Source organism: Schistocerca gregaria, chromosome X, assembly GCF_023897955.1.
Source record: "Schistocerca gregaria isolate iqSchGreg1 chromosome X, iqSchGreg1.2, whole genome shotgun sequence".
NCBI classification, from domain to species: Eukaryota; Metazoa; Arthropoda; class Insecta; order Orthoptera; family Acrididae; genus Schistocerca; species Schistocerca gregaria.
The window spans coordinates 615,574,774-615,718,952 of NC_064931.1; the positions used below are offsets into that span (position 1 = coordinate 615,574,774).

The 144,179-nt window shown below is 42.3% G+C and overlaps 1 protein-coding gene across 1 annotated transcript; it reads left to right on the plus strand.

The window, feature by feature from the left end:
- The first annotated feature begins 23,102 nt into the window (after window positions 1-23,102).
- Window positions 23,103-97,956, plus strand: LOC126298899 (uncharacterized). Its single transcript, XM_049990437.1, has 3 exons — window positions 23,103-23,146; window positions 73,759-73,902; window positions 97,625-97,956. The coding sequence occupies exons 2-3, from the start codon at window positions 73,759-73,761 to the stop codon at window positions 97,718-97,720; spliced, it is 240 nt and encodes a 79-aa protein (XP_049846394.1). The 5' UTR covers window positions 23,103-23,146; the 3' UTR covers window positions 97,721-97,956.
- The last annotated feature ends 46,223 nt before the right edge of the window (window positions 97,957-144,179 follow it).

Below are 144,179 nucleotides of genomic sequence, written 5' to 3' on the forward strand. Positions count from 1 at the left end.
GAATTTAAGCATAAACCTCCATTTCTGTTATTTATGAGTGAGTTATACTTACCCAGTCATATGAAGAGCTTAACAGATAATAGAATTAACTTCAAGTAAAAACTAAAATCGCGTGCGTCCCTGTGTGTGTGTGTGTGTGTGTGTGTGTGTGTGTATGAGAGAGAGAGAGAGAGAGAGAGAGAGAGAGAGAGAGAGAGAGAGAGAGAGAGATGCACATGAAATAAAGTTTTTGTTGTTGTGGTCATGAATCCGAAGACTGGTTTGATGCAGCCTCCTATGTTAGTCATCCTGCGCAATTCATACTTCCCTCCATTCATTCCCCAAATGGAAATTACTTTGATGCCTCAGGGTATGTCTTATGAACCGATTCTTTCTTCAAAGCCACGAATTTCTTTACTCGTCAATTCGAATCAGTGCCTGCTCGTTATTAATCCGATGTACCCATCTATTCTTCAGCAATCTTCTGTGGCACTACGTTTCAAAAACTTCGATTTTCTTCTTGTCTTAATCATTTAATGTTCGTATTTCATTACAAAGTTAAGCCTCAGATAGATATCTTCAGACAAGATTTCCTAGCACTTAACTTGATATTCTGTGCTGACAAATTTCGTTTTTCCAGAAACACTGTTTCTGCCATTGCCAGTCCGCATTTTATGTACTTTCTACTTCGGCCATCGTCAGCTGTTTCACTGTCGAAATAGCAAACCCACCTACTACTTTCACTCTCTGATTTACTGATCTAGCCGCGTGGGGTAGCCGAGCGGTCTTGGGCGTCCTGTCACGGTGCGCGCGGCTCCCCCCGTCGGAGGTTCGAGTCCTCCCTCGGGCATGGGTGTATGTGTCGTCCTTAGCGTAAGTTAGATTAAATAGTGTGTAAGCTTAGGGACCGATGACCTCAACAGTATGGTCCCGTAAGACCTTACCACAAATTCCCAATTTTACTAATCTAATTTTCTCTGCATCACCTGGTTTAATTCAAATACACTCTATTACCTTTGTTTTACTGATAACCTCTTGCCGTCATTAACAGACAGTCAGAACGTAAGAATTATGATCTATTCGGCAAATCTCGAAGATTTTATAGTTTCCCTTTACTTTATTTCTATTTCCAAATTTCTCCTTGAGTTTCGTTACTGCTTGCTCGATGAGTAGATTCAGTAACATAGGGAACGGAGAGAACCTTTGTCTCACGTCCATCTCAACTACTGTTTCCCCTTCATGTCACTCATTATTATAACTGACGTCTGGTTACGATGAAAGTTTCGGATAAGCTTACGCCTTCTATACTTAATAGCTGCTACCTTCAGAATTTCAAACCACATCTTATTAGTCTTATAGTTTGTTAATATTCACACATGTTAACAATCACCTTCTTCGGATGTGGTACTATTATAAGCTCCTTAAATTCGCCTCTGTTTTTATATCTCACGTACCAGCTGGATTAGTTTTATCATGATGTAACCTGAGAGAATGCCGTCCATTCCAGACCTGTTCAGACGAAGGTCTTTCAGTGCTCTGTCAAATTTTTCTCGCAGTATCAAATTTCTTCTCTCATTTTCATCTATGTCTTCTTCTCTTTCCATAACACTAACTTCATCTATGTTTCCTTTGTATAGCTAGTGTATAGATTCCTCTCACCTTTCAGCTTTCCATTCTTGGTATAGAACCGGCTTGCCATCTGAGCTCTCAATATTTATATAGGATGTTTCCATAATAGTGTGCAAAAATTTAACAGGGCATACACTATATGATCAAAAGTAACATACGTTTTTCATATTAGGTGCATTGTGCTGCCACCTACTGCCAGTTACTCCATATAAGCGACCTCAGGAGTAATTGGACATCGTGAGAGAGCAGAATGGCCGGCTCCGCGGAACTGACGGGCTTCGAAGGTGGTCAGGTGATTGGGTGTCACTTGTGTCATACGTCCGTACGCGAGATTTCCACACTCCTGCACATCCCTAGGTCCACTGCTTCCTATGTGATAGTGAAGTGGGAACGAGAAGTGATACGTGCAGCACAAAAGCGTACAGGCTGACCTCGTCTGTTGACTGACAGAGACCACCGACAGGAATTCAAAACTGAATCAGGATCCATTGCAAGTATTACAACAGTTAGGCGGGAGGTGAGAAAACTTGGAGTTCATGGTCGAGCGGCTGCTCATAAGCCATACATCACGCCTGTAAATGCCAAACGACGCCTCGCTTGGTTTAAGGAGCGTAAACATTGGACAATTTACATTGAAAAAATGTTGTGTGGAGTAACGAATCACGGAACACAATGTGGCGATCCGATGGCAGGGTGTGGGTATGGCGAATGTCCGTTGAACGTCATCTGCCAGCGTGTGTAGTGCCAGCAGTAAAATTCGGATGCGGTGGTGTTATGGCGTGGTCGTGCTTGCACCCCTTGTTTTGCGTGTTACTATTACAGCACAGGCTTACATCGATGTTTTAAGCACCTTCTTGCTTCCCACTGTTGAAGAGCAATTAGGGAATGGCGATCGTATCTTTCAACACTATCGAGCTCCTGTTCATAATTCACAGCCTGTGGCGGAGTGGATACTCGATAATAACATCCCTGTAATGTATTGGCCTGCACAGTCTTCACCTGAATCGTATGGAACACCTCTGGAATATTTTGGAACGCCGACTTCGTGCCAGGCCTCACCAACCGACATCGATACCCTCCTCAGTGAAGCACTCCGTGAAGAATGGGCTGCCATTCCCCAGGAAACCGTCCAGCACCTGATTGAACGTATGCCTGAGAGAGTGTAAGCTGTCATCAAGGCTAAGGGTGGGTCAACACCACACTGAATTCCAGCATTACCGATGGAGGGCAATACGAACTTGTATGTCATTTTCAGCCTGAAGTCCGGATGCTTTTGATCACATGGTGTATCTGACTCTCTTTGTGGATATGGTGATCACTTTGCTCTGTATAATAAGTAATTATTATTCAAAAATATATGCTGGAAAGTCTTGGATGAAACACTAATGTATCCACATTGTTTCATGTAAAAAAAGCGCGTTACGTGTCGACAACAGGAACAAAAAACGTGTTTTTTGCTACGATACTGCAATGTAGCAAAACTACACACACGTATATATTTGTCATTGTCTATTATTATTCCTTGATATTCTAAGTAAACTTTTGTTTATGTTATTCTGTACTTTGCATGACATTTGTTACTATTCGTTTTAATTCCATTTGAATTTATTGTAGCTCTACGTTAAAGGAATTATTGTAAATGTTTTTGTCAAATTGGATCTCAAACAGGTAGTTACTGCAATTCTTGACAATGTGATCAACCTAACAAAAAGTACCAATTACTGAGAACATGGTCTTCTACCATGGGTTAAGGGAAATACTATTGTTTTTGTGGAACCGGGCCTTGTGGGTAGGGAGAGCATAGGCAATTACCGTTTCATTATCGTCCAAGTAGGTCAGCTTCAAATGCTTGCAGTAGCACGAAGCAATGAAACCCCGACTATGAATATTAAATTGCCCCGGATGGAAGAATACGGACAGGAGGCTATACTGAACCTCGTTTTACGATCTGGTGACGAAAGGTCAAATTGAATATAGTGGGAACGTTACGAGTTAGAAATCACTTAATGATTGTGTTGGCCGGTGACATGGCTTACTTTGGACGGACTGCAATCTGGTCACTGGAAGCTGCATCGCATTTTTGGACAGTAATAAGATTAGTTCGTTTATATTTCATATTGGACCTGTTTTTGTTTTTGCTTCTTATGTTTCAAAAGGGCAATACATGTGTATCTTAAAATCTGATAAATTTGTCTTATCATTGAGCACTGGATTTACCATTTATTCCTTCCTTTCCTGATACTGAGAATGTTACGTTTAGAAAGAATGCGATTTGTAGGTAATAATTGATTTATTGTGGCAACTAAAGTGAAAATCAGCTTCGTTATTCCATGTGTAGTTAGGATTAAACTACGAAAGCCGTTGACTGCAGTAGTATTCTTATGAGTGCCATAATTAAAGAAATGCTTCGGTTCGTTGCTACTTCACGAAATTTTAACGCGGAAATTATGAAATGACTCCGTAGGTACAGTAGTACAAAAAAGTTTAACTATATTTTCTAATGAGAAGCTATGTCTGGTACCAATATAAAGATAGGGAGCTACTGTTTATTGCACAATACTGGTGTTTACTAAAGCAGAGAAGTTGCGCTACTGAAGATAGCTATAACTAATTGGTTAAGGAATATAATAAATAAATGTCCTATTGGAACTGGCGACCGATTTTAAACTTAAGATTCACGGATGGAAATACTAAAAAGCAAGTCTACTGATCCCTGCTTCAGTTATAAGCACTTTTGCTCCGCCGATGGAACGCACAGAATAGTATGTGCATAACCACTGACTCAGTTCTTCGTACGTCCCCTAGTTGAAATGGAGGACAGTGAAACATCAAGTGGTATAAATTTATATTAAAATGAAGAAATTCCTCCAGCTGTATTTAAGGTGTCGATTTTATTTTGGCATCTAGTTTCTACGTTGTAACAACGTCATCTTCAGGCCCATATACCTGCTGACGTCAACTGCGCGCGGCTGATGCTAGAAGTAACCACCTTCCACATGGAGCACGTCCATATCTCACCACTGAATTCCAGTATCAGCCGCACGCAGTTAACTTCAACAAGTGTGTGGGCCTGAAGATGACGTTGTTACAACGTTGAAACTAGTTGCCAAAATGCAATCGACATCTTAAATACAGCTGAAGGAATTTTTTCATTTTAATATAAACTGACTCAGTTGTTTTCTTGCCAGTAGCGATAGGTCGGGCCAGTCAGTTCTTACGCTGAGATCGACTAACATCGACCTCGCTTTCCCGTCGCTCTGTGCTCTTCGTTCCTAGTGCTAATTATTCCTTATCAGTCTCTATGGGATCTTCAGACTCTGCGTAGTGAGCAGGCGACGCAGGTTCGAATCCTGGTCTTGGTACAAATTTTCATTCATTGCTTCAGTGTGCATACATACATCGTAGATGTTTGAGACTTAAAATGGTCCCTGGAACCATATAGTTTCTCAGAGAGTTATCCTAATGGAAGATGCCGTCGCAAGTGGGGAAGGCATCCACCATGAATGGACGCAGGTCGTCCTCAATAATGTTCATGAAGCCTGCAGCCGTCGTGGTGCTTTGGATTACTTCTATAGGTCCCATGGAAGCCCTGCTGAATGCCCCCAACAGCTTAACAATGTCCCCGTCGGCCTGTGTCCACAGCGCGTTTCAAGGTGCCGTTCGCCTGGGTTACGAGATATTCGGACACGGCCACCAACCTGGTGTAACAACAAATGTGATTCATCTAATCAGGCGCATGTTTCCAACGGTCCACGGTCTAGTCTCGACGATCATGTGTCCACTGCAATCCTAATTGATGACGTCCGTGGGTGAACATGGGAATACTTGGGGGTCATCTGCTGCGGAGCCCCACATTCAACAATATCACTTAGCGGTGTGCTTCGAAATACTTGTACCTGATCCAGCATTGTACTCTGTCTTCAGATGTCCCACACATCGCCACCTATTCTGTTTTACAGAGAGGGGATGCCCCCGACCTCCACTTCTGTGATTAGGCGTAGTCGTCCAACACCTTGTCGCCTACTTGTGATTCTGCCATTCTGTAAACACTTTCCATAAATGCTCAAGACAGTAGCACGAGAACAACCGATCAGCTTTGCCGATTCCGAGATACGTGTTCCCAGACATCGGGAAAATAATCTACCCTTGGTTAAGACGCTTACGTCAGTGGCTTTTCCCATTTGCGGCCAATTTAGTCGGTGGAAAGATTGCTCACTTGTCTCTGTTCAGCTTAAATGCTTTTCTTAGCGCGACATGTGCCAGCAACGACATCGTGTGTCATTAAATCTGGCAGAGCCCAATGGTAATAATGTATTGTCTCGTAGCTGTATACCCTCAGGCCGTTGCAGTACCGGACTTGCAATAAGATTTTCTTTACTTCAGAGTATCAATATGATGCGTTTATAAGATATTGTCTGTCTTCTGTATGGAATTCTTTAATATATAAAAAAAAATGTTAGTTCAACACGAGAGCCAAGAAAGGACATTATCAGCTGTGCAGTGAAAAAAAGCTTCGAGCTTGTATGCAGAACTGATCGAGCGATGTCATGCTGAATTTAGGTAGTGTGCTGAAGAAAGACTATGGCTTTGCGTTGCACAATAAGACGTAGCAATTGCTAGTGTGTTTATTCGGAATTCGTAGTGGTTGATATTACCTACTATATCAAATACACATGGCAACACACAGCGTTTTCATTCATTAATGTTTCTTTACAGAGCTTACACAGTCATCTAAAAATATATGCCTGTCGCTCTAATCAGTATTACAAAAGACAGTCCTTCTGATAACACGATCTCTTTGCCAGTCCATACGGCACGAATTACATTCTTGTGTCCACTGTAGCCTAAGACATTCATCGATTCAGGGACTTATTGCAGTCGGCAGTTCGCAGTGTTATATAAAATGAACAGCAGTTGTTATAAATGCAGACGACAAGTTTGTCATTAACAATTGTGACGTCAAAAAACAAAATACTCTCATCAGAAGCTGTTTTTCTGCTTTCTTTACTGTCATTTCTATTACTCAGTGGTGTAGGCGTAGTTAATACAGTCATTAAGATATGGATGATTGATAAATGATATTTAGTAAACAGATCATCCTGAAGTGTGATATTGGAAAAACTTTGGAAATTTGTGGTAAGTTGCTATGGGACCAAACTGCTGAGGTCATCGGTCCCTAACCTTACACACTGCTTAATCTAACTTAAACTAACTTACGCTAAGGGCAACACACACAGCCATGCCCCAGGGCGAACTCGATCCTCCGACGGGGGAGCCGCGCGAACAGTGGCAAGACTCTTCAAACCATGCGGGTATCCCCCCCCCCCACCCACCATCCCGCGGGGCGGTGATGGTTCAAATGGCTCTAAGCACTATGGGACTCAACATCTTAGGTCATAAGTCACCTAGAACTTAGAACTACTTAAACCTAACTAACCTAAGGACATCACACACATCCATGCCCGAGGCAGGATTCGAACCTGCGATTGTAGCAGTCGCACGGTTCCGGACTGCGCGCCTAGAACCGCGAGACCACCGTGGCCGGCGCGGGGCGGTGATATTGGGAGAGTGGTGTTATATCGGATGAAGGATGATGTTTAGGAACTGTATGACCAGTTATGAGTAGACGGATGGATGGAATGGGATCATGCAATCATACGGAGGAGATGGAAGTGAGATATAGGCAGGGAGTTGATGTTGAGGGTTGGAGAAGAGAATTTTCAAGGTTTTGTTCTAGGATTTGAGAAAGGAATAGCGTCTGATTGTGATTGTGTCTGTTATTGGCACAGTAAGATTGATATCTAGACTGAAGATAGGGAAATGGAAAAATGTGGCAGAGGCACTTAGGAGAAATACAGAATGGGAGGATGCAGTAACTTTTTTCGGAATGATATCGCTCAAAAGAATGGATATTTTGATGAACGTTTGAGAAAAATGGAAGGAAGATTAGTGTTTAATGTCCCGGTGACGTCTATATCATTAGAGACGGAGCACAAGTTCGTATTGAGAAAGGATGGGAAAATAAATTAGAAGTTCCCTTCGAAAGAAAGCGTCCTGGCATTCGCCTTAAGGGATTTAGAGAACTCACGAAAATCCTAAATGTGGATGGCCGCACGAAGACTTGAACCATCGTCGTCACGAGTACAGCGCCATCTGCCATCTCTCTTGGAGAAGTGAAACGAATGATGTATTCAGTGATGAGAACATTAACAATATAATTGTTTGGATGAGATAGTGTGTTGAAGGGACAGATGGGGAATTCGTTTCAGGTTTCGTGTGACGGAGTTTTGCTTTTAACTTAAGGGAGTAAGTTGAGTGGGAGAAGTTACACGTATTAGATTGCGTTGAGGACTGAAAGCTGCGACATAGTTTGGGCTGGTTTTCATATTTGTGTCTTAGATAATCATTTTATGTAAGATATTTACGGCAACGATATACATAGGCTTCGGACTGGGAGGGTACCACCTTCTGTCTGTAACGATAAATGAAGGAGTCATGGGTAATGAGATAATCAATAGTTGCCGCGAAGGGATTTGGGATCAGTGTTGTTGTAGATACGACAGTCTCTTCGCATTTAGGATTCAGCATTGTAGTTAGGTTCCCGCTCAACCTCCTGAGACGTAATCTCATGGGCCATCTTGATTACAGAAGTGAAGGTCAGTGGGCGGCCTGAGGGCTATACGTGGGGGACCATGAGGGTCTAAGGATGCATGACGACCATTGGTTAATGATCTGAGTTTAGGCAGCAGGATTGTTGGAAATCGTGTACTGAAGCCCTTATAATTACAGCAACTTTGTGTAATATGAATAAGATGATGTTTATGTTAAGGAGATACTTACTAATTCCAAATTATGAGGTCTTCAGGTTAAGTAATGTGATGTCATTTCAGATAGAGGATGAGTTTGGAGTGTAATTGGGGCTAATTTTATTTCCTGGACAAGGTATTTGAGGAAACTGGACATCCAATGAGCGAATGTCTTGCCGAGAATGCGGCACAAAGTTGCTACTTATGACGCAGGTGCCTAGTAAGCTAATGGAACGCAGCTATGGTAGGTGAAAATGGAGCTGGCTGATGACTACAGCTGGTGGCGTGAGAAAAAATTCAGAAGATAACTATGACAGACATTTTTCCTTAGCTAGAGTGACAGGTTCCACACTCAAGAGCATCTGACTAGCCATTACTAAATATTCACCTCCGGGTACGAAGATGTCGAACAGAAAAGTATAAAATTTAAAAACATTATACGATACCTCATATACCAGTATGTGGCTAGTAAAGTTGTAAGGGATGAAAAAAAACCATTATGGTTCAACGGCCCTGTTAGAAAGTTACTACGAAAGCTATGTTAGCTTCAGCAAAGATTTAATGAAGGGCAAGCTTTTTGAATAACAAAAACTGAACCTATCAAAATGGGCGTAAGGACAGCAATGCCATAATTGTTCATGTGAATTCAAAAGTAAACTTTTAGTAGCAGATTTGACTAAAAATCCTAAATCATCTTACGTAAAGTCAGTAAGCATATTAAAATCAACTTTTCATTCGCTCAGTGACTGTGCTGCCACCAAAACGGAAAATGAGACAGAGAAGGCCGAAATACATAATTCGGTCTTCCAGAATTATTTCATTGTGGATAATCGGTATACCGCTCCTCTTTTCAACGCCAGAATGGCAGATATTGGGATAAGCGATCGCGGAATAGAAAATGAACTAAAACCACTAAATAGTGGAAAGGAATCTGGACCAGATGACTTATCTGTGAGATTCGCGTAGATTATATGAGAGAACTTGCTCATCTTCAACATCAGTTTACCATAGGTCGCAGGAGCAACAAAAGAATACCAAACGACTAGAAAAAAGAGGTGTAAAATTATGCAACATGATTTAGCTTCATGCTTTATTACGTTTTTTCATAAAAGAGAATTTCTTCTATAAGGTCTATAAATTTCTACACAAATCCCGCAAATAGAGATCTTGCGAGGCTCAGGTCGAACTGAAATTTAGAGCGCCGAAGAAAATGGCGCCCAGGTTAATGATGTGTTACTTGACTTCTGGGAAGGTATTCGATACAGTTCCGTGCCGTTTACCGAACAAAATAAGAGCTTACTGAGTACCGGACTAGGTTTGTGATTGAATTCGGGGCTACTAGCAGACAGAACTTAACATGTCACTCTTAACGGAATAAAAGCGACACAAGTAGAGGTAACTTAGGGAATACTTCAAGTGATTGTAGCACAGCTCCGTGAGACTGTTCGTAGATGGAGGTGTTCCACATCTATATCTACAGTATTACCCTTCAATTCACAAATAAGTGCCTGGCAGAGGGTTCATCGAACCACCTTGAAGCTATTAATCTACCACAGATACTCTCTAGCAGCGCGCAGGAAAACCGAACATTTAAATCTTTCCGAGTGAGCTCTGGTTTCTCTTATTTTATTATGATGATCATTTCTCCATATTGAGTGGGCACGATACAAATTTTCACATTCGGAAGAGAAAGTTGATGACTTACTTTTCATGAGAACATGAGAACTTTTTCGATGTCCTCCATCAGTCCTATCAGATGCGGTTCCCACACCGCGCAACAGTACTCCAGAAGAAGATGAACGAGCGTAGTGTAGGTAGGCTCTTTAGTAGACCGTCTGCATTTTCTAAGTGTTCTGCCAAAAAAACTGCAACCTTTCGTTTGCTTTCCTCACAGCATTATCACATACGTCCAAGTTTAAGTTATTCTTAACTGTAATTCCCAAGTACTTAGTTGAAATCACAGCCTTTAGATTTGTGTGATTTAGCGTATAACAGAGATTTAGGGAATTCCTTTTAGTACCCATGTGGATGACTTCACACTTTTCATTATTCAGAGTCAAATGACACTTTTCGTATGATCAGATGCCATGTCTAAATCATTTTGCAGATGGGCTTGATCGTCTGACGACTTTACGAGATAGTAAATGACAGCATCATCTGCAAACAATGAAAGAGGGCTGCTCATATGGTCTACTAAATCGTTTATGTAGGTCAGGAACAGCAGACGGCCTATAAGAGTTTCTTTGAGAAATCCATATATTACTTGTGTTTTACTCGATGAGTTTCCGTCAGTTACTACGAAACTATTAACTACTTTCTGATAGGAAATCATGAATGCAGTCACATAAATAAGGCGATTCTCCGCAGGCACGCAATAGAAGTCGCTTGTGAGGAACGGTGTCAAAAGCCTTCTGGAAATCTGAATGTATGGAATCAGTTTGACATCCCCTAACGATAGCACACATTACTTCGTGAGAATAAAGAGCTAATTATGTTTTACAAAAAAAATTCTGAATCTATGTTGCCTATTTCTCAAATTGTTTTCTTCGATTTAATTCATGGTGTTGTAACACAATATACGAGTGATGGAACTTAAATAGATGCAACTATTTCTTTACAGCTCGTACAAAATAGATACGTGTTTCAAAGTTTTACTGACCTTCAAAGTAGTCACCAGCATTGTGTATAACCCGTTGACATCGATGTGGAAGTGGTAGGACACTCTTAGCAGTGTCAGTTGTGCTGACAGTACAGCGGCGCGGTTTATTGTCCGACGAATTTGTAGCAGTTCTGAAGCGAATGCCGTGAAGTGTTTCCTTCGGTTTGGAAATCGAATTGTACTTAAGAGGGCTCCGAACGATTTTCCAAAATATAAATAATTTCGTTCACAACTATAGATAAAGCAGATGAGAAAAAATTTATTGATTAGCTCAGCGTCCGCCCAGCTGAATGTAAAAGTGTTATTATTGCAACCATCATTAATTTCTTGCAAGTGTAACTCGAAGCACTTCACTCTGGACCATAACCTTGATATATTCTATACTTTTCGTCCACATATTAATACGAGCCACAAATTTAAATATCATTATCATCTCACAATTAATTAACAATAAATTAGTTTTACGAAAATACAGTTTACTGGCATACTTAAAAGTTCTTTACCGTTTATCTTTCTTCGAACTGAATACAACTGGTTGTTCTGTTGCATACAACCACGTAACGTTTTTTCCAGACATTGGAGAGTTTTTTTTCTATCAGAGGCAATCAAATGAAAACGAGAAAGATGGAAAAATGTCATAATGATCGGAATAAACGTTAATAAATTTAACCCACTGTGAGACAAGACGGTCAATGCTTACAGTTTCATATGTAACCATGATTGTACCCAGGCGTGCACCAAAGAATGTCGTTCTTCAAGGCTCCAAAAATATGGAAATCGCATGGTGACAGATAGGGACTGTATGGAGGATGTATAAGGGCTTCCCAGTGAAAAGCTGATGGCCTGCCTCTGATGAATTCCGTTGTTGGACAAGAAATTTGCAGTATTGATCTGTTGTGTACGGTGTTTTCTGGGGACGTTGAATTTCTGAAGTTCTTTCTTGCCTCTTCCAGCCATCCCGTGGTGTTTTTTAATTTGGAAATGAAGTTAAAAATTTTCTTCGTTTGTCTATTGTTAATCATTATGTACATATGATCGTATAACTTTAATCTCCTCTTTCTTATTTTATCTGTAATTCTTTCTATATACATCTTCATTTCTCCCCTTCGTCCAGTCTTCTGGTCCTAAAGATTTTCTGAGTATTTTCCTTTATTTCTTCTCCAGCTCTTCTTATTCACCTCTGTTATTCAGTGTGAGGCATTTGGATCCGTAAAGGGCTTCCGGTTTAATTACTATTGCGTAGCGTTTAATTTTTGCCTGGAATAATACTAATATTTTATTATATCCGTTTTAGGTGAGCTTGTATGCTGATTCCATTTTCTTCGATCTTTCCTTACTTGTGGTGTTACACTGAAGAGCCAAAGAAACTGATACACCTGCCTAATATCGTATAGGGTCCCCGCGAGCGCGTAGAAGTACCGCAACACGACGTGGCATGGACTCGACTAATGTCTGAAGTAGTGCTGGAGGGAATTAACACCATGTATCCTGCAGGGCTGTCCATAAATCCCTAAGTGTACGAGGGGGTGGAGATCTCTTCTGAACAGCACGTTGCAAGGCATCCCATATATGCTCAATAATGTTAATATGTTAATGTCTGGGGAGTTTGGTGGCCATCAGAAGTGTTTAAACTGAGAAGAGTGTTCCGGTAGTAACTCTGTAGCAATTCTGGGCGTGTGAGGTGTCTCATTGTCCTGCTGGAATCGCCCAAGTCCATCGGAATGCACAATGGACATGAACGGATGCAGGTGATTAGACAGGATGCTTACGTTCGTGTCATCTGTCAGAGTCATAGCTAGACTATCAGGGGTCCCATATTACACCAACTTCAGACGCTCCACACCATTACAGAGCCTCCACCAGCTTCAACATTCGACTGCTGATACGCAAGGTCCATGGATTCATGAGGTTGTCTCCATACCCGCACACGTCCATCCGCTCGATAATATCTGAAACGAGACTCTGCCGACCAGGCAACATGTTTCCAGTCATCAACAGTCCAATGTCGGTGTTGACGGACTCAGGCCAGGCGTAAAGCTTTGTGTCGTGAAGTCATCAAGGGTACAGGAGTTGGCCTTCGGCTCCGAAACCCGATATCGATGATATCGTTGAATGAGACGCATTCTGACACTTGTTGATAGCCCAGCACTGAAATCTGCATCCATTTGCGGAAGGGTTGCTCTTTTGTCACGTTGAATGACTCTCTTCACTCGTCGTTGGCCCTGTTCTTGCAGGATCTTTTTCCGGCCGCAACTATGTCGGAGATTTGATGTTTTACCGGATTCCTGATATTCACAATACACTCGTGAAGTGGTCGCACGGCAAAATTCCCACTTCATCGTTATCTCGGTGATGCTGTGTCCCATCGCTCGTGCGCCGACTATAACACCACGTTCAAACTCACTTACATCTTGCCGGTCGGTGTGGCCTAGCGATTCTAGGCGCTTTAGTCAGCAATCATTAATAACCTCTTAATTCTTTACAGCTGCTCGCTCCCTTCCCAGTTTCCACACCTCAACTGATATGCCGTCTTCACCTGGTGCTCTGTTGTTTTTAAGCTGGCCAATGTACTGTTCAATTTCATGCAGCGATGGTGATTCGGAAGGTGGATTTTCAACTCGAGGCTGCCTGAGAATTAGTCGTTGTTTTGGTTCCTCGCAGTTTAGAAAATTTTAGAAGTATTTTGCTACTAACTCACAGCTGTCTTTGTTGTTGATAGAGCCGATTTGCCTGCTGAATCTTTGAAGTGTAGGCTCATAGGCTTGTAACGTGTTATTTCTTCTTTGAAAACTTTTTATAAGTCTATAGTGTTGTTCTGTTTGAAATTTGTATCTATTTCCTCTTATCGTTTTTTGTGACGTGTGTGTGAGCTCTTAAGGGACCATCTCGCAGAGGTCATCGGTCTCGAGATTTACACACTACTTACATTAACTTAAACTAACCTATGCTAAGAACAACATACACACATGCCCAAGGGAGTACTCGAACCTCCGGCGGGAGCGGCCGCGAAGTCAGTGACATGGCGCCGCTAACCGCGCGGCCACTCCACGCGGTGTTTTTTGTGATATTTCCGTTTCTCTGTTCGAATAATTTTTTATGTCTGTTTTCTGATCTCAGTGAATGTGTTCCAGTTTCTTTTCTTTATGCAGGGGTTCCATTTTTTCCAAGCAGTTAGTCTATTCAAATGGTTCAAATGGCTCTAAGCATTATAGGAGTTAACATCTGAGGTCATCAGGCACCTAGACTCAGAACTACTTGAACCTAACTAACCTAAGGACGTCACACACATCCATGTCCGAGGCAGGATTCGAACCTGCGACCGTAGCAGCAGCGCGGTTCCACGCTGAGGCGCCTACAACCGTTCGGTCACACCGGCCAGCAGTTAATCTATGCTCTGTCGCTTCGTCAGGTATCTTATCCCATCGCCTATGTTTCCTTCTTTTTCGTGGTTTTTCTCATTCTGTCACCGTTTCTATCATTGCTTCTCTGATTTCATCTCAGTTTATCATCTTCTTACTTTACGTGAAGCTTTTTAATGAATTCGTTCCTGTTCTCTGACAAGAATTTTGTGTCAATTCTATGGACTCTTTTAAGTTTGGTGTTTGGTCTTGTAGGCTGAAATTTGGTTTTGGTTTCTGTTGAAAAGTGTTTAGAATCTATGCCTAGGCCTCTTCTGACCCTTACGCTCATGACTTCTTTATGGTTTTGTTTGATTATTGCCACATGATCATGTTGATTGGAGCCTAAATGTGAATTAGCAGAAGACCAGGTCTTCTTTTTCCTTGGTAGTTACAGAAAAAGGTTACGTTAGTTTTAAGTCAAATTGTCTGTAGAAGTTGATGAGTCTTTCTTCTTTCTTATTGGTGCGTTTGTGTGCAGGAAAATTTCCTACTGTTGCCTTGTATTTCTCTTCTCTGCTGATCTGTGCGTTGAAGTCTCCTACGAGTAGTTTCACGTGGTGCTTTGGAATTTTTGACGTTTCATTTTCTAGTGTCTCCCAAAATTGTTAGACTCTTTCTGCATTTTTTCTGTTGTCATTGTTGGTAGCTGCATGTGCATTTATGATGGTATAGCTCTTGTTTGCTGATCTAAACGAGGGAAGTGATATTCACTCCGATGGGGACGCAAAATTCATTACGGATTCTGTAAGAGTCTGTTTGACCATGAAAGTTGTTCCAAGCATAGTGACTTTCAATTTATTCTTTATGGCCGGTTTTCCTTTATAGATCCTGTAGCCCTCTGATTCAAATGCGTTCTCGTCACCTTATCTGGTTTCCTGAAGTGTTAGTGTGAGAATGTTGCGTCTGTTTAATACATCCCTCAATTGTTTAGGTTTCCCAGTCTTTATAGTAGGGTGTTGATGTTCAATGTGCCTAGCAGATGTTTCTTCTTAGGCCGTATGCGAGAAGTTCTACGAAGCTGTGAGTCTTCCTTATATGACGTTCTAGGCTCTCTAGAATGCGACGGCCTAGTTGCATTCCTGTTTCCAGCGATGAAGGATTTTTACCTCCTGGAGTACTTTTCCGTTCGGTGTTTACCATCATGTCTTGGTTGAAAGTAAATTATATAATTTAAAAACTAATTAAGCCGGCTGCGGTGGTCTAGCGGTTCAGGCGCTCAGTCGGGAACCGCGGGACTGCTACGGTTGCAGGTTCGAATCCTGCCTCGGGCATGGATGTGTGTGATGTCCTTAGGTTAGTTAGGTTTAAGTAGTTCTAAGTTCTAGGGGACTGATGACCACAGATGTTAAGTCCCATAGTGCTCAGAGCCATTTTGAACCATTTGAACTAATTAAGAAACGAAAATACTTAAGATTAAGAAATGATATACTTAAAATTAACAATTTACACACACACACACACACACACACACATATATATATATATATATATATATATATATATATATATATATATATATATATATATATATATATATATTGGGCGTGCGTGTGTGTGTCAAAAAATGATGTACACATACTTTGAAGCGTCATAGAAAATTTATTTCCCCTTCTACAATGTTACATTTCTAGAAATGGAAAGCTTAAAATCCAATTGGAAAAATCAATGTACTTTGCAAATGTGATTAATGTTCAAACTGGTGGCCTTCAGCATCAGTACATTTCTGAGTACGAGTCACCACTGATTCCGTACATCGTACCAAAGTGTCCAATGAGATTTCTGCGCACGCCGCCTGAATCTCATTCCAAAGTGTGTCCAGGTTACGTGGTTTACGTTTGTACACCTCATCTTTTACTGTGCCCCATAAGAAGAAATCCAGCGGCGTGAGGTCTGGAGAGCGTGCAGGAAACTCGATTGGCCCCCTGTGTCCTATCCACTGGCCTGGCACATTGTGATCCAGCTATGCTCGTACGTCCTTGTGATTGTGCGGCGGGGCGCCAACTTGTTGTAAATAAAACTCATAATTACCGTATAATGCACGAATGGCAGGGATTATGGAGTCAGCTAGCATTGTTAGGTACTTTGCTCCAGTAACAGTATCTTCAAAGCGGAAAGGCCCAATGAGTCCCCTTGCAGATAAACCACACCACACATTTACACCAGGCAAATTCACAGCCTTTTCAACTGTAATGTGAGAATTATCTTCAGCCCAGTACACACAATTGTGCCTATTGACAGTTCCATTGAGTTTGAATTGGGCTTCATCCTACCAAATTATGCTACCCATAAATCCCAGTTCACGTCTCACCATCTCCTGAACCCATTCACAAAATTCTAACCTTTGATCTGGATGGTCGTCACTTAGCTGTTGCACCAGCCTTGGAATGTACACACGAAACTTGCCTTTCTTCAGAAAGCGTAGCACTCTACTAGCACTTACATTACTCTCACGTGCCGCTTGCCTTGAAGATTTTTGAGGCGAACGCTGAAAAATTGCAAATAAGAAGAAATCAGATAAGTGTCACACTCTGTATATGTACAATTGCATACCATTTACAAATGACCCGTCACCTGTTACTAAGACAGGTCATATTTTTATAGTATGCAAATGTACATATACGGAGTGTGACACTTATCTGATTTCTTTTTATTTTTAATAAGGTTAACAATATTACATATTGAATCTTGTGGACTTAAAAGTAATTAAGAAAAGGAAATACTTAAAATTAACAATTTACACACACACAGGGTGCGTCAAAACATACATACACACTTTGAACGGTCATAGTCAATTCATTTCCCGTTCTACAAGGTTAAATATCTGTGAGAAAGGAATGTTATGTTTCTTCAACAGGTGGCAGCAGTGGTAAGGAAGTAACTGCAACACGGCGGACGTGCGTTTGAGCTCTGAAGCGCGGAAGCAGATAATTAAGTGGTACTGGAAGTTTGAGAATGTAGCTGCGGTTCGAAGACAGTGGAGAAGTGAGTATGGTACAGAACCACCTTCAAGGTTAACAATTACACGTCTACGAAACAAATTCGAAATTCGTGGAACAGTGTGTGATGTGCATAAAGGTCGATCAGGGCGACGTCATACAGCTACAAGTGATGATTCCACAACTGCGGTCTGCAAATCTGAAGAAATCTGTAGAAAATACAATTTTTTTTAAAAAATATCCCATAAAATTGGAAGGAAAGTCATATACACCGTCTGTCTACGAATCATGTGACTCCTAGTAAACAGAGTGAATCCGAACCTCACGCACAAAATTTCGGATTTTGTAAATGGGTATTTTCTGAGTATTTTGATACAAGGCACCTGTGGACTCCGGTGGTTCGTTTCGGTGTATTTGTATTTTGTTTGATTTCTTGCCCCAGTTTATCTCAACTGCACCGGAAATATCTCCACACCAATGCAAATGTCGACAGTATGTGGTTCCAACATGACGGGGCGATGGCACACTTTGCACTCGATGTAAGAAATGATATCGATGTACATTCTCGACAGCAATGAACTGGTCGTGGTGGTCCTGTTCTATTGTTCGCTCGGCCACTAGGCATAACACCAAAGTATGCTTCTCCTGAGAGCATGTGAAGACTGCGCTTTATGTGACCCAGGTCGATACTCACATGGTCTTATTTGACAGGACTGTCGCAGTCACGGAAGTCGCACGCCAAAATCGTGGGATTCTTCGGCGCGTAAGAAAGTCGATCACGCGTCGCTTTACGCTCTGACGTACTCATGGTGATCAGCGTTCTGAGCAGTACCTGCACTGAGCAGGTTTTACCAACTGCATCGAGTGTTGAAAGAATACACTCAAACACATTGGGATAAAACTGAACCTGTTTCGTATGAAGGTTGTTGCATGACTGAATGATTTGTGTGGTACCCTTTTAGTTATTGCTTTTCACAAAGTTTTTTTCCTTTTTGTGAAAGTATTTCTTTGTTATTCTGTAACGAGCCACCGAGGAGCACAGATCCCCACCTCTCACTTTACTTGCGTGCATTACAGCTACAGTGTAGTTGATCGCTCCTTGCGAATAGTATTAACAAAGTAGTAAGGATAAATAACACTTTTAGCCCTTAAAACTGTAATAGTATGCAGCATATTTCATTTATTTTGCATATGCAGCACAGTAGAAAGAATATGTGATCAAATTTGTAAGTGATTTGGGGTGTACTGGATGCGAAACTTTGTAGACGGAGAGGTTCTAACCCGGTTAGGCATCGATTGGAACAAAAATTGGATGGCAGAGACTGGTGCGTTATTCCGTGGTGCTTTAACTCCATGCCAGAGTTCATCAGTGGCAGAAGCTGACGAGTGGTGGCGTACACCCATGACTACATGTTTTCTATGGATGAGTTATCTGGAGAATGTACTGATCGGTGCAACGGTCGAACACTCTGTGTTTAGAGGTAGATCAGGCCTTTACTGACAGCATGCCGTCTCACGTCATCTTGTTGAAAGGTAACGTCACAGAGACAAAGTTGACTACAGCTAGCAGGTGAAACACAACAGAAATGTAGCGTCTGCTGTCCAAATTACCGGCGTTAGTGTTGTGTACCGAATGACACGCCATGCCATTATGCCACGTGACGAGCTCACGGATGACGATGGCGAATGCAATCTGGTTACGTCTTTTTTTTTATTATTCTTCTCAATGCCTCCACATACGGATATATGCATCGTAATGCTGCACACAGATCCGGGATTAGTCTCAAAAGACAAAGTGGTACCACTACATCCCGGCTCAAAAGGCGTAAAAGAAACTAAAGTCGCAGGACACGGCTGGCTGGGAGACCCCGAAGGGTAGGTTAAGCTGTCCAGTTGGAAAGGTTTTTCTATCGTTCGCGCGTAGTGGCACCTTCCTTTCACAAAGTATGAAAGTTGTGTGTTTAAGTGTATCTGGAAGGTGTAGATGGCTGTAATGGGTTAATAAGGGGCAGTCAAATGGAAACCCAACACCCTCCACAACGGGAACATGGAATGCTTCCATTCAAATGTAATCACCACACTCGTTAAGAAACTTATCCCACTAGGAGACGAGACGAGCAGTGCCTGTTTCGTAGAATGCGATCGGCCGCTGACGCATCCATAACCGCAACCACTCTTGCACTTCCTCGTCCGAAGGAAACTGACATCCACGCACGTCTTTCTTCAGATCGCCAAATGTCAGAAAATCACACGATGAAAAATCGAGGCTGTACGGAAGATGTTGCAATGTTTCCCAGCCAAATCGCTGAAGTGTAGTCCTCGTCCGATTGGTAGAGTGGGGGCTGACGTTGTGGTGCAATAAGGTCATCCCATCCGACAGCCTGCCGACAGCCGGCAAAGCCAACAGTGGAAACATCCCACATCTACCCTACCAAAGAAACCCAAAGCCGGTCACACAAGTTCCGCTAAGCTCATGATGACCTTCTTCGACTGCAGGGGCCTCTTTGCGTTCCTCCAGCTTGGAACCAGGATCAATGCACAGCGCTATGAAGACACTTCACAGAAACTGCGACGCGCCATAAAGCCGAAACACCCAGGAATGCGTCGGACGGAATCATTCTGTTGCACTATGATGCCGGCCCCCACTGCCAATCAGGCTACGCTTAAGCGATTTGGTTGGGAAAGACTGCAACATCCTCTGTACAGCCAGAATACTTAACATGTGGTTTTCACATCTTAGGTGACCTGAAGAAAGACAGGCGTGGTCGTCGGTTTCTGCCAGACGAGGAAGTGCAAGAGTCGGCGCATTTTATGAAACAAGAATTGATCGTCTTATCCTCCAGTACGACAAAAGTCTTAACGCGTGTGCTGATCACTTTTACATCTACATCTACATTTATACACCGCAAGCCACCCAACGGTGTGTGACGGAGGGCGCTTAACGTGCCACTGTCATTATCTCCCTTTCTTGTTCCAGTCGCGTATGGTTCGCGGGAAGAACGACTGCCGGAAAGCCTCCGTGCGCGCTCGAATCTCTCTAATTTTACATTCGTGATCTCCTCGGGAAGTATAAGTATGGGGAAGCAATATATTCGATACCTCATCCAGAAACGCACCCTCTCGAAACCTGGACAACAAGCTACACCGCGATGCAGAGCGCCTCTCTTGCAGAGTCTGCCACGAGTTTGCTAAACATCTCCGTAACGCTATCACGCTTACCAAATAACCCTGTTACGACACGCTCTTCTTTGGACCTTCTCTATCTCCTCCGTCAACCCGACCTGGTACGGATCCCACACTGATGAGCAATATTCAAATATAGGTCGAACGAGTATTTTGTAAGCCACCTTCTTTGTTGATGGACTACATTTTCTAAGAACTCTCCCAATGAATCTCAACCTGTCACCCGCCTTACCAACAATTAACTTTTTATGATCATTCCACTTCAAATCGTTCCGTACGCATACTCCTAGATATTTTACAGAAGTAACTGCTACCAGTGTTTGTTCCGCTATCATATAACCATACAATAAAGGATCCTTCTTTCTATGTATTCACAATACATTACAATTGTCTATGTTAAGGGTAAGATGCCACTCCCTGCACCAAGATCCTATCCGCTGCAGATCTTCCTGCATTTCGCTGCAATTTTCTAATGCCGCAACTTCTCTGTATACTACAGCGTCATCAGCGAAAAGCCGCATGGAACTTCCGACACTATCTACTAGGTCATTTATATATATTGTGAAAAGCAATGGTCCCATAACACTCCCCTGTAGCACGCCAGAGGTTACTTTAACGTCTGTAGACGTCTTTCCATTGAGAACAACATGCTGTGTTCTATTTGCTAAAAACTCTTCAATCCAGCCACACAGCTGGTCTGATATTCCGTAGGCTCTTACTTTGTTTATCAGTCGTCAGTGCGGAACTGTATCGAACACCTTCCGAAAGTCAAGGAAAATGGCATACACCTGGGAGCCCGTATCTAATATTGGAACCATTCCATGGTTTCGTTATGGCGGCTGTCCCTCATATGTGGTTTGGTGTCATGTTTGGGTTGGACGATGGTAAGAGAACGGAGAGGGTGAAACATAATGCTGACTCGTAGCCTACTCTTCTTGAATAACACCAAGCGTTGCCGCCGAGCTTAACATCCCTATCATATGGACATACCACCATCAATAGTTCATATTACCCCACTTCATGTGACACTGTGAATAGTTGGAATTTAATGGCGCAAAGACTGGTGATCCGGGGTTTCACGCCATCATCCCTCGTCTCCTTGTAGATACGAAGGAAATTTGCCAAAGCAGGTACCCAGACGGTAACCTACCAAAGCACTGGCCACGCCAGACTTTGCTTGACCTCAGTGATCCGACGAGAACCGATGCATGCAACGAGGCAAAGCCGTTGGCTCAAAGTGCAAGACATGGTTGCACGACCCTATACAGCTGAACGAACAACACGTCTCCACGCATGGGATTGTTAAGGTCTTGCATAGCGTTAATTATCGCCCTAGTTAAAATGTCAATTCCATATTCGCACGATAGTCATAGGATCTTGACAAACCCGAGCAGGAATATAGCAGAACGATCAACCGTAGTGTTATGACCACCGTTGAACATATCCTCCTCAGATGGGGACGAAACGTTGGGTTTTAATGGAAAATCCATGATGACCACTGCATAGTAGCGTGGAATATTTTATTACTTGTTACATTTACGGCCGTGAAATTTACGTTTTACAAATCTAATGTTGTCAGACCACGATCCTACCGTCGTCGTATTACGCCGCATGCTGGTAGACGTTCCTTCTTTTCACATTGCGTATAATACGATTTTCTTGCAAAAGACGAATAATCAAATGCGAATTCCCAATTAGAAACCTGCTGCATAATCTTTCGTTATATACCGAATGTAGATTACGTAACCACATCGTGCATTTATTCTAAAAGTGCTTATCATTTACACATCCAGAAAGCTAGTACTCTTCGAGCCAGTTTGATGTTTGCTCCTCACCTCCTTTATGGTGCTGCAATTTTAAACCCTAGTGGCGTAGCACGTCTCTCCGAAATGTACGTATATCTGCGCGATTATTTAATTACGCATCAAGATTCGTATTTATTATGTACGAACGCAGTTTTTTTAGTAAGTACACAGTAAGTGCTTTGAGGGAAGAAATGGAATGTACAGTGCGACGATCGCGCAGCATAAAATTTAAAGACAACAACCTCTTTGGGCTTCCGAGAGGTAACTACAATATCCAAATGTTGTTCCATTAAAAGAGATTAATTTAGTGACGAGATATTATGCGCATTCATTAAAAGTGTGTATTTTATTTACGCGTCTGGTGTCGCGATTATTGCCGAGGCACGGACGAGGAATGTTAATGAGGACGATTGAGCCGAAGTGCGATGCGGGCTAAGTCGGCAGAGCTTGTAGCGCAGCAACAGTTGACGCCTGTGCTTGGGGTTTTGTTTTTTGCGCCGGCTGGCGCCGCACTGCGGTCGCGGCCAGGAAGAGGTGACTGCTGGCCAGGCGAGGCGAGCGGCGTCGGCGGCGGCGTCGGGGGCGGCGCCGGCGCCGGCCGTGGAGCCACGGCCAGAGGCGGAGGCGGCGGCGGCGGCGGCGCCTGCGCGGCCCGGGGGCGGCGCGTCGCCCACGCGCTGCCTATATAACCCGGCGTCCCCAGCGCGCCGCCCATCGCAGCCCAGTCCGCCGACCACACCGAGCAGAGGTAGGTCCGGGAACCGCGCGCTTACTTGCCAACGCTGCTGCCTGTAGTCGCTTCACCAGCCTTCATTAGAGGCAGCACTCACCGAGCTAATAGTTACAAAGTATCACAGGTTCGTGCCTTTTCACTCGTCGCTTTCGTGAAGGACAGAAACGTAGGGTAAAGGAAAGCCAGTAATCCTATTCTTCTGTAAGACTGTTTCGCGTCTTCGTAAGACTACTATTTGTTAACTAATAATGACAGGGTTGACTAATAGCTAGCTCGAAATATTTTACTTTTTCCGTTTGGATAGGCGTGTCTTCATTGCGGTACACGACGTTCCTAACGAGTGGTTATTTTCAAAATTACAAAATATCTCTGTACACGAAAGCCGTTCCAGTTGATTCGTTGTATCGGTCAATGATAGGCTTGGATTTAGAAACGAGTTACTATGTTACTGTATGACAGTAGCCCATATTACTCTCACGGTGAAGAGCGAAATAGTTCGGAAATTTACGTCAAACTGTTTTGAAACTGATTGCTACTAATCAGTATACATTATATGTTTTGTCTCTCTCAATTCAGATACTACAATTTTACTTGTTTCTGTATGGCGCGGAAGGATTTGCGTTTCGTTTTTGAAGATAACTCCTAGGGCGGAGAGGAGCTACCCTTGTCTGCTGCCTAACGTCTGAGTGCAGGTTCGATTTTTTCTTTTTTTCTTAATATGTCTATCGCCTAGGAAGCACCAAACGATACAAATCTCAAATATACAGAAACAGTACAGCGCGATCACGATTGTTCCCGTAATATAAAAGAACAATATCCGTACTAAACTTCACTGATAAATTAATTGCTTTAGAGACCTTTCAGAGAGTATGGACCAACAACCCGAAAGCGTTGGATCACATGCAACACTAGCACTGTACCTTGCCATTTCGGTGTCCAACTTTTACGCATTTTGGTCTCATAATTTGCGGAACCGTCAGGATCAATTACTTTACTAAACAAGAAAGATAGCGGCACCATTTGATATCAGACAGTTACATCTAAAGTTCACAGAAATGCTCCTCATCTATTTGGCGTTTTTAAGGTTTCCTAGCATTCTACTCATAAATCTCAGGCCTGATATTGACCTGCGACAGGTGGATTCAAACCAAATCGCGCATCCTGTCCGTTACAGGAGAATGTGGTAGCAGCTCCTAGCTTTCGACGAAGTTCCTTCTGCTAATGTTCGCTGTGGGTATCTGAAAACTGGGCTTTTACAGCACAGGATTTTTGCTTTCAGTGTCTACAAATAACAAGCTGACTGTCTTCCATAGTCGTATTAAAAACAGATCTCAACGTCAGAGGGATTTAATCCAAGGGGAGGAACGTAGATGCAATATTACAGCCATCCAGAGCAGTTGTGGTACGCTCGATTCATCTTCACTTGTTGTGGGGTGGCTTCCCTCTATTGTACTGTTTACAAAATCTGCAAAAAAAAAAAAAACTATGAAATGAAGCAGCTGAGACTCGAGATCTGGAATGACTTGCATATCGAGACGCAAAGAGAGACTGAGAAGTAAATTCACGTCAGAAGCCAATGCTTGCATATTTAATTGCTTTAAGAACTTAACTGTAAATTATAGAAGCCACTCTCTGCATGAAACTAGTATAAGAACTTACACTACGATGCAAAATAAATTTCTTTCTTTAAAAAAAGAAAATTATCCATTGCTGCCATTGTTGCTTTTGAGACTGTATTACTTTTGTAAAACAAAAAAAAAAACTGCTTCCTATCAGGGCTTGAAATGCATCGTGCATTGAAATAACAATAACGATACTTCACTCATGGTGGTTTGTTTTATATCTTAGGAAAATAAGCTTCGCCTTATACTGCTGATTGTTTTGAGTTTCATAAACTGGGTACACTACGGCGTTTGTAACCCTGTGAATCAGCCTTGTTAGATTTAATTTTTTGCACAGTGCATTGCTACTTTTGTGGTTCCGGTAGTTTAGCTGCTGTTTTGATTATCTCTTTACCTCGCTAAGGTCAATGCATACATGGTTCCTTCTCCAGTGGCAAGAAAGTGGATGTGCTTAGCTTCTGCTCTCAAACTGAAGTCATGGCTTTAAATTTAGAAATAATGTTAGTTCGATAAAACGGGAGGGACAAAATATAGTCGATTTCACTGACTGAGTACTCTTTAATTTTAAGTTGAGATTACACATCGTACTTTTTAACATACGTGATTTTGGTCAGCCGGTAAAACTCTTCTAGCTTGTTTCACAGAAAATGTAATTTTGTTGGTTAACTGTAATCACATTAGAGTAGCTTATAGATTTAAGGCCTGCAAATTAGAAAATCATACAAGAAATATCTTCTAAAGGGATTATGCGAATCATAGGAGATGTGACCTGGAGGACTATCCCCGGTTTACAAAGAGCAGAAAGGCTGACGGAATTAATTGAGTAAATGCTCCCTAAGGTCTGTCGGCCGGAACAGAAAGGTCGTAGGTTCTGATCCAACAGTGGATATGGGTCTGAATTTTAGCCATACAACACTAAAGAGGGAAATGTTACATTGTTACTAAACAATCGTAAATTTTACAACTTCACATTTTATTTACAGTACGACATAATTTATAGTTTGTACACTAGATAAATACAATTATAAGGTCTCCAATGGTATGTCACATACAAAATAAGTACATATTTTCCTGTTTTACACGCTATACTGACAGTACCAAACTGGCGGGAACCGTGCATTGGTACCAATTGCAATCGTAAATTTTAACGAGAGTTTAGTAATCATGGGGTTAATCTTCGTCTAGGCAATCCCCAGTGTTACCTTACCAGAGAGGCTACGCGAAATGCTGGTCTTATTATCATACATGCACGTTTCAGTGTCTAAAAATGGCTCTGAGCACTATGGGACTTAACTTCTGAGTTCATCAGTCCCCTAGAACTTAGAACTACTTAAACCTAACTAACCTAAGGACATCACACACATCCATACCCGAGGCAGGATTCGAACCTTCGAACTTAGCGGTCGCGCGGTTCCGGACTGAAGCGCCTAGAACCGCTCGGCCACCTAAGCCGGCGGAAGACGCAGTCGTTATAGGCAGCTGCACAAAAGCTGGACAATTAGAAGCGTTGTGGTAACTTCTGATGACGGTAGTCTACTCGTATACAGCTGAAAGCACAGCGTCCGGACATGATTGTAGAATATGAGTTAGTTTACTATTAGATTGCTTTTTTTTAAAAAATGCATTGTTTTAGTTTCACAATCAAAAGTTTTTGGCGCACTTACGCATGTCTGCACTACACAACATTAAGCGTACTCCTCAATAACGATCCTTCGAAATTTGTTCCTACAGTAAATGCAACGACAGTTTTGTCATAAATCACGGAGGGACACTTCCGGCAGCTGATATGCAACATCTGAGAGACACCTAGAAGCCATTCTGCCAATAGCTATGATGTGGATAAAGCTCCTCACTTCCACAATTACGGGAAGACTATTTATTTATGATGTGGGAACCCTTCGCTGCTATTTCCATAGCGCTGTTTCATAATAATAATATTTTTCGAATTAAAATATCACATGAATCCGGTCCAGTTCGAAGAACTATCTGTTATCAACCTGCTAAATTTGTGCATTATACCCTTACGAATTTTTTCCATTAGAAGAAAATATTCTGTGTTGCAGTCAAGTAGCTCACATGATATGACACACCTAAAACGTGTTTTTATTACTTATCCATAAACTATGATATGGTCCCTTACGTTCGCGTAATACAGATATAAGGTACCAGAGGATATTCGAACACAGAATTTGACATTCTCATATCTCGCTGCAGGATACTGTAGGGCGTGGCATACAGTATCAGTAGATTATCTGCAGGACAGTTGTCGTAAAGAGGTTACCTTTTGTCTAAAGTGGACACGCGAAAATATTTAACTTCCCTCTAGGATCAAAATTTAAACGTCTCCTCAAGAGACTTTGTAGGGGTGTTTCATGTTAGACTTCATACCTCATGTGTTGGTGGTGCAGACGGAGTAGCACACCGTGAGTTATGTCTGTAAGGACGTCATTCACTGCATGATAACCGATGCTCCAGTGCGTAAATAACTTCACTTGGAGCCTTGTCACTCTAGTTATGAGCCATACACCATCGGCATCCGCTATCAAGTCACTTCTCGTGAAGAGAAATGGAACTGATGGGGATGAAATCCGAGTTAAACAATGGCGTTCCTGAGCTTCACCGGGCGGTCGTGGCTTGAAGCGTATTGGGAAACAATACAAGCCAGCAGGCGTGAATGAAGAATATTTTGGCGCGTTACAGTGCCGGCCTATGATAATGAATAGGTGAACACAGCAGGTCAAAATGCGTTTTAGAATGTAGCCTTGTTGTAGCATACCAGTTTAATGCCGGCCGGAGTGGCCGTGCGGTTCTAGGCGCTGCAGTCTGGAACCGAGCGACCGCTACGGTGGCAGGTTCGAATCCTGCCTCGGGCATGGATGTGTGTGATGTCCATAGGTTAGTTAGGTTTAATTAGTTCTAAGTTCTAGGCGACTGATGACCTCAGAAGTTAAGTCGCATAGTGTTCAGAGCCATTTGAACCAATTTAATTTTCGAGTCGGTGCACAGAGTTCGACACTGACCTCGGAAGGCCTAGCTGCAAAGAAAAGGGTTCCGAGATTTTTTACGATTCTGTCAAATAGATTTTGTCAGCGAAAACAGTATATTCGATGAGCAACGTGTTCGGCTGATGTAAAGGCTGTGGAAGCGGTAATAGTCATAAGGATTCCACATTCTTCGACATATGTGACCAGGCATTGTTCTGTTGGAATATCGCAGTAGAAAATCAACAGAAAGGACAGTACCTCTAATTCCAAAAACTTTTTGCTGCAGCGGTTGCTGCAATAGTCTAAATCACAAGTTGTATACAATTTCTTCCAAGCTATTTCATACGGTTCTAATCTGTTATGTCGACCACTAATCTGTTATGTCGACCAACACCGCAGACTACCATATTACCTCGTCCCTAGTGCACTTAATTATAAATTGAGCACGAGCTCAGGCTATGGAAGAATGGGGAGGGAAGTCGGTATGGTATTTCCAAAGGAAACCTCCTGGCATTTACTTTATGTTATTTTGGGAAATCATAGACGACGTAAATGAAACAGATAAGTACTCAGCTACTCTGACAGATATTTTCATTGTCAACCTTATGCAGGGTATACCATAATCAACAGTAAAAAGAAAGTGTAAAATAGTGAGAGAAAACAGGTTACAGTACACAGAGGTCCGCAAACGAGCCGTTTGCGAAATAATTGTGAAAACATGGTTACGAACCGCCACACACTTCAGTATGAAATAATGTCTTAGAGAGTGCCATGGGCTAAATTTGAGTCCAAATAGATGTGGACTTAATCGAAAAGTTTACATTCCAAATGCCTTTGTACTAACTATGAAATACACTCCAAGAAAAAAATAATAATACAACAGAATGCACCACGAAGGAATATCCGAATGGGACGCAAATCGAAGGATATGACGTACTTGTAAAGACAAACGATTACAATTTCAAAAAAAACTGGATGATTTATTCAAGAGATGAGCATCAGTAACCGAGCAAGTTGGTCCACCTTTGGTACTTATGCAAGCAGTCATTCGACTTGGCATTCGTTGACAGTGTTGTTGGGTGTTCTCCTGATGGACATAGTGTCAAATTCTATTCAACTGGGCTGGCCGCGGTGGCCGTGCGGTTCAGTCCGGAACCGCGAGACTGTTACGGTCGCAGGGTCGAATCCTGCCTCGGGCATGGATGTTTGTGATGTCCTTAGGTTAGTTAGGTTTAAGTAGTTCTAAGTTCTAGGGGACTGATGACCTCAGATGTTAAGTCCCATAGTGCTCAGAACCATTTGAACCATTTCTATTCAACTGGCGCCTTAGATCGTTGAAATCCCGAGCTGGTTGGAGAGCCCTGCCCATAATGCTCCAAACGTTCTCAATTGGGGATTAAGGGCTTGGCAAGCACGAAGACAAAAAGGCAGAAACTCTCGCCTTTTCGGAAGGACATTATCTTGCTGAAACGTAAGCCCAGGATGGCTTGTCGTGAGGAGCCAGGTAACACGTCGTATAGTATTGTCGACGTACCGCTTTTCTACAAGAGTGGCGCGGATGGCAACCAAAGGGATCCTGCTGTGAAATGAAATGGCTTCGCAGAACATTGCTCCTGGTTATTTGGTACCTACCATAGTCCAGGGCGTCTCCAGACACGTCTTTGCTGCTCAGTTCGAAGCGAAACTCATCACTGAAGACAATTCTTCGCCAGTGACTGAGATTCGAGGCCGAATGTGCCCGAACACAATGCAGACGGACATGTTGGTGTACAGAGGTTAATGGCTGCTGTGAGCTGAGACCCCTTTCTGTGAGCCACCTATTAACAGTTCTTCTGGTCAATGGAATTCCAGTTGCACGTCGAACCAATGATAATGATCAATGCGGGACTCTGAGTGCCTTTCTGACGAATGCTCGCTTCCCACGTTCTCTCGTGTCTCTAGGTCTACTGCATCCTTCTTGACGCTGTGTTCGGCCGTGGTACACCCATTCCTACCATCATCGTCGAATAGTGGCAACATTCCTATTCAAATGTTGAGCGATTCACCAATTCCCCCAACCAGGGAGGGAACCAAACAGCGAGGTGTTCGGTCCCATCGGATTAGAGATGAATGGGGAAGGAAGTCGGCCGTGATACACCTTGTATCGTGTCTGGCTGAACTACGAAGTGATAATACAGCATTTATCAAAACCACTATAATCTCGATAGAATATACTGTTTCCGATGTCTGAGACTGTATACAACTAGCTACTTGAAAAACATACTCAGGAAAGAGATTTCATGAGGAAGATCACTCATTATTTTAGTTATTCTCAGAGTGATGTAATTAATATAGGTCCAGTTATCACTTGGCCGGCGACGGTAAACTTCAGCGAAAATTCTGGAGTGAGTGAGAAAATGGGTCTTAGCACGTAGTTAAAAGATCCCAATGATCTGAAGCCCTGATTATCAGAATTATAGTTGGTTGACTGGTTGATTTTGGGGGAGGGGACCAAACAGCGAGGTCTTCAGTCCCACCGGATTAGGGATGGATGGGGAAGGAAGTCTGCCGTGCCCTTTCAAAGGAACCATCCCGGAATTTGCCTGAAGCGACTGAGGGAAATCACGGAAAACATAAATCAGGATGGCCGGACACGGGTTTGAATCGTCGTCCTCCAGAATGCGAGTCCGGTGTGCTAACCACTGCGCCACCTCGCTCGGTCCGGAATTATGTGGACACACTAGTGAATAATGGAAAAATTAATAACTCAAAACACCCTTCTTTAGAAACACCATATTTATTTAAGGGCACAGGCGGAGTATAGAAAAAGCCTTAATTTTGAAGTGCTATGCCGTGGACAACGAGTTAACCATGTTCTGAACAAGAAAATGCTGAATCCGTAACAGCTATATTTGACCTTCTGAAATAGTGGCCTGTTGTTTCGAGTATCTTTCTGGTTTATTAAGCATTATGAAATGCCTGGTCACTGTCGACATGCGCATTTAGTACGATTTATAAAATGATATGTCAGCTGAAGCTCAGTATTTCCCTGTGGTCTAAGGTATGTGCATATGACAGTCGTCATGGTTCCAGACGCCAGTAGTTTACAGATTCATGCTTGGATGACCACATCAGACGAATAGCCACGGTGGAGTATATGACAAATGGAGAACGTTGCAGTATATCTGCACTGGTAAAGGGTTCAAGGATAGGAAAAAGCCTACATACCAGGCAATAAGCGTCAAGACCAGAAAAGACTTATATGTTAGGCAATAAGCGTCATTAGCGGTTGAAAGCTACAGCGTATATAAGGCTGGGATTGGCTATTTGTTGGTAGACAGCAGGTGATCGAATGTTCACACTAAGTAGGCCATGTGTTCATGGGACTTGGAGTTTTTCTAGAGAAAAGGTGCTAGGTAGAGATATCGACGAACGTAAGCGTTGCTCTAAACTGATTTAAGAGGCAGCATTTTTTGGCTGAGAGAGAAATGAGGACATTACGCAAGAGTAATAAATGTTGATATCGACGAACACGAATGGCAGAGCTCAAAACACTACCTAGCTAATCAAAAGCAAGAAGATGTCCAGAGCGATATTTTGCTAAAAGCCATGTTAGAAAAGAAAGGAACAATTTGCTTTGAAACTTCCCTTTTGAATGTAAAGAAGGACTGTGCTGGTAAAGCTTCTACGTTACTTGATTTTCAAACTCCAGAGTGAAACTGAACGTACTGAGATTTTCTCTTTACTTATTCTCAACATTTCTAAACTGACACACAGTATTTTACTGCAACGCAATCTGACTTTCAATAATTCCTACAAAAGAAAAGCCCTGACCAACAATAACCTAAGCCCTTCATGGATCACTTACCTCACAAAAATCTTCGTTACTCGGACTACTGCAATAAAGCGAGCGCCAGTACTACCAGCTAAATAAAAGATTCTAACTACCGAAGGCACTAACTACTGATAGGCATATAGTTAGCAAACGACGAAAGATTTTGGTAGAGAAAAAAAATGTATTTACCTTAGTAATGTTCAAAGGTCATTATATATATATATATATATATATATATATATATATATATATATATATATATATATATATTCGTGACATCCAGTGTAACAAATTTCCTTTTTCTTACGGACACACATCCAGATCGTCCGCTCATATTAACATCTCAGAACTCTGGTATCTCTCTCCCCACATCCATCATTCCTGGCGGCTCACCTCCAACAGCCCAACGCTACGAGCTGTTCACATCCATCTGCCCAGCACTACACTAGCGCATATTCCAACAATGTCAACCAGCCACAGACTGCACACAGCACAGCCAGTGATTTTCATACAGAGCGCTACGTGGCGTTGCCAACATAAAAACCTAAATAGCCTACTTACAGCTTGTTCCTCGCTCTGGGAGACTTCTTTTGCCGGCCGCGGTGGCCGTGCGGTTCTAGGCGCTGCAGTCCGGAACCGCGGGGCTGATACGGTCGCAGGTTCGAATCCTGCCTCGGGCATGGATGTGTGTGATGTCCTTAGGTTAGTTAGTTTTAAGTAGTTCTAAGTTCTAGGGGACTGATGACCTAAAATGTTAAGTCCCATAGTGCTCAGAGCCATTTGAACCATTTTTAGACTTCTTTTCTGTTCCTAACATGAGATGTTACAGCTTCTATTTCTGCAGGGAAAGAGTCTGGTTCGACAGATACGATGGAAGAATTGTGCTGGAGGTCGGCGAAGACTTTGGTTGTGAATATAAAAAATGACTGTCAGTGAGAGCTACTGCATACAAATTTCTGATCCAGCCTGGCCTGTATGCAGTTACCAAGCGTGTCACCGCATCTGATGCAGATACTGACACCACCCAACGTAGCCTGTTAAGCTACACACCGTGCGACATTATCAATCCACCAGTTGCCACTTGGTTATGAGGTGATCAAGGAGACCAATTGAAATTCTGCTTACCAAGACTCCATTTATCTAAAAGTCACACATAACTAATATTCAGGGCAAGGGGTATACTGAAATCTCGATTTGTGACAGTAAGATGTCATTTCTTTTGTTCAGAATGTGGTGAATAAATGCAGTAAACGCAGTAAAGTGCTTTATCGTCAATTTAACCAATTGTAATATATCTTCGTTTTTATATGACAGGTCCCAATTTTGAAACTCTGATGCATTATTTTCATTACTCTGCAGTGTACCTCGATTAGGAATTATATTTATACTCAACAAAATAAACTAACACAAATAATTTGTTCTCCAATGTGAGCTCTCATCGAAACGTACAGTACCAAATATTAAGACCAATGTTGCACCCAACGCAAGATATAGCCGAAACATCATTCCGCTATTTCTGTAGCCGTTCTCGATCATCAGGGCAACGTGTTCTTCCAAGAAGAAAAATTGACTTGCGCATATTTCTCGCATTGCCCAGTGCACAAACCAAGATATCCGTCAACTTCCCTAACAATAAAGCTGTTCCGCATTAAGCATGTGTGGGTCACGATACAGCGGCATCTGTTCCAGCAACAACCCCTGAGCAACTGCAATATCAGCTGGATAGCTATGTCCCTACGCAATATCTGACTTTTTATGATCGTCCGTACATACGACTGGAGAATGCGTATAGTTAGAGAAGATTATACAATGTGTCCAGCAATGGAGACCCTGATTTCAAAATGAAATATCTCAAAAGCTAAAACCGACACACGAGTGCAGCAAAAAGTATGTTTATTGCGAAAGCTGTAAGAATTTTATACAGTAATTTCGAAATAGTGCGAAAAGCTGCAGGCATATGGCGCTGTACGCTATGAAGCGCCTTCAGTATGACGTGCATAATTAAACTATTTCTGTGCAAGCTGCCTTTGAAGTCACATCACAGTCTTTTCGCGGTACAGCGGTGGCACAAGCTAAGGATGATCTGGCTGCATATTGCATCAACCACTCTGACCGGTCGATCCTCCAGCAATCGTTTCTTGTGTGAAAAAAGGGCCAATAACACATCTGCTGATGAGGTGATAACTTTGGGAGAATACTGTGATTTCGCTTGACACAAATAGGGATATTCAGAACCCCATATTCGCCAGTTCTGGTTATTCACGACTCCACCTGAATGGTGGAACTGTGCTTCATGTGTGAACCAAATGCAGCCAACATCAAATCCTCCGCGTTGTTCAATACAAGATTTTAACCTCTTTCTTCGGTGCACCAACTTCCTCTCACGTTTCGACAATGGAAATGGTCGCTCTAGTCTGCAGCGTACTATTTATAAGCACTACAGCGGCATCTGTAAGCTACTTTTCCGGCTATTTCGAAACTTTTGTATAAAATTCTTACAGTTTTCACGATAAACATAGCCCTTGTTGCACTCGTCTATCAGTCTTCATTTTCGATATATTTAATTTTGAAACGAGGGACTCCTTCGCTGGACACCCTGTACAAAATTCTGATACTTTTTTGTAGAGATCACATTATGGTCATGTGGGAGCGATCTAGATGCTTGTAAAACAATAAACTCGTAGCAAAGATCGAAGGAATTATACTATTCCATGATTAGCGGTATCTGTGAAACTAAAGCTGCCATCATCTTATCTTAGGACACAACATCAAGGCAAACAATGGTGATATTAACAGTTGCCTATAACACACAGGCCTTACAGAATTGCCGTACGTAGCACATAGGCGTCCAAGAGAGATGACAGAGAGTGTTTGAGGTCCTGCAGGAGTACCTTGGGGACAGCAGTCTGACTCTGGAGTACCCATAGGCCACTTGCGTGGACCCCGATTAGCCGCCATATTCTCTGTATATGAACACACGCGACTCCTTCTTGTGGAGCTGTGTTAAAGACAAGGTGTACAACAACAACCCCAAGACCATTTCTGAGCTGAAAACAGCCATTCAGGAGGTCATCTACAGCATCGATGTTCCGACACTTCAGCGGGTCATGCAGAATTTCGCTATTCGTCTGCGCCACATCATCGCCAATGGTGGCAAGCATGTTGAACTTGACACAACCTAAATCCTATTCTCTATAGTGACGTTACATGCTAAATAAAGTCTGTGTACGCTTTAGTTTATAACTAATTTACTTTTTTTATATAGTTCAGTAATTGTCATCCCGTAATATTGACACACTGATGTTACATGGACCGACCACGTAGTCTCAGATTCAATTTATGCATACTTTTTCCACCATTAGCAAATTGGACTCGCATTCGGGAGGACAATGGTTCAAATCCGCGCCCGTAAATCCAGATTTAAGTTTTGCGTGATTTCTCTAAATCGGTCCACGCAGACACGCTTCCTTTGAAAAGACACGGCCGATTTTCTTTAACATCCTTGGAACGATCCGAGCTTCTGCTACGTTTCTAATGATATTGATGTTGACAGGACGTTAAATCCTAATTATTCCTTCCTTCTTTGCCGCCGATCAATGACTCACCAAAGAGATCTATGGTTGAAAAGATGGAAAGATTGGTGTAGCTTAACTCTGGCGGTTCATTTTGAAGATGACCGAAAGATATTCGGCGGAAACATTAGAAGAAGAAAAATAGAGTTTATGCTGCTGCAAAAAAAATGTTCAGATGTGTGTGAAATCTTATGGAACTTAACTGCTAAGGCCATTAGTCCCTAAGCTTACACACTACTTAACCTAAATTATCCTAAGGAGAAACACACACACCCATGCCCGAGGGAGGACTCGAACCTCCGCCGGGACCAGCAACACAGTCCATGACTACAGCGTCTGAGACCGCTCGGCTAATCCCACGCGGCTATGCTGCTGCACTCCCAAAATTTTTTGGATCATGGTGTGTTTTACCCACGCAGGATGACTCTTTCAGAAGAAAAATGTCACGTTGCTTCTGAATATCTAACAACTGATTATCTCCTTCCCAACATTTTAGTGAGACACCCACACAGTTAACAGACATGTTAAGGATAAAACGTGTTTGGAAATAATCCCATTAAGACAATAATATATAAATGAGAGATGTATTATCCTCTAGACTGTGCAATTCTGGAAATTTTGTTTACATATTGGCATTATTATGCTTTTTTTACCGTAATGTTCAGATTTTTCTAAAAAATAATCAGCCGTCAGACAACTATCGATGAACAGTTTAACACAGCATTATTGCTAACGCGACTGTATCCAACATAATGTACAGTTACTTAGAGGGTTACATGTTGATGAGTCATAGGAAATAACATATTAAGTAAATAACATGTTCACTAATGAAGAAGTAGTGTCGTACATCCATATTGACGTGTACTCTTGAGACTGGTGGCCAGGTATTAGATCACAGAGATCATTTATACCAAACTCAAATTTCCACACTACAAATATATATTCTTCCTCGAGTCACAAAGATGTTAATTGTTAAGGCTTTCGTAGTCACTTTTTCACATATTGCCTGTCCGCTTCTGTCTCGGGTTCTCAGGCGACGTTCGTTTGACGCCTTTTCTGATGTTTCGCCACCATGAGTGGCTGGCATTACCAAAGCTTCACCCTCCACTGCTGGTCGCTATCAGCTTTTACAATCCCTGTCACTGGTGCTGGTGAAATGTTAGAAAAATCGTCAAACATCGGCCGAAGAACTCGAGAAAGAAGCCAATAGGCAATTTGTCAAGCTAATAGTTTATAGATCTCGATTACTTTTTTATTATTTTGAAGGTGTAAATCTACAACGAAGTGTTTCTGACGATGGATACTTTCCTGTCCATCTCCTTTTCATTTCATCCGACATTTTCAATGTCCAGGAGACGTCGCTTCTTTTAATTTTGTTTGATAACTCTCTCCCGCCAACGTAAAAATAAGTTAGCATGTATTATCTCTTATATAATTTGTTCGTCAGTCCTCACTGTTTCTTTTCTTTTTTTTAATTACGTGAAGTGGTATTCAAGGCGGCTTCTTTATATGTATCATGACTAATTACGTGAGATTCGTAAAGTGATCAACCTATTCCGTCTCCAGTAAACGTCACACCCGTAAACATTGAATGGTGTTGGCGATCACTTCTTGGAAGGCGGAGGATCCTCCCTCATCCACCTTCGAACTCTGAAACCGACTGCCCGTTCCGCTCTTGCTCGACTAAATTTGTTTGGACGTAGAACGCACATTTTGCAGTCTGTTTCGAGCGACTGCGAGTTGTTACAGGCAGAGAACAAAACTAGGAGTATAAAATATCTGATGCTGCCCTTAAAACTGCGCAACAGCAGACATTCGCATGGAATGGCTGTGGCGCGACGCGGCCCCGGCAGGGCGTAAATCCACTCCCTCCGCGACTGCTTTAGCGCTCGGCGACAGACGAGATGTCTGGCGCCGAGATGAGCTACACGCCGCACAAAAGCTTTGCTTACCCCGCTTCGGTAATGGCTTTCCCATCAATGAACACTAGCACGCGCGCAAATCTTCAGTGCGGAGTATACTTCGAGCAGTAGCTCACAAGACGCGACCAAGTAATGAGACGAGATAATTAGGTCTTTTCGAACTACTGTTGTGGTATTTGCCGAGGCCTTTGTTATTCTCTTTTGCATTCATTACTCGGACAATAATGTAGTCTTACGCAAACCCAGATGACTTTGGAGACTTGATTCGTTTGGAATACATCATTAGTGGCATCCACAACGCGATATCCTTATATCAGTTCACAGTCATAACCTTGTGGATTCGGTGTCTCTAGATTTGTGCAAAAGTTTGCGGTCTAGAAGAATATCTGGTGACGAAATTATACACGTATGCGATACTTCTATCAAAGTTTGCGACTGTTTTTGAGACTTCTTGGTATGGAGAAAGGATAACATTATCATGTACCGGAAGTAAGCCGCAGGCGCTACCGTAACATCTATCGTATGGGGAATAAGGTCGCTTCATTTCATTTTGTGTATGCTAATGACCGTGTGGACAGTACTAATTACAAAATGGCTCTGAGCACTATGGGACTTAACATCTGAGGTCATCAGTCCCCTAGAACTTAGAACTACTTAAACCTAACTAACCACTTCGGCCGGCTGTTAATTACAATCACAGAATATATACAGATGATATAGTTACCATGTAGTATACTGCAATAAAACTTGTTGTAGCAATGCGTAGTTAATGCTTAAATTTATTCTTTGTCTTCTTAATTTCTCGACATTGCTCTTTTTAAAATATCTATACAATGGAAAACACTGATTAGGTCACTGTTCCAGTAATATTCACTTTATAAGCGTTCGAAATAATACGACCAGATGAAAGTTTAAGCGATGAATCCTTGGGTAGAATTACATATCATGAACTATGATAAAATGGTACTACTGAAATTATTACAATTATCATTGACAAAAAAGTGGAAATGACTTAGACGTTCTTTCGGTTTCAACATTTGTTAAAAGCAGTTCGTAGTAATAGACGGAAAATCATCGAGTAAAACTGAAGTGATATCAGGTGTTCCCCAGGGAAGCGTCCTGGGACCTCTACTGTTCCTGATCTATATAAATGACCTGGGTGACAATCTGAGCAGTTCTCTTAGGTTGTTCGCAGATGATGCTGTAATTTACCGTCTAGTAAGGTCATCCGAAGACCAGTATCAGCTGCAAAGCGATTTAGAAAAGATTGCTGTATGGTGTGTCAGGTGGCAGTTGACGCTAAATAACGAAAAGTGTGAGATGATCCACATGAGTTCCAAAAGAAATCGGTTGGAATTCGATTACTCGATAAATAGTACAATTCTCAAGGCTGTCAATTCAACTAAGTACCTGGATGTTAAAATTACGAACAACTTCAGTTGGAAGGACCACATAGATAATATTGTCAGGAAGGCGAGCCAAAGGTTGCGTTTCATTGGCAGGACACTTAGAAGATGCAACAAGTCCACTAAAGAGACAGTTTACACTACACTCGTTCGTCCTCTGTTAGAATACTGCTGCGCGGTGTGGGATCCTTACCAGGTGGGATTGACGGAGGAGATCGAAAGGGTGCAAAAAAGGGCAGCTCGTTTTGTATTATCGCGTTATAGGGGAGAGAGTGTGGCAGATATGATACACGAGTTGGGATGGAAGTCATTACAGCATAGACGTTTCTCGTCGCGGCGAGACCTTTTTACGAAATTTCAGTCACCAACTTTCTCTTCCGAATGCGAAAATATTTTGTTCAGCCCAACCTACATAGGTAGGAATGGTCATCAAAATAAAATAAGAGAAATCAGAGCTCGAACAGAAAGGTTTAGGTGTTCGTTTTTCCCGCTCGCTGTTCGGGAGTGGAATAGTAGAGAGATAGTATGATTGTGGTTCGATGAACCCTCTGCCAAGCACTTAAATGTGAATTGCAGAGTAGTCATGTAGATGTAGATGTAGATGTAGATGTAGTTCATCATTGATTTAATGGAACTGAGCATTAACTCATCAATTTAGATGTGTTTTATCACCCAATGCAAACAAAAATAATCGAGCGAGGTGGCGCAGTTAAGGTATTGGACTCGTAATCGGGAAGACGGTGGTCAGATCCCCGTCGGATCATTCAGATTTAGGTTTACCATGCTCTCCCTAAATCACTTTTTACGAACGTCGGGACAGTTCGTTTGAAAGAGCACGGACAATTTCCTTTCCCATTCTTCCTCAGTGTCAGTCCGTGCTCGGTCTCTAATGACAGCTTGGTAGATGGGATGTTGAATTCTATTCTTCCTTCCTTTCCCCTCAAATACGAAACACATGCGATCATAGAAGTATAGTTGATTGATAAATTCAGCAAATAGCTACAGTAAGTTTCATTTAAAGATCATTCTCCCGCTCTAGCAGCCGGTAACTCCAACAAGTTTAAAATTAGTAATAGGAAGTAAGTCACTGTAAACAATGGTCTCTCGAACTAAAAGACTAAAAATTAAAAGATAAGAAACAGAAATTTGGAGAAGTAAGGACACTGAGACCATTATTGCTAAGAACTGTCGTCCTCACTGAAAGAGCATGTTAGGAGGAACTCTTCAGTGTGTATCATGGTTTAAAAGATGCAGTTGTCTTTATTGTAATGGTTTATATTCTCGAGTTCTCATGTTGTTGTCATATGAGCCCAATATTTCATATTTTCTGAGTTTTTCGAACCATATAATATCTTATGCGAGGTATTCAGTGATTGTTTTGGTGTAGGTTACGCATTATTATATGATGGAAAAGATTAATAGAAGCCGGCCGGTGTGGCCGAGACGTCCTAGGCGCTTCAGTCTGGAATCGCGCGACCGCTACGGTAGCAGGTTCGAATCCTGCCTCGGGCATTGATGTGTGTTGTGTCCTTAGGTTAGTTAGGTTTAAGTATTTCTAAGTTCTAGGGGACTGATGACATCAGATGTTAAGTCCCATAGTGCTCAGATCCATTTGAATCTTTTTTTTTATTAATAGAAAGAAATTTCTTCAGAAACCAAGATCACTAAATATTATTTGTTTCACGATTACCGGTTTGAACAGAAGCCTGTTGTCATCATCTGATCTTCAATAGTAACACATGATAAATAACTTTAAAAGGAGAATTTTCTAAACACTGTAGAAGAATAATTTTTCAAATCTTGAGTAAGGTATGCATTTTACTTGCTACATATTACCCAACGTTAGGAAAATTGTTTTTTTAGATCATTATGAAATGTTATTTGTACTTTCTTACTTTTGTAGCTCTCCCATTAATTGCTTTTGTGTTGCATCGTCATGTAGTGTACTTCTATGCATTCAATGGCATAAATAAAATATATCTGAGAAAATCGCATGCATTCACAGTACAAGTGGTAAGTAACTTTCTGGCAGATTAAAACTGTGCCGGACCGAGACTCGAACTCGGGATCCTTTCTTCCAGGAGTGCTAGTTCTGCAAGGTTCGCAGAAGAACTTCTGTGAAGTTTGGTAGGTAGGAGACGAGGTACTGGCAGAATTGAAGCTGTGAGGACGAGTCGTCAGTCGTGATTGGGTAGCTCAGTTGGTAGAGCACTTGCCCGCGAAAGATACAGGTCCCGAGTTCGATTCTCGGTCCGGCACACAGTTTTAATCTGCCAGTAAGTTTCATATCAGCGCACACTCCGCTGCAGAGTGAAAATCTCATTCAGGATTGGTAAGTCATTTTAGGCTAGTTTCCCCTGTCAGGCAAGACATAAATCTGATATTGATAATTGACTTGAAATGTAAAGGAAGGAAAATATATATGAAACACTTCGAAATTAATGGATTGTCTGCGAATTCCTTGACATAAGGTGTGTTAGATATTGACCTACTACAAAGGAGACAACATTTGACCATAACGGGATTGTGACGTGCATGAGTATCTGCAACAGCAAACTATTCAGTGCACTAAGCGGCCAGTTTAGATCGGCTTGAACCTCCACAGAGAACTCTGAGCACCTCTCGGTGTGTGTTCGGCCGTTGGAAGTCTTTTTCCGCAGACGCTTCTCGCAATGAGACTGGGTTTGCAACCAGCATTTAACTAGCGTTATGTGGGTCTCAAAGACAGCATTCTTAACAATATCATACACACATTATTTCCGCTTGATGTTATCGCATCAGTTTACTTGTGTTATACCAAGTGGACACATCTCATTTGTATATCTCGAAGGTATTTTGAGTTCTAATATAAATTCATTAGTGGCGACGGTACATCATGTTCTATTCATGTAGTGTCATGTATGGCTACCTTTCACGACATGTAATCAGAGAAGAAGAAGGTTAAGGTTTAACGTGCCGTTAACAATGAGGTCGTGAGAGACCGAGCACACTCTAGGTTTGGGGAAGAATAGGGGAGGAAGTCGGATGCGATCTCTTCAAAGGAAAGCCCCTTGATCTAAGGAAACCACTGGAAACCAAAATGTGGATGGCTTGGTAGAGATTCGAACCGCTATCTCCCCAAATACGAGTCTGTGTCTTACCACTGCGCCACCCCACTCGACACATGTAATTGTTATTTGTGTAATACATGTAAACCGGTATATTATACGGTCTTGTTAAAAGAGAATGTGTTCTGCCTACCGGCAGTAACATGGCATGTATTACACACAAAACCACTTCCGTCAATGACATCACACGATCTACCCTAGCTTTGAGCCATATTTTCGGATTACAATGCCGAATTGGCACTAAATTGAACCGATGTTGTTTGTAATTCAAACTGAAATCTCATCTGCTAGATTGTGAGCAAGCGTAAAGAGAAGAGAGATACGAATCGCATGAGGTTTGATTTTTGTGACTGTAGCCAACTGGCACGCTGCCCTGCGAGGCGCAGCCCTAAGGGACTCGACCAAACATCGCCGAGATTCGAGAAATATTCTCCAGCCATTCCACTTGTGCAGTGCTTCGTACGTGACTGGGAAGGGTAACCAACCTCTTGTCTACACTCTGAGAAAACGTATTGTAGTAGTGACTGATGGTTAGCCACTTGCTCCGTTTTTGTAACAACAGAAAAGGAGAGAGAAATGCATCCGTACTAAATGCTGGAACAGTTTTTCATTCCCACTTCACAAGTACAATAACATTCAAAGTTATTTGTCCAAAAATGGTATGAGCAGGGTAGTGCAACAAAGAGCTTAGGACTCGACAGCATAAGCAAACATCTTAAAATCGTCTTCCACATGCAGATATATATTTTCTAAGACTATCTGGCATCATTCTAGATCTACGAGAACACCTCGACTGATTCTGTCTCTTCAAATTCAAATGGCTCCAAGAATTATGGGACTTAACATCTGAGGTCATCAGTCTCCTAGACTTAGAACTACTTAAACCTAACTAACCTAATGACATCACACACATTCATGTCCAAGGTAGGAGTCGAACCAGCGACCGTAGCAGCAGAGTGGTTCCGGCCTGAAGCGCCTAGAACAGCTCGGTCACAACGCGTTACGATAAACCGCAATCGCGATAGGTTACAATCCGACCTTTATCAAAGTCGGAAACGTGATGGTACGCATTGCTCCTCCTTACACGAGGCATCACAACAACGTTTCACCAGGCAACGCCGGTCAACTGCTGTTTGTGTATCAGAAATCGGTTGGAAACTTTCCTCATGTCAGCACGTTGTAGGTGTCGCCACCGGCGCCAACCTTCTGTGAATGCTCTGAAAAGCTAATCATTTGCATATCACATCATCTTCTTCCTGTCGGTTAAATTTGGTGTCTGAAGCACGTCATCTTCGTGGTGTAGCAATTTTAATGCCAGTAGTGTAACATCAACTCATCACGTCCAATCTCAAAGGGAATTAACGCTCACGACCATTACAGCGTGTATTTAATGCAAACCCGATTTGCATCCTGATACTAGCGCCACTGTTATGCGGTTGGCTTGAAATTTGAATAGACATCTGTCAAATGTTGAAACACGCCTACTTGCTTTCGTTCATGTCGCACAACTTGGTGTTGTGATTTTTTTTTCGTCAGTATATATAGAGCTGGAGATTTGGTTAATGCGAGTACTGTGACGTCAAAATGACATATTAGCATACAGGTAATATGTGGGCTTTGTTTATATGATACGGCTTGTATTGCCTCTTCCTATATTGCAATAAGACATCCAGAGAAGTGACGCCTGCTGCAGTTAATTCATTAATGTCAAGTTCTCAGCAGACGTGGACATGGGGGGAAAGGAATTTCGTGAGTCAGAAATTTAACGTAGCAAATTCGACCCCATATATGTCGCGATATCTCATGACCGTTTGTAACTCCAACATATTTTGGTAAAGCAATGAATTTTTTCTATGCGGTTTTAAATAATTGAAATTTCTGTAATTGTTTTATTAAATTTTTGTTACCGCTTGGGAAAGTTTTCTTTCGCGTTCAGTGTTCCATTATGACTGATGCCACCTTGAGAGGCTGCAACGCAGTTGCATATTGAGTCGTAGAGAAGATGCTGGAGGGATAAGAGTGATTGCAGATTCATTCGGGTGAACCTTGTAATTTCTGGCACTTTGGGAGCACAATGTGTGCCTGTATTGAAATGTAAAAGAATATTTATGTTTTTCAGAACTCAGCCATTCTAGATCTTTTTTCTCGTAACACTATCTACGTGTCCATGAGAAGAACTTTCTGCATGTTTACCAGCAGTGTGAGTATTACCAAGCGAGATCAAGTTGAGGGTAAGCTAGGAAAAGATGATACATGTACCATTATTGTTGATATAAAGTTGTTGTAGCAAGTCATCCGCACTTATCCAGTAAAACATGGGAGTTACTTTACGCTGGGACTAATCTTGCTTCGTAGTAAGCCATCAACCATTTGCATTTCTGAACGGGACCGGGAAATAGAAGCATAATTGCCGTCGGCATCGCTAACTTTGGTTATAGACTGGAAATTGCAGGAAACGTGTTATCCCCATCTCCCTCAAAGCGATTTGTAGGCCCTGAAGTTCCATACGTGGTGGTGCTCTACGTGCAGTAACTCTTTTGAGAAAGAACCACGCCTGCCACAGATGGCGTTGTCATCCCTGAAAAAGAAATCAGGGCCTACAGCACTACGGAAATATCGAACATCTCTCTCTACGATATCGGTAACAACGCCATTCCCTCGATTAAACCTGTTTCGATGGTATAGTTTTCATGCACCAAGACAGATGCCCACTCATCTCATCTTAAAAGTCTCATTCCGGTATATTCAGAATATGGTAATATGTTCTTCGTCTTCTCGTACAAGTAGGTGTCGTGAAGAACTTGTTATACGGAACAAGGTTCATCTTTTAGTACTATCCTTTTTTTACGCTGCCAGTGGCTTTAGCTACGACTTTCAGCTTCGCACTGACAGAGGGAACGATGTTGGATTGGAGTCATTGTAGTGGACGGTCTCATACTGTACGAAGTGGTTTTGTGAGAAGCGTGTGTCCCTCAAAGTGCACAAATAGCAGGCGTTTCGTTTCCACCATCTGGGATAGGCATCGATTTTCGTTTCCTGTGGTAGGTCTGTTAAATTCTTACATGATCTGAGTTCAGATCGGCCTTATTATCATTTATCTTTGTACCTGTCAAAAGTCAAGGGTAGCATATGCAGAGATCCTGCACAGCCATGTAGGTTAAAAAAGTATCAGGTGTGTATCTGTGTCTTGTGGATGCCTGTGGTCAGTGTTTGTCTAGTGGAGTTTCCGATCTGTCATGTTACGGATGCAGGGAAGGGAGAGGGTGAAACGCAGTACCGGCACACAGCCCACTTCTCTCAAATAGTACCAAGGCGGCCGACAAGCTCAGCGTCCTCATTTGATGGTCGGATCACCGTCAACAGTGTCACATCCCCTCACTTCATAAGATGTTGCGGAGATGTTTTGAATTTAATCCAGAGCAGTGGTGCAACGACTGGTAATTAGGAACTTTATGCCATCACCTCTCCTCCCCTTGCCGGCCAAATATGGTCAGAGAAAATTTTCCACGACCCCTGACGCACCCCCAACTCGAGCACCACCGCTCAAGAGTCCGTTAGCAATCTCTATATCTACATGACTACTCTGCAGTTCACATTTAAGTACTTGACAGAGGGTTCATCGAACCACAATCATACTATCTCTCTACCATGCCACTCCCGAACAGCGTGCGGGAAAAACGAACACCTAAACCTTTCTGGTCGAGCTCTGATTTCTCTTATTTTATTTTGATGATCATTCCTACCTATGTAGGTTGGGCTCATAAAATATTTTCGCATTCGGAAGAGGAAGTTGGTGACTGAAACTTCGTAAATAGATCTCGCCGCGACGAAAAACGTCTTTGCTTTAGACTTCCATCCCAACTCGCGTATCATATCACACTCTCTCCCCTATTACGTGATAATACAAAACGAGCTACCCTTTTTTGCACCCTTTCGATGTCCTCCGTCAATCCCACCTGGTAAGGATCCCACACCGCGCAGCAATATTCTAACAGAGGACGAACGGGTGTAGTGTAAGCTGTCTCTTTAGTGGACTTGTTGCATCTTCTAAGTGTCCTGCCAATGAAACGCAACTTTTGGCTCGCCTTCCCCACAACATTATCTATGTGGTCTTACCAACTGAAGTTGTTCGTAATTTTAACACCCAGGTACTTAGTTGAATTGACAGCCTTGAGAATTGTACTATTTGTCGAGTAATCGAATTCCAACGGATTTCTTTTGGATCTCATGTGGATCACGTCACACTTTTCGTTATTTAGCGTCAACTGCCACCTGCCACACCATACAGCAATCTTTTCTAAATCGCTTTGCAACTGATACTGGTCTTCGGATGACCTTACTAGACGGTAAATTACAGCATCATCTGCGAACAACCTAAGAGAACTGCTCAGATTGTCACCCAGGCCATTTATATAGATAAGGAACAGCAGAGGTCCCAGGACGCTTCCTTAGGGAACACCTGATATCACTTCAGTTTTATTCGATGATTTGCTGTCTATTACTACGAACTGCGACCTTCCTGACAGGAAATCACGAATCCAGTCGCACAACTGAAACGATACCCCATAGCCCCGCAGCTTGATTAGAAGTCGCTTGTGAGGAACGGTGTCAAAAGCTTTCCGGAAATCTATAAATACGGAATCAACTTGAGATCACCTGTCGAAAGCGGCCATTACTTCGTGCGAACAAAGAGCTAGCTGCGTTTCACAAGAACGATGTTTTCTGAAACCATGCTGATTATGTATCAATAGATCGTTCCCTTCGAGGTGATTCATAATGTTTGAATACAGTATATGCTCCAAAACCCTACTTGCAAACGGACGTCAATGATATAGGCCTGTAGTTCGATGGATTACTCCTACTACCCTTCTTAAACACTGGTGCGACCTGCGCAATTTTCCAATCTGTAGGTACAGATCTATCGGTGAGCGAGCGATTGTATATGATTGCTAAGTAGGGAGCTATTGTATCAGCGTAATCTGAAAGGAACCTAATCGGTATACAATCAGGACCTGAAGACTTGCCCGTATCAAGCGATCTGAGTTGTTTCGCAACCCCTAAGGTATCTACTTCTAATACACTCATGCTAGCAGCTATTCGTGTTTCAAATTCTGGAATATTCCATTCGCCTTCCTTGGTGAAGGAATTTCGGAAAACTGTGTTCAATAACTCCGCTTTTGCGGCACAGTCGTCGGTAACAGTACCATCGGCACTGCGCAGCGAAGGTATTGACTGCGTCTTGCCGCTTGTGTACTTTACATACGACGAGAATTTCTTCGGATTTTCTACCAATTTTCGAGACAATGTTTCTTTGTGGAACCTATTAAAGGCATCTCGCATTGAAGTCCGTGCCAAATTTCGAGCGTCTGTAAATTTTAGCCAATCTTCGGGGTTTGGCGTTCTTCTGAACTTCGCATGCTTTGCCTCTGCAACAGCTTTCGGACCTGTTTTGTGTACCATGGGGGATCAGTTCCATCTCTTACCAATTTATGAGGTATGAATCTCTCAATTGCTGTTGCTACTATATCTTTGAATTTGAGCCACATCTCGTCTACATTTGCATAGTCAGTTCGGAAGGAAGGCTTCTAGTGACACTTAATCCGCTTTTTTAAATAAAATTATTTTGCGTTTGTTTCTGATGGATTTGGAAGAAACGGTATTGAACCTAGCTAACGACCTTGTGATCACTAATCCCTGTATCAGTCATGATGCTCTCTATTAGCTCTGGATTGTTTGTGGCTAAGAGGTCAAGTGTGTTTTCGCAAGCATTTACAATTCGCGTGGGTTTGTGGACTAATTGCTAGAAATAATTTTCGGAGAATGCATTTAGGACAATCTCGTCTGCAGAGGAGAGTCTTTGTACCTCTGTTGCACTGAAAACGTCTGCACAACAGTGTAAATGTTAACGGTGAGCGGAGTTTTTTTTTTTTTTTTTTTTGGGAACAAACTGTTCCATTTACTAACGGAAGCAGCTATTGACTACTGTAATGCCACCTCGCTCTTCATCCTCAAGCTTGCATTCAGTACTGGACGGTTCTGTCTCAGACTTGTTTTTCCGGCAGTATTAGTGGTGCGTTAGCAGAGATACACAGCGGTGTGGATAGGTTTATTGATGAAGAGATGGCCGATGTGCCCCTCTTGTATGGGTTCGCTGAGTACAATAAAAGAGTGGCATAGACGCCGTTTTGCTGAGCTGTTTCCTCAGCGACATCAGTCATATCGCCGTTTCTTCTGAGGGCTGTTGCATTACCCTTTGATCTGTGTTGCCGGTTTTGTGCATTGCGTATTACACACTTTTTCACTGTTGTGAAGATAAAATCACAGAAAAGAAGATAACTGAGGCAACAAACCGGATAAATTGTACTGCAGTATTTGTCCGGAATGAACTACTGGAGACTCCGAATCCTTATACCAAAACACATAATAACTTTCAAAATTTCATTTTATCGATATTTAACAGCTGTAAACATGGCTGCATTCGATACGCAGGAGATATGTATAAAAACACTTTCAGTCACAAATTTTTTTGTGTTTTTTTAAATTACATGTTGCATTTCGGATGTTGTGTGTCTATTGTCACGTTAAATTCGTCTAATATATTATTTACATTTGACCTTGAGTGGGGTGAAATGCATGTTCCTGTTATGAAAACTTTAGAGGTTACATTTTTTTATTTCGTTAAGTGAAAATATGTGAGTTTTTCTCTCCGAGCACTCTGATATTTCGTTAAGAATTTCGCAAACATCTGTCACTTAGCAACTTTACAATACTGTGGATCAGACTGTATCCTTCAGTAACGCCTCTTAGGTAAACTGTACATTGTAACGGGAATCCATCTGCAAAAACTGCACCCACACACATTTATCGAATAATACACCTTCTATTATTCCTCAAGCTCAACAGTTACCTATTCCGCAGAACATGCTTATTAAAGACTGAAGTTTTATTAAAGACTGAATTTTTAATAATTAGGAGGTTTGTTTCATCTGACACGTGTTCTGAAACTACCAAAAACGAATAACAGATATCGGTTAGTGTCTCCGAAGGACTGTGTAGATTTAATGCCGTATTAATGATAATTGGCCTCAACACTGGCTTCGGAATGATGTATTACATGCACTCAAATCCCAGTTGCGAGTCGAAGTTGAATCCAGAGCGAGCGGGTGAAGCAAACCGTACCAGTTTTATCTATAGTATTCGATGTTAAATACAGAATTCTTGCCATTAACCTTCTAATGCGGGGCAGACTTATAAGTTGATCGCAATATACAGTAATAAATTTTATGCTGAGATATGCTCTTGTGCGGCACATTGAAATAACCCGCATTTCCGTTGGTCTCACAAATTTTGCGATTTACTGATTCTCTGCAACCGTTTTGACACGCCCTTTCACGCGGTGGAAGGCAACCTCATTTCTTTCTCCCGTCAAGTCAATTTTTTCCATCCACTATATCTCTATTCTAAATATGCAGTTGTTAGTCGTCCTTACGTGTCCCTACAATAGACTGAGAAACATCATTTCAGTTTTTTCTAGCGTCATTTTTTTGGGGTAAGGTGAAGAAAGGGTTCCGCGGTGCAGCCCTCGGCGTTATGGGCGGACAGCCGACATCCTTCTCTCTGCCCCTTCGTCTGGCGCTCCGCCAGATAGCCACAACTCAACGATACACCACACTCCCGTTTCTTGCTGCCTCACGCCTGCGTAAACCGGCACGCACTGAACTGACGCAGCGCTAGAACATGGCTCCTTGGAAGTCTGTCCGATCTTCTCGTTTTAGGTTCCACTGCGGGCATTATTCTTTGCATTGCGCCTCGGCCAGTTAACACTGCATGTGACAAGGAATGTCGCTGGTGACTCCACACGTAAGTGTAAAAGAGAAATGAAAACTGGATAGTAGAAGTCATCAACAGATATTTTCATGCTAATGATTTGGCGAATAACATGAACATATTCTCAGCATTTTAGCAGATTATGTGATCCACGCACGAGGAAAGTATTAGCATAAAAATAAACGTAATTTATTTTTCTGTGTGCTGGGAGCAGACTCTTTAAGATACAGAATCAATTTCGTGTGTGCCTCAGGAAAGTCTGATCGTACTATTGGTCTTTTCTTGATCCTATTGGCTTGGTACATAGTCTTAGTTGGTACTCAGACTTTTTACAGATGACACAGTTATGCAGGATGTCCCATGTAAAATGGACACACTTAATAGTTTAAAAGTGGTTCGAGATAAAAAAAATTACAAATAATAGTACTAAAAGGGGCTGGTATATTATTGTGTTTAATTCTCGTAACTCTTTCCTTCTACACAGATATAGAAGCATCTATGTATTTTTTTTAAAAATTGTGTGTCTTCTTTTAACGGCAGTCAATAATTCGTGGAAAAATGAGTACCATACTGCAGCATATAGCGTAGTTGGCAGTGAAACTTTTCGGAAAAATAGTAAATAGATATCCTAAACTTGACAGCGAATTCTGCACGGCGCAGCGTAGTTACATCCTCGCTATTAGAAGTTACATATCTATCGAGATTAACTGCGCTGTCTGAAAAGCTTGTCAGGGTGTTGCAGGGTAAGTTGTGCTGATAAATAGTTATTAGGAAAAAAAATTCGATATGTTGCGCCTTTTCCAAGTTAACTAGCATTGAAGTTAGCCAATCAAATTGGAGCGCGTGCAAATTCAAGCGGCAAGCCAGAGACACTGTCGTCGAACGTGTTCTTCGTTTGCCGGCCGGGGTTGCCGAACGGTTCTAGGCGCTTTAGTCTGGAACCGCGCGACCGCTCCGGTCGCAGGTTCGAATCCTGCCTCGGATATGAATGTGTGTGATGTCCTTAAGTTAGTTAGGTTTAAGTAGTTCTAAGTTCCATAGTGCTCAGAGCCATTTGAACCATTTGTTGTTCTTTGTTTGGCTTCTTAAGACCGAACAAGAGATAGATACAAAAATTGGACTTGGAACGGTAGTAAGGATCGAACCCGAGCCAAAAGCTGAGCAGTTAAAAAATGTTCAAATGTGTGTGAAATCTTATGGGACTTAACTGCTAAGGTCATCAATCCCTATGCTTACACACTACTTAACCTAAATTATCCCAAGGACAAACACACACACCCATGCCCGAGAGAGAACTCGAACCTACGCCGGGACCAGCCGCACAGTCCATGACTGCAGCGCCTTAAACCGCTCGGCTAGTGCCGCGCGGCCGGCTAAGCAGTTTCGCGCGCTGTCATCTTCGCTATGAGAACAACTGACACTAATTGTATCTCGCCAACTGCTTCCACTTGAGCACACAACGTCTGATTGACTACATTCGATACTAATTAATTCGGCAACGGCGCAGCACATCGAATTTTTTCTTAACAATTATTTCTCAACGCAGTATACCGTGAAACACCCTTATAAGCTTATCGGGCTGTTTCTGGCCGCCCTGTACAGTGCTTATGTGTTTGGCTAGTAAAAAGTCACTTATTACAACTTGCTGCAAGCTGTCTTTGTATATCTCGTGCCTTTTATGAAAGAGTAATACGTCACCAATAGAGTTACTCTTGTCGTATAAGTATGAAAAGGTACTTTCCCATAGGCCTAATTGCAGTTGAAGCAAGTAATTTGCTTCTCTTCGTTGCTAAGATACTGAAAAACTTTAGAATACCTACAAAAGTGATTGTCTCTAAAAATCATCTACGAGCTGTGGTAGAATATTGCTCGAGACTGTGGGATACATATGACGTTACGCTAAGTGAAGAGATCCAGCCGGCCGCTGTGACCGAGCTGTTCTATGCGTTATCAGTCCGGAACCACGCGCCTGATACGGACGCAGGTTCGAATCCTGCCTGCCTCGGGTATGGATGTGTGTGATGTCCTTAGATTAGTTAAGTTTAAGTATTTCTACGTCTAGAAGACTGATGACCTCAGATGTGAAGTCCCATAGTGCTTCGAGCCATTTTTTTGAGGAGATTTAGCTGATCCGAAGAATCGGAAACCAAACGACCCTGAGACCCTCTGACACTCACGAGTGTCATGGAGGTGAACCGATGTTTACGTGCCGGTCTATCGAATGGAGTCAGCAACGTAAGGTGGTGACAGATTGGGAGAAAAGGGCTATCATTTATGGACGTGGCCGTGATGGCATCGTGAATGAAGTTTCTAGATTTGTTAATGTTTAGCGTGAACTGTCCAACGTGGCTATAAGGAATACTGCATAAGTGGTAGCCATGTAACGTCGTGTGAGAACTTTGGTCTTAAAAAGAGACTAGCAGACAGGTACCGGAGACTTGTATCACACTGTGTCATCACTAAAGACCGGATAATAAGCATCATAAAAAAATCTTAAAATATGCTTGCAAATATGCACGAAGAATGCTTAAAATGCATGAAAAGTATCGAAATATGCAAGATAAAATAATAAAAAAAACATGGTAGTTACTGAGTGCATTATATCTCAAAGTCGAACCTGTGCATATCAGTTCCGTGAAAGAGCACCGGCCACGCGAAAAATCGATACATTTAGAACACTGATAGCGTTTTCTGAATACTTTCTGGTAGAGGAGGAGGAGGAGATTAGTGTTTAACGTCCCGTCGACAACGAGGTCATTAGAGACGGAGCGCAAGCTCGGGAAGGGAAGGACGGGGAAGGAAATCGGCCGTGCCCTTTCAAAGGAACCATCCCGGCATTTGCCTGAAGCTATTTAGGGAAATCATGGAAAACCTAAATCAGGATGGCCGGAGACGGGATTGAACCGTCGTCCTCCCGAATGCGAGTCCAGTGTGCTAACCACTGCGCTTTCTGGTAGAGTTTAGGAAGGAGGCCTTTCTGAGACTTTTTTCTAAAAATTTCAAAATGGGGACGCATACCGTGTTTCAAGAATTGTTCCTTCTTTGATATTGTTGTCAGTAACAAGCGGACGCGATATGACTGAGTCGCAACGAAACAATCGATATGTACAGAACCAACTTCGAGATATATCGCACGCAGAGTGGTAAGCTCAACAACTCTGTAATGTTTTATTTAAAAAACAATATACAATCACGAATTTTTAACAACATTGTCTTTACTTAATACTATTGGACCAAAGCATCATTTACAATGTATTTTACATCTTTCTACTATTGTAAACATAAATCATCAAGTACTAATCCAAATGTTCGGTAGTAATAGTCTGTCTTCGACCAGTAAAAACATTTTTATAAGCAGAAAAAAATGGTTCAAATGGCTCTGAGCATTATGGGACTTAACATCTTAGGTCAGCAGTCCCCTAGAACTACTTAAACCTAACTAGCCTAAGGACATCAAACACATCCACGCCCGAGGCAGGATTCGTGCCTGCGACCGTAACAGTCCCGCGGTTCCGGACTGCCGTGCCTAGAACCGCACGGCCACCGCTTATAAGCAGAAAAGGACCGTTCCACACTAACTGAGGTAACTGGGCAGTATTTGATTTTGGGTGCAATGTTGGCACTTATTGATTCTGGTAAAAGTTCACCCATCACATTAATAAAAGTATCAATTTGGCCCAAGGGTTCAAAGACTGGGTTATTGTTTAAAATGTTTCCAAACTTTTCTTTAAGTTTTCTTGGGAATAGCTACGGCAGTTAGGAGTTCACTAGAATAGCTTTATTCATTAACTGAATAGGTTTATTCATTCAACGCCAAACCTTGAGTTTCAAGCCTTTTAAATACTTGCAGGCAAATGGGAAAAATGAGTGCTAATCACAGAAATGTCTTTTTTAACAGCGGAATCATTAAAAGCTTCTTTGCACTGGCAAACTGCCAAAGCCTCTGCACTACTGAACTCGTTTACCACCCCTCTAATGGCCTCGTAATGTTCATTGTAAAACAAAACAGCTTCGATCCACGTACCCCAACAGGTTACCAATGCTTCGGGATGTAGAGTCACATTTGGTAGTTTTTCTTTGTAGGTCTTGATGCCAGCAGGAGAGTGTAGAAAGACTTTCTTTGTGAATGAAATCAGTTTATTAACATTCACAAACGTGGAACGTGCTGTGTAACCTGAGCTTCTCCTGGCGTAAACTATGTTCAAAGTACTTACGGGCATTCAGCCAGGTTGAATTTTCGACAACTGCCGATATTTCGGCGGATGCACACTCCGCCATTTTCAAGGCTTGGCAGTTAAGCCTTGAAAATGGCGGAGTGTGCATCCGCCGAAATATCGGCAGTTGTCGAAAATTCAACCTGGCTGAATGCCCGTAAGTACTTTGAACATAGTTTACGCCAGGAGAAGCTCAGGTTACACATTGTTTACCTCTACGGGGAGGAAATGTATCGGTGTTTACGTAAGTTGGATAAACTTCGTAGCTGTCGTGTCAGACTGCAATTAAATTCAGCAGTTAAGCCTTGAAAATGGCGGAGTGTGCATCCGCCGAAATATCGGCAGTTGTCGAAAATTCAACCTGGCTGAATGCCCGTAAGTACTTTGAACGTGGAACGTGCTTCTTCATCAAGGAGATGTACTCCATGAGCAAAGCACGTCACATGAATCAAATTGGGATAAAATACTCGGAGGGCTTTTCCTGCTTAGATCACATAGGTAGCAGCATTTGAAATGAACACAAACACCCTTTCATCTGCAGAAGATTGTGTAAATATTTTTCTAATGCCCTCATTCACAAATCTGGCCATCGTAGAATGATTTAGTTTTTCAAGCTCTTTGCAGACCGCTAGTAGGAAGAAGGAGGTTCTTCTTTTAAAGCACCAACAATTAAATTTGCAATGTAACGGTCACATGTGTGTAGTTTCGTCAACTGAAATCCAGGTAATGCTTTCCTTGAGTTCATCGCGTATTTCTTCCAGAACATTTACGCAAATTGTCGGAATGTAATTTTTACGCAATGTTGATTCATCTGGTATATTTTGATTTAACAATATTTGCGTAGGAAGCCTTTGGGGATAGGATTTGTAGGTTTGTGAAGAGGAATATTGCTTGCGATGAATGCTTCACATACATCCATGTTAAACAGACTTTTTTGGTTATCTTTGGACAAACCTCTGCTACTGCAATTTGCTGTTGTCATTAGTTGTTGCCGTGATCATTTCTTCTGCATTCTTCCGATATGAAGACTTGTCTTGACATGCTGGTCTATTTGAAACTTTTATTGCACGAAACGTGTTTCTCGCAAACTCGACAGTATAAAACAATGACGTCATAGGTAAATGATCCAGGATGGTCAGCTATTCACGAAACGACGTTTCTTTTTTCGGGCGGCATGGCGCACAACCCTTTACGCACTACACGTCGTAAACACTTTCAACTGTGTAGAAGTAAATAGAAGGCTAAACTGAAACAATGGACGTGCGACTAAAAGCTTGCGTAGTTTAATTTGTTGCCAACGCGTACGGTATGACAGCGGAGGGGATTAACCAGGGGCGCGGGCACAGGAGCATTGACTCTGTCTGACTGTTCCTGTTTCTCTTCTGTAATGATTTCATTAGGCAGTGGACTCTGGGTTAGCTACTGCAGCCAGTTCAAGGTCGAGGTCAATCTGTGAGACATCAAAATTAGATCGAGCTAGAGACCGCCCGTCAAAATTTTTAAAATTTTGTAAACATAGAGCGAAAATATGCATTATCACTGGTTTTTAGTTAAAATACGCAATACCCTGTGTAAAGGAGCCAAATATTCAAACGCACATGCAGCATGCAAATGCATATGACCCGGTCTCTAGTCATCACCAACATTCGACTTGGGTAGCTTTTGAAGATTTGATATGTCTCTAATGGATTTGTTACTCAGGTAGCATTCGATGACTAGTCCACGTTCCTGACCTCTCCTGTTCGACCCATTACGTTGTTGCTGCGTATCCCCTGACAACACAGTACTCCCTGCCTCCTTTTATGGTGGTGGTTTCGCCTCTCGTGACATCTAATGGTCAATTCCGTATCGCGAAAGTTTCAGGATACTTTTGATTAGTCGCGCGGGGTAGCCGCACGGTCTATGGCGCCTTGCCACGGTCAGCGCGGCTTCCCCCCTCGGAGGTTCGAGTCCTCCCTCCGACATGGATGTGTGTGTTGACCTTAGCATAAGTTAGTTTATGTTAGATTAAGTAGTGTGTAAGCCTAGCGACCGATCACCTCAGCAGCTTGGTCCCATAGGAATTTACCACAAATTTCCAAAAAATACTTTTGATTGGCAGTACAGATAGATGCTGCACAGTGATAACTGATTACTCCAGAATGTAGTGTGCGACGTCCATGTAAGCAACTAGGGATACCACTGTAAGTCTGCTTACAAAGCTACAGAAAGAGGAACAAATAACTGTGCACAGAAAGAAAGCACTCTTCATAACGCGGTTGCAGTGCAGCTTTCCAGACGCATAAAGTTATACACTCATAAACTGAGGTGAATTAGCCATTCGTTCGAGTCATTCAGCACACGCAGACAGTTAAGTACGTATTTTCTTCCTCTGGATGTATTCGTCTTAAAACGTGGAAGCCCTTATCCCCTGATGATCGCATCAGCTGTGTTTCATACTGGCAGAACACTATTTCACTGGATGCGATGGAATTTATGCTCGTTTCTATAGCCGCATTAGGGAACTGGGTCGGCTAGTTGCACATTAGCGCAGCGCGCTATCACACTGGCTATAACTTTGTCACGGCCCATACACACGAGCCTTGCAAGCTGTAACCAACTGATGCGGAAGCAGTCTCCATCTAACTACGGTTCCTTTTTCGAACTGGAGCAAAAAGCGCAAAGACAGAATTTATTGCTTATTCGAGTCGACCATTCCTTTGCGCCATAATAAGACTATTCTATTCTTTAACTGCTAGAAGTATTACTAGAACCACCGTAAATTTTTTCCATGTTTTTATGCTGTGCATGCGATGCACGCACTCACTGTCTCCCATCCTTTTACTTCATTAAGCACCAATAAAAACGTAGCACCACGTTACACTCGTAACAGTTCTATATCTGCCGCCTCATCGATGCGTCTCGGGGGAATGGAATAGAAAATCAGCTGCACTGGAACATTACCAGGAGAAAGAATGGTTTGCATTTCTTATTATTTATTTATGATTTACATTCTTACTTTTTGGGATGCGGTGTCAGATGCCACACTCTCGCTCTCCGACACTGATTAAATATAATTAAAAGATAAAGAAATTTTAGAATATAAAGCAATAGTGATGAGTCCAGAATGAGAGAGCTTCTGTAAAGTTTGGAATGTAGGAGACGAGATACTGGCAGAAGTAAAGCTGTGAGTAGCGGGCGTGAGTCGTGCTTCGGTCGCTCAGATGGTAGAGCACTTGCCCGCGAAAGGCAGCGGTCCCGCGTTCGAGTCTCGGTCGGGCGCACAGTTTTAATCTGCCAGGAAGTTTCAATAATGATGAGTCATGGCAAATGGAATACTGGTAGGTTGACGCGGATTTAATTAAAGAGGAAGTTATATGAAACGAAGCTGGATACATATGTATATGGCTAGGAACTGATAGATGCGGCGTAGATGTTAAGAGGTATGTAGGGCGACAGTTGGACAGTAAGGAGGTGGGTTGCAACTTTCGTTTTGGATGAAGAGCGCAGGGTAAGTTACAGTTGATGACGGTCTGTTAAGTGAAGGAGATAAAACTTACCCAGATAATATATTGTTTTCTGATGTGCGAAAAGATGAATGTGTTGATATAGGTGGAGGCACCAGGTTAGAATTCTCAAAGATGACCCTCGGAACACAAATTCCGTTCTGTTAAATTTAGTTATCACTACTTAGGATTGTTTTTCAGCTCTCTTATTCATTCCTTACAAGTATTACAATGATCCTCTAATGAGAATCGAAGTACTTTCTTTGTTGTTCTTTTTAAAATGAGTAAACGTCCTAGATTCATTGAGAACATGCGACGAATGAAGAAAGACGGGTAGTCTCTTTTCTGCAACTTGCTTTCTGAAAAGTCCACTAGGTTCACTTTATGTATGATCAAAGCAGCTCTTTTTAAAAGTTTGTTGCTATGTTGTATTGATCTATGATTTTTGCAAAAGTTGTCAGGGAACTAGTGACAGAAACCTGTTAACGTTTTAGCTGGGTCCCAGCTGCTTGAAATGTAGCTTCCGAGTCCCTCATTTTTCTCCTTCCTCTCCTTTATCATATTTTATTGCTCTCTAACATCTAGATCGGTTTTTATGTATTATTATTATCATCATTATTGTTATTATCACCGTTATTATCATTATTACCAGTGGGGTTTGGACAATACACATGTAAGATTCGGTTCGTGTGCGTTAAGTGGTCTTCTACCGTTTGGTAAAACTGGACTTCATTCCAGCACTACCCAACTAAAACAGAGGGCCGTATATTTTTATTTTGTATTTTGTGAATGATCTGTGCACTAGAAAATAATAATTGCAGTTAAAAATAATGTTGCAGTATACATCGTCTTCTTTACAAAGCGGTCAGGAAATACCTAGATTTTATTACAGGAACCAATGAAGTATTTGTCAATGCTTGTTTAAGGAATCACTTTGTATCTTGTGTAATGATAATTAATTGTTTCGTGGTAATTGTAATTTATTGTGGTTGTCTCTTGTAGAATAAACTGTATAGTTCTACAAAATGGTTCAAATGGCTCTGAGCACTATGGGACTTGACATCTATGGTCATCAGTCCCCTAGAACTTAGAACTTCTTAAACCTAACTAACCTAAGGAGATCACACAACACCCAGTCATCACGAGGCAGAGAAAATCCCTGAGCCCGCCGGGTATCGAACCCGGGATCCCGGGCGCGGGAAGCGAGAACGCTACCACACGACCACGAGATGCGGACTGTATAGTTCTAATGTTTTCGTTATTCGCAGATAGGGACGAATTACATCCCACAGGCCACAGTTCTGAGAAGCAGATGCTGAATCGCCAATTTTTAAAACAGACTTGCTAATAATGGCAACAGAACACCACGAAATGGAAACTCGCATTTTCTTGGTTGAATGTTAGACAATTTACAAACGTTATCGTACCCGTATGTTTTCATTTGTTATTCGGCTGAAGAAGGAATTAATTTAAAGTACCAAGAAAAACGAAGGGTACGTATCCACACAACATCTCATATAAGGCTCAGCGGCCTCATAAAAAGAACTCGCTTCCCACCTTTTTAAAGCCGTCTTCATTGCACATATGTACCATTTAAACACTGACTTACCAGAAACCACAATTTCAAATGACTCACTCTAAATTCGCTCTTCGCGTGCTTCCTTTCTTCATGCTTTTTCCCACCTAAAGGTGAGTAGTCACTAAAGATCAACTTGAGACGTTCCGTATTTGCTTTAGAAACATATGAGCTATTTCTTTTGATCGGCATGCATTCAGACAATCGACTCACATTCTGGAAGGACAAGGCTTAATTCCCTGCCAGACATTGGTTATTCGTGCACTGAATAATCGTTTCAGTCGAACGTTGGGATGCTTCCTTCAAAAAGACTCGGGTCTCGTGGGACATTCAACTCCAGCTAAAACAGAAATACTTTGAATATCAGTAATGATGGCAAACCTACGTTTCTAGCATTTGTAGACTTGGAGAAAGCTTTTGACAATGTTGACTGGAATACTCTCTTTCAAATTCTGAAGGTAGCAGGGGTAAAATACAGGGAGCGAAAGGCTATTTACAATTTGTACAGAAACCAGATGGCAGCTATAAGAGTCGAGGGACATGATAGGGAAGCAGTGGTTGCGAAGGGAGTGAGACAGGGTTGTAGCCTCTCCCCGATGTTATTCAATCTGTATATTGAGCAAGCAGTGAAGGAAACAAAAGAAAAATTTGGAGTAGGAATTAAAATCCATGGAGAAGAAAGAAAAACTTTGAGGTTCGCCGATGACATCGTAATTCTGTCAGAGACGGCAAAGGACTTGGAAGAGCAGTTGAACGGAATGGATAGTGTCTTGAAAAGAGGATATAAGATGAACATCAACAAAAGCAAAACGAGGATAATGGAATGTAGTCGAATTAAGTCGGGTGATGCTGAGGGAATTAGATTAGGAAATGAGACACTTAAATTAGTAAAGGAGTTTTGCTATTTGGGGAGCAAAATAACTGATGATGGTCGAAGTAGAGAGGATATAAAATGTAGACTGGCAATGGCAAGGAAATCGTTTCTGAAGAAGAGAAACTGTTTAACATCGAGTATAGATTTAAGTGTAAGGAAGTTGTTTCTGAAAGTATTTGTACGGAGTGTAGCCATGTATGGAAGTGAAACATGGACGATAACTAGTTTGGACAAGAAGAGAATAGAAGCTTTCGAAATGTGGTGCTACAGAAGAATGCTGAAGATTAGACGGGTAGATCACATAACTAATGAGGAGGTATTGAATAGGATTGGGGAGAAGAGAAGTTTGTGGCACAACTTGACTAGAAGAATGGATTGGTTGGTAGGACATGTTCTTAGTCATCAAGGGATCACCAATTTAGCATTGGAGGGCAGTGTGGAAGGTAAAAATCGTTCAGGGAGACCAAGAGATGAATACACTAAGGAGATTCAGAAGGATGTAGGTTGCAGTAGGTACTGGGAGATGAAGAAGCTTGCACAGGATAGAGTAGCATGGAGAGCTGCATCAAACCAGTCTCAGGACTGAACACCACAACAACAATCAGTAATGATGTCTGGTGTGATAGAGTAACTGTCGTACTAAAATAAAGGCGTCTTTCAGTACCTGTATTACTAATATACAACTTTGTGCTGTTCTCAAGCGTTTCAAGTTGCGATTACTATAATAATTTAAAATATGATTTAGTCAAGAGTATTTAGAACGACAACAGGAGCTGATACTCCGTCCCTAGTGTCAACACCAGGAGAGTTAGCACACTGTACTTGTATTTAGCATCGGCATTATTGCATCGTCTCTAATCATGTCAGGGTCTGCTTTTATGTCCACTGACCTCACTGTCGGCGGTATTTAACACACAATCCTTCCTCTGTTCCACGCCAAACCGCGGGGTAGCCGTGCGGTCTTGGGTACCTTGTCTTGGTTCGCGCGGCTACCCCCGTCGGAGGTTCGAGTCCTCCCTCGGGCAGGGGTGTGTGTGATTGTCCTTAGCTTAAGTTAGTTTAAGTTAGATTAAGTGGTGTACAAGTTTAGGGACCGATGACCTTAGCAGTTTGGTCCCATAGAAACGTACCACAAATTTCCAAAATTTCCGGGTGGCTATAATTAACGTGATCACAGAGATCTAGTGTAAGCTGAAATTATCGAGTGGCAGAGAAACTTCGTAGATATTCTAATGCATTAATGCGTTACCGATTTACGCTAGAAAAACATAGTTAAGATTTTGGTCACCAAGTACAAAGCTGGCGCTGTGAATGCATGAAAGACATATAGAAATGTTTCCATGTGTATTTGATTAGCAACAGGACGTGGACAGAGAAGGTCAAGGAAACGAGAAAAGATTTTGTCATTAACCACCGCTTACAGTTTGTTCAATACGAGCACCGGAGACGCCGACGAGATGCTGTACAGCGCCAGGTTTGCACCTGGTGCCCAAAATTGGAAGCAATTTTTTCCAACGTAAGTCGGTCCCGCATTAACGCATTAGCATATCTACTAAGTTTCGCTGCCGTACAATAATTGCAACCCACACTGGACCGCCGTTAAGTAGCTGCACCTTACTTATAACAATCCTGTGTGTTCACATGCGTTTCCTTATCCTCTACATATTTACAATTGTCATCATATACCCACGTACGTAAATCTGTCATTGGTTTCATCGTTACACACATTTTCAAACTATACGATTTCTCGAAGCGGTATTGAAACTAGCCTCTTCTGCTTTACGAGGCAACAAAGCTACTTTGAAACCACGCAGAAGATTTTTTTCGACCTATTTACGCGCATGAAAATCTTTTGAATTAGAAATAAGGAAAATAACGGAATTCCTTTACAGTGAGTGCGCAGCAGTGTGTCCTAGAGGGTTCGAGGCGGGCGACCAAGATTATCAGCCCTGCCAGCAGTTCTGTATTGTTTACGAGGTCCGTTGTACTTGAAATTATATTGCTTTTGGAAGGAGAGAGGCACCTCAGATCCGCAAGTGTGGTGTGAGGCTTCTTCGCTGGCAGTAGCTCCACGGTGACAGTACAGCTTATCGATCGAAAGAACTCAAATCTGTAATTCAGCAGGACCCGTCCCTGAGACCCGCATCCATCTTACGTATAACGGTCTTCTGACAGCTTCCCCTCCTCAGAGTCTCGTCAGCTTATTGCGTCATGTATCCCTGCCGCCGCAGGAATGGACAAATGTGAGCAATAGCAGCGAGATTGTTTTTCTTTTTTGAAACCTACTCACATTTGTTTATCCTTCCAAATCAGGGTGAAATAAGACGTAACTGAAAAACCACAAATGTTCGTGTCTTTTGCCGTATGGTAGTCGCTCAAATTCACAGTCTTTACTTTAGATTACTAAGCTAATTTCCATTATGCGCTTTATCGCATTGCAAAGGAAATACGACGAAGTCCATTCTCAGATTATTAATTAAAAAGAATTCTCCATAACCTTACCATCTTTCCAGTCTAACCATCTCGTGCAGATTACGTGAACGTAATTTCAACCAATTAATTTAACAGGCTTAAAGTTCATCGATCAGAAAATTATGATAATGACTTCATAGTCGACTGAGTCCTAAACTTCAGGATGAAACTTGTTTTTTTTTTTTTTTTTAATCTTTTAGTATAGCATTATGGTGAGGCCAGATGGCTCAGTGGGGCCAGACTGCAAATCTGTAGGTCCTAAGTTTTTGCATCGCTTCTTTCAGCTCTGGCAATAATTTCACAAGTCGTATCCACCTTAAACTGTAGGTTCCTCTGTACTGGCTGAATAAGTGAGTTCAGAGATCGATAAAGGGAATGGCATACCTCCATCAGCAGGACGCCGTCTACAAAAGATTTGCTCTCTTCAAACCAACATTCGCTTTCCCAGTTTACCTTTTAACATTACCAGCCAACCAGGGAAATCTATAGTTAATATTTTGTCAGTATAAACGATACGATACCGACATATCCTTCAGTTTTCACGAAACGGTTTACAATATCCTGTATTGCTTTTACAGAGTGACTACTGACGGATATCTCAGCATCTTGTCGAAAGTGAGTAATTTAAAGTGATTACCATATGTGCCAGAGTACGAACTTTATTAGAACATTTTTACACATCAAGATTGTCGTCCTAAAATCGTTTCTTTCACAGTTACATAGGGATGGAGGCGTTGTTCCTCGGTTCCGTATCAGTTGCGCAAGGCTTCTGCTGGAAAACGTTTCCTCCCATTGACTACGCTCTTTCGGATAGTTCCAGAAGTACCTATTTGACGCCATTTCAACCTGTTTTTCAGCTAGAGAGGCAAGAAGAGAACACAGGTACGGAGAGGTAACGAATAAGGGGGCTGAGGAGATTCAGAAATGCTACTTCTTACCTAAAGTTCCTGTGTCACAGAACGCCTTCTTTGGTGTAGCACTCAAGTGCGGAGTTATTGACAAGTCTTCTAAGTACGCTCTCCACAAAAAAATTCACAGAATCCAGGTATTGATGGCTCCGGTTACGCATGCATCGATGTATCTGATTCTCTATACAACGTGTGTACAGAGACCTGAAGATGACATTAATGAGATGCCGCAATTAGTCTTGTAAACACAATAATAACTTCTGAAAACATACGGCTGTCTGGTGATTTATCTTTGCTAAATACACTCCTGGAAATTGAAATAAGAACACCGTGAATTCATTGTCCCAAGAAGGGGAAACTTTATTGACACATTACTGGGGTCAGATACATCACATGATCACACTGACAGAACCACAGGCACATAGACACAGGCAACGGAGCATGCACAATGTCGGCACTAGTACAGTGTATATCCACCTTTCGCAGCAATTCAGGCTGCTATTCTCCCATGGAGACGATCGTAAAGTTGCTGGATGTAGTCCTGTGGAACGGCTTGCCATGCCATTTTCAACTGGCACCTCAGTTGGACCAGCGTTCGTGCTGGACGTGCAGACAGCGTGAGACGACGCTTCATCCAGACCCAAACATGCTCAATGGGGGACAGATCCGGAGATCTTGCTGGCCAGGGTAGTTGACTTAACCTTCTAGAGCACGTTGGGTGGCACGGGATACATGCGGACGTGCATTGTCCTGTCGGAACAGCAAGTTCCCTTGCCGGTCTAGGAATGGTAGAACGATGGGTTCGATGACGGTTTGGATGTACCGTGCACTATTCAGTGTCCCCTCGACGATCACCAGAGGTGTACGGCCAGTGTAGGAGATTGCTTCCCACACCATGATGCCGGGTGTTGGCCCTGTGTGCCTCGGTCGTATGCAGTCCTGATTGTGGCGCTCACCTGCACGGCGCCAAACACGCATACGACCATCATGGGCACCAAGGCAGAAGCGACTCTCATCGCTGAAGACGACACGTCTCCATTCGTCCCTCCCTTTACGCCTGTTGCGACACCACTGGAGGCTGGCTGCACGATGTTGGAGCGTGAGCGGAAGACGGCCTAACGGTGTGCGGGACCGTAGCCCACTTTCATGGAGACGGTTGCGAATGGTCCTCGCCGATACCCCAGGAGCAACAGTGTCCCTAATTTGCTGGGAAGTGGCGGTGCGGTCCCCTACAGTACTGCGTAGGATCCTACGGTCTTGGCGTGCATCCGTGCGTCGCTGCGGTCCGGTCCCAGGTCGACGGGCAGGTGCACCTTCCGCCGACCACTGGCGACAACGTCGATGTACTGTGGAGACCTCACGCCCCACGTGTTGAGCAATTCGGCGGTACGTCCACCCGGCCTCCCGCATGCCCACTATACGCCCTCGCTCAAAGTCCGTCAACTGCACATACGGTTCACGTCCACGCTGTCGCGGCATGCTACCAGTGTTAAAGACTGCGATGGAGCTCCGTATGCCACGGCAAACTGGCTGACACTGACGGCGGCGGTGCACAAATGCTGCGCAGCTAGCGCCATTCGATGGCCAACACCGCGGTTCCTGGTGTGTCCGCTGTGCCGTGCGTGTGATCATTGCTTGTACAGCCCTCTCGCAGTGTCCGGAGCAAGTGTGGTGGGTATGACATACCGGTGTCAATGTGTTCTTTTTTCCATTTCCAGGAGTGTATGTGACCGGCCGCTGTTCCATGTTGACGATGGGTCAACACAGAAAGTACGTTCGACGTCGTTCGGTCTCTCAAATGACACCCTCTTCACGTGTTTTTCAAAAATTTCCCGATAAAGGGTTTTATTGATATTTCGCACTGTAAGCACAGATTCTTTGTGGACGGTCTATCGACTTTAAAAAAAGTAGATTTGATTTTAGATTTGGTTATTGTCAGTTTTTTGGGACGGTAGGAGTTTGAAGTGTACGTCTCCGACATTCGTCTCGGGACTTTATTCGAAAACCCTTCATTCGTCATCTTAATAACGCGAATGAACAGTTCTGATTCCTGCTAAAGATTAAGGCGCACATTCGTCCGGTTATTCTTTTGCTCAGTGGAGAGTTTCTTTGGAAACCATCTTCCCACTCATTTTTCTCACGTACAAACCCTGTCCTGAAATTTAATGAACGTTAAACGCGTGACCACTACTGATCATTCTTACCGTCAGTCGACACTCTAACATCACAAGACACGTCATTCTGTCCAGATTACCATTCTTTCATGAGGTTAACGTCTTCCCATTCGAAGTTCGTCTACCGCATCTTCTGCTGTTTGCATTTAAGGATTTGTGCCATCTGAACAATTTTGTCCTGCGTAGAGAATGTTTCCAATAAACCTTTTGTAACTTCTCATAAATCAGTCAAACTTAATATGAAATTAAATGGCACAGCGTTGTCCGTACTTTGCCGATCCATTTTTATAATTCACTTAAGAAACATCACTTCCTACGTTCTCAGCAATTGTGTAGCAACTGCAACAAGTTCCGCCTGGCACAGAGCCAAGGCACGATTTAAACGCTGTGCAGAGACTAAAGGTGCTGTAATTGGATGACAGCTTTGGTTACTTGTTTATCATTCAGAGAGAGTATTTGGAGCACATATTTGATCCATGCAAATAAACTTTTGACTCTTAATCTCCAAAACTGTTTATATTATGAAGTTTATGTAAGCCTGTCTCTATGCTTGGTAAAAAATTTCATGAGTAACAATGATATCGTTGCGGTTATATAATGCTGTTACTTATTTTATGAACCGGTTTTCGTTTTTCAAGCACATCATCAGGCAATAAGTGATTATCGTCGTTAAAGAAATTAATAAGCTGAATTATTAGGCAACAGTAAATTACGTAGAACTTACATGCCTTGCATGTGGTAAGTTTTACATTGGTCACTCAGGCAGAGACACACATTAGCTGAATTGATTAACTGGAGGTTGCAAATGTCTCACTACATTTTCTGAGTGTGAACCACCACATCAAGAGTATCAGGACACCCGTACATAATGCCGAATCGCCCACGAGACGCTGACCAGCCAACATAAAGGAGGCGGGGAGTTTTTTTTTCTCTTTCTGTCACTAGAGAAGCAATAACAGCAGAACTGGTAGGTCAGGAGAGATCAGTGATTCCGAACGTGGACTCGTCACTGAATGTCACCTGACTAACAAATTGCCAGCCGGTGTTGCCGTGCGGTCTTGGCGCTTCAGTCTGGAACCACGTGACCGCTCCGGTCGCAGGTTCGAATCCTGCCTCGGGGAATGGACGTGTGTGATGTCCTTAGGTTAGTTAGGTTTAAGTCGTTCTAAGTCTAGGGAACTGATGACCACAGATGTTAAGTCCCATAGTGCTCAGAGCCATTTGAACCATTTGACTAACAAACTCATCAGGGACATTTGAAATCTTCAAAAACTGCCGAAGTCGAATGTTGGTGATGTGACTGTGAAATGGAAACATAAAGGAACTACCACAGCTAGCTAAAAATCAGCCAGACCTCATGTACTGAGGGGTAGGCATCGTCGAGTATTGGGAAGGATGTTTGTAAAAAATCGCATGGAATCAGCGGAAGGAATCACTCGCGATTTCCAGCAGTTCAGCTAGCGCAAAGGCTGTGCGTAGGGAGTTAAAAAGAATGGGGTCGAATGACTGAGATCCTCTTCATAAGCCGCGCATTTCTGTAATCAGAGCTAAGTAATTCTTGGGGTGATATAGGGAGAGCGACGCCACTGGACAGTGGATCACTGAAAAATGAGTGGTTTGGAGTTATGACTCGCGTTACACCCTCTGACAATCCGATGGAAGCGTCTCGGTGTGGCGAATTTCTCGACAACGTTACCCGTCTTCAGATGTAGTCCTAATAGTGGGGTATAAAGAAGGTGGTATTAAGATGTGAGGGTGTTTTTCATCTTTAGGATGTGGTCCCCTTATTGCGCTCAAGGAAACGCTCAATTCGGAAGGATATAAACACCTTTACAGTATTTTGTACTGTCTACAGTAGAGGAACAATTTGGAGACGATTATGGTTTGTATCGATATGACAATGCACCCTGTCACAAAGCAATAACTCTGAGCCTATGGTTATTAGACAAAAACCTTCCTGTAATGGGCTGATCTGCCAAGAGTCCCGAGATGAAACCAGTGGAACATCTTTGAGATGAGTTAGAACGTTGACTTCGCTAAAAAATCCAGCGTTCAACATCACTACCTTCTCTGGTTTCGCCTCTGGTGGTGGGATGGGCTGCCATTTTTCCACATTTGGACACAACATTGGAAGTGTCCCCAGCAGAGTTCAAGCCACCACTAAGGCAGGGGATGGACACAATCTATATTAATGTCCGGATATTTATGATCAGATAGTGTACGGGAAATGTTTAGCCGCTGCCTAGCATTAAGCTTGGCAAAATCGATTAGTGGTCATGACGCTGCATTCGTATTTGGCAGGACCTGGTCCAAGTCTTTGATTTTCAAGGTTCCTTAAATACGTTCAAGGCCGATTCCTCCTCTCCGTCTGAACTGGCAGTCCGTTTCTGATGACCTCGTCGTTGTAGAAACATTAAACTCGAGTTTTGTTGTTTGGGAATCTACGAACTCAGAGTAAATCACACGATTATCTGAGGATTTTGAAGGAATGTGTGTATGTCGCAAAATATTTAATAAGTGTGGATCAGAGCTAAATGTGAACTGGGGGTTAGGGTTGTTTTGGGGAAGAGACCAAACAGAGAGGTCATCGGTCTCGTCGGATTAGGGAAAGGCGGGGAAGGAACCATCCAGTCAATTGCCTGGAGCGGTTTAGGGACATCACGGAAAACCTAAATCAGGATGGCCGGACGCGGAATTAAACCGTCGTCCTCACAAATGCGAGTTCAGTGTGCTAACCACTGCGCCACCTCGCTCAATCAAATGTGAACTGGCAACATCGTAAAGACTACTACTTAAAATCACACTTAAAGGGAAAGGTGTAATACTGCAAGTTTTTGAAAGATGAGAACGTGTAGTCAGTAAGTTCAGATAACACTGACGAATCTTGCGTATCATCTGTTCAAAATTGTTCCTAATTTTTGGTTTTTCTATTTCAAGCATTTTCGTGATTTATTCTTTTTGTTTCTTTCAGTCTACTTAGTATAACTCACAGTTTTAAGCGTGCTGTAATGTCTAAGAAGTTGTAGTAAAAGGCTTTGTACGATTTACTGTTCGTATAGAACTAAATTCAAATTTCTGTCAAGATATAGAGACCACAATATGATTCGCAACCATTATATTTCACGCCGGCCGCGGTGGTCTCGCGGTTCTAGGCGCGCAGTCAGGAACCGTGCGACTGCTACGGTCGCAGCTTCGAATCCTGCCTCGGGCATGGATGTGTGTGATGTCCTTAGGTTAGTTAGGTTTAAGTAATTCTAAGTTCTAGGGGACTGATGACCACAGATGTTAAGTCCCATAGTGCTCAGAGCCATTTGAACCATTATATTTCATAAGGCGATGCCTTATGTTTTAATAATATGAATCTAAGGCAAGTTTCTATTTAGCTCTTACAGAATTTGGACCCGTAACCTAATTTGGCTCACCAGCGCAAGCAATCTTTTCACCCACGTCCCTTCACACTTCAGCGTTTTTCACTATGTCATGATTTGACTGTCAAAGATGATTTTTGCTCTGTGACAATCCCAACTCATGTTACGTGCGTAATACCGTTCACAGAGTAGTTAAAAAGCTTCTTAACATTTGCCTCATGATGGCCTTGTATGCCGATTATCGTTAATCGAAATATTTTATAATATCAGTAGTTTTGTGTTTTCATTGTTAAATATATATTTCATTTTTCACTATGATCGTAAAGATAGAAGAATACTACTTTCTTCAAGCTTTTTGTGGCAGTCTTCCTGCCTGCGCGTAGCTTTACAATACTCATCGAAGTGAATAATCCTTCAGGTGCACGTGGGCCCCTGAACGAAGCTTCTCCCAGATTTTATTATATAGTCTTCGGAGCAATTTCCAGAATATAACCTGTTAACTCTCTGTTTTTCCATGACCTTACATTATGCGATAGTTGTTCAAGTGTTTTTTTATACGATCCTTTAAATAGCTTGAACTCTTTGAACAACTGTGATATTTCCAGGAAATGTTTTCTAATGGAAACAATGCTGTCAGATTTGTGTTGGTTCTACTACCAATAATTTCTTTCTTTTTCGAGTAATTTGATAATTACATTCAAGCATAGATTCTTTCATTTAAAATTAGTGGCTTGCAGATCTATTCAGATCTATTGTGTGTGATAAGGGTACCGTAATCATTCTGGCAGTAATGAAGCACCAGTCACGGGCGCTGTTTCCTTCCCATCCTCGTCATGAAACGTAGTGAATGACTGCCATCTGCAGGAATGTAGTCCGTTGTTATTCTACTTCCAAGCATTTACTGTTCCTCGTTGTTTACGTATGTGATGCTGATCCCTAAACGAAATATGAAAATCATCATCAGAATGTTAATGATGCTGGCTTATACGTGTATATCTTATCCGACCTGAGTCGGAACAAGGCCCCGGGAGTAGACAACATTCCATTAGAACTACTGACGGCTGTGGGAGAGCCAGTCCTGACAAAACTCTTCCATCTGGTGAGCAAGATGTACGAGACAGGTGAAATACCCTCAGACTTCAAAAAGAATATAATAATTCCAATCCCAAAGAAAGCAGGTGTTGACAGATGTGAAAATTATCGAACTATCAGTTTAATAAGTCACACCTGCAAAATACTAACGCGAATTCTTTACAGACGAATGGAAAAACTAGTAGAAGCCGACCTCGGGGGAGATCAGTTTGGATTCCGTAGCAATTTTGGAACACGTGAGGCAATACTGACCCTACGACGTATCTTAGAAGCTAGATTAAGGAAAGGCAAACCTACGTTTCTAGCATTTGTAGACTTAGAGAAAGCTTTTGACAATGCTGACTGGAGTACTCTCTTTCAAATTCTAAAGGAGGCAGGGGTAAAATACAGGGAGTGAAAGGTTCTTTACAATTTGTACAGAAACCAGATGACAGTAATAAGAGTCGAGGGAAATGAAAGGGAAGCAGCGGTTGGGAAGGGATTAAGACAGGGTTGTAGTCTCTCACCGATGTTATTCAATCTGTATATTGAGCAAGCAGTGAAGGAAACAAAAGAAAAATTTGGAGTAGGAATTAAAATCCATGGAGAAGAAAGAAAAACTTTGAGGTTCGCCGATGACATCGTAATTCTGTCAGAGACAGCAAAGGACTTGGAAGAGCAGTTGAACGGAATGGATAGTGTCTTGAAAAGAGGATATAAGATGAACATCAACAAAAGCAAAACGAGGATAATGGAATGTAGTCGAATTAAGTCGGGTGATGCTGAGGGAATTAGATTAGGAAATGAGACACTTAAAGTAGTAAAGGAATTTTGCTATTTGGGGAGCAAAATAACTGATGATGGTCGAAGTAGAGAGGATATAAAATGTAGACTGGCAATGGCAAGGAAATCGTTTCTGAAGAAGAGAAATTTGTTAACATCGAGTATAGATTTAAGTGTCAGGAAGTCATTTCTGAAAGTATTTGTATGGAGTGTAGCCATGTATGGAAGTGAAACATGGACGATAAATAGTTTGGACAAGAAGAGAATAGAAGCTTTCGAAATGTGGTGCTACAGAAGAATGCTGAAGATTAGATGGGTAGATCACATAACTAATGAGGAAGTATTGAATAGGATTGGGGAGAAGAGAAGTCTGTGGCACAACTTGACCAGAAGAAGGGATCGGTTGGTAGGACATGTTCTGAGGCATCAAGGGATCACCAATTTAGTATTGGAGGGCAGCGTGGAGGGTAAAAATCGTAGAGGGAGACCAAGGGATGAACACACTAAGCAGATTCAGAAGGATGCAGCTTGCAGTAGGTACTGGGATATGAAGAAGCTTGCACAGGATAGAGTAGCATGGAGAGCTGCATCAAACCGGTCTCAGGACTGAAGACCACAACAACAACAAGACTTACTGCAATTCTGTCGGTGATGAGCAGTTCCAATAAGCACATTTGGGATTATGAGAACATACATTCCATTGTTGTTGCTCATAATCATCAAAGAGGTTTTCATGGACTCATGGCAACAAGCTTATCTTAAAACATCTAGTCAGCCTAGAGAGATGCCGGATGCGGTAGTAAAGTAGACTACGAGGCTGAAGCTAGTGCATTCATTGTCATTAGTGGTTCCCTTTTTCAGCTTCGTGCCACTTCGCTCGACGACATTTTAAATTTCTAGCAGTGCTGCAGATCCGTCATTATACGTTATTTGCTCTTCCTCATGCGCGCTACCTAATTCACTTACATCTCTTAATTACACTCGTCAAAACCCTTTAGTGACGCGTTTAACAGCAGTAGTCCATTCACAAACACGTGCCAGGCGCGCTGCGTACTTAACGGGAGTACTTTATAGAAAATCTCGGCTTGCAGAGGAAATGGATCTTCCGGAGGTTGCTAAGTGCAGACCTAAATTCTCTGCTCGAGGCAGGCGTATTTTCTCGCGGACGCTCTCACTGCCTTCTCCAGACTCCAGCTACCAGAAACTCGCGAAGCGAATGTGCTCGTGATTACTGTCTCCCAAGCTTTCTAATCACCTTTCCTACAGAACATTTCATCTGAGGAAGAGTAACTATTTCTTTCATTACTATCGATTCGCTTTTATTTCTTCACGGTACCTATGGTGCAGAAATGATTTCTTTTTCGAACAAAGCGGATTTTCATCACGAAAGGAGCTTCGTGGTAATGAGTAGTAGTCTTCTTTCGTGAAAAGAAATGAAGGTTACTGTTATACTTTGAGTTCATTAGAAATGGAACACTGGCTCAGGGATATGAAGGACTCTACCCTGGACTTGTTGAGGAAACTAGACGCGCAGTCGCATGGAAAACTAAAAAAAAAAAAAAAATGTAAAGCAGGTTGGTAGGATGGTGACTGCAATCTTTTCCTCTCGAATACTGTTCATAAATATAAAGGAATCTAATTTAATCTTGTTAGAGAGAACTGCAGTCCGTGTCCCGGTCTATTTAGCTTCAATTAGATTTTCTCTGACTGCTAAAATTACCCCAAGTGATTGCAGAGATTACACTGAATATGAAACCAAAAAACTGTTTATACCACAGATTTTTAGACGTCTATAGCTTATTTAACGAGTATCCAGCTGAACTAAAAACAACCCTAGGAGCTTTTTTTCTTGCTTTGCTGTTTTATGAGTAAACAATTAAATTTTGAACAGCATAATTTTATTATAAGGTTTGAAGCAATATGTACTAACATTTTTGTAGTGTTTTAGAGTATCTACTAATAATATGTAATAGCGAAGAACATATACGACAAAAAATTAAGAATACGTCAACTTGAAAAATGAAACTGCCAGGAGTATATCACTACTTAGGCAGGTTAACATTGATTTAACAAATAATGTAGTCGTCATCGAACAAGAATGGGTAAAAGTACGCTCTATAAGACAAAATGTTTCAAATGGCTATGAGCACTATGGGACTTAACATCCGAGGTCATCAGTCGCCTAGAACTTAGAACTACTTAAACCTAACTAAGCTAAGGACATCACACACGTCCATGCCCGAGGCAGGGTTCGAACCTGCGACAGTAGCGGTCGCGCCTAGAACAGCTCCGCCACAGCGGTCGGCTCTCTATAAAGACAACAATGCAGGTTACCACCTTATACATAAATACTTTTCGTACAAATTGCGTAAATATCTAGCATTTAAGAATGGAGCGGAAATAGTCAAAAAGTCGCAGAAAGAATTATGTAGGTAACACATTTCCGGGAGCAAGAAGGCATGTAACTATTAGTAGAGAAAAGGATAATTTTGGCAACAAAAGATAAAAGATGTATTCAAAAAATCTTATAGTCTTCCTAGTTTATAACACATTCAAGTCATTCTCAGATTACGTCTCAGACAGGTGTGGGATAATCTGAATCAGTAACACCACAATAGACTCACGTTAGGGAGGACGACTCTTCAAATCCCCGTGTGGCCATCCAGATTTAGGTTTTCCGTTATTTACCTAAATACACTAGAGTCCTAAATTAAAGTAACAAATTGCAATTTTGTAAGGTTGCGTTTATTTTGCCACAAAACAGTATAAAGAGGTGATAGTAAGTAGAAACAAGGTAAAGGATACAGAACGTAAACAACTGCAACGTTCATAACGTTAGACAAAAATGTTCTTAGTTTTTTCCAAGTTAACGGATTTTTTCCAAAAACTGGTTAATGTGCTAAATATGGGGTGTGACCACCTCTGGAAGCAGTACATGCCTGACAACGACGGAGCATGCTGTAAATCATGTCATCAATCTCATGTTGAGGCAAAAACACCCATTCTTCCTGCGGAACTGATCGCAAGTCTTGGAGAGTGGTTGGTGGATGCTCACGTGATACTACCCGTCTCCATAATGCATCTCATACATGCTCCATGGGATTCAAATCGGGAGAGCGAGCAAGCCATGCCATGCGTGCAAAGTCTTCCGTTTCCAAGAGAACATCAACCACCTCTACTGATGTAAGATTTACATTGCGTTATAGTGTAAAACTCACCTGAAGATGGCTGAATATTTATCAGCCGAAATATCGTGGCAAGATGCCGACGTCATCCGACTGCAAGACTGAAACCTCATGGGATACTAGCGAGCTGTCTCTGACTCAGCTGGCCAGTGTTGTGCAAATCTTGTACTTTCTTTGACGGTAGTTAATGTCTATTATAGCTTTCATAGAAAAATCTCATTCAGGCTGCGTACCACAGCTTAGACGGTATTTGTTGTTTGCAGATGTTTTCGCAGCGCAAGGCTTTGGTGCTGGTTCTCGTCGTGATGCTGGTGATGAGCGTGGCGCAGGCCAGATACCTGCCCACTAGGAGGAGCTCCGCCTCCCTGGAAGACCGCCTCGATCGGCTACGCGACCTCATCAACGATGTAAGTTGCAGTCTGAGTCTGCTAACAACTTAAGACCATCATCATACTCTTACGTAACAAAAAAATGTTGCAAACAAGTAATTTTCGTAGACAGTTTACTTACTAACGTATAACGCACTGACGTTGTTGTTTTGTACTTGATTTTCCCCTCGTATTTTTATTTTTTTTTATTTTCCATGTCTACGTCCATAGGAGCAAATTTTCATGGTCATGGAACGTGCCAGTACATGAAATTACAGCAGAAAAGTAATAATAGATAAAATAAAATGATTATGAATCCTAAAAAGACGACAAGCTTTATATAACCAGAAGCAACAATGTAACATAGGAATTAGCTTAATTTTTCAAGGAACTCCTCGAAAGAATAGAAGGAGTGACCCATGAGGAAACTCTTCAGTTTGGATTTGAAAGCAAGTGGATTACTACTAAGATTTTTGAATTCTTGTGGTAGCTTATTGAAAATGAATGCAGCAGAATACTGCACGCTTTTATGCACAAAAGCTAGGGAAGTGCGATCCATATGTAGATTGGATTTCTGCGTAGTATTAACTGAGTGCAAGCTGCTAATTTTTGGAAATAATCTCATATTGTTCACCAGAAGTGACTTTAAAGAATATATATACTGATAGGCCAATGTCAGAACATCCATACTAATGAACAGGGCTTGACAAGAGATTCGCGAACTTACACCACTTGTTGTCTGAACCGCCCGTTCCTGAGCGAAAAATACCATTTGCGAATAGCAAGATTTACCCCAAAATAAAATATCATACGGCATGAGAGAATGAGAATAAGCAAAGTGAACTGCTTTCCGTGTCGAATTATCACTTACTTCAGCTGCTGTTCTAATAGCAAAAATGGCAGCATTAAGACTTTGACCAAATTCCTGAACATGGGCTTTCCACGACAGTTTGCTATCTATCTGAACACCTAGAAATAGGAACTGTTCGTTCTCACTACTCATATGCCCATTCTATGTATGTTTTGTTGAATTGTGTTTCAGAAACTGTAAAAACTGTCTTATTGTGATTTAGCGTTACTTTATTTTCTACAAGCCAACATCACTAAAACATCCCTAAACACCACACCACTAAAAGTTTTCTAAGCTGCCAGAATATCTGTTATCTTGGTAATGTTTTATTGATGTACCGTCGCATCACAACTTATAATCTTCGCGAAAGGGCATATTGTTAGTGTCGCCTTAATTGCTGCGCTCCTGATATGAACATTAAATTCTACTTGGGATATCTAGAGCTACTGTTTTTGCTGCCATGATCGGATATAAGCTTCATATGAAAATATTGCCTGCCAAACATAACAGTGGAATAAAACTTGAACCTACTGGTGGAGACACGTAGCGTTAACATGTTGAGTGCCGCACGCTTTGTGATGATGTTTCACCGCCAGACGTCAGGCCTGAGGCTCTGCTGTGGACGCCGTCGACCTCGTGGCATTCAGCGTATTAAACAGGCTTCAAATAACATCTTTCTATTATATTATTTAATCGCTGTTGTCTGTGTTCGCAGATCAGTTAAAGGTCTGCTGTCCCCATCCAGCATCTCACGCAGACTTCGAACAACTTCTTGTGAGGAATGGCTGAAATTCCACTGACACCAACTTAATAGTTATACGAATCGTTCTCCAGAGAGGTTGAGACTATTGTGAATGCCGAATAGGGCTCTAGACAATTTTAATGAGCGTATACCTTTTTTGTGTAACCCGTCTATACAGATATCGCACAGACATTTAAAGTAATTGAATCACTTATGTTTGATTAGTATGGCAAAGAAATATCCCTCAGGTTTGAGGGCAACTGTGTGGAACTAACGAACACGACTAGAGAATGTTGCGTAATTCGTGGAAGTAGTGTTCAGTTTACTTCCGTAAGCCGAGAACAGATATGAAGCCCTACGTAAATAATGACCTCATCAGACCATGTCACCACAATCCATGTTGTAGGTTCTTGGTGCTATTTTCTTCATATTATTACGTTCTTGTCTTTGCTTCTGCGCCGGCCGCGGTGGTCTAGCGGTTCTAGGCGCGCAGTCCGGAACCGCGCGACTGCTACGCTCGCAGGTTCGAATCCTGCCTCGGGCATGGATGTGTGTGATGTCCTTAGGTTAGTTAGGTTTAAGTAGTTCTAAGTTCTAGGGGACTGATGACCACAGAAGTTAAGTCCCATAGTGCTCAGAGCCATTTTTTGAACCTTTGCTTCTGCCAACCACCTGTCTTCCTTCAGGCATCTTTCGTAGGATTGCTACTGCAATAACACATTGTTCGAGATGCTCACTGAGTTCTGAAATCACATGTCTCGCATTACTTCTACCGTTCTTTGTCACAATCCTTGTCACTGTTCGTCACTCCCCTTCACTGTGGTCTAGTCTCTGTCCCGACTACTGTTCATTGATGGTGTTTTGCGACGAATCGTTCATGTATTCTTCACCTTGGATCCGCTTGCTTTCCGTGTATTATTAACTGGTCTCCAAATAATTTCCTTCGTTGTAAAGTCGAGAATATTCTGTTTTACTTCACCTATATCTCTCCAGTTAGATGTTTATTGAAGTATCTCTTTTTGCGTTATCTAAGTTAATGTGGAACAAACGTAGCTTGGAGATTTTCTCTAGCACATTAAACAAATGCCAGTCAACTTCTGTGCCAAATCTATAACCATCTAGGTGTATGACAACAGATAGCCACGTAGCTAAGTGATTAAGTCGTACGCAGACACAAATTCAAGAACTGGTAGTCCCTGTCTATAGATTATGTTAATCTCTGATTGAGAGAGAAAGACAGGCTGGCAAGCTAGCAGTTCAAAAGGTGCGGACATTCAATTTCAGAAACGCAACAGTTGAGAATTTGGAGCCTCTGTAGAAACGGGACAAATGTAAAAGTAAAAGAAGGAGAAGTGGTTACCACTGGTTTTCTCGCTAGCTGTAGACATCTCTGCCTCTTGCAAAACCGAAACCTGAGCTATGTGCGTCGCTCATTACTGCAGCTTCATTAACGGCGAAGACGTATTAGCAACATCATACCAGTCCTCGTAAAATCAATACCCTATTGTCTCCAGCAAACCTCTAGACTTCCTCCAACAGGTACGAACTTTCATTGTCGCTGCTGTGGAGAGAGCGTCATTATCACTGTAGATGTTTACGGGGCTTCCGTTATATTAGCTGATACATGGATGCTTAACCAAAACTGGAACTGAGCAATGTGACCCAATGTTTACGAAGTATTAAGCAAGAGTGGTCATGCTGATTTCGTAGTTTACTTTAAAATCGTTTCTGACGCATGTTAGGAAGGTTCAAAATGGTTCAAATGGCTCTGAGCACTATGGGACTCAACTGGTGTTGTCATTAGTCCCCTAGAACTTAGAACTACTTAAACCTAACTAACCTAAGGACATCACACACATCCATGCCCGAGGCAGGATTCGAACCTGCGACCGTAGCAGTCCCACGGTTCCGGACTGCGCGCCTAGAACCGCGAGACCACCGCGGCCGGCTGTTAGGAAGGTTTCTTCAAGGACACGGTCGATTCTTTCCTACCCTTCTGGAATCAGCGTCCCATTAGAGACTATATCACACTTCATCTTTGTCGTTTAAAAATAACATTGCCGGATGATTACCACTTTTCTTCTAAGAACTCTAAAATTTTGTTAGTAAAGGGCATGACTCTTTTGATATATTAGAGCCAGGAGTTTCGTGACGAGATGGAGCTTGATGTCATCTGATTTAACTCTAACTGATATGATAATTTATCGCCTGTCTAAAGTATGCTGTGAATTTTATACAATTTATTTACGTGTGCAGTCATCTGTAGTTTGAGTGTGTATTGACTGAACATTACAATATAATATTTAGTCTTTCTTTATCATATGGGAGTGTGTCATGACATTTATGAAATTCAGCCGTAGGAACTCAGCGCATCTCTGAAATTAGTAGTCCACAGTATATTAACGTGTTTCGATATTAACTATATTCTTCAAATTAGCGCCTAAAGGTAACGTTCAGATGGTGCAAGTGCAGAACACTAAAATAATATCATTGAATTTCGATGCACTAAAAGCATGTTTGCAACATTTTGGGGAAGAGTTTTCCTTTCTTATGCGAGTCATGCTTTGAAAGAACCACTAGTTCATTCAAAGGTTAGGTGTTGGAGGTCAATGTAGTAAGCATGCTATTTTACTGGCTGCTACTATCAGCCTTTGTAACCATAAGTCCTCACAAGGCAAGGTGACTTCGTTCTAGTCCTCCTACCTACGTAAATTCTTTGGTGGTACACCTGTGCCCGTGATACATGTAAAAAACTTCGTGCTACAAAACGTTGCCCCGAGATTATCTTAAGTCTGTGTCTTGTATCTCCAACACCGATCTTCACACTCAGAAGGCTTGATACATGTCCACATCATACTCAAAGCTCCGATACGAATATCGTTGTTATGCCCACGACTTCTCCTCGATAGTAAGGAAAACACCTCAGACAAACCACAGTCTCCTCCTTGCTTGTGCTGCAGTTTGATCTACAAATGAAAACAGTTGCTGTGACATTTAATCATACGCTCAAGCTAGCGTAGGCTCTTAATATGCAAGACTCACGTTTTAGTATAACCTGTAGTCTGTAACTAAAATCTTGCAGAGATATTTGTATGTGTAATTTTATTTGTTAGAGGTACATTTGAAGTATAACCTGTAAATGAGATTTTCTGAAAAATCAGTCAGTTTCATCGTAACATACAGCAATTCCATAACCTCGATGCGCTTGTCCTTTGATTAGATGAGATGGTTTATTTTCGTTTTCCTTAAGCGCACCTTTCCTTTCCGGCACAGTGTCCTTGAAGTTAATGTGGAAAACCGATTAACCTCCCGCTCTCAGTTCTTGCCTGAGTATTTTTCTCTGCAGTCAGCGCAAGAAATTTCTCCTGAGAAAGTACTGCCTTCCCCTTTCTTATCAGTGTAGAATTAGACCGTACGCAAAATCAGCCGGCACGCTTGAGACACTTACTCCCGAGAGAAAGGTCTTAAAATCTGTTTGAACATTTTTGTGACTAATCGCAATTTGCATGCCAAGTGCGCTGCAAAACTGGAGAGATTCCCACTGAAAGTTGTGTACGTGCTTGGCGCACAGCAGAAAAATAAGAAAGCTGCATCTCTCTGTGTTAATAAAATGGTCGCGAGAAAGGAGTTAATGCAAAAAGGCGTCGACGCTACAAAATTAAACGGTTTGTGTTATGATATTATGCTCACTGAGTGAATCCAAAATTTTAAGATAAAGTTATTAAGCAGCAAATTTCTTAGACACTAAGAGCGTAGTTCTGCTGCCCAGATGTCTAGGTATCAGTTGGCGTTTACAATTTGTATATCCTCTTATCTTACATTCTTCTTCTCGTTTTGCTGTTTCAGCCATCACATCACAAAAGCCTTCATACTAGATTTTAGGTGGACGCCATCGACTCCCCCTGTCAGGAAGTACTCACTCATATATGGTTTTCAGTCGTCTACTTCTGATCGTCATTTGTAAGTGTCCCTGCCGAAATAGACGTTTCACTTTAATTATCTATTTTATTGTCATCTCAACATCCACATGCCTACGTACAGGGTCATTTCGCATATGATCCATGCTAGATATACTGTAGCGTTGCCTTCAGGAGTGTATTTCCAATGCAAGTAAGCTTTGGTGTTACCTGTTGCCCAACTCTCTGGTCTGTGCCACGTAAAAGCAAATAGCTCAACAATTTTATTTTAAGTTCATTGTTACCATTGTATCCTACAGCGGACACTTTATTTGACGTATTGTAAATAATTCTGATGATTTGTTGTGTACCTAATTTGGTCTTCAAAATATATGAACGACCACTTAAAAAATACCAGTAAGGATCTTAGGCATTTCAGAGATGACCAAGTATGCAGGAGGATTATATTAACACATCAGCTGAACTTCATCCGAAACGGCCTTGAAAGGGCCAACGATACCGACCGAACTCCGTGTCATCCTCAGATTATAGACGTCACTAGGTGCGGATGTGGAGGGGCATGTGGTCAGCACACTGCTCTCCCAGCCGTTGTCAGTTTTTGTGATCGGAACCGCTACTTGTCAATCAAATAGCTCCTCAATTGGCCTGACAAGAACAGAGTGCACCACGCTATCCAGTAGCGCTCGGCAGCCTGCACGATCACCCATCCTAGTGCTAGCCAAACCTAACAGTGCTTAACTTCGGCAATCTGACGAGAACAGGTGATACCACTGCTGCAAGGCCGATGCCACTTTAATAAATAATAATAATATATAATAAATGAAGGAACATCTTTAGATGATGAACATAAGGCCAAAGGGTTATACACTGCTGGAAATGGAAAAAAGAACACATTGACACCGGTGTGTCAGACCCACCATACTTGCTCCGGACACTGCGAGAGGGCTGTACAAGCAATGATCACACGCACAGCACAGCGGACACACCAGGAACTGCGGTGTTGGCCGTCGAATGGCGCTAGCTGCGCAGCATTTGTGCACCGCCGCCGTCAGTGTCAGCCAGTTTGCCGTGGCATACGGAGCTCCATCGCAGTCTTTAACGCTGGTAGCATGCCGCGACAGCTTGGACGTGAACCGTATGTGCAGTTGACGGACTTTGAGCGAGGGTGTATAGTGGGCATGCGGGAGGCCGGGTGGACGTACCGCCGAATTGCTCAACACGTGGTGCGGGAGGTCTCCACAGTACATCGATGTTGTCGCCAGTGGTCGGCGGAAGGTGCACGTGCCCGTCGACCTGGGACCGGACCGCAGCGACGCACGGATGCACGCCAAGACCGTAGGATCCTACACAGTGCCGTAGGGGACCGCACCGCCACTTCCCAGCAAATTAAGGACACTGTTGCTCCTGGGGTATTGGCGAGGACCATTCACAACCGTCTCCATGAAGCTGGGCTACGGTCCCGCACACCGTTAGGCCGTCTTCCGCTCACACCCCAACATCGTGCAGCCCGCCTCCAGTGGTGTCGCGACAGGCGTGAATGGAGGGACGAATGGAGACGTGTCGTCTTCAGCGATGAGAGTCGCTTCTGCATTGGTGCCAATGATGGTCGTATGCGTGTTTGGCGCCGTGCAGGTGAGCACCACAATTAGGACTGCATACGACCGAGGCACACAGGGCCAACACCCGGCATCATGGTGTGGGGAGCGATCTCCTACACTGGCCGTACACCTCTGGTGATCGTCGAGGGGACACTGAATAGTGCACGGTACATCCAAACCGTCATCGAACCCATCGTTCTACCATTCCTAGACCGGCAAGGGAACTTGCTGTTCCAACAGGACAATGCACGTCCGCATGTATCCCGTGCCACCCAACGTGCTCTAGAAGGTGTAAGTCAACTACCCTGGCCAGCAAGATCTCCGGATCTGTCCCCCATTGAGCATGTTTGGGACTGGATGAAGCGTCGTCTCACGCGGTCTGCACGTCCAGCACGAACGCTGGTCCAACTGAGGCGCCAGGTGGAAATGGCATGGCAAGCCGTTCCACAGGACTACATCCAGCATCTCTACGATCGTCTCCATGGGAGAATAGCAGCCTGCATTGCTGCGAAAGGTGGATATACACTGTACTAGTGCCGACATTGAGCATGCTCTGTTGCCTGTGTCTATGTGCCTGTGGTTCTGTCAGTGTGATCATGTGATGTATCTGACCCCAGGAATGTGTCAATAAAGTTTCCCCTTCCTGGGACAATGAATTCACGGTGTTCTTATTTCAATTTCTAGGAGTGTAGTTTGACGCTATATGCAACCAAAAGTAATCTAATTGGCGTTGTCATCAAACGGAATGGAATTCTCGTAAACGGATGAAAAGGCCCCACCATGTGTGATTAAGTGCATGACACGCACATATACTAGACAGAGTCAATGACTCCCTCATTGGATGTAGCTAATGTGATTCTAACTCCAATACATTTTGAAGAAGACGGTTTTGAAACTGTGGGATCCATGGTCAAGGTTTAATAATCCTGTATTTTGCAACTAGTTGGCTGTTATTTCCAATCCATTGAAGCTCTTGTGTAGCTAAATCGTCACAGGTAAAGTAATTGAAACAGACACACCAGTCAAACATTACCATTACGGGTTACCCATCCGGAAGGAATTCATAGGGAATGACCACATATTTCTTTCCCAGAAGAAGCGACTTACTAGATTGAGCTTCGTTGTGAGAATACTGAGGAAATGTAACTCATCCATGAAGGAAGTGGTTAATAAACACGTCATTTAACGCTTATGAATACTGTCCCTGATTTTGAAATTGTCTCTGAGTTGTATTTATTGGAAACATAGAAAAAATTCTGAGAAGAGCGCTGAGATAAGTACTGGTATTACCTACGGAAGGAAGGAAAGTTCAAAGATTAGTTTTTAACGTCCCGTGGACGACGAGGATATTACCGAAGGGCCACAAGCACTCATAGGATGAACAGGTCAGGAAACAGCAGGAAATCTAACTCAGAACTACCAGACGGGGATTTAATCCTCGATCCTTTCCAATGCGGGTCCAGTGTGTTAGCCAATATTTCATATCACTCGGTTACAAGCGAGTCGTAGACAGACGAAAAAAAAGATTAACTGAGGTAATACGTGGTGGATAAATGGGCAATGCTAGAGACTGATCAAAGAAACAGCCCCAATGACTCCAATGTATCATTAAATTACATTTCTCTATCAGTAATGAGTACTAACTAAAAAAAATAATATTTTTTGTCCTGCAGTAGCATTCTGCTTATTCTTTCTGCATTTTCGACACCACACATTACACCTACAGATGTGTGTGAACGCTTTAGTGTCACAATGAACTTGATATCATCCTGTGAACAAAGGGAAACTCACGGAGCACCAACGTACGGTTTGGTAGACATCTCCTGGGAAATATGAATTACAAATTACTACTGAGACAGTGAAAGCTGCATAGTACATACTTCCTGAGATAAATTCTCGTTATGATGTGAGCAACAACGACATCAAGTGCAAGAGCTGCTCTCAAATTCACATTCACACTGCGAAGGCTCCTTCCCCCGCCCCCTCCCCACCCCCTCCCCACGCACCGAACCGGTCAAGATGTCTTACCGTCGGCTTACACAACGTTGAACCACTTCCGCTTTCGGTGCGTTTGTTTTGCAGTTTACAAATGGATTCTGTCTCTCCGGTTTTGAAGATACATCTCTGATTTTTTCAATATTTTCGTTACACATAAAACTTCTACATCTTATTACATACATAATGAGAAAGCTTGACATATAAAACTGCTCATTCCGTGTTGTAGTGATTAGCATACTCTACCGCATTCGCAGGGGACAGAATTCAAAGTTCCAGGCATTCAGGTTTATAAAACGAATGCCGCGATCGTTCCTTAGAAAAGAACACGGCTGACATCCTTCCAAATATTAATAAAATCCGAGGTCGTGCTCCGTCTTTAGTGATCTTCTTGTAGTCAACCCTTTAAACCTTATCCTTCCTTTCTTTCTGAAAGTGCATAGGATAGGGAATAGGCAGCAAACAGATAAGCATGATAAAAGATTGCATATATGTCTGTCCTTAAACTGATATAGTACAGAAGGATGAATATATCAGTACATACCATATGGTACTGGTTACCTGCCTGACTATATAAACGTAGATTCCATTGTTCGGACTACCTTCGGACTGTGAGTAGTGTTTTGTGGAGAGGATACGTGGAAACTGTAACTTCCAAGCTTTCTGGCTGCTAAACGGCGTCTCGTTGTTACATTTCAGTTATGACAGGAAGTTTCCTCCTTATTATTTGCTTAACGTAGGACTTGGGTCGAACAGAAGGCTTAGACTGACATATATAAGCAACTGCTAAAATTAAGACCAATATTCTATATCATGGCTAATAATTAGTTGTTTTCGAACTTGATATCTCACTTTCATGATACTATTCATGCATACCATGTAAAGTGGTGAATGATAGTCGTGTGGATGACTTTCATAATTTCTTGCGCAGTTTTATTTATTTAATTCGTGTAAAAAGCGCTGCCTACAGTATCCATACAGATTTCATTTATATAATGACAGAAAACGGACAGAGTACGGACTGTTTCACCCGATTTTACAAAACTATTTCTTCTGCATGAATGACCATCGAAATTTGGGATCAATTTTAAATTAAGCATCGGACTATGGAATTCTTCTTTTTAAAATAACCATTCAGTTTCAGAAGGAAATATATCTGTACATACATCGCTGGGGAACTTTTTACAAATGCGTTCAGAAACGCCGGCCGCAGTGACCGAGAGCTTCTAGGCTCTTCAGTCTGGAACCGCGCGATCTATTCGGTCGCAGGTTCGAATCCTGACTCGTGCATGGATGTGTGTGATGTCCTTAGGTTAGTTAGGTCTAATTAATTCTAAGTTCTAGGGGACTGATGATCTCAGACGTTAAGTGCCATAGTGCTCAGAGCCATTTGAACAGTTCAGAATCAAAGTTAACCTTTACCAAATGTGCAGACTTTCGTCACCAGATGCGTCACAAACATCAGGACGACAATCAAACCACTTCCATTCTTAAGCGAGCATTTCTGGAGTCACTGCATCCACAGGTGCAACTAAGCGGTGTAAGGGTTTACACAAAGTTGTTGGAAGGGAATCAATAAAAATCACATACTGTGGGGTCATGTAACTTTGGAAAACAATAGCTCAAAGCGAGATCCGCATGCCCCTGTCGGCCGATCCATCGTTGAGGCAGCTCCGTGTTACGAAATGATGTACGTGCAGGTGTCAGTGCGTTGCTTCTCTGCCCTGTTGAAAAATGAAGTTTTCAACATGTTCTCGCACATTGGACAGTAAGTGAGAGGAGCGAGCAAGCTGCAACCAGTTTACAACTGGCGCCAAAGGAAACTTTTAGTTTCGACACGTAAGTTAAAATTCATTCTAAGATTCTATCTTTATTCATGTAACAATATGATTTTGTGAAACCGGATAAATTTGTATTTAAACACCCTGTACTTAAAAACATCAAGAATTACATTAAGGAAATGCTGTTCACAGCAGTAATACAATAAACATTTAAAACCCAAGTATTACACTGGTGTCCAAAATTAAGGCAACAAAGAGAAATTTTGCAAGGTTGCGTTTATTTTGCTACAAACAGTACAATCAGATGATAGTAAAGTAAAAACAATATAAAGAACACAGAACGAAACAACTACAGTATGCATAACGGCAGATAAAAATGTTCTTCGTTTTTTCCCAACCTAACGGATTAACACACATGTTATGACAACTGATTAACGCGTTCAGTATGGGATGTGACCATCTCCGGCAGCAATACAGGCCTGATAAACGACGGGGCATACTGTGAACGATGCCATCCATCTCATGTTGAGGCAATAACGCCCATTTTGCCGGCAGCGCTGCTCGCAAGTCTTGGAGTATGGTTGGTGGCTGCTGACGTGATGCAACCCGTCTCCCTAGTGTATCCGGCGTGCTCTATGGGATTCAAATCTGGAGAGCGAGCAGGCCATGCCATGCGTGCAATATCTTCAGTTTCCAAGAGGACATCAACCACGCCTGCTCTATGAGGTCGAGCATTATCGTCCATAAAAAAATGGTTGAAATGGTTCTAAGCCTTATGGGACTTAACATCTGAGGTCATCAGTCCCCTAGACTTAATACTACTAAAACCTAACTAACCTAAGGACATCACACACATCCATGCCCGAGGCAGGATTTGAACCTGCGACCGCAGCAGGCGCGCAGTTCCGGGCTGAAGCGCCTAGAACCGCTCGGCCACAGCGGCCGGCTATCGTCCATCAGCACCTTGCAAAAACCGCACATGAGATCCCAAGACCTCGTTACGACACCAGAGATCACTTAAACCTTGCCGATTTAACCGCACAGTTTCATAAAGAGGTGTTCGAGTGGTCAATATAATCCCTGCACACACCATAAGGTATCATCCTCGATATAAGTCTCTTTCCACAATGTTTCGGTCCCGACACTGTATTCCATGTTCCCTCCAGATGTGAATACCTCTAGAATCAGTCTCCACACCAAATCGGGACTCATCTGTGAAAAAAACACTGACTCACTGTTCTACCATCCAGGTGTCATTTTGACGGCTCCAATCTAGACGTTCCCTTCTGTGAAGACGCGTCAGAACTACACATACAGCAGGTCTCCTACAGTAAAGTCCACTCTGCCGAAGCCTTTTGTATACCGGTTGCCTCGCTACAACACGTACATTGGATGCTGCGAGGTCAGATGCCAGTTGCCGTGCAGAACTAAGACGGTACCGTCGTTCCCTTACAGCCCAATAACGGTTCTCTCTTTCTGATGTTACACGTGGTCGGCTGGCCCTGGTCTTCGGGATACAGTTTCGATCTCTATAAACTGTCGTCACATCCGAAAAACAAGCCACAGGACCACATTAGTTTCCGACTGTCTTGCTTCCATTCTTCCCATGGCCCTCCACCGCAGACAGCCTGGTAGGAGTCGTAAATGTGCCATACTGCCCCATCTGTGACTGTGTACACAGCGATTGTGGATGTGAGACTACCCGACAAACACTACCCCGTTTGACAGATGCCCTGACATCATCGTTGGCGTGGTTGTCCGTTGGGCAGAATGCCACCTTCCGTGCAGAACACGATAGTACGGACATTTGCCGACACTTTGTATGATTATATCGTGAATTAGACACAGGACGGGGAAACACTGGTTTGTTGTTTTAATTTTGGACAGCAGTGTACTGCATCTCTGAAGTTTAATTAATTATATCAACTCAGAAACTTGCAGGGAAACGTTTCGCGGTCGCACCGAGCCAGAAGAAAATGCCAGACAGCCGTCTGCGATGGTTTAGACATATCCTGCGTGCAGGGGACGATACCACTGCACTTACATGTTTTGGTTGGAAACACTGCAACATACAACCTATAGCCCGGATCTTTCATTGTGTAATTTTTGTATCTTTGATAACCTGAAGAAAGATATGCGTAGATGTCGGTGTCAGTCGGACGAGGAAGTGCAAGAGTGAGTGCGATTGTGGAGCCTCATCGGCCGACAGCCTTCTATGAGACAGGAATTGATCTTATCGTCTCCCAGAGGCAAAAATACCTTAATGCGTGTGGTAATTACCTTTGAATGGAACCATTCCAGGATCCCGCTATGGCGGGTGTTCGTTTTTCATTTGACTGGCCCTTGTAGTTAGCGTCGGTCTTTATTTTGCACAGGAAACGTCCGAGAACATGTAGGTGCTCTTTCAGTGCCCCTCGCTTGCGAAATATATTGTATTATTTGTCTTGTTATTTTAATGATGCGGAGTAACGGTGCTACTCGTCGCTAGCTCGTAGCCCATTTGTTCCAAGCCGACTGGGGTGGAGAGCACACTGGGCTCGTATTCGGAAGGAAGTCGGCTCAAATCCCCGTCCGGTCCTACACATTTAGGTTTTCCGTGGTTCCACCAAATCGCTCCATGCAACTGCATGGATGTTTCCTTCAAATAGATCATGGTCGATTTCTTACCCCCTTCCTTTCGTGATCAGAGCTTACGTTCCGTCTCTACGACCACGCTGTCGACGGGACGTTAAACTACACTCATCATTTCTACGTTCTCATACGCTTCAAAGCACCAAGAGTCTCCGTCCGACGGAGGGTTCGCCATCGATAATGACATAGACCCACATTTGATGGTAGGGGGGGGGGGGCGGGGAATAAAAGAAAGGAAAGGAATTACTGATGTCAGCTGCACCAGGACATTACGCGGAATCAGCGGCGACAGCGAAAACATGTAGTGGACTGGGATTCGAAACCTGGATCTCTAACTTATCAAGTAGGTGCGTTAACTACGGCGCCCACTTCGCGGACTATCTCGCCACGCTTTACGGCCGACGCACACTCCCACCGAGGGCCACCTATCCGCAGCCCCTGTCCATTTCGTCCATGCTTGCTACTCTGAGATTGCCGCAGGAGGTCGGCCGTATTTGTGCATCCGCAATGAAGAAGGCAGATCTATTGCCAATCTAGGCGAATCAGCTATATGAATGCGTGTTGTCTGTTCTTTTGGACATGACTGAAAGAACAGACACCACACATTCATATACTCTCTATGTAAGACACTGCAGAGCTATTTACGATTTAATCCAGAAATTTGGCACAAAGTTTAGAGATCAAGAACTATGGGATGAGATCTTAAACCCGTTATGACAAAATATAAGTCTACCTGCTACCTCCAGGTTGACGGTTACTAAAGTACAGTGCATTAGCGACCTTGACTACAAAGGTGTGTGATATTCGACACGAGTCGTTTCGTTCACTCACAGAGACGCTGAAAACTAAACTCAGTATTGCAGACACGTGCCAATCATTTGCTGAAGAGTGGGGGGAGTGAAGGCTGTGCTGCTGTTAAGAAATAGCGTGTCCCCTGTACCTGTTAAATGACAACGTAACTGTGATAACACTTACTGTCTACAGAAGAGCATATGCAAAGTCATTTTCACTTAGCGATTACAACCGTGAGCAGCTTTCAGCTGGCCGACATTCGCCAAAGCATAATTCACTGGTAACATGTGGTTGCCTACTAAAGTTATATGCGAATCACTATTCAGCCGTATGTGGGAATTACGTAGTCGAGAGGATGCCTTTCTGCCACGTGATTGCAAGCTACAATAGCAGCTGTATTTACAGCGAAAGGTCGGAGTGTCAGAAACACTATGTGCCTCAAGTCACTGAAATTTGTTTCTGTGTTTCTGTGAAGGACAATTCATTGAGTAGGATTAAAAATTGTCTGGCTCCTAAAATGAAAGATTTTCAAAAAAATTGGTGATTGTTTTTTAAGTTTTGGGAATAAAAACCTGAACGTATTGCTTCAAGAGGTCAATTGTCTACGTCCGAGAAAGGATGAGGTACATATATAGTAAAGGAACTATACAGCATTGTTATAAGTGGCATATGTCTGCGATAAACCGGGATATCAGGAAAGTAACAGCCTTTCCTTTCTGTAGGTTTGAAAGGATAGTTTCCTTCTACTGTAATTACGAATTACAAAATTCGAAGTAAGTTATTTTCATTTATTTAATTTAATTTCTGTTCAATTAGACCACGGTACCAACGAGATGAGGTCATCAACCACATCTAAACCTTACTTTTAAGAAATGGAAACATTAAAACGTTGTACTGTTATACAAGGTGGATCACCTAAAACTTTCACCGCAAATATTGCGGAAATTGAAAGTGCTACTTATGTGCGGTTTTCACAGAATAGAGTGGTAGTCACGGGCTCGTATTGTTAGTCAATCACAATATTGTAATAATACTTCTGAAGAGTACTTTTTGGGCTAACATACACTTTTTTTAAACAGAACAGTGCTTATGACATTAACAAACTAAAAGTAGGTTAAATTAGAATGTCAAGGGTGTTTATTGTAGGTTTCTAGTGTGAGTGGTTTGCGAGATATCTTATTTTGAAAACAACTCACACCGACACTTATTCAGTACCTGTGATAGCACACGCTAAAGAACAACACAAGTTATGTGGATTTTGACCAGTAACGAGACACCTGACCATCACAGGTTGTGTTCAAAATGGCCACCGTCAGCGGCAATACACGCTTCCTGTCTGGTATGGAACGACTGCTGCACACGTGCTAGCGTTTCAGCAGAGATATCCGAGCAGACTGCAGTAGTGCGTCGTTGCATACCATCGGGTGCAGTTGGTATGTCGTTGTACACAGCGTCTTTCAGATTTCCCAGCAGAAAAAAGTCTAAAGCGTCAAATTTGGGGAACGAGTCCACCAAGGCAGAGGTCCTCTGCGTAAAATCCAACGATTTGGAAATAGTTCATGAAGACATGCTGTAGTGCTTCGTGCACTATGGGCTGGACAGCTGTCATGATGGTGTCACAGGATCCTCCCAGTCTGCAGAGGAATGTTGTCTAGCATCGTGGAGAATGGTCTGATAGGAGGCTGCGATACTTGTGCGAGTTCAGTGCTCCATCTATGCAAAACGGTCCTATAAGCTGATGGATCACTATCCCATACCACACGTTTACGCTCCATGGACGCTGACGTTCTACGTGACGAGGCGAACGGGGATTGTCAACAGACCGACGGTGCATGTTTCTGTTGTTTGCCTGGCCATGATTGGTAAATGTGGCTTCAACACTAAACCAGATACATGATACATCTGGAACATCCTATCTTAATGCCCATGTTCAGAGGTTAACACGATTCTCATAGTCGGTTCCACGTAGCTCCTGATGGAGAGAGATGTGATAGGGATGGACCTATCTCGATGGAGAAGACGTAGGACACTTGCCTGACTCATGCCACTTCCTCGTGCGATTGCGCGGAAGCTAACGTGCTGATCAACTGCAACAACAGCAAGAACATTAATTCCCCCCTCCTCTGTCATCACTTGTTTCTTCTGTTACGTTGTCTAGGTGTTACACTACCGCTTTCACGTAACTTGTTGAAGATGTTTATTAATAAGCAGAAATGGTTGACATCTATTGGGATATCTTGCCCCATACTCCGTAAAAGAACGAACTGCGTTCTTCCTACACTCTCCATACACCATGAGCATGTCGGCTTTTTCTGCATTGGTAAATCTCACTGTCTACTCATCACCTACTGATTGACTGTCACACACTAACTGACTAGCAAGTGACAACGCACTCAAGGAGCACACAAGTACACTGTAAGCAAACAAGAACATCGTTCCTAGCGACTACGCAGTCTGACTGATACAAGCAAGTGACGGTGTGGAAACGTTTCAAAATACGATATCTCATAAACGACTCGCTCTAGAATCCTGTAACAAACACCACTGACATTGTGATTTACCACATTTTTAGTTTGCTAATGTCAACAGGCATTGTTCCATTTAAAAACGTGTGTATTTGCTAAAAAAAATACACTTTCTGATTATTATTACAATCTCTTTATTGGCCAACAGTACGAGACCCAGACTACCAATCCACTCTTTGAAAACCCCACGCCAATAGAACTTTCTATTTCCGTTATATTTGCGGTGCAAATTTTAGTTGATTCATCAGTACACGTCCCAACAGTAAAATAACAAAGAGAGCAATGATAATAATATTAATAATAAAGCAAGAATTTACTTATAAAGAAATTTACTGCGGCTAGAAGCCAACATTCGCTGCGTAGGATTTATTTTTAAAACTCTGTTATGCCGGAGCAGTACCCGATTTCATAGTCATCTGCAGCGGCACCCTCTAAGTGTTGTTATACCCACAGCCCTTATCCTCTCAGGGATGGGTTTTTGCAGTTGATCGCCATTTGGCAAAATCACCCTATATATTTGATTCCATCATCTGACTTTGTAATGCCGATTGCCATAAGAGGCCGATTCCCTTAACGTAGTGGTCCCATCGTTCGTAGTTGATTGAGGATGTCAATGGCTTACCATTCTGTATTCCATTATTTGCTAGAAGAATATAAAGCATCGGAAATACACTTTTGGGAACTTTCGAAGTGCGTTCTTCAGTTAAAAGGAGAAACTTCCAGACAAATATACGTCTGAAAATCATTCGTTTTACAGTTTTTATTGAAAGAACATTCTACAATGATCTGAAGCAAGAAACTCATAATTATGTTTTCCTACCAAAATTCTTCGTGAAATGGTAACAAATAGGAGCATTCCTTCTATTAAAGCAATCAAGAAACTGCTACTGTAGTTTGTGGCTCTCATGTCAGAAGATTAACTACGCGAAAATAATCTTTCCTTTAGTCACCGCAACGAAACTGCGATAGTTGAAGTCTTATTGTCACACGAAGACGCATGCAAATATACTGCAAATGAACCTAGAAAATAAAGATTTTGCTATAGAGCAAAATCGTAGACATTAAGTATGAAGAAAGTGAAGAACTGTGTGATCAAAATACATTTTACACCTATATACACTAATAGATTTATAGTAAGCACTTCTATTTTTTCTTCAAATATGATAATCAGAAAGAACTAACACTGAGTTCCCTTTTTGAAACTAAAAGTAACGATAAATGATCGTGCCTCAATATAATTTATCTTCCAGTCAGCAGACTGAAGCATCTTTATATCGTCTGAAGCAAGCCGTGTCGGCTCTCAACACGACTTCACAATGAGTTCCATGTTGGACCCACTCCACCGCATATAATTCAGTCATTCACCACCAGACCGTGGAGTGAACATCAATCTGGCTTGCTTGCATTCATATTCTTCCATTCGAGGTATTTTTAACATTCATAGGTGCATTTTACTGCTTCCTACGACTACGACCATTCAAAGCTGACTAACGTAAGCGGTGGTTAAACAGAGACCGACTACGCTCCCCCTGCCAGCACCAAGATGTTAAGCGTCACAACGCTAGAACGTCTCGTACCTCGTGATAGAAGACCGAGTAAGAGATATGATATTTTTCCCCTCGCAGCAAGATCAGCTTATACAGAATTACAGTAATTATATAGTCATCTCTTAAAGTGGTTTTAAAGTGTCTTTGTTCCGGAGTGTTTTAATATTGTGGCTAACTTTTAACCTATGCATGTGACTTCAGCATATGTTATGTGCTCTACGAATCGCCAACTGCGTTTTTTAACTTTGTGTCGACTTTTTTAACTGTCCCATCATATATGCCTCCGTATCAGTGTACATTTTACCTCCATTGTTTCCTCTTACTCTGTTTTTATGTCCCACTTTTACCTCCATTGTCTCACCTTACTCTGTTTTTATGTCCCCCTTTTAACGCCTTTATATGTATAGTTCTCTCCTTTTATTAGCTGTCATGTCACTCAGCTGAAGAGTGCCACTGCCAGCCCTCCCCTGCCCATATGGGGCAGGGGCATGAAATCACAATAAAGAAAAAATATAATTACATAGTTGAGATAGAATTTCGTATAACAACTTCCACAACAAGAATGTAGTTTTCCCGACAACATTCTTGGATAAATGTTTCTAGGTATTCTAGTCGTGTCAAATTTATTTGTAAAATCAAGCTTTCAATTACTTCATGTGTCGTAGGCATAAGCCGTTAACTGTCGTACTAATAGCTGTGTGGTTCTTTCGTTTGTAATTGGCCGAACTATTTCATCGGTACGTCAAAGTCAAGGAACTTCCATATGCTACAAGAAATTGTGTCGATGTCTGTGATGGAGGAAAATTATTAGAGATGCTGATTCCGCCGGATGTAGGCTAACTTAAAAGAGATTGGTCCAATGCAACATGTCAAAACCTACCCTGAAATTTTGTGCACAGGAATAATACACCGAAGAAAACCCACTGCCAAAATTTTAGCTGCTAAGGCGCGCTGCAAGTATTTTTTTTAATGTTAAAGTTGCTAATTTTTTTCAGCACGAGGAATTGCTTCTAACAGCGGTTTGTATAGCCCTTCCTACCTAACAGGCGAGTCACTGAATAAGCAGACGCAGACGACAAGAGAACGTAGCGCCACATAATGCGAAGTCCAAAGTGCGCACACGCGAATGTCTCAGATCATTAATTTTTTCGATAACTTGCACTTCATACCGACAGCTAAGCTCTTGCAGGTGTCATTGTTACACAAGTGACTAGCAGAGGAAAGAAAATCAAGGTAGTGTATGATATAACATTACAGACGACTTCCATCAATCGGGACTTTAACTTGTTGACATGCTAGAACAGATCTTATGATAATTTTTGAATAATGTATATTTTACTAACAAAGAAACAGTTCCTTGTTTATTCTGGGTAGTCATCTCAAAAATACGAAGTGTCTTTTAGCTGACGAAAACAAACATTTTCCTTACACCACGTACAGCTGATAAAAGAAAAATTAATGCTTTCAGGGGCTTCACAGTATTTAATAGTTTTATTTAGACAGGATTGAGATGGAATGAGAAATGATGGTGTTCATTGTTCTGCATTCGAGGCATGCTTGATCAAATTCGTTAAACGTGCTGATATGAACTGACAATGCAGAAACGACTTAAATTTAACAGTACTGTTCCGCTGACAAACCTGAAATGACAAAGAGCTATCGGAAATTATATTGAACGAAAATTTTCTGAAAGTGCTTTACACTGTTGAAAAATTTCTTTATCGAGAGGCTGAATCACACTATTAGTTCCATGTGGAGTCTGGATTTTATTAACAGTCTTTTTGTCGTCCTCCTAAAGACAGAGGACCTGCAGACCAAGAGCCCAATAAAAAGAATGAACTATTTTCTGCAGCTGGTACGAAGACGTCTCGGATGTAATACTGAAAATTATTCTTTACCATTTTTCCAGATTTTGTGACATCGAATACCAGATTTTTACAACTAAACAGTATTTCTTCCTTAAATTTTTGGTCCCACGTTGCCTTGAGGTTCCTGAAGACAGATATAAAGCTGCAGAAATAGTAATTCACTAATACTTATCACTGCCATTGTTGTATGTAAATGTATCATAGGATTGGTCGACTCCACAAGCGACTCTTTTTTTTCGCTCGAACTGTTAAACTGCGGAAGTATGGTTTGCAGAAAACCTGACTAGTTGGCCTTATACGCAGCATGTTAGGGAATAAACTTTGTCTTCGTGTCAGCTATGAATTTCTCTATAGTATCACCTGTAAATGATATCTCCTCTATGCTCTTACTTGAGGTAAATTTCGTAATTTTGTGACTTCATGTTCCATATAATTTCCTGAACCTGTTTACCCAGTTCTCAGAAGCCCGGAAATCAGTAATTTCATATCACTCGCAGTTTAAGGGGCCCAGTCTCATAGATATTCCTCAGTGACGATGCATTGACTCTTATAAACAGTTGTAAAACGCTCGGATAGTTTTTCTTTCACGTGTCTGCGAGTTTCATTTTGGTGCATATTTCGTAATTTGTGTAAATCTTTCTTCCATTTATACAACCCACGTTCAGATTTTACTAAACGAAGCCAACTTTGCACACTCCTTAACCTTAACCCTGTTCTCCCTCATTTTCTCTGTAAATGGAGTCTGTTATTGTACAGGTTGCCTTTGGACTAGGAAAGTTTTGTACTTTTTTCTGAACTTTAATTAGCACAACAATCATTGTTCGAATCACAATCACGAAATTGTCAGAGCTATTTCCTGTTTCTTCTGAAGTTTGCGCAATTTCTAAATAAATGGCAAATTCAATCGAATGAATGTCCAGGAAATTAACTAATAAATAACACATACGTAGATCTTCAGGAGAAGTAGGCGATGGTGGCTGCATACCACGTTCTTCATATTTCATATTTTCAAGGTTGAAAACATTAATCAGATTCCACATTACTGTGAAACTCTGGAACCTGCACCAAGACAGCTGCTGTTAATAGCATATATGAAGTAAACATAAAAAATTAATTCAGTTTTATCTCCATTGTTAACACTTAACAGTACTACAAAGGCAACTTCTAATTATTATGGATATTCAATGAGTTGCAAATTCGAGTGAATGGCAGCTATGAACAACAGTTCAGACAAACTATGAACAGAAACTGAAATTCGCTTTACAGATTACAATCTCGTGGTATCGTGCTTCCTGTTTACTGATTTACCGTCAGCCAAGACTATGTGCCTGCTGTATTGAGCACACGCTGTGTACTACAGCTACGATAGGGGTGCATTTTTCTCTAGCCGTCTGGCGAGCTAAGAATTTGGCAACGCTCGCCATTTTTTTAAAAATATTTGCAGCGTGTCTTAGCAGCTAAAATTCTGACATTGGGTCTTTCGGTGTTTTCCACCCGTCTAAAAAAATTCGTGGCAGGTTTCGACACGTCGGATTGTCTTGTCAGTTTATTTGTAGCCTTGCACCAATTGTGGGTAGAGTCACTGTTCCGATTAAAATGTGTTGCATACTATTACCTCAACGGCTTCTTCTATGACAGAACCGCTGCAGGTATGAGTGGGTTAAAGATTTCGTTTCATCGAATACGATGGTATGTTGGTTTATGAGACTGTGTACTGTAACAGTAGATTAGCCAAAATCGCAGTGTTTAACGTGTAGCAGACAAGAGAATATGAAATTTCCGTGTGTAGTTTTTGTAGACGTTGCGGGTTGCATAAAACCCATCGCTAGGGGGAACTGAATCACCTTGTATGGTTCAACTAGGGAAAAAAAGCGGTACCATAAATCAGCGACTGTTAAGGATAAAAATTATTTGCGAGTATTGGGAAATTCGTCATATTGTCCTATTGTCCACCATAACTTGCGAAAGCAGCATCTGGATGCATTTACTCATTCTGGATATACACTACTGGCCATTAAAATTACTACACCAAGAAGAAATGCAGATGATAACGGGTATTCATTGGACAAATATATTATACTAGAACTAACATGTGAGTACATTTTCACGCAATTTGGGTGCATAGATCCTGAGAAATCAGTACCCGGAACAACCGCCTCTGGCCGTAATAACGGCCTTGATACGCCTGGTCATTGAGTCAAATAGAGCTTGGATGGCGTGTACATGTATAGCTGCCCATGCAGCTTCAACACGATACCACAGTTCATCAAGAGTAGCGACTGGCGTATTGTGACGAGCCAGTTGCTCGGCCACCATTGACCAGACATTTTCAATTGGTGAGGGATCTGGAGAATGTGCTTGCCAGGGCAACAGTCGAACATTTTCTGTATCTTGAAAGGCCCGTAAAGGACCTGCAACATGCCATCGTGCAATATCCTGCTGAAATGGAGGCTTTCGCAGGGATCGAATGAAGGGTAGAAAATGTTCAAATGGCTCCGAGCACTATGGCTGTTCACCGCGATGTCTCCAAACACGGATGCGACCATCATGATGCTCTATACAGAACCTGGATTCATCCGAAAAAATGACGTATCGACATTCGTGCACCCAGGTTCGTCGTTGAGTACACCATCGCAGGCGCTCCTGTTTGTGATGCTGCGTCAAGGGTAACCGCAGCCACGGACTCCGAGCTGATAGTCCATGCTGCTGCAAACGTCGTCGAACTGTTCGTGCAGATGGTTATTGTCTTGCAAACGTCCCCATCTGTTGACTCAGGGATCGAGACGTGGCTACACGATCCGTTACAGCCATGCGGAAAAGATGCCTGTCATCTCGACTGCTAGTGATACGAGGCCGTTGGTATCCAGCACGGCGTTCCGTATTACCCTCCTGAACCCACCGATTCCATATTCTGTTAACAGTCATTGGATCTCGACCAACGCGAGCAGCAATGTCACGATACGATAAACTGCAATCGTGATAGGCTACAATCCGACCTTTATAAAAATGTCGGAAACTTGATGGTACGCATTTCTCCTCCTTACACGAGGCAACACAACAAAGTTTCACCAGGCAACACCGGTCAACTGCTGTTTGTGTATGAGAAATCTGTTGGAAATTTTCCTCGTGTCAGAACGTTGTAGGTATCGCCACCGGCGCTAACCTTGTGTGAATGCTCTGAAAATGTAATAATTTGCATATCACAGCATCTTGTTCCTGTCAGTTAAATTTCGCGTCTGCAGCACGCCATCTTCGTGGTGTAGCAGTTTTAATGACCAGTAGTGTACTTATATGGGGTGGCCTGTCTTAGCTGCCTCACCATGTACTTATCATAAAACAAATGTCAAGACACAATATTTATAAGATGACTTTTTTTTACGAAACAGTAGCTTATTGAGATATGCTTTGGTTGTTGCCCCTCAGATATCGATTCAGTTGTTTAGGGTGCGCTACAGCCTGCTGGTTGGCCCTAGTCCAGGTTGTGTAAGAGCAACGGCCGCTTTGGTGTGTTGCAGCTGGTGGAGAGCGAGCGGCCGAGTGCTCGCATGGCGCCTCCGCGCCGCCTGGACTGGATATTGGCCGGCGAGCCGGAGCTGGACTACGCGCAGTGAGGCCTGCCGCCGCCACCGCCGCCCCAGTGTTGGCTCACCACTTCCGCCGCGCTCTCTCTTCTTCCTTAACCTTCTCATTATATTTTGTAATGATGTATCCATTGTATTCTCCCTACTCCCTTTACAATCGTCACAGCGATTGACTGCAGAATTGCTTCCTGTGAAATACTTAGCAGTGCTGTATGGTTTATTTATTAAAGCTAAAATGCTAAAATATATTTTTAATCTTCTCAGCACTTACTCTTTATGTTTGATTAAGTAGTAATACCTTTACCCATTATTCTAGACGAAGTTTAGAATTTAAAAAATAATTGTCTACTTGAAGAAAACACCGTATCGTCCATGACAGCTACTTGGATTCCAAAGTAACCGGAAATGAAATAACTGATGCTCTAGCTGTTCACACGTAATATCAAAACACTCGTGAAGAACACCGATATTTTCTGGATTTTCGAAGAGCTCCCGATTAACCACTACACTGACGCCTTTATATGTGATATCTAGCAAGTTTTCTATCCTGGTTTCAGTGTCATCCTAAGATCCAGACACAATTCTGAATGTGCCCCCACTGAAGTACAACAGGATAGTTGCTGCCCGTGTTATACACTGGCTGACAAAAAAGTGTAGCACGCACAAGACTTTGAGAAGATGTGTGATGTTACTCCACTGATTACAATCTAGTCAAATTAAAACAAAAATTGTGAGTATGATCCCACTTACCAGTATCACGAACCACACAATAACCCCAATAACCCTGGGTTCAGTGTGGGGAGGTGGGGCGGTAGTGGGGTGGGGTGAGTGGACTGCTGTAGCCTGTTGTGGGGTTGTGAACCACTGAGTGCTACGGGGGTAAGAAGCCTCTTCGTCTTTTCTAGGTACCCGGTTCTATACGCAATGCAAGCCTGATACAACGTTAAACACAAACAACACTAATGCGCTCTGGTCCCAGAGAAATGGAACCGTAATCACTTACATACTCAATGATGGTGTGTACATGAATGAATTTACATATACAACCAACTGTATCTTCTAGGTGCTTCACTTTATTCCTCAGGTAATGGTGTATTCCAATAAATTCGCTAATAATGACAGTTGTAAAGTCAGAATTTCCCATATAAAGCCGAATTGTGTCTGATAAAAAGTGTAATAATTCATTACTTGGGGCTAAGATTGGTAAGTTGCTCTTAATGTAGAAAAATATGAAGTTGTTCACTTCACAAAACGTAATAGTCTATTGAACTTCTGCAAAAGATTAATGAGTCACAACTGTAGTCAGATATATGTAAAACTAAAACAAACACGTGGAAGTAACAATCTTAAGTATATGAAATGGAACTAATACTTAGGGTCTGTTGAGAGTACAGCAATGAGAAACGTTTAGATTCATTTTTAGGATGCAGGGACACTGCAGATGGCGGACGAAAAAAAAACTGCTTGCAATAACCTTACACGCAAAATTCTGGGAAAATAGGCATTGCTAACGAGTTTGCCGAACACGGAACATACACAGAAGCGTGACGTGAATGAACATAGTCGAAGAGCCTGAAAATCGGCACTGAAAGACACATGATGATAGTCGAGCATGCTGCTAAAATATGACTACTAGTAAATTCCAAAAATCGATTTTCATTGTAGTATCTTTGAATTTTCTTATGCTTCCTGCACAAAGTTTGACCTTGAAGATGAAAAGAGTGGCTAACAACGGCCGAGTCAAGGAAGAGTACACCAACGACAACATAGTATACAATAAAAATGCTCTGAATCATATTTAACATTGATTTCCCAAAATGCAGATACAGTTATTAGTTTGGTGTTTCTCTTCAGTGTATCGTATGCGAATAATGACACTGACATCAGTAGTGTAGACGATGGAGTTTACGTCTCCTTTTGGTCACCAAGATAAATCATTGCCCAAATCATCTCAAACAATTGCCAAGACAGTTCCTTCAACAGTGTCACGCTCAATGTTTTGTCCTATATACATAATACATTGTTAGACTCTAACGAGCACAAGGTCCTAGAAACGTTAAATAAAGAAATAGATCTCAAATTCTGATAGCTCTCCCAAATTCATCGAAAACATTCACTTCAATGTAACTCTACTGTAATTATGACAAAACAAGGTGAATGTTTCCGTACATTTTGAAAAATAAATGTTTAGAATCTGAAATGAGCGGCACAAGTATCAGGTCTTCTGTATTATTACATTTTGAGAAATTACATTTAGCTACGCCACTAGAATGCTCCATTTAAAACAGGAAGCACAAAAAGCAAAATGAAGAGAGAATTTGAGTGCAGGTAAACTATCTGAAGGCAAAATAGTATATTTTTCTACATTCTTCTACTTTTTGCCTACATCTTAGTTTTATGATGTCCTCGTAATTCTTTATTTAAAATACTATGTAATTGTCGGATGTATTCTTACCCTACATCATCCCACTCTGCTAAAATATGACTAGAAAATTCCAAAAATTCAATATAGTATCTTTGGATTTTCTTACGCTTCCTGCATAAAGTTTGACAGTGAAGATGAAAAGAATGGCTAACAACAGATAAAAGTGACATTAAGAAGCAAAGATGTTTGCTGTGGAACAGAGAGAATCGTTGTTCAGATGAGCTTTAACGCTTTCTCTTTCCACTTAGCTCGCTAGTTAAGCACCAAACGAACTGTTGCTGTTCCTTATTCAAAGCTGACGTCTTTCCCAACACAAATATTCTTATAATTCCATAGACCCTCAGTATAACTCAAAGAGTAAACTAAAGGAAAGAAGGTTCCATTTGCCGTTGTTTCCAAATTATAGCCGATCATTAATCTTGAAGTTGTAACAAAGAAGGAAGATACGTCCCGTCGACGACGAGACTCTTAGAGACAGAGCACGAATTCGGATGAAGAAGCACAGAGTGGTTATAATTACACTTTCGCTACTTAAGCCAGTGTAGACAGCAGACTGTTTACCGCATTGGTGTCCAACATTGAGGAATGATGTTCAGAATGTGCGCTGCAGGATTTGCGTTGTTAGTAGTGTTTGTGTCATGACTTGCTGTTAGGCACAGGTAGTGGTTCGGCGACGTAGGGCTGAAACACATGTATCAGTGTGCATTACAGCTGCAAACGTCGACATGATCTGGACAAGATGAGCAGGAGGGATTAGCACATTTTACCGTTTGAAAAGTGCTGCGAACAATTGTGAAATGGAATCTCTAGTGTGATTCCAGGCCATCGTGGATGCAGATGGTCGTCACATTGAGCAACGTTTGTTACCTGGAACGTAAACATGATAAACAAAACAAAACAAAATATTACACTCTCGTATGAAAATTAAAAAATGTTTCGTTACATGATTTATTCGCTATTTCTCTTCCGCATGTCCTTGTAGGGGCATGAAAGGGAAGCAGTGGTTGGGAAGGGAGTGAGACAGGGTTGTAGCCTCTCCCCGATGTTATTCAATCTGTATATTGAGCAAGCAGTAAAGGAAACAAAAGAAAAATTCGGAGTAGGTATTAAAATCCATGGAGAAGAAATAAAAACTTTGAGGTTCGCCGATGACTTTGTAATTCTGTCAGAGACAGCAAAGGACTTGGAGGAGCAGTTGAACGGAATGGACAGTGTCTTGAAAGGAGGATATAAGATGAACATCAACAAAAGCAAAACGAGGATAATGGAATGCAGTCGAATTAAGTTAGATAAGGAAATGAGACGCTTAAAGTTGTAAAGGAGTTCTGATATTTGGGGAGCAAAATAACTGATGATGGTCGAAGTAGAGAAGATATAAAATGTAGAGTGGCAATGGCAAGGAAAGCGTTTCTGAAGAAGAGAAATTTGTTAACATCGAGTATAGAAGTAAGTGTAAGGATGTCGTTTCTGAAATTATATGTATGGAGTGTAGCCATGTATGGAAGTGAAACATGGACGATAAAAAGTTTAGACAAGAGGAGAATAGAAGCTTTCGAAATGTGGTGCTACAGAAGAATGCTGAAGATTAGATGGGTAGATCACATAACTAATGAGGAGGTATTGAACAGCATTGGGGAGAACAGGAATTTGTGGCACAACTTGACAAGGAGAAGGGACCGGTTGGTAGGACATGTTCTGAGGCATCAAGGGATCACAAATTTAGCATTGTAGGGCAGCGTGAAGGATAAAAATCGTAGAGGGAGGCCAAGACATGAATACACTAAGCAGATTCAGAAGGATGTAGGTTGCAGTAAGTACTGGGAGATGACGAAACTTCCACAGGATAGGGTAGCATGGAGAGCTGCATCAAACCAGTCTCAGGACTGAAGACCACAACAACAACGTATATGTAAATGTTTCCACATAGTTTAATTGTCCTACTATTAGTCAGTTTTCGTGGGGACTCTATCAAGTAGCGGACGTTTAATTAAAACTACCCTGTAAATCGTCCGCGTCCATTTCAGAGCAATCATCTACGTACTTATCTTAAGAATACAGGCAAACAACGCAAAACCTAAATCAAGGTGACTGGATAAGGATTTGAACTACCGTCTTTCATTACGCGAGCCCAATTTTTTAATATGACGCTGAATGGCGTCACATAGTAAAATCAGGTATTCGAATGTGAAAGAACGGGTCGTGATACCCTAAACCAAAACGGTGAATATTAATAGTACGTGGCCTAAAACCGACATCAAAAGAAGGAATAAATCCTAGTCCGTGCTTAATTAACACAGATTTCTATAAATTATCGTGTGATCTTGGACTGTGGGTATCGCATTGTGTAAGCTTTACATGATATACCTATAATCTGCAAAAAATTGTTATACTACGTCTAACACTGACGAAATCCTCTTGCATAATTTTTTCACACAACTGTGATGCATAATTGTCAACCCGAGGACAGAGCATACTTGAAGTACGTAAAATACGTAAACATGTTTTGGTAAATGTATTATTTATAGGTTATGACTGTGTCACAGTGATTACAAACTGATGGCTGATATAGGCAGCAACACGAAAAATCACCATCAGTCGTTGATAATCTGATTTTAGGACTAACTTTTATACATTTCGATGAAAGCCTGATTACAATAATGGATATAAAGTTACCAACAAGTGAACAACAGTTATATTGAAAATGAGAACTACACCTTTCTCCCGCTGTGACGTGTAGAAACTGACCATTTATAAATATCGATACGAACAGCGTTCATTCTTAGGCATAACCGGAACATATCAATATGGTTACAGCGAGTCAGACAGCGTATCACCATAACCTGGAACATTTCTTGTGCAACAGAAATGCTAGGAACTGAATTGAGTTTTAATGTAGGAAATTACCATGAATTCAGTGAGCTGTCCTCAGCGCAACTTATCGACTCTAGATGGCTTATCAATAATCAACAAATTTCAAGGCATGAACTCTCTGAGCACTATTGTAAACTATAGGTAACTTTAGATCGCTAGTGTTCTTAGTCGTTCGTTCTCAGAATGTTTATTCATCGTATTCCATAAAGCCAGTGTCATGGATTCTTCAGGTATAATCTTGACCAAAAAAGAAAGAAAAATATAGAAAAATCAACTAGTCTTCCCCTTGTGATATTTCTGATTACGCTGGCGAAGTAAGCATTAAATACGCGCAACACTGAGTGTTTGGGATATGTTTACAGACGTATAAATACTAAAACTGACCCTTGATTTCCCAGTCAATCATTCGCCTTCCGGAAGTCCCCGTATGCAGCGCATCTCTTTGAATTTGGACTTTCCAGGCGTTGTCTACGAGTAAGAGAGAAAACATGAGAACGTACGTGTATTCTACAAATGCAGAATACGGAGTGCGAGGCAGCCGACTTCTGCGTTAATTGTGTGCGATTCTTTTGTTCGCGGCTGGGAGCGGAAGCGGCGGCCGTGAAGACGTGACTCGGGGTCCAGTGAAAGTGCAAGAAAGCGGTTACCACCGCCCTTCTCCTGCCCCTGCCTTACTGTCTGTCTCTTCATTCACCTATTGTGTCACCATCGCAAGAAAAAATAGCTAACACTTCAGTTTTTGCTTTTACTGCGTCTAATAACAAACAGACCGCAGCAGACTAACACAATGCGTCTCTTCCGGGAAAAATGTGTCGCCAGAAAGATGTAAACCCACAGGTCCGGCTCCTCAGCTCCTATACGACTCACGCGATGATTGACCTGGATTGAATGAGGTGTGGAAAAACTAATAGAGTACTTTACTAAACGTAACAATGGGAAGAGACACAAATTGAATGAAGCTCAGTTGTAGCTGAAGCAATCTGAAGTCTTGTGGTAGTTTCTGGAAGTATCTAACAAAATATTCTCTGAACAGAGGTAAACATATAACACTTTTCAGATGCATGTGGTATTTTTAAAACTGGATTTCCTAGTAGGTTTCAAACAAACTCAACTAGACTGATCTCAATCAATTGATTATTGAGTGCGATAGTGGTTGTCATTATGAGAAACAGCTACAAACCACAAAATTAATACATTTTTTAAAATTATTTTAATATTCATGGCAGTTAATGGTCCTTAACTGTAACTGTTTATGTACAGAAGCGGCCATGACACTTGCAAGCTATAGAAGCTATCAGTGACAGTTTTTCTGTTCATTTCTAGGGAGATCGGTAAAAACGGAACCTTTATAGGATCACATTTTTGTCCGTCCGCCTGTCCGTCTGTTAAAACCCCCTTTCCTCACGAACGGGTAGAGGTATGACGTTGAAATGTATGTCGGATACTAAGGTCTACGATCCCCTGGCTGTATAAAAAACTTAAGCTTCTAAGTCAAAATTCACTTGACGCCTTCCTAAGAGACAATCTCCGCTCATTCCAAATTAATAATATAAGTGTAGACCAGATGCGGCTTAAATTCAAAGAAATAGTATCGGCAGCAATTGAGAGACTTATACCAAATAAATTAACAAACGACGGAGCTGATCCTCCTTGGTACACAAAACGGGTTAGAACACTGTTGCAGAAACAACGAAACAAACATGTCAAATTTAAACAGACGCAAAATCACCAAGATTGGCGATCTTTTACAGAAGCTCAAAATTTAGTGCGGACTTCATGCGAGATGCCTATAACAGTTTCCACAACGAAACTTTGTCTCGAAACGTGGCAGAAAATCTAAAGAGATTCTGGTCGTATGTGAAGTACGTTAGCGGCAAGAAACAATCAACGCCTTCTCTGCACGATAGCAATGGAGATACTATCGAAGACAGTGTAGACAAAGCAGAGTTACTAAACACAGCCTTCCGAAATGCCTTCACAAAAGAAGACGAAGTAAATATTCCAGAATTCGAATCGAGAACAGCTGCCAACATGAGTAATGTAGAAGTAAATATCCTCGAAGCAGTGAAGCAACTTCAATCACTTAATAAAAGCAAGTTTTCTGGTTCAGACTGTATACAAATTGGGTTAGTTTCGGAGTATACTGATGCATTAGCTCCATACTTAACAATCATATACAACCGTTCGCTCGACGAAAGATCCGTAGCCGAAGACTGGAAAGTTGCACAGGTCACACCAATATTCAAGAAAAGTAGTAGGAGTAATCCACTAATTAACAGGCCCATATCGTTAACGTCGATGTGCAGCAGGATTTTAGAACATATATTGTGTTCGAACATTCTGAATTACCTCGAAAAAAACGGTCTATTGACACACAGTCAAATGTTTTCTAAAAACATCGTTCCTGTGAAACACAACTAGCTCTTTATTCACATGAAATGTTGAGTGCTATTGACAAGGGATTTCAGACCTCTTCCGTATTTCTTGATTTCCGGAAGGCTTTTCACACTGTACCACACAAGCGGCTCGTAGTGAAATTGTGTGCTTATGGAATATCGTCTCAGTTATGTGACTGGATTTGTGATTTCCTGTCAGAGAAGTCACAGTCCATAGCAACTGACGGAAAGTCATCGAGTAAAACAGAAGTGATTTCTGGCGTTCCCCAAGGTAGTGTTATAGACCCTTTGCTGTTAATTATCTACATAAACGATTTTGGAGGCAATCTGATCAGCTGTCGTTTATCGACTAATAAAGTCATCAGAAGATAAAAACAAACTACAAAACGATTTCGAAAAAATATCTGAATGGTGCGAAAAGTGGCAGTTGACACTAAATAACGGAAAGTGTGACGTCATCCACATGAGTTCTAAAAGGAATTCGGTAAACTTCGGTTACACGATAAATCAGTATAATCTAAAAGCCGTAAATTCAACTAAGTACCTAGCTATTACAATTACGAACAACTTAAATTGGAAGAAACACATAGAAAATGTCTTGGGGAAGGCTAACCAAAGACTGCGTTTTATTGGCAGGACACTACGTTTGTCCGTCCTCTTTTGGAATACTGCTGCATCGAAACACTGCTGCATCGAAATACTGCTGCATCGAAAAAGTTCAAAGAAAGGCAGCACGTTTTGTATTATGGCGAAATTTGGGAGAGAGTGTCACAGAAATGATACAGGATTTGGGCTGGAAATCATTAAAAGAAAGGGGTTTTCCGTTGCGGCGGAATCTTCTCACGAAATTCCAATCACCAACTTTCTCCTCAGAATGCGAAAATATTTTGTTGACACCGACCATCATAGAAAGGAACGATCACCACGATAAAATAAACGAAATCAGAGCTCGTACGGAAAGATGTAAGTGATCATTCTTTCCGCGTGCTATACGAGATTGGAATAATAGAGAATTGCGAAGGTGGTTCGATGAACCCTCTGCCAGGCACTTGAATGTTATTTGCAGAGTATCCATGTAGATGTAGATGTAGATGCAACACGGCCATTTACGTCACATATTTTGATACCCGCAACCTCACACATGAGAACTTATATCTGAACTATTTATATACATAATTAACTTTGTACGTAACCTTCAGTGTGCGAGTCCTACTCGCGTTTGTCTTTTTTTTGTTTCTGTATTTGTGTTCCCCATATGAAGAAAAAAATAATAAAAGATAATAAGGAAACTGAAGCTCATTGTTATTCACAAGGTAAATTCTAGGAATATCCAGGAATAAAAATACAAGATGACTTGGACAGGATTTGTGATTGGTGTAAAGAATGGCAGTTAACTCTAAATACAGATAAATGTAAATTAATGCAATAGAATAGGAAAAAGAATCCCGTAATGTTTGAATACTCCATTAGTAGTGTAGCGCTTAACACAGTCACGTCGATTAAATATTTGGGCGTAACATTGCAGGGCGATATGAAGTGGGACAAAAATGTAATGGCAGTTGTGGGGAAGGCGGATAGTCGTCTTCGGTTCATTGGTAGAATTTTGGGAAGATGTGGTTCATCTGTAAAGGAGACCGCATATAAAACACTAATACGACCTATTCTTGAGTACTGCTCGAGCGTATGGGATCCCTGTCAGGTGAGATTGAGGGAGGACAGAGAAGCAAATCAGAGGCGAGCTGCTAGGTTTGTTCCTGGTAGGTTTGATCATCACGCGAGTGTTACGGAAATACTTCAGGAACTCGGGTGGGAGTCTCTGGAGGAAAGGAGGCGTTCTTTTCGTGAATCGCTACTGAGGAAATTTAGATAATCAGCATCTGAGGCTGACTGCAGTACAATTTTACTGCCGCCAACTTATATTTCGCGGAAAGACCACAAAGATAAGATAAGAGAGATTAGGGCTCGTACAGAGGCATATAGGCAGTCATTTTTCCCTCGTTCTGTTTCGGAGTGGAACAGGGAGAGAAGATGCTTGTTGTGGTTCGAGGTACCCTCCGCCACGCACCGTATGGTGGATTGCGGAGTATGTATGTAGATGTAGATGAACAAAGGAATGACTTAAGTATTGGGTTGGTGCCTAAGTTCGTAGCGTTTTCCCAAAAGTGTAGTAAACACGACAGATGCACATAACACAGACTTTAGTCATCAATAATATATTCTGCTTCACTATTTAAAATAGTATGCAAACGCTGGGATAACTTTTCGATTCCAGGACTGTAGAAATCACTTAGTTTTGAGGTGAAGAACTCGTCGAGCCGTGTTTGGAGCGCATTTTCATCCGGAAAGGAAGTTCCTTAAAAGCTGTTTGAGAGAGAGAGCGGTAGAGGTGAAAATCTGAGGGCACAAGATCAAATGCGTAAGGCGTGTGTAGAATGACTTTCTAACGCAACTCCCGTATAGTGTTTTTTGTCAGTCTAGCAGAATGCATGCGGGCGTTATAGTGGAACAGCATCGCTTCACTCAGTCTTCCTGGTCGTCGTTCTTGGGCTGCGTCTGCAAGACATCTCAGGTGTTGACAGTAAATTGAGCAGTGATGGTTTCACCCCGGGAAAGCAATTCGTAGAACATCACACCGTCGCTGTTCCACCTGATGCATGACATCTTTTGCGGATGCTCGCAAGTCTTTGTAAGGGGAGTTGCTGCTTTGTTTGGGCTCAACCATTCCTTTCTTTTTCTTATGTTAGCACAAAGACACCATTTCTCGTCGTCGCCTGTAACGATACAGGAAAAAATGCTCGGTGTTGTTCAAGAGCCAGTAGAGACGAACAAATAGAGATGCACACAGGGTGTTACAGAAAGGTACGGCCAAACTTTCAGGAAACATTCCTCACACACAAATAAAGAAAAGATGTTATGTGGACATGTGTCCGGAAACGCTTAATTTCCATGTTAGAGCTCATTTTAGTTTCGTCAGTATGTACTGTAGTGTACATGTGTGGGCTGATGAGAATCCGCACGCAATTGTGCAATCACGTCATCACCACAGATTTTCTGTGAACGTTTGGGCAGGCATTGTTGGTGATGTCTTGATTGGGCCCCATGTTCTTCCACCTACGCTCAATGGAGCACGTTATCATGATTTCATACGGGATACTCTACCTGTGCTGCTAGAACATGTGCCTTTACAAGTATGACACAACATGTGGTTCATGCACGATGGAGCTCCTGCACATTTCAGTCGAAGTGTTCGTACGCTTCTCAACAACAGATTAGGTGACCGGTGGATTGGTAGAGGCGGACCAATTCCATGGCCTCCACGCTCTCCTGACCTCAACCCTCTATACTTTCATTTATGGGGGCATTTGAAAACTCTTGTTTACGCAACCCCGGTACCAAATGTAGAGACTCTTCGTGCTCGTATTGTGGACGGCTGTGATACAATACGCCATTCTCCAGGACTCCATCAGCGCATCAGGGATTCCATACGACGGAGGGTGGACGCATGTATCCTGGCTAACGGAAGACATTTTGAACACATCCTGTAACAAAGTGTTTAAAGTCACGCTGGTATGTTCTGTTGCTGTGTGTTTCCATTCCATAATTAATGTGATTTGAAGAGAAGTAATAAAATGAGCTCTAACACGGAAAGTAAACACATGTCCACATAACATATTTTATTTCTTTGTGTGTGAGGAATGTTTCCTGAGAGTTTGGCCGTAACTTTTTGTAACACCCTGTATACGCCACGCACTTGCGGTACACATACATCCGAGTTCCGAAACACCCCTCCACTCTGCACGCAAATGTCGCACGAAAGTGGAATGATCGCAGTTCATCACATCGCCAGAGTTGTCGACTACAATTACGTGAATCACTGCGGATTAATGATTTAAATGATCTTCATCAAACCCCGAAGGTGTTCTCGAACGTGGAGAGTCACTAATATCAAAATGACCCTCCTTAAAACGAGAAAACCTTTTTCTTGCCGCGCTGTGTCCAATGGCGTTATCCTCATTAACGGCACGAATGCTTATGGCTGCCTCCGTGGCTGCCACCCCTCTACTGAAATCCAACTGAAGAATATATCGAAAATGATCTGATTTCTATACTTGGCACTCTATTTTCTTTAGTCCGCAGCTCCATTCACTATCTCCAAAAGACAATATGTAAACTCAGATAGCAATAGGGAACTACAAACAACGGACAGACGAACCAGTAGCAACCGTAATACCAACATACAAAACAAAAACTCTACGATCTTACGCACCAACCTTATACTTACATTGAAATCGTCTTTTTTTCGAATTTATTCGAAAATCAGAAACGAAAAATATGATTTTTTTCAGATATGGTGAAGCAAACTTCCATGGATGATGGGAAAAGATCATTCTGAGAATGGAAACCAGGGCTGGAAACGATTAAGTAAAAAATTATAAACGAAAATATGAAAATTTATCGTCGATATTCCGACGACGATAAAAGTCCAAGTACACATCACTGTATGATAAGTTTGTTTATCCACAAATCGTGTTACATTCACAATAATTGTTCAAAGTGGTGTTACCAATGACTTTGCCGGTATGACGTTGCGTAAAGTTCTGTCGTATTCGGTCAAACAACCCCGATGAAGGTCGAACAATGCTCTGTAGCATCTACAGGTGCATCACACACAAGACTTGTCACATGACTTCACAAGAAGAAATCAAGTGATGTCAGATCAAATGAAGGAGCCAGTCATGAAATACGACTTCCTCAGTCCTATCCACCTGTCAAGCAATGTCTGACGCAGATGTTCACGAGTAAGAAGAGCAAAGTGAACTGAGGTTCCATGACGCTGGAGCCACATACGTGCAGGAAGATCAAATGAAATATCTGCCAATGATGTGGTGAATATGTTTTTCACAAACACAGAGTGTACTGACGATGTTAAACGTTTGGGGAATCCGGTGCTGGCAGAGGGGTGGTGGCGGCAGGAAGGCCACCCGGCCACCGTCAACCACTAACATTGCCAAATCCAGTTTAGCAAGGCGGCGCGTGAAGACAAAGGATAAGGCCAGGGAACAAAAGAAAAGTCAGATTTAAATTACTTTCTCTGTGTTTTTAATTAAAGGGCATAAAGAAGAAACCAGAGTAGATAAAATCTTTCCGGCGGATTAGCAGCTGGCAAACGTGTCGAAAAGCTTATTCAGCAGCACTGGCGTCTGATTGTACATGCAACACCCTTGACTGCTGAGCGTCTATCTCGTCTGAGAGGATACAGTGCAGATTAAATTTTTGAATAATTATTTAAATAAAAATACATTTTTAATATAAAACGTTTTTCAGTCAGACTAAAAATTACAGTATAATTTCTCCTATCCCAATGCAAATCCCTAACCCCATAAAATTGAAAATACTTTGAAGTTGAAAACAACAAACGCGGGGTGCATGCGATAAGTAACACTAAGGAGGTAAACTACTCTTGCATCAGCTATGTATTGCATGCACCCCAGGTTTTTCGTTTTAAACCTTACAAGGATTTTCATAATTATCAAAAATTAACAGTCACAAATTTTCAAAACTATCTGTGTGGCATTCAGGAACCTGTGTTTGGATAGGAGAAATTATTTTATATTTTCCCGTCCAATTTAAATGATGTTATACTTAAAATGTATTTCTATTTAAATAATTATTTTCTGCTTTTTAGTCTTCTGTGTGTGAAATTTTTCGTAGCCACTTTTCACAAAAATTGTTTACGGATAAGTGAAAATCTCCCTCATCAGCTACCTACTGAGCGTAGGGCTCACGTTGACGTCGTAGTCTTGCTATGAGAGTTAGGAAGATCAGACAGACGAGAAAGCCAGTCAGTATTGCATTGTCACCCAGTTCTGTGTTTATTTAAAATTTCAAGTTTCAATCTCGTCGGGAAGTTAATTTAAAATCAGTTGGGAAAACTGTACCGAGCAGACAGACAGACTAGGAAGCCATCGAATAAGTAAGTGTCAAAAATAATAATAATACTGTTGTTCGTTATTATATAATGTTCTGAAAAGTACACTATGTGATCAAAAGTATCCGGACACCTAGCTGAAAATGACTTATAAGTTCGTGGTGCTCTCAATCGGTTATGCTGGAATTCAATTGGTGTTGGCCCACTCTTAGCCTTGATGATAGCTTCCACTCTCGCAGACATACGTTCAATCAGGTGCTGGAAGGTTTCTTGGGGAATGGCAACCCATTCTTCACAGAGTGATGCACTAAGGAGAGATATCGATGTCGGTCGATGAGGCCTGGCACGAAGTCGGCATTCCAAAACAGCACAAAGGTGTTCTATAGGATTCAAGTCAGGACTCTGTGCAGGCCAGTCCGTTTCATGGATGTCGTGTAACCACTCTGCCACAGGCCGTGCATTATGAACATGTGCTCGGACGTGGTGAAAGATGCAATCGCCATCCCGGAATCGCTCTTCAACATTGGGAAGCAAGAAGGTCATAAAACGTCAATGTAGACCTGTGCTGTGATAGTGCCACACAAACCAACAAGGGGTGCAAGCCCCCTCCATGAAAAACACGACCACACCATAACACCACCGCCTCCGAATTTTACTGTTGACACTACACGCACTGGCAGATGATGTTCACCGGGCACTCGCCATACTCACACTCTGCCATTGGGTTGCCACATTGCGTACCGTGATTCGTCACTCCACACAAAGTTTTTCCACTGTTCAATGATCCAATGTTTACGCTTCTTACACCAAGCGAGGCGTCGTTTGGCATTTACAGGCGTGATGTTTGACTTATGAGCAGCCACTCGACCATGAAATCCAAGATTTCTCACCTCGCACCTAACTTTCATAGTACTTGCAGTGGATCCTGATGCAGTTTGGAATTCCTGTGTGATGGTCTGTATAGATGTTTGCCTATTACACAGTACGACTCTCTTCAACAGTTGGCGGTCTCTGTCAGTCAACAGACGAGGTCGCCCTGTACGCTTTTGTGCTGTACGTGTCATTTCACGTTTCCACTTCACAGTCACATCGGAAATAGTGGACCTAGGGATGTTTAGGAGTGTGGAGATCTCGCGTACAGACGTATGACACAAGTGACCCCCAATCACCTGACCACGTTCGTAGTCCGTGAGTTCCGCGGAGCTCCCCATACTGCACTCTCACGATGTCTAATGACTACTGAGGTTGGTGACATGAAGTACCTCGCATTAGGTGGTAGCACAATGCACCTAATATTAAAAACGTATGTTTTTGAAGCTGTCCTAACACTTTTGATCACATGGTGTATCTCGAATGCTGTAGATTTCAATATGATCTTAACTGAAAAGATGAACATGTTGTTCTGGTACTTAACAATAATTAAATATTCCTCTTAAAAACGTAAAATAGATGTGTTTAACTAAAACATGGCAACATAAATAAAAGAGATTTCCATAGAAAAGCTGTGAATAATACATTGATCCCTGTCATTACCAATATTGACTTAAAAGTTAACTATGACATACAGTGGACTGATAAGTGCCCATCTTTCTTAAATCCAATATTTCAGCAAAAAATCTGAAAAGAAAAGCCATGTACATAGTATAGAAAAAATCACGTCAGTTACTGATGAATTTGGTGTGGAATAAAATACAAATTAATCATCTTCACGTAGTCTCCCAGACAGTCCACTTCACACGATTACCACCAACCAAATGCACCATATATATTAAAAGACTCGAGAAAAGAGGGAATATTAGCAATATTAAATACGAGTACATAATAAAATCATGATCTTAGATCAATGTACTATTGAACTCTTTAAACATTATACTTAGAACAGGGTTTTGTTCAGGCAGACTTTCTTCATATCTAGCTGAACAATTGTGGTTTGCAATAACGCCATTTATACAAAAATAAAGTAGTGAGTTATCCCCTTTAATTTAATCACCAACTGAGCGGAATCAGTGGTGTTTATTAACAAAGGATATAGGACACAAACCCATTGTACCGTACTAGGTATGAAGTTCCGAGTCCTTGACGTATAAAATACTGAAAATAAACTACTACCCGATGGGAAAGTAGGTTCGTCGCTTTTATTTTTGCGTGTTTAGAGATCCTGTATGATAGAGTAGTGCAGAAAGATGCTCCGTTTGATGTAGAGGATTAACCTCACTGAATACGGAAGGGATATCCAAGACTGGGTGTAGCGTGGATACCTGACTGAGTTGGTACTATCCGGCGCGTGAGAAGGAAATACGAAATAGCATTGGTGAATCGATGATAATGCAACTAAAAGCCCCTAAAAATACCAAAAAAACCGCATAGAGCACACAGCATGTTCAGCTACCGTATCATTTCAGGCCGAACGTCACTTCAAAATGTTCAAATGTGTGTGAAATCTTATGGGACTTAACTGCTAAGGTCATCAGTCCCTAAGCTTACACACTGCTTAACCTAAATTATCATAAGGATAAATACACACACCCATGCCCGAGGGAGGGCTCGAACCTCCGCCGGGACCAGCTGCACAGTCCATGACTGCAGCGCCGTAAACCGCTCGGCTAATCCCGCGCGGCCCGAACGGCACTATAGGACGTCTATGTATGTACTGTGCCCTAGGAAACCTCACCAACCACTATTAAAAATGTTTATCACCTTTACTGACGCATTCGCCTCATTGGAAGACAGCAGTCATAATGGAAACATCTTTCGAGACCTAATAAATAGTTACTGCCGTTAAAACGTGAGGGAAAAGAACCAAGTTAGAAGACTGACTCCACAAGACACCACTGAAAAATTAACAACGCACTGAAGAATCGTAAAAGGAAGATATTACGTGGCATGGAATCATTTCTTTAACCTATCGACGCGAAGTGAATGTGCACTTGAGTTTCTCGTCAGAAACACAGGCTCAGAGAAAAGAGCATTGTTCTTTATAGCCAAAGATGACTAACCTGAAGACAATTGTTGTATTATTATTATTATTATTATTATGTGCGATTAGACTCTGTTGGATCACGCAAAGCTTCTTGATTCTTTTTCCTTTTTTTCCACACTGCTCTCATTGTTTCTCCATGGGCTCTCTTCCTTTTCTGTGTCCATTTTGTTACCCGGCCGCTGTGGCCGAGTGGTTCTAGGCTCCTCAGTCCGGAACCGTGAAGATTTGGCCCATATGGACCGCATTACACACTCAAGAATCTCAGGAGTTTGATGTACTATTTCTGTGGCACCGACGATCTTAGCAACATGGTCTATGTGCGTATCGGCCAGAGTGAACGAATTCACTGAATGCATTTCAAGAGCGGCACAATAACACTATTCTGAGCTGTTTTAACGCTATCCTGAGCTGTTTCTTCAGCAAAGGCAAACACTTCACAGCACTTCAATCTCTATACATAGCTGCATACGGAAACCCAGATATTTCAGCGTTATAATGGAAGATACTGGCCGTGCAAGGTACGCAGAACACTCGTCGTGAAAGAGGTTACACTCGATTGGTGACAATTGTGCCACCAGTGGCTGATGCGTTGCACGAGCTCTGGACACAAACAAAATAACTGTTATGATAATCATGCATAAACAACAATTATGACACTCGTATCATGCACAAAAGGCCCCGTCATTACATCTAGCGGAATTCCCATACCTAGTGGAGTTTGCACATTAGTTTGTAAAGCACTGCGCGGAAAGCTACTAATTTCTTCCTTTCGTAATGTTTACAGACGAATCCATGGTTACAACAGAGAGTACGCGCAACGTTTGAAATAGCTATATATGAATGACGAAACCCCACATTGATTGGTGTGTCGGTCCTTCGCTTTGAATATGTGGGACGGTAATTTCAACGAATCGGTGACTGCACTCTGCGTACCTGTCGATAAACTGAACAGAATCATGCACAAAACAGTCCTTCAAAATGATCTCCAACAACTCCTAGAAGATGTACTCTGAGAATTAGTGTAGCTTACTTGGCTTCAAAATGACGATGCACTATCAAGCTTTGGAGTGGACATTAGGAAGCACGCTGATGTACAGTTTGGACAACAATGGGTTGATAGCAGCGGTCCTGTTTCATGACCAGCTCGGCCCCCATGCTCCAATCAACTTCTTTTTCTGGGAGCGTGTGAAGAGCCTAAATTACGAGACTTTGGGAGACACTCGCATATACCTGGTTGCTAAGATTGTCGCGGCTGCGGAAATAGTACATCAAACTCCAGGGATTCTTGAGTGTGTAAGTCAAGCGCTGTACAGTCTGCCGTGATCATCATGGTCGACATTTTGAAAAATATATGTAAGCGAACAGTTCTGCATTTGTTATTTACACTACTGAACACTGACAGAGCAGACTGAAAACTTGTGTACGTGTTTTGGTTAATAGTTCTAGCATAATTTCGTGTTTTGTGTTGTACGTGTTGATGAATGCGTTACAAGAGGTTCCAATGTTGTGAAGATTTTTACAGAAACAAAAATAATTGCGGTAAAAAGTCGTTGAAGATCATGGCTTCCTTAAAGGATTCTGAAATGTTGCTGTTGGTGTTAAGGTTCACCCTGTATAAATCCATTCGTGGTACGATGGAAATAAAGGTGCTAGGAAATAAGAATTTCGAAAAAATACAGTTCCCTAAACAAGAACAACACTCATTATTCACCGTCACAGGTAGGGGAGAAACAAAACAATTATACAAGTAGACCTGTGAACCTGCCAGCCTCTTCTCTATAAAGTGCAAGTTTTTCATTGAAATCATCACCGATGGCTTAAAAAAAGTTAGACGCTAATCAGACAAAGAAACAAGCTGGGTTTGAAAGTGAATATTGTTCCGGCGTAACGACAAGCGCCTGCACGACGATGAAGAACGCAGCCGCAGAGAAGGCTCTCAGACGACGTCAGCTAGGAACGCACCACGACAGGACCGGCCTCTGTACGAAGAGATATTAAGCGCCGCTCCAGCCAGCCTCGGCCCGGCTGTAGGAGACGGACACTAGCAGCCACGGACTAGAAGAGAGCCGTGACTTCTGATCCATATCCATTACTTGCATGGGCATTGTACACTACTGGCCATTAAAATTGCTACACTACGAAGATGACGTGCTACAGACGCGAAATTTAACCGACAGGAAGAAGATGCGGTGATATGCAAATGATTAGCTTTTCAGAGCATTCACACAAGGTTGGCACCGGTGGCGACACCTACAACGTGCTAAAATGGGGAAAGTTTCCAACCGATTTCTCATACACAAACAGCAGTTGACCGGCGTTGCCTGGTGAAACGTTGTTGTGATGCCCCATGTAAGAAGGAGAAATGCGCACCAACACGTTTCAGACTTTGATAAAGGTCGAATTGTAGCCTATCCCGATTGCGGTTTACCGTATCGCGTCATTTCTGATCGCGTTGGTCGAGATCCAATGACAGTTAGCAGAATATGGAATCGGTGGGTTCAGGAGGGTAATACGGAACGCCGTGCTGGATCCCAAGGGCCTCGTATCACTAACAGTCGAGATGACAGGCATATTATCAGCATGGCTGCAACGGATGGTGCAGTCACGTCTCGATCCCTGAGTCAACAGATGGGGACGATTGCAAGACAACAACCGTCTGCACGAACAGTTCGACGACGTTTGCAGCAGCACGGACTATCAGCTCGGAGACCATGGCTGCGGTTACCCTTGACGCTGCATCACAAACAGGGGCGCCTACGATGGTGTACTCAACGACGAACATGAGTGCACGAATGGCAAAACATCCTTTTTTTTTCAGATGAATCCAGGTTGTGTTTACAGCATCATGATGGTCGCATCCGTGTTTGGCGACATCGAGGTGAACGCACTGTAAGTAGGCTGTTTAGGTTTTTTTATTGGTAACGCCGCCGCCACGTAGCCGTCTGTATGAAAATCACTGGCTGTGCCGTGTGCAGTCTGTGGCTGGTTGGCATTGTTGTAATACTCGCCATTGTAGTGTTGGGCAGCGGCAGCTGGATGCTAACAGCGCGTAGCGTTGCGCAGTTGGAGGTGAGCAGCCAGCAGTGGTGCACGTGGGGAGAGAGATGGCGGAGTTTTGAAATTTGTAAGAATTGGTGTCATTAACTGCTATATATATTATGACTAGTGAGGTAAATACATTGTTTGTTCTGTATTAAAATCTTTCATTTGCTAACTATGCCTATCAGTAGTTAGTGCCTTCAGTAGTTTGAATCTTTTATTTAGCTGGCAGTAGTGGTGCTCGCTGTATTGCAGTAGTTCGAGTAACTAAGATTTTTTGTGAGGTAAGTGATTTGTGAAAGGTATAGGTTAATGTTAGTCAGGGCCATTCTTTTGTAAGGATTTTTGAAAGTCAGATTGCGTTGCGCTAAAAATATTGTGTGTCAGTTTAAGCACAGTCCTGTATAAATTGTTCTAAGGGGACGTTTCAGCACATTGGAATCGTGTATTCGTCATCGCCATGGCGTGATGGTATGGGGTGCCACTGGTTACACGTCTCGGTCACCTCTTGTTCGCATTTTGAACAGTGGACGTTACATTTCAGGTGTGTTACGACCCGTGACTCTACCCTTAATTCGATTCCTGCGAAACCCTACATTTCAGTAGGATAATGCACGACCGCATGTTACAGCTCCTGTACGAGCCTTTCTGGATACAGAAAATGTTCGACTGCTGCCCTGGCCAACACATTCTCCAGATCTCTCACCAATTGAAAATGTCTGGTCAATGGTGGCCGAGCAACTGGCTCATCACAATACGCCAGTCACTACTCTTGATGAACTGTGGTATCGTGTTGACGCCGCACGGGCAGCTGTACCTGTACACGCCATCTCAACTCTGCTTGATTCAATGCCCAGGGGTATGAAGGCCGTTATTACGGCCAGAGGTGGTTGTTCTGGGTACTGTTTTCTAAGGATCTATGCACCCAAATTGCGTGAAAATGTAATCACATGTCAGTTCTAGTATAATATAATTGTCGAATGAATACCCGTTTGTCATCTTCATCTCTTCTTGGTGTAGAAATTTTAATGGCCAGTAGTGTATATAGCGAAGGACATTGATTGTTTGCATGTCGCCAATTTCTTGCGACACGTTCTTGTAAATCAAAGCTAAGTATTGTCAATCTACTTTGGTGTAATAATAAGAACTATTAATTTGATTTGTTGTATACCTTTAGGTAGCCTGTAACAGACGAGTGGGCAGGACACCTCAAATATAGTACAAAGACCATTTCCTAAACGAAATAATGCATCAGAGCAACGAATACGAACTATCACTATGTCTGCGATCCATATACTGTCTAACAAAAAATTGAAATACAAAGAAGACACCGTCGGATGTCTATGTAACGTATTACACGTACACAACATTAGCGGATATGTAAATAATTAGAGTAAAATTTCTCTGTGACAGGTAGAAAGGCTACAGTGTGCATTAACGTCGTTCGTATTTAGTGTTGTGACTAGTTCTGATAGGGCATACAGCTGCTCCTACACTTGGTTTTATGTAACTTGCAACACATTCAAATACTATGTGCACGATTTTCATATTCTTTCACTCGCTACATGCAAAGCGTTGTAAGTAGGCTGTTTAGGTTTTTATGCTGGTAATGCTATGTAGTGCTCTGTATGAAAATCGCTGACTGCGCTGTGTGTAGACTGTGGCTGGTTGGACTCATTGTTTGAATATTTGCTTGGGTAGTGTTGGGCAGTTGGATGGGAACAGCGCGTAGCGTTGCGCAGTTGGAGGTGAGCCGCCAGCAGTGGTGGATGTGGAGACAGAAATGCCAGAGTTTTGAGAAGTTATCATAAGCGAACGATGTGGACGTGTGTCCGCCAGAAAAATGAAATTTGTAAAGTTGGATGTCATGAATTGATAGATATATATATGATGACTTTATTAAGGCAGATACTGGGTGATCAAAAAGTCAATATAAATTTGAAAACTTAATAAACCACGGAATAATGTAGATAGAAAGGTACAAATTGACACACATGCTTGGAAGGACATGGGGTTTTATTAGAACAAAAAAAAACAAAGTTCACAACATATCCGACAGATGGCGCTGGACAGCGAAACGTCAGTGACTGCGCATGACAATCGTGTATAAAAGGAGCTGTAATGAAGAGAGAGAATCAAATGCGCCAGCAGTCGCAGCATGTTGACGTTACCTCAAAAGGCGCTTTTAGTGAAGCTGTAATATCAGAATGGGGAATGTGCTAGTTCAGCCTTACGATCCTATCGCCATAGGAAAGGGATTTGAACGGGTAAAGGTCCGTTGACAAATGCAGCTGTGGTGAGAATGATTTCGAAGTTCGAAGCCACGGGTTATTTAGACGATAGACCCCGTAGTGGCCGACCGAGCACAAAGCGTAATGCTGCTGAGACAGTTCAGAAAGAAATGGAGACTGTAGCGGATTCGCTTATGCACGGGAAACTCAGCGCTCGTGCAGTCGCACGTCGCACCGGCATTCCATACACTACTGTTTGGTTGGCACTTAGGCGTACCCTCCGATGCTATCCGTACAAAATCCATCGGCATCATGTACTGTTACCTGGCGATTTAGTGAAGCGGAGGGCATTTGCAGTGTGGGCGTTTCAAAAGATGGCGGAAGATGACGATTGGTTGAGTAACGTGTTGTGGACCGACGAAGCTCATTTCACGCTCCGAGGGTCTGTTAACGCCCACAACTGCAGAAATTCGGCTACCGAATATCCTAGAACTGTCGAGGAAACTCCATTGCACGACGAGAAAGTCACGGTATGGGTTCGATTTACCACGTCTACCGTTATCGGGCCTTTTTTCTTCGAGGAAATGCGTGATTCTGGTTTTGTAACTGCCACTGTGACGGGTGAGAGGTGCGCCGATGTGTTACAGAATCGCATCATCCTCAGCCTGGCCGATTAACACCTGCTGGAATGTACGATGTTTATGCAGGATAGTGTTTCACCCCACATTGCTAGACGCATGAAAGATCTCTTGCGCGCGTCGTTTGGTGATGATCGTGTGCTCAGACGCCACTTTCGTCATGCTTGGCCTCCCAGGTCCCCAGACCTCAGTCCGTGAGATTATTGGCTTTGGAGTTACCTGAAGTCGCAAGTGTATCGTGATCGGCCGACACCTCTAGGGATGCTGAAAGACAACATCCGAAGCCAATGCCTCACCATAACTCCGGACATAGTTTACAGTGCTGTTCAGAACATTATTCCTCGACTACAGCTATTGTTGAGGAATGATAGTGGACATATTGAGCATTTCCTGTAAAGAACATCATCTTTGCTTTGTCTTACTTTGTTATGCTAATTATTGCTATTCTGATCAGATGAAGCGCAATCTGTTGGACATTTTTTGAACTTTTTTTTTCTCTAATATAACCCCATGTCATTCCAAGAATGTGTGTCAATTTGTACCTCTCTATCTACATTATTCCGTGATTTATTCAGTTTTCCCATTTATACTGACACTTTGATCACCCGCTACATTGTTTGTTCCCTATCAAAATCTTTCATTTGCTAACTATGCCTGTCAGTAGTTAGTGCCTTCAGTAGTTTGAATCTTTTAATTAGTATTGGCGCTCGCTGTATTGCTGTAGTTCGAGGTAAGTGATTCATCGAAGGTATACGTTATTGTTAGTCAAGACCATTCTTTTGTAGGGATTATTGAAAGTCTGACTGCGTTGCGCTAAAAATATTGTGTGTCAATTTAGTGATTATCAGAATAAGTAAAGAGAGAGATGTCTGAGTACGTTCAGTTTTGCTCAGCTGTCTCTATCAAATAACGTAAGAGATTTTCCAAGACTGTCATTCTTTACATGCAAGGGGGACGTTTCAGTACTACTGCTACAGAAACAATAAGTGGGACTCTTTCGCAGAAGAATTTAATGTAGGTAATTTTTTTACAGGTATACATGTTCGCTAGAGGCCGTAGTTTTCGAATTATTCAAGAAGAACGAACAAAAGTTTTTCTTCAGTAACTTTAAAGCCGTGGTCTCCAGCGAAAACGTACCCTAGTACAGAATTTGACTACATTAAATTTCCAGCGTAAAGATCATCTTTATTTTATCTGTAGCACTAACAGTTTTCACGTAGCGAGCGGGAGAATATGAAAATCTTGTGTGTGGTTTTTGAAGGCATTGTCGGTTGCACAGTACCTATCAGTAGGAGCAACTGAATCACCTTGTACAAGGGGCGTGGACAGCAACAGATGTTGAGTGATCACTGTGAAGGACACAACGGTGCTGTGCGCGCTAGTGTCTTGAAAGCGTTATGAGCACATGTCAGACTTTGAAGAGAGTCTCCATTTGGCCGGCTAATCAAATCGTGGAGGAGGAGATTAGTGTCTAACGTCCCGTCGACAACGATGTCATTAGAGACACAGCACAAGCTCAGATTAGGGAAGGATGGGAAAGCTAATCGGCCGCGCCCTTTCAAAGGAACAATCTTGACATTTGCCTGAAGCGATTTAGCGAAATCAAAAAAAACATAAATCAGGATTGACGAACGTAGGTTTGAACCATTGTGCTAACCACTAGGTTACCTGACTGAGTGGTCGGATAATGCAGTATCCAGGTTTGTGGGGCAGTCAAATGTGACAATGGCCCGATGTTTGCTGCATGGGAATATGTGGGCATGCATACTCTTCAAAGTTCCAGCTGACCACATCTGACCACGACAAGGAAGGATTGTAATATTGTGCACCAACCCCTCGATGTCGGCGTCCACCATCCGAGAACAAGTAGTGGACTCTGTGCAACATTCTGTATCAACCTGCACTATTGGTCAGAACGGCTGTGGTTGGAGTGGTACTGTGACCAGAATGTTAATGAATGAATGGTGTCACACTGTGGTCAGTGATGAATCGCTGTTCTGCTCTACCCCAGATGACTATTTGGGAAGTAGGACAGCGACCTTGGAGAGATCCCATTCCTCCAATGTTTTGGGGAGAGAGAAATCAGTTTTACTCCTGTAGCCATGTTTTGGGAAGCCTCGAGTGTAACTTCAAATCAGAGTTGGTAGTGACTGAGGGAACTCTGATGGCACAACACTACATCACGGACATTTTGTGTCCTCATGAACTGTATCTCATGCAATAGTACACGGTCCAGTCACAGTAATGTGTCTACCACCTATTTTCGTTGTCAATATGCAATAACCAAACACGGATGGCAAGTGGAGGGTATATAACGCTTGTCGAGGGGACGCAGAAAACAGTGCAATCATGAGAATGAGATTTTCATTCTGCAGTGGAGTGTGCGCTGATATGAAACTTCCTAGCAGATTAAAACTGTGTACCGGACCGAGGCTCGAACTCGGGACCTTTGCCTTTCACGGGCAAGTGCTCTACCAACTGAGCTACCCAAGCACGACACACCCCCAGTCCTCACAACTTTACTTCTGTCATTACATCGTCTCCTACCTTCCAAACTTTACAGAAAACTCGCAGGAGAGCTTCTGTAAAGTTTGGAAGGTAGGAGATGAGGTACTGTGAGAAGTAAAGCTGTGAAGACGGGGCGTGAGTCGTGCTTGGGTAACTCAGTTGGTAGAGCACTTGCCCGCGAAAGGCAAAGGTCCCGAGTTCGAGCCTCGGTCCGGCACACAGTTTTAATCTGTCAGGAAGTTTCAGTGCAGTCATTGTCATAATGTGAAATGGAGCGGTTTATCTGACATCCAAAGGGTATGATCATTGCTTTCCAGGCCAAGGGCGAGAGAATTTCTGAAACAGCTCACAAAGTGTTCTTGGACCACCGGAGTTAAAATATACTCTGCATTGCAAACTGACGCTATCCAAAACTGGTGCCGAGGCAACTGTGGTACACATGGGCCCTAGATGTCAGGGGTGGATGACGGCTCCGAAGATGTGTACGAATGAATAGACTTAGAACTGTTAAGCTACTGACTACCCAGACGAAACAAGAGGCTACCAGCAGTGTTCCTAACTACTGTTCAGCGAACGTTGCTGTGATGGGTCTCCATAACAGGTGTCTGGTTCATGCACCCATCTGACTGTTGTTCATCGGCTTCGAAGGCTGTAATTTGGACTTCAATATCTCAAATGGAAGTCTACTTGGTAGCGACAGGTAGTCTTTTAGATGAATCACGTTTTATGCTCCATCAGACACATGGTCGTTAGCATATAAGGTGTGAAACACATGAATGAAAACATCCTGCAAGAATTTTCGGAAAGGTCCAATTCGGAGGGCATTCCCTGATTGATATAGTCATTCTGGATGGCTCGATGAATCAACAAAAGTATGCATCTATCCTTGGAGACCATGTCCACTCGTACATATGTTTTGTTTTCTCCTCGGCACGATAGTATCTCCCAGCAGGACAACGCAATGTGCCACACATCTCGCAGTGCACACGGGTGATTCGAAAAGCGCCAAGTTTACCGTTCCCCCTGGCCACCAAACTCCACGGATTAAAACCCACTCGAGGATATGTAGGGCCACATCGACCAGGCTGTTCACGCCATGAGTCCCCAACCAGGAAACCTATCCCACCTGGCCTACTGGAGTCAACATGGTTCCACATACCTGTCGGTACCTTCCAAAACCTCATTGACTCTCTTCCTGCACGTCTCACTCTGCAAAAGGTGGTTATTCAGGTTATTGACAGGTGGTCACATTAATCTGACTGGACAGTGTAGAATGGTTCCATTTTCCCACAATACAATTCTCGTCCTCACATGTTACGTATGTCTATGAACTATCTACATGATGTTGAAGTACTCGCGTGGCACCAAGATCGCCACATCTGTCCCTCATAGAAAATGTGTGGGACAACCTCAGATGATAATTCTGTCCCAGTGCCAGTAGCCAGGATATCACGGATCACTTACAAAAGTTGTGGGCCACCTTCCTTTAGGGGAGAATACAACGGGTTTGTGATACTCTTCTAGCTGAATCAGTCCATACATCCAGGCCAGAGTAGGAGTAACGTCATACCGGTAAGTGGGCTCATACTGCTAAGTTCTTTGCAAATTTGACTCGATATTGTAATCTCTGAAATAACATCCATCACGAACTCTCTCAACTCGTGAAGTTTCATTTCGTTTCCTACCCCCCCCCCCCCCCCCTCCCTCTTCTGAGTGCTTCACATTTTTTATCAGACAGTGTACTTTTTGAGGATAATTTTGACTCCGTTTCAGCAAAATCTATAATGCCATCTCTTGAGAATCAAGACAATGAGTCAACTTATGTTAACGCACTGAAGAACATATACTTCGCCGGCCGTTGTGACGGAGCGGTTATAGGCGCTTCAGTACGGAACCGTGCTGCTGCTACGGTCGCAGGTTCGAATGCTGCCTCGGGCATGGATGTGTTTGATGTTCTTTAGGTTAGTTAGGTTTAAGTAGTTCTAAGTCTAGGGGACTGATGACCTCAATGTTAAGTCCCATAGTGCTTAGAGCCATTTGAAACATTCAGAAACATATACTTCAATAATACACCTTCTATACAAATCGTCAGAGTACCAAGACTTTGAAAAATATCTTCGTACTTAGACAAGGAGATCTTTTATCACCAAAAGAATTCTGATTAGCCCTAGGGGAATTTTTAAAGGCCTTCAACTGTGTATGCGAAGATTCAAAATATCTGAGCCAAGTCCGTTTCCTTCAGTAACACTTTTCCCGGTATATGACTTCGTAGTCATGCACTACTCTGATGGGGGCCACTTACAATATTGCTCTATATAGAAATATAGCGACCGGTTACATACCCAGGAAAGATATACTGAAGGCGACCGAGCCGTAGTCCATGCTCACACGTCTTCGTTTTGCTGATGATGTTACACAGTGCAAATAAACTTCAATATTTAATGGAAGAGTTAGATCTAAATTAAGCTTGAAAATCTTTACAATAAGAGTAAATAATGAGTGATTTAGACATCGAAATATTACAAATTAACATTGACACGGATTAGTGTTTACATTTACGTCAGTTGAAGACAATGGCTGGATGGACAAGGAAAGAAATAAGCAGAAGAGTTTAAAGGGTCTGAGGTGTTTTTGGTAAGATAAATCAACTTTTCACAACCAAGCACCGATGAGTCTGAAAAAAAAAATTTAGAAGCGGTATTACATGTTAGAGTGTAACCGGAGTACGTAGTAAATTTTGACTCCGATGTTAATGCCCTGAAACTAGTTCCCTTTGCGTAAAATTTGACTCTTACATAAACAACAACGCTATGTGACTACAGTTAATGAAATACAAGGTGATGAAAAACTTTCATAGTGCTGCGGAACAATAAAAAGCCTTGAACATAAAGTAAATGTAGATAAATTGTAACCAAGATTTTCATCTCTCCTTACGCAACCTTTATGTGTAAATGCATTCCTCCTTGAACCATGTGCAATGAAGATGTAACTCCAAACTGGACATTCGAACACCTATCGTATAGAGAATATTATACTTGAAAGCAAAATTTCGAAGTGTTCATTGCTGCAGCATGTGTCTGAAAATAGTGCAAAAATCGTAAACTAAAATGATTCCTCATGGAAGTTTGTGAGAATATTAATGCTGCTGAAAGCAAAACGTTTTAAATGTTTTGTGTTCACACATGCCACGAGTATGAACAAAATATTAGTGATCACATGAGCAAACGAACATGGAAGTTAGTAGAATTGAAAAATTACTTAGGAAGGAGAATAATTCGTGAGAGATTTTAACTTAACTTCACTTATTATTCTAAAAATAGGCACTAAAATTCCTAAACAATATACACTGAAAAGCGAAAGAAACTGGTACACCGGCCTAATATCGTGTAGGGCCCTCGCGAGCAAGTAGAAGTGCCGCAACGCGACATGGCATGGACTCGACAGATGTCTGAAGTAGTGTTGGAGGGAACTGACTCTAAGAATCCTGCAAGGCTGTCCATAAATCCGTAAGAGTACGAGGGTTGGAGATCTCTTCTGAACAGCACGTTGCAAGGCATCACAGATATCCTCAATAATGTTCACGTCTGGGGAGTTACCAGACGTGTTTAAACTCAGAAGAGCGTTCCTGGAGCCACTCTGTAGCAATTCTGGACGTATGGGGTGTCGCATTGTCCTACTGGAATTGCCCACGTCCGTCGCAATCCACAATGGACATGAATGGATGCAGGTGATCAGAAAGGATGCTTACGTCTGTATCACCTGTCAGAGTCGTATCTAGACGCATCAGGGGTCCCATATCACTCCAACAGCATACGCCACACGCCATTACAGAGCTTCCACCAGCTTAAACACTCCCCTACTGACATGCAGGGTGCATGGATTCATGAGGTTGTCTCCATACCCGTTTGCGTCCATCCGCTCGATACAATCTGAAACGAGACTCGTCCGACCAGGCAACATGTTCCCAGTCAGCATCAGTCCAATGTCAGTGATGACTGGCCCAGTCGCGGCGTAAGGCTTTGTGTCGTGCAGTCAACAAGGGTATACGAGTGCACCTTCGGCTCCGAAAGCCCATATCGCTGATGTTTCGTTGAATGGTTCGCATGCTAACCCTTGTTGATGTCCCAGCATTGAAATCTGCAACAATTTACCGAAGGATTACGCTCCTATCAAGTTAAACGATTCTCTTCAGTCTTTGTTGGTCCCGTTCTTGGAGGATCTTTTTCCGGCTGTAGCGATGTCGGAGATTTGATGTATTACCGGATTCCTGATATTCATGGTACACTGCTGAAATGGTCGTACGGGAAAATCGCTACCTCGGAGATGCTGTGTTCCATCGGTCGGAGCCGACTACAACACCATGTTCAAACTCACGTAAATCTTGATAGACTGCCATTGTAGCAGCAGTAACCGATGTAAAAACTGCGCCAGACACTTGTTGTCTTATATAGGCGTTGCCTAGTGCAGCTCCATATTCTGCCTATTTACATATCTCTATATTTGAATACGCATGCCTATACCAGTTTCTTTGGCGCTTCAGTGTATATAAACTTCTCCAAACGAACCACGTGGTTGTACAATACCACTTATTTACAAAAGCAGGAAATTGATCCCATGAGTTTTTCAATCCCCGTTGTGCTATTTAGATAGTAGGAGAGTGATCTCAACCTCAGATGACTTAAGGAAAAACCAGTATTAATCCTTGCACATTGAAAACAAAGACGCTATCTGAAGAAAGCTAACCTTGCTCACATGGATATGCAAACTGTGAAAACATCAGCTTAGAAATTAGCATGTAAGTAATAAGAAGGACAAAGTGTCTGAAATTGACAAATCTTCGGCAAGCAGGACGATGTTAACAGCTCCAGGTGATGATCAGGGTAAGAGAAAGAGTGTCTCCACATAGTTCTATTTGACCCGGCCGTGGTGGCGGAGCGGTTCTAGGAGCCTCAGTCTGGAATCGCGCGACCGCTACGGTCGCAGGTTCGAATCCTGCCTAGGGCATGGATGTGTGTGAAGTCCTTGGGTTAGTTAGGTTTAAGTAGTTCTACGTTCTAGGGACTGATGACCTCAGAAGTTAAGTCCCATAGTTCGCAGAGCCATTTGAGCCATAGCTCTATTTGGACTTGAAACTCCATAGCAAGCAACCTAATTGGCTGACTAGCTTCCGCACTCAAAGTACAGCTTGATTTTCACAACTGAACCAAAGGTAAGACATCTCTAGCAGCGAAAACACGGACTATAGAGTCTTTCAGTCATGTGAGTGATTCACAACCAGCTCTGTGATGCTTAACATATAAGGCGTTTGTAGTAGACGACTTTCATGTTTACAATTTGTGTGTTTTACGCGCCTGACTTACGACAGTGAGTCAGGGATTTTTTATGCGAAAACCGTTCAAAGACTGAGAGATGCTCAATGAGCGATGTTGAGATTTACATTTGGAATTAGTAGGAGGCACAGGGCAAGGAACAAATGTATAAGGGGACAGACTGAACTGTAAGACGTAGTTATGAGCGCAATTAAAGTGGGACACGTAGCGTGGCGAATGGATAGTAGATGGAAGTTCTTGCCTGGATTTCAAGAGATAAAACAAGATCGAAACTTTGACCTAACGGAAAGTATGTTGATGACATACAGAAGCGACATGGATACGTGTATCTAAATGACGTAATGTATGAAAAATCCTAAATGGTTATTTTATACAGCTGTTGACATAATACGGCTGTTGTTGAGCATCTTCTAGTAGATTCACTAGTTTATCATTCGGCTTTGTCAGAAAATTACATTGAATACTTAAGCCAAGCATCTGAATGTAATCGAGTTCGCCTACTTTTTTGGAAGTTCGGAAAAGTTGCTAAAAGAACTGCACCCCATTTTCCATGATTTTAATGACAGAGAAGTTCATCACATACACTCCTGGAAATTGAAATAAGAACACCGTGAATTCATTGTCCCAGGAAGGGGAAACTTTATTGACACATTCCTGGGGTCAGATACATCACATGATCACACTGACAGAACCACAGGCACATAGACACAGGCAACAGAGCATGCACAATGTCGGCACTAGTACAGTGTATATCCACCTTTCGCAGCAATGCAGGCTGCTATTCTCCCATGGAGACGATCGTAGAGATGCTAAATGTAGTCCTGTGGAACGGCTTGCCATGCCATTTCCACCTGGCGCCTCAGTTGGACCAGCGTTCGTGCTGGACGTGCAGACCGCGTGAGACGACGCTTCATCCAGTCCCAAACATGCTCAATGGTGGACAGATCCGGAGATCTTGCTGGCCAGGGTAGTTGACTTACACCTTCTAGAGCACGTTGGGTGGCACGGGATACATGCGGACGTGCATTGTCCTGTTGGAACAGCAAGTTCCCTTGCCGGTCTAGGAATGGTAGAACGATAGGTTGGATGACGGTTTGGATGTACCATGCACTATTCAGTGTCCCCTCGACGATCACCAGAGGTGTACGGCCAGTGTAGGAGATCGCTCCCCACACCATGATGCCGGGTGTTGGCCCTGTGTGCCTCAGTCATATGCAGTCCTGATTGTGACGCTCACCTGCACGGCGCCAAACCCGCATACGACCATCATTGGCACCAAGGCAGAAGCGACTCTCATCGCTGAAGACGACACGTCTCCATTCGTCCCTCCATTCACGCCTGTCGCGACACCACTGGAGGCGGGCTGCACGATGTTGGGGCGTGAGCGGAAGACGGCATAACGGTGTGCGGGACCGTAGCACAGCTTCATGGAGACGGTTGCGAATGGTCCTCGCCGATACCCCAGGAGCAACAGTGTCCCTAATTTGCTGGGAAGTGGTGGTGCGGTCCCCTACGGCACTGCGTAGGATCCTACGGTCTTGGCGTGCATCCGTGCGTCGCTGCGGTCCGGTCCCAGGTCGACGGGCACGTGCACCTTCCGCCGACCACTGGCGACAACATCGATGTACTGTGGAGACCTCACACCCCACGTGTTGAGCAATTCGGCGGTACGTCCACCCGGCCTCCCGCATGCCCACTATACGCCCTCGCTCAAAGTCCGTCAACTGCACATACCGTTCACGTCCACGCTGTCGCGACATGCTACCAGTGTTAAAGACTGCGATGGAGCTCCGTATGCCACGGCAAACTGGCTGACACTGACGGCGGCGGTGCACAAATGCTGCGCAGCTAGCGCCATTAGGCGGCCAACACCGCGGTTCCTGGTGTGTCCGCTGAGCCGTGCGTGTGATCATTGCTTGTACAGCCCTCTCGCAGTGTCCGGAGAAAGTATGGTGGGTCTGACACACCGGTGTCAATATGTTCTTTTTTCCATTTCCAGGAGTGTATATTCCTTGTACACTGCGGGACTCCGAAATTTTTCTCCCAGTTTCACATTGTTGCTAAAAGTCTTCTGGTTACTGACCGTCTTACAACAGCCACAAGTTCTAATGTAACATTGGTGCACATGCTGGCTTTCAGGCCAGGAATCGCTTCATGAGCTCCCAAAATGAAAACACTACGTGAATATAGAGCCTCCCCCAGGGACTGATACAAACTGGTTCACTTCTTCACGTATGAGCGCTAATCTAGCAGCGTACTGCATATATCCTAGTGAGTCTGATTAACAAAAACGCTAAACTTACGAGCTTTCATATCGCTAAGTAGGACTACAATTTCGTATTGTTATTTATTGGTCTCATAACATAAGACAGACAAGTTACTTCACAATTACCAACTCAAAAATTATAGGGCTCTTCAGCTGATTTTTGTTTCAGTGTGGATGTCGTACCTTTTTTTTATATCAACGTATCGTCCACCTTGCCTTCTGGCAAGCACCCATGACGTCGGAGCGTGCCTGAAGTATAGGATGGAACCCAGAATTCCTTTTACATCATCTGTATATTTCTGGAGTACAATATTTAATTGATGATGAAGTCCCATACTCCGTAACAAAGCATAGGGGAACGATGCGGGAGACACGCACCGCCGTACTAGGCAAGGTCCGAATGGAGGTGGTTTGCCGTTGCCTTCCTCCGATCGTAATAGGGGTGAATGATGATGATGAAGACGACACAACAACATCCAGTCATCTCGAGGGAGGGAAAATCCTTGACTCGACCGGGAATCGAACCCAGGACCGCGCGCTCGGGAAGTGAGAACGCTACCGCGAGAACACGAGCAGCGGACAGTGTTTAACTGAAACTGATCAAACCAGGATCACGTGTTACTCCCATCGCTGGTGTTCTGCCTTACATTTTCTGTTTTAGCACAAATTACGGAATAAAGCAACCCAGGAAAAAATCATACTTAGCACTCACATCTACTGAAAGCAGAACGAGTTCATTCTGTATGAGATAAGATATGGACACATTGGCTTTGTCAGTTGGTTGGATGGTTAAACCGGACTTTTCGACAGAAGTTTGTCGTTCGCATCTAGTAGTGGTTCCTGCAGTTGAAGGTTTCGTACAGAGAATGCCCCTATCTGATCGTGCGGAAACGTAAAATATACTCAACGCTTCCTAAATGTTTACTATATGGGAGTGTCTCTGAGGCATTTTAACAAAATTAAAAATTCTCAAAGGAAAGTCGCATTAACACGTAAAAGAAAACAGCAAAACAAAGCATTGAAACTGAAATAAAAATTGTAAAATTAACAATAAAACACTTCGTCTTTGGTATCCGAAAATATCAAAATAAACTGTACGTGGTAAGCTGACTTTGCAGTGCAATAATGCACTTCGAGTGCGAAGGCTGTCAGAGGGAAACCCCGCACAGCAACCTCCTCAAGAGGGCGTTACGGAACGGACTCCGACGCTCAGCCGCTCGGCGGAGAGAAGCGACGCGTCGAGATGCAATGCGGGAGACTTCCGCTCGGCGTTCAGACAGATGGCTGGGGGCAGAGCGCCGAAAGCGCAGTCCACCATATACGCAGTCCACCATATACGCACAATGCCACTTCTGATACTAAATGCAAAAATAGGAGGCTACCTGGTCAGAATACTGACCATTTGTAAGCATTTGACGTCAGCAACATGAAAGAGACCATGTGAGTTATAAAGATTTGGGAAGAATTAAATCAGAATGAGATTTTCACTCTCCAGTGGAGTGTGCGCTGATATGAAACTTCCTGGCAGCTTAAAACTGTGTGCCGGACCGAGACTCGAACTCGGGACCTCTGCCAGGAAGTTTCATATCAGCGCACACTCCGCTGCAGTGTGAAAATCTCATTCAGCCCCAGGCTTTGGCTAAGCCATGTCTCCGCAATATCCTTTCTTTCAGGAGTGCTAGTTCTGCAAGGTTCGCAGGAGAGCTTCTGTTAACTTTGGAAGGTAGGAGACGAGGTACTGGCAGAAGTAAAGCTGTGAGGAGGGGGCGTGGGTCGTGCTTGGGTAGCTCAGTTGGTAGAGCACTTGCCCGCGACAGGCAAAGGTCCCGAGTTCGAGTCTCGGTCCGGCACACAGTTTTAATCTGCCAGGAAGTTTCAAGAATTAAATCAAGCCAAGAAGCCAACTCGTCCAAAGACACTCTAGAATCTGCCTACCCCAGGTGTCAGCCAGACGAGGGAAAACGGTAGGAGAGGGAGGATATTCAGTAGCTATTGGTGCTGCGGCATATGGACGAGGGTGACAGAATCCCAGCAGGGATGTATTTCAAAATCCTCAAGGTACAAGTAAGGACCCCGGACTCTAAGAGAGCTGGAAGTGAAAGGGGGAGACCTCCACGCGTCGTGCCCGCATATAGTGGCGATCTGTCATGTCTCATCTTTCCGCTGGATTGGAGGCGTAAAGCTGATTCAGCATCAATACCTCAGCTTTCCTCTGGGTCTACACTTAGTGTCCTTGATCGCTCCGCGTGTGCTTTGTCTAAGGACCGCCAACTGCGTACATAAAATTATGAGGAGTAATGATATAGCAGATTGTGTCTAAAGATGACGACCCATACTGTACATTATTAATCAAGACGTTAGAGCAGGAATGTCCAACCAGCGGCCCACTAGCAAGAGTGAGAGCGGCCCGAGAAGTAAGAGTCCATCACACGACTGGTAAAAAAAAGTAAAAGAAAAGCCACCAGTGCTATACTTGAACCCCAGAGTCTCTTTCTTAAAAACAGCTTATCTCTCAGAGACACTGGTCTGTTATCTTACTGCTATTTCAGTTTCAAATGCGAAACTAGAGCTTTAGAGGCGGATCATGAAATTAATTTAGGGAAATACAAAAAAATTCTGTGTTATTTCTGTACAATTGTGATAAACAACCTTTTCCATCATAGTTCAGATCGCAATGAGTCGGCAGAAGTTAAAAATCTTCATGTGGATTGCAACTATTATCAATGTCTGCTATCTAACAGTATCATAATTCTGTTATACGAGCGTTATTCGAAAATCAAGGAACTATCGGTCGCGAAATGGAAAATACAGTGAAAATCTGATGAAGCTTTGCACAGATGCGTTGGGCACTGTGTCTAGGACGCCTGTCGATCGCATCATGTCGCTTTTTTCAATTCTGAGCTCACAGTGAGAACGTAAAGATGGCTAGAAATTAGCGTCTCCCGCCAAGTGTGAGGGCCTGGTGAAAGATTTCGCCTGAAGCTATGCAATCCACATAACACAACTGTCATGCGGTTCTTTCTACACGACAATTCTCGGCCGCACTGTGCAGGAGCAATGAAGATGTTCCTGCAGCGTTTTCGATGGGAAGTGTTTGATCACCCACAATAGAGCCCTTAAGTGGCTACCCCTAATTTTCATCTCTGCTCAAATGAACCGCTGGCTATGAAGACAATATTTTGACACAGATAACAAGCTGCAGTCCAGAGTAGAAAATTGTCGAACAGCACTGGCAGCTGTCTTTTATAACGAGGGATGTGAACAGCTGGTACGACGCTACAACAGATATCTAAGTCTGAGCGGCGATTGAGCAGAGAAGTAGCTGGAAGGTGTAGCTAACCGTTGCAAATAAAACAGTTTTTATTTTCACTGTCGTTTCCATTTCGCGACCTATCGTTCCTTACTTTCTGAATAGCCCCGTCGTACCAGATTTAACTTGATATCATATCTTCTGCTACAAATAAGAACCACATTTGAATATGAACATCTTTATAATGGGCTTTCATAAAAATCTTCTTAATTTCGTATGCAATTTTTATCATAGTAGATGATCGGTACAGAGGGACAAGCTTTAACATAATTCAGTTTCTTCATTCGACACCCCACGGGCCAGCTTCCTATGGAATTGAATCATCGTCAGTTCTAGAAATTCCTCAGAAGTTTTGGTACTAAGCGTGGTGATATCGTATATTTTACAGAAGTAAGGTGGCTCAGTCGAGGCAAGATGTTAAAAAGATTTTAATGCGTAATCAATGAAATCAAATCGTTTGGTATTTGACGATGCCAGCTGGGTGGGACGTTTAGCTTATTTGCTACATTTTACTGCTCATTTAGCTGACTTAAACAGACGTCTTCTAGGTAGAAATCTAATTATCAGTACATTGTTTCAAACAGTAAACGTGTTCCAAATGAAACTGAAATTATGGGAAGTACAACTAAGGCAAGCAATTTTTTTCCGTTCAACATCTAATCCTAAATATGTGATGAAATACGAAGCTATCCTTTTAGATTTGATGCAAGAATTTGAAAATTGATTTCAAGATTTCGAAAAATAATCAATTTTTTTGAATTAACGCTATGCGACACCTTTTACGAAAAATATAGATACGTTGCCAGAAGATTTTCAGATGGAATGCATAGTATTGGAGTTGCAGTCTGACAACAAACTAAAAGAAAAATTTAATCATATAACTTTGTTGGACAGTTACAAATCATACCTGGCCAGTAACAAATATATGAGTACCTTGCTGCACAGTCCCGCTTTATATATGTGTGTTTTGTTTTGAAACACATACGTTTGTGAACACATATTTTCAAGATCAAAGCACACACAGAGTAAAAATATAATCAAAATATGAGATGAACACCTTGAGAACACCCTGAGAATTGTAATCACTTCGACCGAACCTGATACTGACACATTAGTTTCCCCAATTCTAAGTCAAATCCCACGTTAACTCTATGATTTCTAAACTCTTATATATGAAATTATTAATGAAATCTTATATCTAAAACGTCAAATTATTTCCATGTTTTTAGAATAAAGAATCATACAGTTATTAATTCTAAACTACTTATATTCGTTGACTATATTCCTCCGACCGTACTTCACCTTTTTTTATTCGTTTTTCAGCAGTTATTGTTAGTGTTAAGTATATTTAAGTATATTATGTGCAGCCCACAAATACTATTCTTCTTCCAACGTGGCCCATGTAAGCCACAGTGCTTAGAGCCATTTGAGGAATTCTAATACTGGACTAACGGAAATAACACAATTATTATCTGGCCAGGAAGTCGTAAAAAGCTGAAGGCTGGTTTGAACACCACAGTGCTTCGCTAAAAATGGTTCTGTTGGAGATTACATGTCCTTGCCTTCCTCCGACCTATGAAACTATTTGCCTTGCCAGTTACAGGCAGCCCTACAGGTAAATATTAACACCGAATCACTGTTAAGTCGGAATTTTTCACATTAACAAACACTGCCGGAGACGAAGAAAGTGATAAGTGACAAACAAAAGCGCTATAATTAATTAACGACTGCACACTAGACATTCACGTCTGCAGATTGGCACTTTACCACCTAGCCACAGAGCTATCCTTTTCTTTAAATCTGAATGTCTTTCACTGTGATAAAATGCAATGAACCACAGATTTGTAGATGCAAAGCTTAACCAATAACAAGATATCCTTCAAATTGCTTACATTAAGCAAGCAATTTAAAGAAGTCATAATTTCGTTATACATTTATAAAAAAGGAAAATCAATCACGAGATAACTGATACTTAATGTTCTCCACAGTTACCCTAAAGTCCTCCATAGTTACCCTAAAGAAATGCAGTAAGAATATAAACAAGGCAATGTTCTCTCTGGAAAAAAAATCATTCCCAGCCACGATCTACCTGTTCCGCAATACCTTCACTATATTTCTCTATTAAAATTGTAGCACAAAGAAGAAAACATGTGACTAAATGAACTTACGAAGATGTACTATTAAGTAGATTGCTATACAAGAGTAATAAGGATAACACAATTGTATAGAACCGCTGATTGAAAATACAGTAACATGCACTATCCGACCAATTGTACCCGTACACCCCTATGCGATGATGGCTTGTCAACTAGATGTCATAAGACGCGGATCCGTTGTCAGTAGAGAAGCAGTACCAGTACAATAGGTAGGTAGCGAGTGCTCAGCTACTTCAAATGTTCTACATCTACATATATACTGCGCAAGCTAACGTATTGTGTATGGCGGAGGATACATTGTTACAACTACTAGTCGTTTCCCTTCCTGTTCCAATCTCAAATGGAGCGAAGGAGAAACAACTGCCTATATGACTTCGAATGAGGCCTAATTTCTTTTACCTTCTCTTCGCTGTTTCTGCGAAATTTACATTGGCAATAGCAGAATCCTTCTTCCGTCCGTTTGCAAATGCCTGTTCTCTAAATTTCCTCAATAGTGTTTCGCGAAAAAAACGTCGTATTCCCTCTAGGAATTACCATCTGAATTAACAAAGCATCTCCGTAACATTCGCGTATTGGTCGAACCTACTGGTAACAAATCTAGCAGCACGTCTCTGAATTGCTTCGATGTCTTTCTTTAACCCGACCTGGTGGGGATCCAAAATACACAAGCAGTAGCAAAGAATGGGTCGCACAAGTGTTCTACGCGCAGTATCCTTTGCAAATGAGTTACACTTTCCTAAAACTCTCCCAATAAACCGAAGTCGATCACTCACCTTCTTAACTATCGCCTTTACGTACTCGTTACATTTGATATCACCTGCATATTTAATGTGGTTGACTGCGTCGGGCAGCACACCACTAATGTTGTATTCGAACACTACAGGGTTGTTCTTCCAACTCGTCTGTATTAACTTATATTTTTCTATATTTAGAGCAAGGTGCCGTTCATTACGTAAATGTTGTATTCGAACACTACAGGATTGTTCTTCCAACTCGTCTGTATTAACTTATATTTTTCTATATTTAGAGCAAGGTGCCGTTCATTACGTAAACCTAAACGTAAATTCTGTCCACAGGCGCTGGCGGGCCCATCGGTACCGACCGACCACCGTGTCATCCTCCTCCAATAAGGTCACTGGATGCAGTGTGGAGGGACGTGGGGTCAGCAAGCAGCTCTTCCAACCAATGCCAGTTTTCGTAACTTAGAGCCGCTACTAGTCTTAAATATTTGTCAACAATATGGTAGTCGATGAGCATCTGCTGTTATTCTTACCACAATGAAAACTATTTTCATCTTAAAGAAAGGTAATAAACGCAGAAGTAATCACTAAAATATTGACCTATCATTCAGTTTTACACTTAACTTTCTGCTGGAAAGATAATTGCTTGCATTTCGTAATAGCTCATTTCAGTATAAAGTCGACTCCATATTAATGTCCATTATTTTGTGTCTGGATACTATTGATCACATAGTTTATAAAGGCTCCACGTGTTACTATTATCGTCTCTAAGCTACATGAGGAAGAACTGAAGAGGATATGGATATGTTTATGGAGACTCTTTATCCAAGCGGATTGTATGCGAGTCCATGAGTAAACAACAGCGGTCGCCGGTGGGTCTTGCCAACAAGTTGCCGTCAACCACAATCGGGACATGGGGACAAATGTCAGGTGAAAGCGCACATCCATAATGTCATACGGGTGGGCAGTGTCCTGCTGAAATGTAGTACAGCGACTTTTAGTTATAAAGCCCTCTGATGCAGTGGTTGCCGTTCAGTTCGTTATCAATATATAGAAATCGAGATCGTATTTTAGTTTTAATGGTACCCCAAAGCACTCCATCCGCTCAGCGATGCTGTGTCCTGCACTGCTGTCAGTACGGTGGCGTCTAACACGTACGATGCCATCATTGTGTGACACGATGAAATGGGATAATATTTTACCATTCAACATGTCAGCGAAGTCGTTCAGTGTCCGCAGAGTCTGCGGTAATTGTGATTTCCGGACAATGGAAGCTGACGTCATGCTTTGCTTACTATACATCCCGCCAGCTGCGGATGACATCAAATAGACATTGCAGGTAGCTCAGCGTCCGCTGCAGTGCACCGTGGTCGAAGTAGTGCTGTAGATTATCTTTTATGGCATATAATTGTAGACCTATATCACTGACGTTGATCTGTTGCGCCATTATTATTCTCGAGTATTATGATCCTTTTGGAGAACGAAGTTCTTCTCTGTAGGACATAACATGGATTTTCAAACAGAGATCTCGTGGAATTCATCTATCTCTTTACATCTATGAGATCCAGAGGTCAGTAGATGGCGGCGTCAGGGTTGACATTGTGTTCCTTGCCTTTCTGAAGGCACTCGATACTGTTTCGCGCTGGCACTTCGTGAACAAGATACGGGCTTATGTGTTATTGGACCATCTTTGTGACTAGATTCAGCACCTCTTAACGTATAGAACGTAACTCTTAACTTCTATAGGAATAAAAACGAAACATGTAAAAGTAACTTTCGGGTATGACAAGAGAGCGTTATTAGGGTCGTTACTACTCCAGCCATATACAAACGACCTGCTGGGCAGCATCGGAAAATTCATGTGGATGTTCAGGGACGATCCTGTTGTCCATAGCAAAATTGCAAATCCAGGAAATTGTAGCGAAATGCAGGGATTTCCGGAGAGCATCGAGGCTTGATGTACGGAATGGCAGTTGTCATTCAACGTAAATAAATTTAACATATGGTGCATTAATAGTCAGAGAGACAAATTATTGTTATATCAAACTATCCTGGATAAATCAGTGAAAATAATAACAGTGGTAAAACATCTAGAAGTAACCCTGTAGATCAACCCAAAGTGGAAACCCCACACAAACCGAGTAGCTCGAAAAGCAGATGCCAGGATTAAGTTAATTGAGAGAATCGTAAAGAAATCCAATTCGTTTACTACAGAAGTGGAGTCATGAGCACTGTTCGTCAGTCGAGGATCCTTATCAGGTTCTCTTAATGGAAGAGTGTGAGAAGATGCGACGAAGACCGGCGGTTTCGCCTCGAGTTCGTTCAATAAACGCAAAGAGTGTTACGGACGTGCTCAACAAGAGTCGGGCAGCATAATACTTCCCCCAAATACGTCTTGCTCATTGTGTAGGCTGTGAAAATTTTGTATTAAGTGTCGGAATCTTATTAATGAACATTTGGAAATTTTTGATGCACAGATCAAGATACTTTTCGTTTAATCACTCCTGGATATGTAAGGCCATGTACCATGACCAGGTGTCATACAAATAAGGGTTATCTGGAATATAAATTACTAAATAAACAGAATCATTAATCTAATAAAGTATTACAAAGTGCTCACTTTCGACCTAAAGTGTTGTTTTTTCTTCAGTTTAGAAATCTCAGTTCATTGAAAATATGTTCTTATCTAACCATAATGGTTAGACCGTTGGCTTCTATAAAATTTTCTTAACTTTCGTCAGTTTCAGAAGCGACGACCCCACACGTGTTTTCTCGTGTAGTATCTGTCAGGTGCAGAGCCCCAACTCGTGTTCTTCTCTTCTACAGTATCGTTTTCTGTCCTGCAGCTTGCGTGTGGTCTACATAAAAATCTGTTTTCTCTTTATTAAAAAAAACCGTGAACTGGTTTCTTCCTGTTAATCTGCACACAATCGGGATGGAGCACCATTATATTACTGGGTTCCTTCATCAACACGCACAAGAGAAGAGTCACACACTCATCACCTTGTTTCTAAATTACTTTATTACAATCTATATTAAACATACTTCACCGCGAAGATGCTTCAGTACAAACACGCACGAAATATAACAGAAGTACAACTCTCGTTACTTATTCGGCACAATTAGGTTGGTTTCCACGCGACGTTAATGGAGGTTTCTCTGGCCAAGGGCGATGAGTAACTGAGCTACATAAAATGCTTCATATCCAGCGGATACCGGGCTATAAAGGGCAACGAACACGCATGGGGTCACATGAATACTAACAAGTGGTATTGCACATTTCAGTGCCCTAAAAACCTTAGCTAATTTCCCCTTCTTTTAGAGTCTAGTTCACTGAATAGATCGGTTGATAAGTATCGGAATAAATTTGGTGACTTCAGTATTATACAGTAATTCAAGATTTATAAAAGAGAACTGAATGGTGTAAAAATTGACAATTGACCCTAAATAATGACGGCCTTGGCAGAGCCAGTCCTGACAAAACTCTACCATCTGGTGAGCAAGATGTATGAAGCAGGCGAAATACCCTCAGACTTCAAGAAGAATATAATAATTCCAATCCCAAAGAAATCAGGTGTTGACAGATGTGAAAATTACCGAACTATCAGTTTAATAAGCCACAGCTGCAAAATACTAACACGAATTCTTTACAGACGAATGGAAAAACTAGTAGAAGCCGACCTCGGGGAAGATCAGTTTGGATTCCGTAGAAATACTGGAACACGTGAGGCAATACTGACCTTACGACTTATCTTACAAGAAAGATTAAGGAAAGGCAAACCTACGTTTCTAGCATTTGTAGACTTAGAGAAAGCTTTTGACAATGTTGATTGGAATACTCTTTTTCAAATTCTAAAGGTGACAGGGGTAAAATACAGGGAGCGAAAGGCTATTTACAATTTGTACAGAAACCAGATGGCAGTTATAAGAGTCGAGGGACATGAAAGGGAAGCAGTGGTTGGGAAGGGAGTGAGACAGGGTTGTAGCCAATTCCCAATGTTATTCAATCTGTATATTGAGCAAGCAGTAAAGGAAACAAAAGAAAAATTCGAAGTAGGTATTAAAATTCATGGAGAAGAAAGAAAAACTTTGAGGTTCGCCGATTACATTGTAATTCTCTCAGAGACAGCAATGGACTTGGAACAGCAGCTGAATGGAATGGACAGTGTCTTGAGAGGAGTATATGAGATGAACATCAACAAAAGCAAAACGAGGATAATGGAATGTAGTCGAATTAAGTCGGGTGATGCTGAGGGAATTAAATTAGTAAATGAGACACTTAAGGTAGTAAAGGAGTTTTGTTATTTGGGGAGCAAAATAACTGATGATGGTCGAAGTAGAGAGGATATAAAATGTAGACTGGCAATGACAAGGAAAGCGTTTCTGAAGAAGAGAAATTTGTTAACATCGAGTATAGTTTTAAGTGTCAGGAAGTCTTTTCTGAAAGTATTTGTATGGAGTGTAGCCATGTATGGAAGTGAAACATGGACGATAAATAGTTTGCACAAGAAGAGAATAGAAGCTTTCGAAATGTGGTGCTACAGAAGAATGCTGAAGATTAGATGGGTAGATCGCATAATTAATGAGGAAGTATTGAACAGGATTGGGGAGAAGAGAAGTTTGTGGCACAACTTGACCAGAAGAAGGGGTCGGTTGGTAGGACATGTTCTGAGGCATCAAGGGATCACCAATTTAGTATTGGAGGACAGCGTGCAGGATAAAAATCGTAGAGGGAGACCAAGAGATGAATACACCAAGCAGATTCAGAAGGATGTAGGTTGCAGTAGGTACTGAGAGATGAAGAAGCTTGCACAGGATAGAGTAGCATGGAGAGCTGCGTCAAACCAGTCTCAGGACTGAAGACCACAACAACAACAATGAAAAGTGTGAGGTCATCCACATGAGTGATAAAAGGAATCCGTTAAACTTCGGTTACACGAAAAATCCGCCAAATCTAAAGGCCGTAAATTCAACCAAATACCCAGGAATTACAATTTCGAACAAGTCAAATTGGAAAGAACACATAGAAAATGTTGTGGGGACGGCTAACCAAAGAGTGCGTTTTATTGGCAGAACACTTAAAAAATGTAAGAGATCTACTACAGAGAATGCCTACACTACGCTAGTCCGACCTATTTTGGAGTTATGCTGCGCGATCTGGGATCCTTACCAGATAAAATTAACGGAGTACATCGAGAAAGTTCAGAGAGGAGCAGCACGTTTTGTATTATCTCGAAACAGGGGAGAGGCTGCCACGGACATGATACAGGATTAGTGGTGGACATATTTAAAACAAAGGCGTTTATCGTTGCGGTGAAATCTTCTCACGAAATTTGAATCACATGCTTTATCCTCCCAATGCGAAAATATTTAGTTGGCACCGACCTGCATAGGGAGAAACGATCATCATAATAAAATAAGGGAAATCAGAGTTCCCATGGAAAGAGATAGGTGTTCGTTTTTCCCGCGCGCTGTTCGAGGGTGAAATAATAGAGAATTATTGTGAAGGTGGTTCGATGAACCCTCTGCCAGGCACTTAAGTGTTATTTGCAGAGTATCCATGTAGACGTGAAAAGTACTATGTGTGCATGTTACTATATTCATCAGATTCCGCAATTATAGACAGAGATTCTGTCATATTGGCTTCAGCGTTCCAATACTCCATATTCGATTAACCTTAATATTAAGATCCTTACATGTTAACGTCTGTAACGAGACCGAGACATCTATTAAGAGCCATGGTCTTTTAGCTGGTCGAAGTACAATGATGCAAGGCTTGTTGGTTAATAACATCCGGTCGGTATTTAGTTGTTGATCGTACACGATAATGTTACGTCCAGAAGTGAGATCTAAATTTTTTAATTTAAGTATTTAATTTTTTACATATGTTTAGGGGAAACTGGAGAATAGTGACTGCTCTAAGAGAATGAATTTTCACTGAGCTATGATTATTGATAGAAGCCTGACTCTTACAAATTTTGAATCTGTATATCATGAGGTATCACGCCAAATCTCTTTAAGCTAAAAAGAAAATAATGTAGAAGAACCATATGCATTTTTCTGAAGGCTTACGTAGTGGCCACCTTTCCTTAACAAAGCGGTTAACGTGGAAAGTTCCATCGCAAGAGCATCCCATATTTGTTGTCCTGATTTCCGGAGATATTTTCTGAGCACCTTGGTGCCCTAGTATCTGAAACAATACCAAGCAGTCGGAGCAGAGCGTTTTAAATCTGATTTTTCTATTTCCTCAGAAAGAGGTAGAATAACACAAGATAGTTTTGTTCAGTATGAGGCACATAAAAGTGGCCAGGAGTACGAAGAAACACAGCAGAGGAAAAGAAGTACAGCAGACGGTGAAAGTGACCACAATCCATCTCTTGGCACTTTTGGGTCCTGGTCAGAAACCTGCTGAAGGCAAATCGGAGCTGGACTGCCGGAATTGCTGTAGTCTCGTCAAGAATGTTGTGAGAATGCAGTTGTTGAGGCAGCCCACACAAAGTAATCACACACTGACAGGTAAGATGACCCGGGTGGCCAGCTAGGGCCGCGACCAGAATGACCTCTTCAGTTGGAGGGCTCCCAGAAACAATTGTCACAGGAAATGGCCCTCGATTTGTTTTCGTGGAATTCTCTGCCCACTGACAAGCAAATGACAGCGCTGATACACGGTGCACCCTTCCACCCTGCCTTTAATGATCTGGCAAAATGTTTCACCCATGCATTTAAATCCCAGTTGGCCAAGCTTCACCACCATCACCATTTGGGGAAGACACTTATACTCTTTCTGACTTCTTATTATTCTGCTCCGCAGGAGAGGTCAAACCCAGCAGAAAAACTCTATGGTCGGTCACAATGGTCGCAATTATATACCATCCACTCCACCAGCACTCACCTCTCCTCTCAGCAGTCTGGCTGCCACCATTTCTCTGTCCAACATAATCAGTGGACGCTTGTCATCACCAAATTCTTCCAATGTTGATTCGCTGTGCTCGTTTCCAGTTTTTTGACTAGGCCATGGCTAAGGTAACACTCAAGATGTCACAGTATGCCATAATCACATTACCAATTGCGACCTCACTGTGGTCCTCTGCCTGGGTTCGGTAGTCTACCATCATAATTAGTTCCAGAGACAGAGTTCTCCACAATGTTCACCCCAGACACCACCCGCCTACCTCAGCTCCTGCCTGTGGCCAGCTCTCTGTAGTGGCTGTCAGCTGCTCTACACGCAACACCAGTGCCAATATCGATGGAGGTGGACCTGAGACCCTCTATGTTCTGGCGTAACCACAAGCGCCAGAATGAAGAACCCAAGACCAGAGAAGGTGCGGGAATAGGACCGCAACAAGACAGGAGCGCCCTCAAGTCGAAGTGAATATAAGAGCCGCTCCTGCCAGCCTCGGCCGAACATTATTCGCAGAGCATAGCACAGCCTAGGAGAGAGTGCTATGAATTCAGTTATTGGTTATCCACAAACTGTGTGACAAAATTGCATGGACTCTGACTTTGTTGCATGTCACCCTTCGTTTGCGACACCTTTGTAAATGCAAGTTAAGTACTGTCAATTTGCTTTATAGAAATAAAACTACTAATGTTATTTTCTTGAATTGCTGTATAGCATTCCGAGAATGGAGCGTCCCTTAGGCATCCTATACAAGACGAGTGGGCAAGAC

Bases quoted from the DNA above. Each gene is read 5' to 3' on its own strand.
- LOC126298899 (XM_049990437.1), top strand. From the start codon at position 73,759: ATGTTTTCGCAGCGCAAGGCTTTGGTGCTGGTTCTCGTCGTGATGCTG. The intron at 73,903-97,624 runs GTAAGTTGCAGT...GGTGTGTTGCAG, and splicing joins TACGCGACCTCATCAACGAT to CTGGTGGAGAGCGAGCGGCC.